The 144,179-nt window shown below is 33.8% G+C and overlaps 1 protein-coding gene and 2 long non-coding RNA genes across 11 annotated transcripts; 2 read left to right on the top strand and 1 right to left on the bottom strand.

Moving 5' to 3' along the window:
• Positions 1-78,659: 78,659 nt before the first annotated feature.
• Positions 78,660-128,669, top strand: LOC120085457 (uncharacterized). 9 transcript variants are annotated; one of them, XM_039041426.2, is made up of 19 exons: positions 78,660-78,807; positions 78,905-79,250; positions 79,381-79,656; positions 79,765-79,857; positions 79,959-80,057; positions 80,139-80,237; positions 80,353-80,493; positions 82,389-82,508; positions 82,588-82,719; positions 82,934-83,035; positions 83,136-83,288; positions 110,010-110,117; positions 110,198-110,347; positions 110,437-110,544; positions 110,642-110,749; positions 110,831-111,169; positions 114,792-114,980; positions 115,085-115,146; positions 128,101-128,669. In XM_039041426.2, the coding sequence occupies exons 3-19, from the start codon at positions 79,386-79,388 to the stop codon at positions 128,488-128,490; spliced, it is 2,664 nt and encodes an 887-aa protein (XP_038897354.1). In that variant the 5' UTR covers positions 78,660-78,807; positions 78,905-79,250; positions 79,381-79,385; the 3' UTR covers positions 128,491-128,669. The 9 variants fall into 9 exon arrangements, 7 of the variants coding, with proteins under 7 accessions (XP_038897354.1, XP_038897352.1, XP_038897355.1 ...); XR_005483945.2 differs by lacking the exons at positions 78,660-78,807; positions 78,905-79,250; positions 115,085-115,146; positions 128,101-128,669 and adding exons at positions 113,070-113,182; positions 113,280-113,494 and having other exon boundaries at positions 79,257-79,656; positions 114,792-114,931; XM_039041424.2 differs by lacking the exons at positions 78,660-78,807; positions 78,905-79,250 and having other exon boundaries at positions 79,257-79,656.
• LOC150033762 (uncharacterized) lies at positions 111,687-113,140 on the bottom strand. The gene is made up of 3 exons (XR_016532502.1): positions 112,991-113,140; positions 112,023-112,354; positions 111,687-111,822 (listed from the first exon to the last, which is right to left on the bottom strand). It is a non-coding gene; the product is annotated as an uncharacterized LOC150033762 (long non-coding RNA).
• Positions 128,670-130,097: 1,428 nt separating the features above from the next.
• On the top strand, positions 130,098-132,105 carry LOC120086636 (uncharacterized). Its single transcript, XR_005484276.2, has 2 exons — positions 130,098-131,451; positions 131,594-132,105. It is a non-coding gene; the product is annotated as an uncharacterized LOC120086636 (long non-coding RNA).
• The last annotated feature ends 12,074 nt before the right edge of the window (positions 132,106-144,179 follow it).

Genomic DNA, 144,179 nt, shown 5'->3' with positions numbered 1-144,179 from the left:
CTATGGGTATTTTGATGTGTTAGTTATATTCATAAAAATCCGGGGAAATTAAAATCTAGGGCAGTAAAGTGTATGTTTGTAAGGTTTTCTGAAGGAGTAAAAGGATTCAAGATGTGGAATCCTATTGAGAAAAGGTTTGTTATAAGTAGAGATGTCACTTTCAGAGAGAAATAAATGTTTATGCAAAAAGAAAAAACAACTTATGAAGTTCCAAATAGCCCTAATACTGCAAGGATTGAGATGGAGACACCTAAAGTTTCTTCTACTAACTAAAACCCTCTTATTGAATTAGAAGAAGAAGAAAAGGATGTCTCAAATGAGAATATATTGAATACTAAAGTTGTACCTGATTTAAGTCAGTATTCCTTGGCTAGGGATAGACAAAGAAGAGTGAAAGTTCTTCCAGCTAGGTATACTGAAACTAACTACATGAACCTAGTTTTAAATGCCACAATAGCTCCTAATGACCAAGAACCAGCCACTTTTGAAGAGGCAGTGAACTGCTCTAATGCTAGGTCTTAGATTCAGGCTATGTGTGAAGAGATGGAGTCACTCACTGTCAATAATACCTGGACCCTAGCTCCTCTTCCTAAAGGGTGTAAACCTATAGCCTCTAAATGGATATATAAACTAAATGAGGGTTATACTATAGAAGAAAAGCCTAGGTACAAGGCAAGGTTAGTGGCTAAATAGTTTACTCAGAGTGAAGGAATAGACTATACTGAAATTTTTTCACCAGTAGTAAAACAAACCTATATTAGATTACTTTTATCTCTAGTTGTTCAATATAATCTAGAACTAGATTAACTAGATGTTAAAACTGCTTTCCTACATGGAAACTTAGATGAGGTTATCTATATGGTTCAACCTAAAGGGTTTGAGGAAAAAGGAAGGGAAGACCTATATTGTTCCCTAAATAAGTCAATAAATGGTCTAAAACAATCTCCTAGATACTGGTATAGAAGATTTAATAAATACATGGAGAGTATTGGATTTCAAAGAAGTTCCTATGATATTTGTTCTTATATTAATTCTTCTACCTATAAGGACAAAGTTTATCTATCACTCTATGTTGATGATATGTTACTAGTAGGAAAATCTAAGGAGGATTTAACTCATGTCAAAAATCTCTTAAAAATATCAGCTACAGGCTCCTGGGATTTAATTTTTATCATATTTGGTTCCAATTTTTACGATTATTGTAAGCTTAAGGTCCAATTTTAACATTTTTAGAAGTTTGGGTCAGTCTAGAAAGATCCTTAGGATTGAAATTCAAAGGGACAAAACTTCCTCAACTCTAACCATTAGCCAAATAAGCTACTGCGAAAAAGTAATCAACAGATTTAATATGACTAAAGCAAAACCAATCACCATACCAATTGCTACTCATTTTAAACTTTCCTCATAAATTTCACTAAAAGAAACAGACAAAGAACATTTGACTCAAATGCAATCAATTCCTTATAATCAAGCAGTAGGGAGTCTAATGTACTTAATAATATCTACTAGACTAGACCTATCATACAACACTAGTCTAATCAGTAGATACATGTTTAACCCTGGGAAAAGACATTGGAAAGCAACAAAATGGATTTTAAGATATCTAATTTGGACTAAACAGTCGAAATTAACATATCAAAGTACTAATAAATCAATTTAGAGCTATATGGATATGTTGATTCATATTGTATAGGTGACCAAGACAAAAGAAGATCTTTAATAGGTTATCTATTCTTATTTGGTCCTAATTTGTTATGTTGGAAAGCAAATTTACAGTCAATCACAACATTGTCAATCACAGAAGCAGAGTACATGGCTTTATCAGAAGCAATAAAAGAAGCACTATGGTTAAAAGGATTGATGAAGGACTTTGGTATTAATCAAACAATAGTAAAAATCTACTGTGATAACCAAAGTGCATTCACCTTTCCAAAAACCCTCGGTATCATTCAAGGACCAAACACATAGACATCAAGTATCATTTTGTAAGAGAGGAATAGAGAAAGGAGAAGTTGAGGTGCTAAAATTTCATACCACCGAAAACTCAGCGGACATGCTTACCAAACCTGTGAGTAAACTCAAGCTTACAAACTGTCTTGCTCAGATCAGGTTTCTGCTTCCTGAAAAAGGGTGAAGATATGTTAAATCTGGAAGGAGAAGAGCTTGCATGTTGGGCTTAAGGTAGAGATTTGAAGAATATAAGCTCAAACATTCAACATTCAAGAACTATTTCACATTTCTTTAACTTTGACAGTCATTTATTGTAACTACTTGTATCAGAAATTAGTATAAATACTCATCATTTACAAATTTTGTAGATACAACATACATAGCTTCAAGAAGAACTTGAAAATCTGTAAAAGAAAGAATCTGTGACTTAGCTCTTAATAATAAAAAAAAAAACTCTCTCCTTCCTGTGGACGTAGGCTTCAATAAGTCGAACCACGTATATCGTTGTGCATCTCCTTCGCTTCTTCCCATCGTCTACACGATTGTATGGTTGCTCGTCATTTTCTTCTTCCACTGTCTACACGATTACATGTTTCTTTCATCGTTTACTCAAAGGAGTCGCACAGATCAAACAAGAAGACATTAGGATTAGAAGAAGTGTAAGGAATTCAAAAGGCAAAGAACGAGAGAATAATAGAGAAAAAGAGAGAGAGAAAGAAAATTAATTCTGAATTAATCACCCATCAGAAAAGTTTTTCTTTCATTTCTATCATACAAAGAGCATTAGTTCAAACCACGTGTAAAGCATCAGTTGGAAGATCGTGGGCGATTGATAGCCAAGTTTTCTACCAAACAAAATTAATTTGGGGCAAAAGAACTGGGCTCACGTTTGGATCAGCAAAGAAAGGCCACACCAGTATTTCATCATCTGGGCTGAATTCAACAAATATAAAGAAGCAGGCCCAAGAAGTCATTATTATACTTTCAATAAATCTTAAACTTGGTCTCTAAGGTTAGTTTAGTGTTGATTTTTTAATTAAAAAATGATTATCCATGAGATTTTTTGCTATAACATTTGGAAACATATTCGTATGGTATATTTTCTTGCATGAAAATTATTGCTATTATTATATAACTAATTTTGATAATAACAAACTTGGATAAAATTAAATTTATTAGAAGTATATGAACTAAAATTGAATATTTGAAAGTTTATGGGCTATAATTGGACAATTTTTTAAAATACGGAGACCAAAATGATATTGGACAAATTGCACAAACTACCCCTAAAGTATGATAGTAGTTGCAATTACACCCTCAAACTTTCAATAATAATAATAGGGCCCCTAAACTTCTAAAATGTTAAAATTGGACCCTTAAGCTTTCAATAATCGTAAAAATTGGACCCACATATGATAAAAATTAAATCCCAGGAGCCTGTAGCTGAGTTGAATTACATTTGTAATCAACACCGTGCATAGACATATAATTACAACCGTTTGAAAAGTTCACAAACCAGGGCCAAACTAGCTTAGCGATGCCTCCTGAGGACGTGGTCAAAAGCTTAGTAGATACCACTTCGTAATTCATGAAAAACCAGGAGACTATTCTTTCTCACATCTAGAGTATGGAAAACAAGTTTTCCTAGTTGGAACAACATGGTCAACGGGCTAGATGCTCATTATGGGAAGCTCCTTTCACAAATAGTGTTTGAGGTTCTTAACTTTAGTGTCATTTCTACTGTGAGCTGCATTCAGAGCTCCCCGATGCCTATTGTTGAGCCCACTGTTGAGCTAGTGGAGGTTGTAGGTAAAAAGATGCAAAGGATACTTAGGAGAAGAATGCAACCCACCAAGAAGATAAGGGGTAAGGTTTGATCCACATTTAAATTTAAAAGATAATATCCCTCGTGCTCCTTTTCCTAGTAGGTTGGCTATTACTCAAGGAGGATCACTGAAGAAGGAGGTAAAATATATCCAGTAATTTGGTGCCAAGAACCCTACTAGAAAGGGCAAGAATGTTTGGATTGAGGTTCTTAATGAGGAAAAGAAACAAGGGGAAAAGATCAAGCAGGAGGTAATTTACCTGTTAACCAGGAAGACCCAGGTACTTTTTCTGTGCCTTGTCTGATAGACACTAGAAAATTTGAGCATGCAATGTTAGACTTAGAGTCAAATATAAATGTCATGCCTGCTTTTTTTTTTCCTATGATTTCCAAACCCATATTTTGCACTCAGCTGACATTTTAGTGCAGTTTGCTGATCTCTCTCTTGTTAGGCTATTAGAACTAGTTAGGATTTTTTGGTTAGAGTAAACTACCTGTCTTTTCCAGCTGTTTTTGCGTTCTTTATGTGAATGCTCATGCCCATCCCTCTGATTTATCTATTTTAATAGAGAGACACTTTCTTAAAACAACTAAGGTTGTGATTGATGTGGACAAATAATCCTTACAAATTAAATAGGGAGGTAAAAAAAAAATTAATGATTGACACCCCTACCACCACTAACCCTATTTGTTCGCGTATTAATGTTTTTAACATAAGTGGTCAACCTCCTAAGTTGGGGGTGGGAGATGACTACCGAATGATCTTTGATGAATACGGATGATAAAGCCGAGTCAGGTCTGTTGGGTTGTATATCCTAACACTCGCAGTTTGTAGAAATTAAACATATTCTATTTGCAATAAAGATGTTATTGAGTTTCATTAAGTAAATTTGTTGTTGAATATGTGAATTACACTTGTAAAATGCCTAAATCTAATAAACTACGAACCTCGGGTTATGACATGTATACTTTAACTTTATGTGGAGACATAAAAGTAGATCAAGTTTGAGTATATAGCCAAAACGATCTATAAGTATAAGGATAGAGTTGGGTACCTTATCTTGGAGATACTATGGATGCGGTCCACTTTTTATTTGATACAAACAATGTGATCCTAAAATTGCTCATGGGGAGACGTGCAAGTGAGGGCGTCCTATGCAAAAGATGTTTGCATAAGACGGAACCACGAAATAGTTACTTTTCTTTATAACATTTTTTTTACTGTTAAAACTGGCTATTTAAATTAAACGAAATTGGAATGTTGAAAAAATATTTAAATATGATTTAAATATTTTAATAATAAGAATTCATATTAGGAATTGGTGGTTTAATAATTTAATATTTGATATTAAATTATTTTAATTAATTAAATTGTTTAATTAATTATTTGAATTAACTTTAAAATCTCACAATATAGGAAAGCATGTTGCATGCATTGAAAGTATGTTATGATTTGTTATAATATATAGTATGCATGAAATTAGTGTTTCATGTCTTAATATAGAGGAATTTTCAAAAATTAAAAAATGAGGAAAACTATTTACACAAAATAACAAAATTTAATAAAGTCTATTGTTGATATTATGTAATAGACGTTAATAGAAGTCTATCAGTGTCTATTAGTGTTATTTTTTGCTATTTTTGTAAACAGTTTGACATTTTTTCTATTTGTGAAAAAATTTCTTGTAAGTAGTTATTAAATTATGAAATGCTAGGTGGATGTTATGGATTGGATGAATGCCGATCTTTTATAAAGAGTTATAAAATGAATTAGATATTTAAAATCTGTAACAAAGATAAATGCATGCTCATCTACAGTTAACAAATAACTTCTTGTTTTAAATAGTTAAAATAGGTCGTTATCTTGTAAAAGTTTGGTTACAAACTCAACCGGACTAAATCCTTTTTGAGGTTAGAGGTATTTAAGTTGACGGTTTACGAAACACCTGCTACCTGGAGATTTTAAGTTGGCTCTTGAGCGTTGTTAACCCGAGTTATAAGCATGCATGGGTGATGTAGGTAATAAAATGGTTTATCACTTAGACATCGTAGGTTAAATCCAAATATAAAATTTATACTTGGATAAACACGTAGACTCAGATTATTTTTATTAGCCGGAATATACCTAAGTAACTATTTAACCAAACAAATAGAACACTTTAGGTTGACTATTGCTCATGGAGGATCACTCAAGGAGAAGGTAAAATATGTCCAGTAATTTGGTACCAAGAACTCTACTAGAAAGGCCAAGAAAGTTTTGATTGAGGTTCCTAATGAGGAAAAGAAACAAGAGGAAAAGATCAAGGAGGAGGTAGTTCTTTCAGATAATTTACTCCTTAAGTAGGAAGACCTAGGTACATTTTATGTGCCTTATCTGATAGATACTAGAAAATTTGAGGATGCAATGTTAGATTTAGGGTCAACTATAAATGTCATGCCTGCTTCTTTTTTCTATGATTTCCAATCCCATATTTTGCACTCAGATGACATTTTAGGGTGGTTAAATGATCTCTCTCTTGTTAGGCCATTAGGACTAGTTAGGATGTTTTGGTTAGAGTAAATGACCTATCTTTTCCAGCTGATTTTTACATTCTCTATGTGAATGTTCATTCCCATCCCTCTTATTTATCTATTTTATTGGAGAGGCCATTTTTTAAATCAACCAAGGTTGTGATTGATGTGGACAAATGATCTTTGCAAATTAAATAGGGAGGTAAAATAAAAAAAAAATAATGATTGACACCCCTACCACCACTAGTCCTATTTGTTCAAGTATTAATGTTTTTCACATTAGTGGTAACCCTCCTAAGTTTGGGGTAGGAGATGGTTACCCAGCAATCTTTGATGAATATGGATGATAGAGCCGAGTTAGGTCTATTGGGTTGTATGTCCTAAAACTCACAGTTTATAAAAATTAAACATATTCTATTTGTAATAAAGATGTTATTGAGGTTCAATAAGTAAATTTGATTGAATATGTGAATTACTCTTGTAAAATACCTAAATCCAATAAACTAACGAACCTCTGGCTATACCATGAATAATTGAACTTTATGTGGAGACATAAAAGTAGATTAAGTTTGAGTATATAGCCCAAACGGTCTATAAGTATAAGGATAGGATTGGGTATCTATCCTGAAGATACTATAGATGCGGCCCGCTTTGTATTTGATACAAACGATGTGCTCCAAAAATTGTTCATTTAGAGACATGCAAGTAAGGGCATCCTATGCAAAAGATGTTTGCATAAGACCGAACCACGAAATAGTAACTTTTCTTTATAACGTTTTTTTACTGTTAAAACTGACTATTTCAATTAAATGAAATTGGGGTATAAAAAAAATATTTAAATATGATTTAAATATTTTATGAATAAGAATTCATATTAGGAATTGGTGGTTTAATAATTTAATAATCGATATTAAATTATTTTAATTAATTAAATTGCTTAATTAATTAATTAAAATTAATTATTTGACTTAATTATTTGACTTAATTATTTGAACTAATTTTAAAATCTCACCATATAGGATAGCATGTTGCATGCATTGAAAGTATGGTATAATTTGTTATAATATAAAGTATGCTCATTAGTGTTTAATGTTTTAATATAGGTGAATTTTAAAAAATTAAAAAATAAGGAAAACTATTTACACAAAATAACAAAATTTAATAAAGTCTACTGTTGATATTATGTAATAGACGTTGATAGAAGTCTATCAATGTCTATTAGTGTTATTTTTTCTATTTTTGTAAACAGTTTGATATTTTTTCTATTTGTGAAAATTTTTCTTGTAAGTAGTTATATTAAATTATGAAATACTAAGTGGATGTTATGGATTGGATGAATGTTAATCTTTTATAAAGAGTTATAAAATGAATTAGACATTTAAAATCTATAACAAAGATAAATGCATGCTCATCTAGGGTTAACAAATAACTTCTTGTTTTAAATAGTTAAAATAGGTCATTATCTTGTAAAACTTCGGTTACAAACTCAACCGGACTAAATCCTTTCTGAGGTTAGAGGTATTTAAGTTGATGGTTTACGACACACCTACTACCTGTAGATTTTAAGTTGGTTCTTGAGCGTTGTTAACCCGAGTTATGAGCATGCATGAGTGATGTGAGCTAATAAAATGGTTTATCACTTAGACATCGTAGGTTAAATCCAAATATAAAAGTTATACTTGGATAAACACCTAGATTCAAATGTTTTTATTAGCCGGAATATACCTAAGTAAATATTTAACCAAAAAAATAGAACACTTTAGTGGGAGATTAATGATATATATGATATATTGTGTTTAGTTCACATGTCCCTGAGAGTTCATATCGTGAGATCCATGTTCAGCTTCATGTCACTTTTACCGTGATTGCTTCATTCTGAAAGTTTTGGCATGGGTCAATAGCAAGGTGAATAGGGAAAGTTGTTCATAGTAAGTGGGAGAGGGAAATGTGTCAACATATCCTACGATCTCCTCCATTAGGTTGCATCGTGAGATTATCATGTTCTTCTTGTGTGTCATTTTTAGGCAACCATACATTCAGATGATTGTTTCATGAGGATTGGAACATCGTAAACTTCATAAATGAATAGGGTTTTTTAGTTCCATCTTTAACATTGTCTTCCAATTTGGGAGCTTGTTGATACTGTTCTATGAAACCTACAAATGGAGGGACACACTTACAACAGTTACTAAGTGTTAGAAAGTTCTTGACCGAAAACGATAGCTAAATGACTATAGAAATAAAGAGTTATTCTAGCATTATTATTTAGTCAAGAATGTCTTACATCAGTGAATGATTATTTGATTGCCCCTCAATAACATCTATTATGACTCACTAAAGTATCATTGCAGATAGTAATGAAATATAGGTATATTATTACTTTTGCTAAAATTTAATTTGATTTAAAAGAAATTCACTAAATAGAATTTTCTTATATTTTCAGCATGTCGAACTTTTCTATACAAATTTTCGCTTTCGATATCCTTAAAGTTAAAATTATCCAACATGAAAATTGAATATAACGTAATACAAACAAATGATGGTTAAAAAAAAAATTAACAGAGGAATGTCCTCTAACTCCTTACTCATCTGAAAACAAAAATGTTTGGAATGTTTATGACAGATGGATTAAGGAAAATGATAAAGCCCGAGTCTATATTTTAGCAAGAAAATCTGATGTTCTAGCTAAGAAATACGAGACATGGTCTCCGCCAAAAAGATCATAGATTCGTTGCAAACATTGTTTGATCAATTTCTCTGGCTCGATATTCTCAATGATGCTTATAACTATGGCATAGAGGATAGAATCGTTGTTATAGAACATGTTCTAGATATTTTGAAGATAATGAACAATACTGTCATGGATGAGAAAGCTAAGGAAGCACAAAAAAGTAAATATGATTTACTCATTGTAGAAATATATTTAGTGGAAAAAGATAAATTAACTTGGATACTAGATTCAGAGGCCGCGAATCATATTTGCGCTTTCACTTAGGAAACTAGTTCCTAGAGGCAGCTTACATAAGGTAAGACAACTTTCAAGGTTAAGATCGGGGAGGTTGTCTCAGTTAAGGAAGTGGGAGATATGAAGTTGTTTGTCGAAGATAGATTCATTTTACTTGAAAATGTATTTTATGTTCCTACTATGAGGAAGAGACTAATATATATCAATTGTTTGCTAGAATAAAAGTATAAGGTTTCTTTTGAAATTAATGAAGTATTCATTATCTCAAAAGAAGTTAAAATATGTTCAGCATAATTAGAAAACAACTTATATGTGTTAAAATCAAATGAGACAAAAACTATATTGAATATAGAGATGCTTAAATCAGCTAAAACTCAAAATAAGAGGCGAAAAGTTTCTCCAAATGCCTATCTTTGGCACTTAAGACTTGACCACATAAATTTGAATAGGATTAGGAGATTGGTTAAAAGTGGACTCTTAAATCAGTTAGAAGACAACTCTCTACCTCCGTGTGAGTCTTGTCTTGAGGGTAAGATGATTAAAAGATCTTTTAGAGGAAAACGCCTTAAAGCCAAAGAACCTTTAGAGCTCGTGCATTCAAACCTCTGTGGTCCGATAAATGTGAATGTATGATGCGGGTATGAATATTTCATCAGTTTTATTGATGATTATTCTAGGTATGGCTATGCTTACCTATTGCATTATAAGTCCGAAACTCTTGAAAAGTTTAAGGAGTATAAGGTAGAGGTTGAGAACTTGTAAGGTCAAAATATTAAAGCACTTCGATCAGATTAAGAAGAAGAGTATATGAACTTGAGATTTCAAGACTATTTGATAGAACACGGTTCAATCTCAACTCATAACATTGGATACACCTTAATAGAATGGTTCGTTCGATTAAGAGGAGAAATAGAACCCTGTTAGACATGGTTCGTTCGATGTTGAGTCATGCTCAGTTACCTAATTCATTATAGAGATACGAAGTACATACTAAAGTATATATTTTGAACATGGATCTCTCAAAAAGTTTTTCTAAAACACCTTAAGAGTTATGGAGAGGGCATAAAGGTAATTTATATCACTTCAAGATTTGGGATGCCCGACATATGTGGTTGTACAGAACCCGAAGAAACTTGAATGCCATTCAAAAGCATGCTTATTTGTAGGATAACCCAAAGAAATGAAAGGTGGTATGTTTTATGATCCTCTAGATGATAAACTATTTGTATCGACAAATACTACATTCTTAAAGGATGACCACATAAGAAATCATCAACCTCGCAGTAAGTTAGTATTAAGTGAAATTTCAAAAAAAGCTACAGATAGATCAACAGGCGTTGTTGATCAGGTCGGTTCTTCAACAAAAGTTGTTGATAAAACTAGTACGTTTGGTTGGTCACATCCTTTTCAAGAGTTGAGAATGCCTCGACGTAGTGAGAAGGTTGTTCAACAGTCTGACCGATACATGAGTTTAACAGAAACTCAGGTCACCATACCTAATGATGGCTTCAAGGATCCATTGACCTTTAAATAGGCAATGAAAGATGTGGATCGACACTAGTGGATAAAAGTCATGGACCTTGAAATGGAGTCTATGTTCTTCAGTCTGAGAAATTATAGTTCAACCAGATGGAGTAAAATCTATTGGTTGTCAATGGTTTTATAAGAAGAAATCAGACCAAGCCGGTAAGGTACAAACCTATAAGGCTTGACTTGTGGCAAAAGGGTTTACCCAAAGAGAAGGGGTGGACTATGAAAAAACCTTCTCTTTGGTTGCCATGATTAAGTCGATTAGAATACTCTTATCTATAGTTGTCATTTATGATTATGAGATATTGAAAATGGCTACCAAGACAGCTTTTCTGAATGGCTATCTTGAAGAGAGTATCTACATGGCTCAACGAGAGAAGTTCATTGAACAGGATCAATAGCAAAATATTTGTAAGCTAAAATGATCCATTTATGGGTTGAAACAAGTATCTAGATCCTAAAATATAAGGTTTGATACAACGATCAAATCGTATAGTTTTAAACAGAACATTGATGAACCTTATGTATACAAGAAGATTGTCAACAAGTCTGTAGCTTTTTGGGTGTTATACGTTGATGATATCTTACTCAATGGAAATGAGGTAGAATTTATGGCTGATGTTAAGAGTGAAGGAACTCTTATCAAAGAGAACTCATGAGCGGAAGTACAATCGGAGTGAGAGACTTAGTAAATAAATAAAAAATGAGTGAGAGACTTACCTTTAGTAAATAATTACAAGCATTCACAAACATACAAACAAGTTACGCACCTTCTAAAAACTTATGGCATGCTTTAGTAAATAAATAAAAAAGGAGTGAGAGACTTACCTTTGAAGAACTCTTCTTCCACAGACCTCTCACTCTCGTGAAGAACTTGGATAGCAAAATCTCACTCTCGCCCAGATCGTCTACTCAATCATCTGGTCAATCACAAATAATCTTCTCCACGAACAAGTAACCTCTCGGACACCACCACTCAGTAACCCTGTATTCTCACCCTTGTGTTCTTAGAGGGAGAATCCAGGAGGTGTGGGTTCTATTGGATTTGGTAGAGGAAAGAGGAAACAACGATCCCACTATACGACCAAGCAAGTTGAAGAGTATACTTCTAACGCATAGACTTTGTGCTTGATCATTTAGTGAAACTTAACAGGTACATGATCGTTTAGGAAACATAAGCTTGATCATTTACATGATCATTTAGTGAATCCGCTAGCCACGCGATCATTTAGTAAAAGGCTACACGATTGTTTAAAGAATGGTGTGTGTACACGATCGTTTAAACAAACACTTGAAGGATGTCGTATAGTCTCTCGTGAGCTAAATGATTAGTAGTGTACTTAATGAAGCGATCCCCTACAAAATGAGAATATTTTTCATTTTATCCTTCAGTTATGATAACTGAGTATAACCTCCCACTTCATGCACGGTTAAAGGAGAAACCACCCAATATTATCTCATAATTATTTTAATTATAAATAAATATAATAACTAATTTATCATATTATATTTATAACCTATAGTTTTAATATCACATCATATATAACATTTAAACCATAGTCCTTTTCTCCTTTACTTGATATAAATCATATTTATATCATATTCCTCCAATTAATGTATCTCATACATCATATCAATTATATCATATATAATTGAACCAGTTTAATCATATTATATATAGTCAAACTCCCTTTTGTCAATTTGAGCACTTCAAATTGACCCAAAAACTTATTCTCAACTTGAATCCATTGAGCTACCAAGGGGACCTTATGGACCCGTAGCTTGAAGCTCCAACGGTACGTGAATAACTGACTAAACTCTTTAATCACGAGATCCACCATTCGTTAACTTTCAGACACTCCACTAAAGACCGACAACTACACTCTTCTTACTACAAATATATTTTTGTGTCCATCAGATATAACCAGTCAACAGTATGATAACCCTTCACAAATGCTCGTATGTATAGCTGGACCAATTTACCATTTTGCCCTTGTAGTTACATCTAATTCCTTAACTACCATTGATCTCTAATGAACAATATATCATAGTTCCACTATGAGTGGACATATCTCAGGCCATGAGAAGCTGTGTGGCGCCACATCATTCAAGCCCTAGAATCAACCCTTAAGGGAGCAATCTATCTACTTACCCCTGCTTCGTGGAAGTAAATTCCATGTTATGTAGTCGAGTTCCCAGCTCCCCAATCAGACGAATCCCCAAAATGGTAGGTTTGAGTCGGCAATCTGGACACTCACACACACGTAAATCAAAGGACCGCTCTCATAGATAGGAGTTCTCAACTCACTCAGGATTAAGGTCATATTACCTATGGTCATCCTAGTGAAATGAAGTCTTTGTCATGAACAATGTTATATAATGAGACTGAACACTTCGTGGTTCGGTCTTATATAAACTCCTTTGTATAGGACACCATCGCTTACATGTCTCCACATGAATGATCAGGATCAGACCATCTGTAACTATCTAGCACGTCACAACACTTGTAACTATCTACAAAGTAGATCGTATCCGTAGTGTCAACAGAATAAAGTTTCTCTTTTATATCCATATACTACAGACCATTTAGGTTACCACTTAAGGCATGATCCACTTGTATGTCTCCATATACATGCTTAAGTTACAACAACAACCAGGGATCTTAGTTTATTGGTTTATGGTAAATGCAGATAAAATATCGCATATTTCATAGACAACAGTGAGGAAAATATCTCATATTATTACGTCACAAACATTTGTTCATACAGGTTTTTACAAACTACAGGACCCTACAAGAGTTTAGGGCATCAACCCCAATAAAGAGATGGCTAGCATCACAATTTCAAATGAAAGATTTGAGAGATGCTCAACATGTTCTTAGAATCCAAATTTTTCGGAATCACAAGAGCATATCACTCGCTTTATCTCAAACATCTTATATAGACAAGATGTTGTCTACATATAAAATGCAAAATTCTAAGAGGGGGTTATTACCTTTCATGCATGGAATCCATTTATCTAAGGAGCAATGTCCTAAGACACCTCAAGGGATTGAGAATTCCCTATGACTTGTTGTGTACACGATCAGACATATACTATGCAGTTGGAATAGTCAGCAAGTTTCAGTATAATCCTGGATATGATCATTGGATTGTCATTAAGAATATCCTCAATTATATTTGGAGAACGAGGGACTATATGCTCATGTATGCTATTAAGGATCTGATCTTTACAAGATACAATGACTCTGATTTTCAGACCGATATAGATTCAACAAAAAAAACGTTGAGATCAGTGTTCACTCTGAACAGAGGAGCTATAATATGAAGGAATATAAAGCAAAGTTGTATTGCTGACTCCAGCATGGAAGCAGAGTATGTGGTTGCATGTGTAGTAACAAAAGAAGCAGTATGGCTTAGGAAGTTCTTGATCGATTTGGAAGTGGTTCCAAATATGCATATGACTATCATTCTATTGTGATAACAGTGGAGTAGTTTTAAATTCCAAAGAACCTAGAAGCCATAACTACGGGAAGCATATCAAGCACAAAGTACCATCTCATCAAGGAGATAATACACCGAGGAGACGTGATAGTCATGCAGATAGCCTCATAAGACAATTTGGCTGATCCATTTACTAAAACCCTCATGGCTAAAGTGTTTGAGGGTTACCTAGTGGAACTAGGACTACGGGTTTTATAAATCTATGGCAAGTGGGAGAATTCATGGATGGTAGATGCCTTAGTGTATTGTATTTATGTTTTCTATCATACTCAATATTGTATATATGATACTCTAATAATCTTTTAGTCCAAGTGGGAGTTTGTTGAGTTGTACGTTCTAAAACTCACAGTTTGTAAAAATTAAACATATTCTATTCGTAATAAAGATGTGCCTAATGTTCATTCAGTAAAGTTGTTATTAAATATGTGAATTGCTTTTATAAAAAGCCCAAATCCAATAAACTAACGAACCCCTGGCTATAACATGAATAATTGAATTTTATGTGGAGACATAAAAGTGGACCAAGTTGAGTATATAGCCAAAACAATCTATAAGTATAAGGAGAGGATTGGGTACCTTATCCTAGGGACACAATGGATGCGGCTCGCTTTGTATTTGACACACACAATGTGATCCCGAAATTGTTCATGCCGAGGCATGCGAGTGGGGCATCCTATGCAAAAGATGTTTGCATAAGACCAGACCACGAAATAATCACTTTTCTTTATAACATTGTTTGTTGTTAAACTGACTATTTCGATTCGATGACCTAAGATTGTTGGGATTGGTGTCCTAATTCTCCCGAAGTCTCGTTGTTTGTAATCATACACATTGTTTGATGAATAAAATAATTGTTATTTCATTCTGGCATTTACTCATATCCAATAAACAAAGCTCCATGGTTATCTTATGTGAACTTAAGTATGTATATGTGATATACAAGTAGATCATGCCTTAAGTAATAACCTAAATAGGTCTGTAGTATAAGGATTAAAGTGGGATAGCTGATCCTGGTGACACTATGGATACGACCCGCTTTGTAGAGATTTGCAAGTGTTATAAACTACTACAGATTGTAGATCCGGACCATTCATGTGGAGACGTGCGACCGGAGGTGTCCTATACAAAGAATTTGTATAGGATCAGATCATGAGATGACTAGACTCTGTATATAACGCCGTTGATACTAGAGACTTATATCTCACCTAAATGACCATAGGTAACACGACCTCAATCCTGAGTGTTTTGGAAACTTCTACCTTTGAGGGTGGTCCTTTGATTAGTATGGGTGATGGCCAACTGAACATGCCTACCTTTTTAGGGACTTGTCTGCTCTAGGAACTGGGAACTCAATACACAAGATGAAATTCACTCCTTTTCCGAAGCAGGGATAAGTAGAGAGATTGCTCCCTTAAAGACTAATTACGGGGCTTGAACATAGTGGTCATAGCTTCTCTTTGGAAGAGAGGACTTAGTCATAGTAGGACTACGACTTATGTTCATTAGAGGGATCAGTGGTACTTAAGGAGTTAGATGTAACTACAGGGGCATAATAGTTATTGGCCAAGTTATACTTACGAGCAATCTGTGAAGGGTTGTCGAACTGCTGATTTGTTAAGATGGACACATAATATATTTGTAGTAAGGTGAGTTCAGCTGTCGGTCTTTAGTGGAGTGCCTGGTAGTTAACGGATGATGGATCCCATGATTAAAGAGTTTAGTTAATTATTCACGTACTGTTGGTGCTTTGAGCTACAGGTCCATGAGGTCCTCTTGGTAGCTCAATGGATTCACTTGAGGATCAGCTCTTGGTGTTGATTTGAAATGCTCAAATTGACAAGAGGTAATTCAATTATATATGATATGATCGGCATAATGTATTAGATACATCTATTGGAGGATTAATGTAAATGAGATTTACATTAAGCACCATGGAATAGAAAAAAAGCTATGGTTTATATGTTACATGAGATGTAATATTAAAACTATAGGTTATAAATATAGTATGAGAAGTTGGTTATCATTTATATTTATAATAATATTAATTATTGGATAATTAATTCTTTTTCTCTAATAACCAATTAAGTGGGAGGTTATTAGTGGTTTCATGGTAACCGTGAGATAAAAAGAAAATTATTTTCCTAATTTTAGTAATGTTAAAGTTTGCAAAATTATTTTTTGAGATTTTTCTCTTTGGAATTATCTCACGAAAGTTGTCAAGTAAATTAGATTTACTAAGCAACAACTTGGATAAGGTAAACGATCGTGTAGTGTTTGTAGGCGAAAGAAACTTAGCTAAGCGATGAGCTAAACGATCGCATAGCTTTTGCTAGACGATTGTTTAGTTTTTGCTAAACGATTGGGTATCGACCTATACGATAGGTTCAACCATCTCTCACTTGCTCAATCATTTACACAATTGTTGTTTCCTCCATCTTCTGCCTCAAACCAAGTCCACACAGAGATCACTCTCTGGATTCTCACACCGAGAATACCAAGGTAGCCTTCTTGGTGGTGTCATACTCAACTCAACATCGTCGAGGTTCTGTAGAGGCCGTTTGTGCTGTTGGGGTGTTCATAACTGAGGTGATCGCTGAGTTCGAATGCGCGGTGTTCATGCTATATAGTAGTCGTGTTGGACAAGCATTCGAGGTTGCTGTGTTCGAGCGTTCATGATCAAAAAGCTTGGCGATGAGTTTACAAATGTGTTTAGTGTCTCTCCTTGATTATTTGTAGTATCATGCTATAATTTCTGTAATGAATGCATATGTTTTTGTTTATGATTGTAATAGTAAAGTTCATATATGATTGAAATTTGGAATGATCTTTTCGCTACTCATAGAAATCTTCGTGTTCGATTTTCTTCAATCTTAATCCTGAGCTAACTATGAACTTTTGTTTATTCGAGATTATCATTTAATCTACATGGGTGAGAGTGGTTCAACAGAACCAACTTAATAAGTATCTCATTTTAGGGGTAAGACCAGGTAAATAGTTAGGGATATAGTCCTGTAAGATGAACTTCACTCCTACTTGATTTCAGGGTTAGTAGATAGGTTGTTCCCTTAAGTACTGATTCCTAGTCTTGAACAATGGGCCCCACCCTCTATGACTAAGAGGAACTCAGTTTAGTGGTAGGACCATAAACCAATTGTTCAATAGTAGATCAGTGGAGACTTAAGAGCAAGATGTATCTATAAAGGTAAAATGGTAATTTTGACCCAGATGTATTTACGAACAACCTGTGAAGAATTGATCTACCGATCATGGTTAAAATCAAGTGGACAAAAATATATCTATAGTAAGGAGAATGAAACTACAGAGCTTTAATGGAGTGTCCCGGTAGTTGGTGAATGTTGGTTAATTTAGTTAAAAGAATTCAGACAATTAATCTCGAATCGTTTGAGCTCATGATCTATAGGTCCATTAGATCCCTCTACTAGCTTATAAACGGACAAAAGCTTAGATTAGTGTGATGAAAAAATTTAAAACGTTCAATTTTGATTTAAGGAAATTATTAATTATATACGATATAGTTAAACGTTCAATTATCGAATTAAACGAAATTGAAGTATTGGAAAAATATTAAATATAATTTGAATATTTTATGAATAGGGATTCATATTAAGAACTTGGGAGGATTACTAATTTAATATTTGCCATGAAATTATTTTAATCAATTAAATTGTTTAATTAATTATCTAAGATTAATTTTATTTAAAATTATTTTAAAAGAATTTTATTTTATTTTAAATTAATTAAGTGAATTAATTTTAGAAATCAAGTTTATTTAAAATGATTTTTGAGAAAATCATTTTAATCGGAAAAAACATGTTACTGGGTTATTCTCGCATGAAAAGATGGTGTCAAGAATTTCAATTTACATGTTGTTTGTAATAAAAAGAAATTGGAAATTCTAAGATAGGGTTCATGCATTTTTTTTTTTTTTTGAGTAATTACAATTGGTATTATTTTTAGGAATGATAACTAAGTGTATAACATTATTTTAAGAAAATTACAAATATAAACAAATTTATCAACAGCACTATGGACGGCTTAAATTTGTCCCAGCCTTCTTTCTCTTTTGTTGCCTTTTATTCGGACATTCTTAATTTTATTTTTTGTATTATCTATTTTAATATTGTTTTTGGAATCTTTTTCTTTTACTCATTTATGGTCCTCCAAATCTCTTGACAAGGTTTCATTGTCAGTATGGATTGTTTATATTTCTCACCCTTTTTCTCTTTTTTTGTTGTTCCTTTTTATATAATTCTTTAGTTTCAATTTTGATATATTATTTTGTTTGGTTCTACTATTATTTGGTTTATGGTGTTAACTTCGTACATTACTTTTTCTTTTATCTATGATTCATACACTATTGCTGATAGATTTGTCTATATTTGAATTTTTTTATAAATGATGTTATACACTTGGTTATTATTCCTAAAAATACTACCAATTGTAATTAACCTTATTAAAAAGTCTAAGACTTTTTATAACATTTTTGTAGAACTATTTTGGATGCTATAATAAAATATGAAGGTATAACTAATACTTTGTTATAAAAAAAACATTTAATAACACATTTTATTAAAGCTATAGTATGTAAATAGCTAAAATAAAAGTGAAATTATTTAACGCTATAGTAACACTTTTTTAACGCTATAGTATTTATAGCTAGCTTTAATCTTATGCAGGTAAGGTAGTCTTTTCTAATAGCTATAATTACTATAATAATCTTTTGATAGCACTTTTTTTTTCAATATATAAATTTTGTTATAACTTTACTCTTGGCTATAAATGGTACAATTTTTTTTTTCCAACAAGAATAATTTGTATATAATTCTCATATTTGTGTTAAAAATAAACTCGTGACTCGAGCTCAACCCACACATATTAAATACATCATAACACATTAAATACTACTTTCATTCATAATTGAAATTTTATAAACCTATTAACATTACAAAAAAAAAAAAAAAAACAAAGTAATCATTTCCTAGAACAAAGTATACAAATGATACAAAATAAAGTAAAGTATCTTTCATGTTTATTTTTGCAAGTAAATAAAATATTTTGCAAGCCTTTTTTGTTCACTAGTAATTCCTAAGATTCTCTTGATCTTCCAATAGACATTTCTACCTTTTGATGGACACCTATTAAACAAAAAAACATAGACACATAAATCAAAAAAATAAAAAAATAAAAAACATAACAAAAGAAACCTATTGAATTAATAACACAAGTCATCTAGAAATCCACTGACACCAAACCAAAACAACAAATTACATAGTTAAACATCTCAGACTTATAAACCCAATAAATCTCATCATCAATAAAAACCAAAGCAAACATTGAATTGTGATGGGTTTGAATTTCAATTTTTGATCACATTCAAACTGCAATTGTTTGAAGCTAATAACAATATTTTTTGATAATTTGATCAAGGATTTAATTTGGACATTAGATTGTGTTTTCAGTGGCCAACCAATGTATTCAGTGTAGAAACCCAGGTCTTCTTTAGGGTATCTTGTCGACTTTCTGCATATGTAAATATCTCTAGTCTATCAGAGATTTAACTATTTCACATATTTAATTCCCAATTGTTTCAAGACATAATTTAGTCTATTGTGTCTTACAAACGAGGAAGATGAGTTATAAAACGATTTGAAATTTATGGAAAATTTTGTAATGGCTGTTGATAAAGAAATATTTATGGAGATTTTGGTTTGATATTGGTGATTTTCTTTCGAATGATTTATAATTGTTGATAAAAAAAAAAATATATTTATGAAGCCTTCAAAATCTTTAAAAATAGTATTATAAACCTTTGAAAATAATGAAACTTTCGAAAAAGACTATTCGACAGTCGATAAATAATTTGATAATTTTCGACCTTTGAAAAATAATAATTTTTTAAGTTTGGTAAACCTTTGAAAATTTTTTTCGACGAGATCTATTTCAACACTTCTTAAAAGTTGAGATAGATTTTTCTGAAAGTCAAAGCTTTGAAAATGGTCAATTTTCTCATAACGGTCTCTTTTAAAAGGCGCAAGAGGCTTCTTTGCTTTCAATTAGGCTTTTTTATTTTTCTCAAATTCGGATGAAAGAGGTTACTTTCGAATTCCAATTCGTATTTAATTCTTCTTCTTTTCAATACTCTTCTAGTTAATTAATTACTTCAATTATATATTTTCTTCTTTGTTAATCTTCTGGTTAATTCATTAACTTTCTTCTTCTTCCTTTCAGTTTATTTTTTTATCGTCTTTACAGTCAAGATCTTGAATCTGCATTTTGTATGAGGCATGCATAGGTTTTAGAGGTACATTTATCTTTTATTATTCCTCAATCTCTCTTCAGTATTACCTTTTTTTTTTTTAATTATATAATGGTTGGACTAATTAATTAAGGGCTATTTGGTTGGTAGGCTTTATGTCAATTCTCATGCTTGTTTCACAGTTTTCACCCCTTTGCCTGGGAATAAGTTATTCCCAAACATTGTCATTTCCCACATATAAGGGTTTTCAAGAAACGTATGTCAGGAGAGCCTCTAATTTTAAAGAGGTAAGTTAATTAGCCAAACTTTGTTTGATTTATTATTATTATGAGTCTAATTACGTTTTGCCTATCTCTCTTACATTATATTAGTAAATATGAGGTGATTTAAGAAAATTTGAATTGTCTGAAGTTGTTGTGAAATTAAGGAGCACGATGGGGACACGGATATAGAGAAAATAAAATATAATAATATAAAATATATAAAATATAATATAAAATAAAATAACTAAAAACATAAAATAACTAAAATTGTAAAATTGGATAATATGAAAATTAGTGGAATTTTGAAGTGGAATTCTCACCAATGTATGTGTGCTTTTAAGATCCACCAAATGTCACAATTTATAGGCAAAGTGACAAGTAGGATGTGGACTTACATGGATTACAAAGCACATGGACAACATGAAGGGTGACACATGGCTTTTGGGACACTATTCATAATACTCCCCCTTAGATGCCCATATATATATGAAATATGCCTCGTTAAAACCTTGGAAAAACCCAATAGGAAAAAAACACTAGTGAAGAAAAAATAGTACATATTTCATATAATATATACTCTTAGAAGAATACAATATATTTACTCCCCTCATGAAAACATCACTTAAGATCTTTAAGTCGCCGCATTCCAATGTATTGTGCACCAATTTTTCAAAAGTTGCTGTTAGTAATGCTTTTGTAAATAAGTCTGCCAGATTATCCTTCGAACAAATTTGTTGCACAGTGATGTCGCCATTTTTTTCAAGATCATGAGTGTAGAAAAGCTTCGGTGAAATATGTTTTGTTCTATCTCTTTTAATATATTCTCCTTTGAGCTTCGGTGAAATATGTTTTGTTCTATCTCTTTTAATATATTCTCCTTTGATTTGAGCTATGGAAGCTGTGTTGTCTTCATATAATATTGTTGGAAGATTTTTATTAGAAGTCAAGCCATATGTTTTACGAATGTGCTGATCATTGACCTTAGTCATATACATTCTCGACTAGTCTCGTGAATTGCAAGAATTTTAGCATGATTTGAGGATGTGGCCGATATAGTCTGTTTCATCGATCGCCATGATATAGTAGTTCCTCCACATGTGAACAGATAACCTGTTTGAGATCTATCTTGGTATGGTGAGATAAATATCCAAAATCTGCATAATCAACTAGATCAAAATTCAATTTATTTGAATAAAACAAACCCATATCATTTGTTCCTCGGAGATAATGGAGTATACGCTTAATTCCGTTCCAATGTTTTTTTGTAGGAGAAGAATTATATCTAGCTAATCAATTTACTGAAAATGCAATATCTGGTCTTTTATTATTAGCAAGATACATAAGTGCACCAATCGCACTAAGATATGGTACTTCAAGACCAAGAAGTTTTTCATTATCTTCTCGAGGTTGAAATATATCTTTCTTTATATCCAATGAATGGACTTCCATTAGAATGTTTAATAGATGTGCTTTGTCCATATAAATTTTTTTCAAAATTTTCCTGTATAAGTTGATTGATGAATAAATAATCCATCTGCTAAATGCTCAATTTGCAAACCAAGGCAAATTTTTTTTTTTTTTTTTTGAGATCTTTCATCTCAAATTCTTTCTTAAGATATTCTATTGCCTTTGAAAGCTCTGAGTTCCAATTATATTTAAGTCATCAACATATACAGTTATAATAGCAAATCCTGATTGTGATTTCTTTATAAAAACACAAGGATATATTGGATTATTTTGATATCCTTCTCTCAATAAATATCCACTCAGGTGATTGTACCACATTCGTTTTGATTGTTTCAATCCATACAGTGATCTCTGTAACTTTATTGAATACCATTCCCAAAAATTTTTACGTATATGTTTCAGGTCCCTTAAATTCTTTTGGGATTCTCATATAAATATCATTATCAAGAGATCCAAATAAATATATTGTGAATACATCCATAAGATACATATCTAGACTTTTACACAGTCAAGCCAATTAAATATCTTAGTGTAATTGCATTCATCACTGGAGAATATGTCTCATCATAATCAATACTAGGTCTTTGTGAAAAACCTTGTGCAACTAGTCTTGCAATCTTGTGACCTCATTATTTGTATCACACAAGTTTAATACCTTTTGGTGTTTGAACTACTGGTCCAAAAACCTAATGTTTTGAAAGTGAATTTAATTTTGCCTCAATTGCTTCTTTCCAATGAAGTCAATCTTTTCTATGTCGACATTCTTTAACAGATTTTAGTTCAAGATCCATACTTTTAGATATAATATCAAGAGTAACATGACATAGTTTATTGAAATCTCATTATTATCTTTAGGTTTTCACCTTCCTCACTAGTTATGTCGAGGATTTCTTTATGTATTTACATCATCAACTAAGTCTTTTTCACTATTAATTATTTTTCAGTTTTGAGGATTTTTATCTTTGGAACCCATTGGTCTACCACGCTTCTGACATGTTCCAGACTCATTAGTGAGAACTTGTTGTGTTGGGATATCAATTTTTTTATGGAACATTTGCAGCTGGTATATGTGACTTAATTACTTTCTTTGCAACTATAAATCCATTGATAATTTATTTGCTATATTTTGCAAATGAATTATTTTTCGAACTTCAAGTTCACATCGATCTGTACGAAGATCTAAAATCAGACAATAACTATGCACTCCGTATAATTTCTTTTTCCAACTTCTTAATTCCTCCTAATATTGGAAAGTGTGTCTCATTAAAATGACAATCAGCAAATCGTGTAGTAAATACATCACCCGATAGGGGTTCAAGATATTTAATAATTGATAGGGAATCATATCCAACATATATTCCCAACCTCCTTTGAAGACCCATCTTAGTGTGTTGTGGTGGAACAATTGGAACATATACTACACATCCAAAAATTCTCAGATGGGAAATATTTGGTTCATGACTATAAGATAATTGTAATGACGAATACTATGATAAGCTGCTGGCCTAATGCATACAAGTGATATTGCATACAAAATAACATGTCCCCATACAGATGAAAGAAGCTGGGCTCTCATAAGTAATGGTCTTGCAATTAATTGAAAACGTTTTATAAATGATTCTGATAAACCATTTTGTGTATGAATATGAGCTACAGGATGTTCAACACTTATCCCAATTAACATACAATAATTATCAAAAGCTTGAGATGGAAATTCATCAACATTATCAAAACGAATGGTCTTAATCGTATGATCAGAAAATTGTGCACTTAACTTAATTATTTGAGCAAGTAATCTTGCAAATGCAAGATTTCAACTTAATAATAAGAACACGTGTGACTATCTACTTGATGCATCTATTAATACCATAAAACATCTAAATGGTCCACACTTAATGGGTTAATGGGTCCACATATATCACCATGATTTCATTCTAAAAATGCAGGTGATTCAGTCTCCACTTTAAATGGTGATGGTCTAATTATCAATTTTTCTTGAGAGCAAGCATCACATGATAATTCATATGTTTCAATTACTCGTATATGAGTATAATATAATCCAGAAGATAAAGCAGACAACTCTTCTAGTATACGTTTTTCATTTGAGACAATGGATATGACATATGGATATTCCACATTATTCTTACTATCAGTCTCAATATGATAACCATTGTAACGTATATCTTTAAAACTTAGACGGTTCTCTTTGATTGACTAGAGAAAAATGCATTGTCAATGTAAATTTTTTTCCTCTAGACAAAATAATATTTACTTTTCCAAAACCTTCGATTAAATTTGCATAACCTGATATTGTATTTACTTTTGCTTTCAGCATCGTCAATTTGAAAAAGTAATTTTCATTTGTAAGTATTGTATGTGTAGTTGCACTGTCCGCTAGATATAGATCTTCTTTGCTCATTTTTGAAACAACCAACATATGAAAATGATCCATGTTTTTTCATTAAAAGAAAATATTACAATAAGAAAAACAATATTTAAAATATACAAAAGTTACTAAAAAAAGCATGAAGATAGATAAAAGGAAACAAGAATATTAAGTCTAGATGTTCTCAAAATAAAAAGAAACACTTTATAATCCACCAACTATGCCAATCTTCTCTTTAGAAGATTCAAAGAGGTCCACCACATCTAAATTTGTCACTTGGGATGAGTCAAATATGTCATTATCCTAGTGTACAAAATTTTCTTCCACATTTTTCTCTTTTTCCTTCAGGGAGGGTGTTGGGAATGGTATCCTAATTCTCCCGGAGTCTCGTTGTTTTGTAAAGATACACATTGTTTAATGAATAAAATAAGTGTTATTTAATTCTGGCATTTACTCATATCCAATAAACAAAGCTCCTTGGTTATCTTATGTGAATTTAAGCATGTATATGTGATATACAAGTGGATCATGCCTTAAGTGATAATCTAAATAGGTCTGTAGTATAAGGATTAAGGTGGGATATCTGATCTTGGTAATACTACGGATACGGCCCGCTTTGTAGAAGTTTGCAGATGTTGTAAACTACTATATATGGTAGATCCTGATCATTCATGTGGAGATGTACGAACGGGGGTGTCCTATACAAAGAGTTTGTATAAGACCTGGACCATGAGATAACTCGACTATATATATAATGACGTTGATACTAGAGACTTACATCTCTACTAAATGACCATATGTGACATGACCTCAATCCTGAATATTTTGGGAACTCCTGCCTTTGAGGGCGGTCCTTTGATTAGTATGGGTGAGAGTGGCTAGATTGTTAACTCAACATGCCTACCTTTTTGGGGACTTGTCTGATCTGGGAGGTGGGAACTCAATCCACAATATGGAATTCGGTCATTTAACTAAGCAGTGATAAGTAGAGAGATTGCTCCCTTAAGAGCTGATTCCGGGGCTTGAACATAGTGGCCACAACTTCTCTTTGGGAGAGAATACTCAGTCATAGTAGGACTATAATTAATACTCATTAAAGGGATCAGTGGTACTTAAGGAGAAATATGTAACTACAGGGGCATAATGGTTATTGGCCCAGCTATACTTACGAACGATCTGTGAAGGGTTATCGCACTGCTCATTGGTTAAGATGGACACATAATATATCTGTGGTAAGAAGAGTTTAGTTGCCGGTCTTTGTGGAGTGCCTGGCAATTAACAGATGGTGGATCCCATGACTAAAGAGTTTAATCAGTTATTCACGTACTGTTGGAGCTTCGAGCTACAGGTCCATGAGGTCCCCTTGGTAGCTCAATGCATTCAGTTGAGGATCAGTTCTTGGTGTTGATTTGAAATGTTCAAATTGACAAGAGGTATTTTGATTATATATGATATAATCCGTATGATGTATGAGATACATGTAGTGGAGGATTGATGTAAATGAGATTTACATTAAATACCATGGAATAGAAAAAGAACTATGGTTTATATGTTTCATGAGATGAAATATTAAAACTATAGGTTATAAATATAGTATGATAAGTTGGTTTTCATTTATATCTATAATAACATTAATTATTAGACAATTAGTTATTTTTCTTTAATAACCAAGTTAGTGGGTGGTTATTGAATTCATGGTAACCATGAGTTTAAAAGGAAAATGGTATTCCTATTTTGAAAATGATGTTTTACAAAAGATTGAAATCTTTTTTTGACATTTCTCTCTCGCACAAAAGAATCTCACGGAGTTGTCAAGTAAATATGGATTTAATAAACGACGGCTAGGCGAGCTAAACGATCATGTAGAGTAGAGCTAAACGATCGTGCAGTATTTACTAAATGAGCGAGCTAAACAATCGTGCAGAGTAGAGCTAAAGGATCGGGCAGTATTTACTAAACGAACGCATAGTTTTGCTAGACGATCGCTTGCCCTAAGTAAACGATCGTGTAGTGTCTGTAGGTGACAGATCGAGCTAAACGATGAACTAAACAATCATATACTTTTTCTATACGATCGCTTAGCTTTCTCTAAACGATTGGGCATCGACCTATATGATAGGTCTCCGCCATTTCCTACTTGCCTAGTCGTGTACGCGATGGGTGTTTCCTTCTTCATCTGCCTCAATCCAAGTCCGAACAGAGCCCACCCTCTGGATTCTCACAACGAGAATATAAAGGTAGTCTTGTTGGTGGTGTCGGACTCAACTCGACACCGTCGAGGTTTTCTGGAGGCCGTTCGTGGTGCTGTGGAGGCCGTTCGTGTCGCTGAAGAGTTCGTGGCTGAGGAAATTGTTGAGGATCAGTGTGAAGAATTCGTGTTGTATTGCGGTCATGTAAATCGAGCATTCTTGGTCGCTGTTGTTCGAGCATTCGTGAGCAAGAAGCGTGGAGACGAGGCGACAAATGTTCGTAGAGTTCTTCCTTGTTCATTTATTGTTCATGTTGTAATTTCTGCATTTTAATTGAATAACTGCTTGTTTGAAGTCGACTGTAAATGTATTATTCATTCATGATTGGGATTTGGAATAATCTTGTTACGCTGCTCATGGAAATCTCAGATCCGATTTCCTTCAATTGGTATCAGAGCCAGGTTCTCTGATATTCCAAATTACAAATCTGAATCGAACGCTTTTTTCAGTCGCGGTGGGTTTCTACATTTGTGGTTAACCATTTTTTGCATTTGTGGTTAACCATTTTCTGCATTTGTGGATGAATATAATGAATGTTTCAGGTTTAAATTGCCTTTTTGTTAAAGCTTTTGGTATTACAAGGTGTTAATTGTAAGGGCCCTATTTTTGGGTGAAATTAAAATTGCAATCGAGTCTGTAATTCAAAAAGTTTTAGTTCGTCAAGTCGTTCGTGATGAAACTTCGGCGCATGACGATGCAGTTCTCAACGAAGAAGAAGACGAAGCGTTGGTCGGATCGTGTAGCCTCAGGTAAGCGATCATTAGGATTTAACTAAGCGCCTTAAGCGATATTTTTCATTAGGATCGTGTAGATCGTGTAGTATTTTCTTAACGATTGTTTAGCTACTGCTAAGCAATGAGGTAAATAGTTTACCATATCATGTAGCAGTTGTTGCGCGATCGCGTAGGCGCTGGAGGTAGACGATCGTAGAGGGAGCATGCGATGCTCATCGTTTAGTAGAAAGCGCGCGCTAGACGATCGTGTAGTTAGCAAGCTTCATTGCTTAGTTACTACCTATGCGATCGCACGTATGCGATACGAAGGCACTAGCTAAGAGATCGCTTAGGCGATGGTGCTTCACGGCATCGAAGTCGCTTAGACGATCGCGGAAGGCAGGCACTGTGTGAAGCACGCTAAGCGATCGTGTACTCCAGGCTTCATTTCTTAGTAAAGGTACACGATCTTATAGTAATAGCTAAACGATCGTTTGGATTTTTCTAGACGATCATATAGTACATGCTAAACGATCGTTTAGCTCTAGGAGAACTGGTAAGCAATGGAACAAAGTGTTTGTTTTATCGTGTAGAAGATCGCGGGGTGCCTTGTACATGATGGATGGTTGGAGAAACGATGCTTTGCCGAGCGGTTCAAGACCTAGTTTGCCTGTTTGAACCGGAGACTTTTTGTCTTTGTAGTAGTTAGCTTTCCTTTTGTGTTTTTAAGGCAATTTCACCCGATTCATCAACTTTTATTGCTTATACATGTGATGTATGGTGCTTATATGCCAAAGTGTTTGTCATATAGTTAAAACCCACCTTAGGTTGAAATTATTCATGTATCATGTATTATAGATGTTATAATATTGCATGAAGAAATTACTTGAAAGCATGAGCATGCATCAATAAATATATGAGTTATATTTTTTATGCAGTGAGCATTATCATGCATCATCCTTTTATTATACGTGTTATAGTCCAAGGGTGAATGAAAGCATGTTTTGCTTGTTTCTTTACGGTTTTGTATAGGTGTTATATAAAAGAAGTAGCAATGAATGGACAATGCATTGAGCGTGACACTTAGGCTGTTTATAATCATTATGAATGCCTTGCATATGTTAGCTTCGCATTGTGGTAGTTGTTTTCGTTTATAAATGTTATAAAGGTAATTAAACCTAAAATCATTCAGAGTTGCATGCGGACTTAGGGTGAACTCAAGTTTTTAAAAGGGTTTTAAAATTGGATTAAGAGAGACCTAGATTAATCTTTTAAAATCGGTTTAATAGGATTAAATTGGTTGAATAAAAGATTAAAGTTTTTGTAAACCTATCTATAAGGGACCTTTTGTCTAAGGTGGGTTCTGGCTAGGCTGGGGTTCTTAAGTTGACGGAAACATAACACCCCTACCTGGGAACCTACCTGAAAAAGTAAATTAGATAGATTTTCAAAAAACATGCGACAATTTGGTCAAAGATTCCGTTAAGAATTTTAATGGATGATGATAAAAAGTTGTTCAACTATCCAAGGTAAAAGTTACTCTTGGGAAAACCTAAAAGTCACTTAGTTAAAATCCTTAGTTGTGTTTTTTCAAATTAAGCTAAACCTTAGGTTATAAAATACTCAGTGGGAGGAAGAGGTGTATCAGATATGTCTATGATTCCACTCACGTTTCTCCTTGTATGTTCACACCGTGAGATTCATGCTTGGCCTCGTGGTGCCCAAGATACATCCCCCTTCAGATGGTATTTTCATGAGTCAATATCAAGGTGGATGGAGAGAGTGTTTATAGTAAGTGGGTGAAGGGTGTGTGTCAACACATCCTATGGCTCTGTCATTGGTTCACACCATGAAATCATTTTGTATGCCCTCATGTCGCTTTCGGAGTGTCCCCCTTCGGATGGATTTTGTGCAGTTGGTCAATATCAAGGTGAACTCCAGAAATGGATAGGGTCGCTTAAGGTTTTGCCCCAATCGGATTTTTTCCCTTCAGATTGGCCTTTTGGGATGGATCTTTAGGGCTTAAAATGGTGGGTCACACTTATGGGAGATTGTTAAGTAAGTTAATGATCTCTTGGCCAAATCAATGATGGTTGTCGTTATAGGAACAAGAGTTGTTCTGGTATTAATGACTGGTTGAGAACTTCTCAATATAGATGAGGGATAACTGACCTTCCTTCGGTGACTTTTGTCCTAAACCTTTGAAGTGTCATTGCGAAACTAGATGTCACACAAGGTTCATGTTAGTTTTTCTAAATCCTTATTGGATGTTGTCTTGTTTTACAATGGGTATTTGCTTAAAACCTAACGTAGGTCAATGTGTTTTTCTTTTCAGCAACTCGTTAGTATTTCCGTTTAAAGCTTTTAAAAATGACCGATTAATTACAGTGAAAAAAATCATGTGAAACGGATTTCGTGGCAAATAACCTCCATCCTACTACTCTCCAAAAAAAGGAGACAATATAGTAAATATGATTTATTTGTCTTGGAGACATGTCTGGTAGAGAATGATGATTCTGTTTGGATCCTAGATTCAGGTGCTACCAATCATGTCAGTTCCTTTTACCAAGGATTCAGATCCTGACAAATGTTGTCACTGGGAGAGATGTCTCTTCGCTTTGGTATTGGTGAGGTTGTTTCAGCTGTTGTTGTAGCCAGGCTGAAGTTATTTGTTGACAAGAAATGTTATCTATTACTGGATAATGTTTTTGTAGTTCCTCATATTAAGAAGAACTTTATCTCGGTTTCTTATCTCATTGAACAAAGCTACACCGTCTCCTTTACTGAGAATAAAGTGTTTATTTTCAAGAATAGAAAGGAGATTGGTTATGATTCAATGGAAAATAACTTATATGTACTAATGTCGTTAGTCATACAAGCCTTGTTTAACACTGACATGTTCAGTACGACAACAACAGCTAAAAGACCAAAGGTTTTCCCAAAGGAAAACGCTCATCTTTGGCATCTTAGATTAGATCACATCAACCTCAATAGGATTGAGATGTTCGTAAAAAGTAGACTTATAAAGAGTTTAGAAGCAAACTCTTTACTCGTATGTGAATCATGCCTCGAAGGTAAGATGACCAAACAACCTTTTACTAGAAAAGGTTATAGAGCCAAGAAAACCTTGGAGCTTGTACATTCAGATCTCTGTAGTCCGTGAATGTTAGAGCTCGAGATGGGTATGAATATTTCATCTCTTTCATAGATGATTATTCAAGGTTTGGGTATCTCTTCCTAATGCAACGTAAGTCTGAAGCCCTTAACAAGTTCAAAAAGTATAAGGTTAAAGTTGAAAACTTGTTAAGTAAGAAGATAAAAACACTACGATCTGATTGTGGTGGAGAGTATATGGACCTCAAATTCCAAAACTATATAATAGAACATGGGATTGGGTCCCAACTCTCGGCCCCTGGTACACCTCAGCATTATGGTGTATCAGAAAGGAGAAACAGGACCTTGTTGGACATGGTTCGGTCTATGATGAGTTATGCTCATCTTCTAGACTCGTTTTGGGGTTATGCAGTGAGACTGCATGTTATATCCTGAACAACGTTCCCTCGAAAAATGTTTCTGAAACACCTTTTGAGTTATAGAGAGGTCTTAAAGGTAGTTTATGCCATTTAAGGATCTGGGACTATCCAGCACATGTGCTAGCGACTAATCCAAAGAAGTTGGAACCGCGTTCGAAGGTTTGCCTCTTTGTAGGCTTCCTCAAGGAAACGAGAGGAGGATACTTCTATGATCCAAGTGAGACCAAAGTATTTGTTTCCACAAATGATATCTTCTTGGAAGAAGATCATATGAGGGATCATAAGCCACAAAGTAAGCTCGTTTTATGTGAGATCTCTAGTGAGATTGAGACTGCTGAGGGTTCAACAAAAGTTGTTGAACAGACTGACAAATCAACGAGAGTTATTGAGGTCAGAACGTCTAGTCAACCAACTCAAGAGTTGAGACTACCTCGACATAGTGAGAGGGTAATGAACCCACCGGATCGCTACATGGGTTTGACTGAAGCCTAAAACGTCATTACAAATGATACGGTCGAGTAGGTGACACGATCTCAATCCTGAGTGTTTTGGGAACTCCTGCCTTTAAGGGCGGTCCTTTGATTAGTATGGGTGAGAGTAGCCAAATTGCCAACTCAACATGCCTACCTTTTTGGGGACTTGCTGATATGAGAGCTGGGAACTCAATCAACAAGATGGAATTCACTCCTTTCCCTAAGCAGGGATAAGTAAGAGATTGCTCCCTTAAGAACTGATTCCGGGGCTTGAACACAGTGGCCACAACTTCTCTTTGGAAGAGAGGACTCAGTCATAGTAGGATTATGACTCATGTTCATTAGAGGGATCAGTGGTACTTAAGAAGATAGATGTAACTACAGGAGCATAATGGTTATTGGCCCAGCTATACTTATGAACGATCTGTGAAGGGTTATCGCACTGATCATTGGTTAAGATTGACACATAATATATTTGTGGTAAGAAGAGTTCAGCTGTCGGTCCTTAGTGGAGTGCCTGGCAATTAACAAATGGTGGATCCGTGACTAAAGAGTTTAATCAGTTATTCACGTACCGTTGAAGCTTCAAGCTACAAGTCTATGAGGTCCCCTTGGTGGCTCAATGCATTCAGTTGAGGATCAATTCTTGGTGTTGATTTGAAATGTTCAAATTGACAAGAGGTATTTTGATTATATATGATATAATCCGTATGATGTATGAGATACATCTAGTGGAGAATAAATGTAAATGAGATTTACATTAAGTACCATGGAATAGAAAAAGGACTATGGTTTATATGTTTCATAAGATGAAATATTAAAACTATAGGTTATAAATATAGTATGATAAGTTGGTTTTCATTTATATTTATAATAATATTAATTATTAGAAAATTAATTATTTTTCTTTAATAACCAAGTTAGTGGGTGGTTATTGAATTCATGGTAACTGTGAGTTTAAAAGGAAAATAGTTTTCCTATTTTGAAAATGATGTTTTACAAAAGATTGAAAAAGTCTGAGATTTCTCTCTCGCACAAAAGAATCTCATGGAGTCATCAAGTAAATATGGATTTACTAAACGACATTTGGGCGAGCTAAACGATCATGCAGAGTAGAGCTAAACGATCGTGCAGTATTTACTAAACGGGGATCGTGCAATATTTACTAAACGGGCAAGCTAAACGATCGTGCAGTATTTAATAAACGATCACATAGTTTTGTTAGACGATCGCTTGCCTTAAGTAAACGATCGTGTACTATCTGTAGGAAACAGACCGAGCTAAACGATCGCATAGCTTTTGCTATACGATTGCTTAGCTTTATCTAAACGATTGGGCATCGACTTATACGATAGGTCTCCGCCATCTCCCACTTGCCAAGTCGTGTATGCGATGGGTGTTTCCTCCTTCCTCTACCTCAATACAAGTCCGAACAGAGCCCACCCTCTGGATTCTCACACTAAAAATACCAAGGTAGCCTTGTTGGTAGTGTCAGACTCAACTCGACACCGTCGAGGCTTTTTGGAGGTCGTTCGTGGTGCTGTGGAGGCCGTTCGTGTCGTTGAGGAGTTCATGTGACTGAGGCGATCGTTGAGGACGAGCGCGTTGAGTTCGTGCTATCTTGCGGTCGTGTAGATCGAGCGTTCTTGGTCGCTGTTGTTCGAGTGTTTGTGAGCAAGGAGCGTGGAGACGAGGCGACAAATGTTCGTAGAGTTCTTCCTTATTCATTTGTTGTTCATGCTATAATTTCTGCATTTTAATTGTATAACTGTTTGTTTGAAGTCAACTGTAAATGTATTGTTCATTCATGATTGTGATTTGGAATAATCTTGTTCTCCTGCTCATGGAAATCTCATATCCAATTTCCTTTAGAGGGTTGATAAAGGTCAACTAAGTGTTTTGGCGTATGACAGATACGTGACCAATGCCCAGTCATTCCGCATCGAAAGCATTTATTTTCAACACTTTTTAAAGTTTTATCTTGTGGAGCTTTTCCTTTGTTATCATCATTTTGTATGGTTCTTTTGAAATTTAAATGATTAAAACGATCACCACGAAAATAATAATTATTTCTTCATTTACCACCTCATGACCTCAACCATGATCACAACCACGACCTCGACCACGATTATTAATATTCACAACATTCACTTCAGGGAACGGTGTTGTTCTAGTTTTTCGAGATTCATGATTTTTCATCAATAATTCGTTATTTTGTTCGACAATGAGAAGATATGAAATTAGTTTAGAATATTGTTTAAAACCTTTCTTTCGATATTGCTGCTGCAGGAATATATTTGATACATGAAATGTAGAAAATGTCTTCTCTAACATATCAGAATCAGTAATTTTCTCTCTGCATAATAACAATTTCGAACTGATTTTAAATAATATTGAGTTGTAATCACTTACTGATTTGAAATCTTATAGCCTCAAGTGCATTTACTCATAATGAGCTTTAGGAAGAATAACTGTTTTTTTTATGATTATACCTTTTTTCAAATTTTTTTCAAAAGACACGGGGATCTTTTATAAGATATTCCATTTTCAATCCTCGTGGATATGATGACAAAGGAAAATCATAGCTTTTGTTTTGTCCTGACTGGATGTCGTATTTTCTTATTTAATAGTCTTCCCAAGATTCATAACATCCAAGTGGATTTCGGCATCAAGTACCTATAACAAATAATTATTGGCATTAATATCAATGGCAGAAAATTCTAATTTTGTGAGATTTTTCATGGCAACACTATCATAAAATATTGTACTTATGTTAGAAATTTAATAGATATTAAATATGCGAAATAACATTAAATTTATTAATTATAACGAAGAGGAAAAAACCGACATACCTTTTGGATCTACCTTTAGAGGAGAAAACGATAGGAGCTAGAGCTCATAACGTGTTGTGAAATTGAGGAGCACGACGATAACACAGATATAGAGAAAATATAATATAATAATATATTTATATAGTAATATTAAATATATAAAATAAAATAACTAGTAAAATTGTATAATATGAAAATTAGTGGAATTTTGAAGGGAAATTCTCACCAATGTATGTGTGATTTTAAGATCCACCAAATGCCACTATTTATAGGCAAAGTGGCAAGTAGGATGTGGACTTCCACGAACACCAAGCATGAATAATTACAAGGCACATGGACAATATGAAAAGTGACACATGACTTTTGGGATACTAAGCAATGAACATCTATTATAATATTCATAATAGAATAAATTTTTCTATATTACCTTATCTAGCATAAAGTTTTTATTTATTCTATAATTTTTACCTTCTCTTTTAACCTAACTTTATTTTCATATGAAGATGTTGCTTGTTCATATGTGGTTGCATTTTGGTATGGTTAATAGATATTAGATTTTACCATCTTTGTATCTATGCTTGGTAGTTTTTTTTTTTTTTGGCAGCATGAAGTCTTAGTGATGCCCATGTCTTTTATCTTGTTTTTATTTATCATTTTGTTTGAATTTCTTAATGTGACATTTTTATACCTCTATGGATTGTTCCAATCCGGCTTTTTTGTCCCTCTTTCTTATTCTTTCTCTTTTATGCAACATTTCTAGATTTTAATTTTTGTATAACATATAGAATCTTCGGTATGCTTTCTTTTGTGTGTCTTTAGTTTCACTTTAGTTAATTAGTGAAGATTTTCGAGCAATTTTGTGAATTCTCTCGATAAATTTGTATTTTGTGTTATGTTGTATGTTTGTACTTTTTTTTCATCTTACTCCTTTGGTATTGTGCTCGAAATAGACTATTATATTTTGTTTTTGTTGAACCAAATGTAGAATTATCTTTTGGCTTAATTTGTTAATTTTGTGCATAATGTGTATTTTGTGATATTCTTTTAAGTTTTATCTAGTTTGATTCTATTATTATTTGGTACATTGTTTGAAGCATGAATCACTCGAATAATTTTTGTGTGTTTTATTATTTTTGGTGCTTTTTCTTTACTCATTTAGTTTCCTTTTAGAATGTATATTTTATTTTTAACTTCTACTAATTATTTTTGGTACATTGTGGGTTGTTCAAACTTTATGATATATCCTTTGTCTTCCATTATTTTTTATGTGACTTGTTTTAAATTTTACTTTGCTACTTTTAATTTTCTTTTTTTTTTTTTTTTTACTAATTTCGTCATATTTTTTCTTTTTGGATTAAAATGTTTGAAGTTATTTTCTTTTGACATGGTTTCATAAACACCAGGGATGGTTAAAATTTGTTTCACTGTTCAGTAACATTCCTTTAGTTTTATTTTATTTGGTTCATATACTACTATTTAGTTACTTTACTTGTTTAACTGACTGTCTTATTCATACGCTCTTTCACTTTTTGTATTCTCGGTATTCTCTTTCACTTTCGAGAAATATTTCTCTTGACAAATTATGGATGGTCAAACTATATATATTTTTGTGAGTCTTCTAGTTTATTTTGTATTTTATTTTCTCTATGTTTTTATATTTGGTACATTTTTATTCTACTCATGGGAGTTTCTAGAACTAGATTGGTATCCTTTATGTTTTTTGTACCAAATGTAGATTTTTTTTTTCTTTTAGGCGTGGCTGTTTTTGCACTATATTGAATTTTTTATGAAAAAGATAGGGTGGATCTAACACAAAATACAATGTCAAGCACGATGTCTCAGATAATATGTATGACAAGTGCAGCAACAAGAAGGAAAACAGAAATATAAAGATACAGAGATTGATAACCCAATTCGGTGCAAATTCACCTACGTCTGGGAGACAGTGTGCCCAGTGGAACAAAACTTCACTATATAATGAAAGTACTTATATGATAGACTCTATCTTCAATGACTCACGTACAATTACCTCTTCAGTTTCAACTTAGACTGCCCCCTAATATTGAGCCATATTTCTACAAAAATGCTTCTCCAAGCTTTGTATGAGATCCTCTCAATACAACATACTTATGCTCCTCTTAAGAATGAAATCCTCTCACATCATCAAATTTAGGCTCCCCCTAAATATGAGTTTTCTTTATCTTCAACGTACTTAGGCTCCCCCTAAATACAAAATCAAATCAAACTCCTCCCAAGTTCTATAATGGTTGTCGAACAAAAATCTCAACAACAAAATACAAGGATTTTTAATAATGCATGGAAGTTAAGGCTTAGACAAAGACCCTAAGCTCAAAATTCTCAATACCCACTTTTCTAATAAGGCGGCTAACCCTAAAAATGAATAAGAGAACCGTATAAAGAAGGCTGGTTTTGAGAATATATTTTAGGAGTGAATAAATATTTTCTGCAGGAAAATAAGGAAGACAACCACAGAAATTTGCAAATCACGCAGACAAATATGGAAAAGATATTATGCAAAAATTGCTACCAAATGTGTAAGAATATTAAATAACAATGTCTTTGACATGTTGTCCAACATGTTGTCAAGTTTTGCCTATAATAAAATCAGCCAACCATATTGCAGTAATATTTTAGTTGTACCGTATATTGTTCATACACTCTTTCACTTTCTGTATTCTCAGTATTCTCTTTTAACTTTTGAGAAATATTTCTCTTGACAAACTATGGATTGTCAAACTATGTTTTTTTTTTTTTTTTGGTGAGTCTTCTAGTTTATTTTTATATTTTATTTTCTCTACGTTTTTATATTTGGTACATTTTTATTCTACTCATGGGTGTTTTTAGAACTAGATTGTTATCCTTTATATCTTTTGTACCAAATGTAGATTTTATTTTATTTTTTTTCCTTTTTGGCGTTGTTGATTTTGCACTATATTTGGTATATGTTTCTCTTTTATCTTCTTCAGTGTGTGTACTTTTAAAGATTTATGTTTTACTTGTACTTTTCCTTTTATCTCTACTCAATTTGATCATTGTTAATATATTATTATATATATATATTTGGGACCAAATGTTGGTAGTTTTGTCTCTTTAAATGTGAGATTCTTTTAGCTGTCTTTATCTTATTTGGTATTCCATTGAACTATGGATTGTTCAAATGGTTTTAACTTTTTACTACTTCTTAGTTCTACTATTAGTTGGTAGATCGATTTGTTTGTATCGCACATAATGTTACACATTAGTTTTTGTTTTTTACGGCCATTTTTTATATGTTTTTTTTATTTATAATGGTAGATAAATGTCCTTTGTATATGCTTCATTCTATTAGATATGTTTTTATTTTTCTTGAATTTTTTAAGAATTTATTTTTCTTTCTTAGCAAGTAGAATTTGAACTATGCTTTTTCAAGCACTTTTAAATAACTTTCTTAACAAATTAATAACGATGAGTAATCTGAGTTTTAAGTTGAATATTGAATTTAGGGTTCAAAAGGGGAGTCCGAGGATATCAAGGAACTTCTAAAGAGGAAGATTCCTACCTTACCAAGGTGAATGGCACTTTCCTTTAGATCTTAAAGCATATCTATAAGAGTAAATTGTATATACTTATGTTATGAATGAGTATTTAGCATGAGAATAAGATTATGTGATCGGGATGGTTAGGGGGTCCATAGACCTAGTTCATGAGCCCCGCGTGGAACCTCACAAGATGGTCAGGGAACCGAGAGGTCTAATTCTTGAGCCTGTGAGAAGGACCTCGTATAGGATGGTCAGAGGACTGACGGGTCTAGCTTCTGAGCCCATAAGCGGGGAGCTATGTGCACATAGGAGACATAGGGAACAAAGGGAATGCAAGAGAGTGAGCGTTTATGATTAGTAACAGTTAACTATCTACCGTGTGTGTAGGTAGAGATCAGACTCATTCAAGACTGGGGTTTTAATACTAACCTCGAAGTTACTTACCACTCACTGAGCTTTGTGAAGCTCATTCTTTTCTTTTATTTTTTTCTTCCCAGGTAGCGAAATGTGAGGAGTTCCAGGGTATTGCTAAGGTCAAGGTCTACCACAACCACAGTCACACTTTCGGAGTTTTAGAGTTGTTGTAAACTTTATAGTTAAATCTTGGAGTTGTATAAACATTACATTATTATAATAAAATGGGCCTAATCAATCAGTTGTTGTTTATCTCCTTGACTTAAAGTTTACTGAGGGTAAAAGAGGTTAAAATGGGCATTAGGTTTCACAAAAGGGTGGTATTTACGGTCCCTCACGCCTCCCTTCGGGCTCAGGAGGTGGGCTCGGGGCAGGGTGTGATAACTGCAGTTTTCATGGTCTCCCAGTTATCCGATTAAAGACATCAATAACTGAATAATATACACCTCATCAATAAATTCTATCTTAATAGATTTTAATGGATTAATTAAAGTGGCACCTCATTAATATAGGAATTTACATAAGCATTCTCAACCATTTTCATAAACAAACCCTGTTTGAAAAACTTCTTAAGAAAATAAGCCTTACAATTGGTAGATGGTTTCTCATACCTTTTAGTAAGCGCTTCCATCAACTTCATTGATAAACAAACCCGGATGATTGCAACGACTTCCTCATTCAAGTTCTCCCAATCTTCATATGAAATCTCTTTTAATTTCTCCTTTAATACCTTATGCAATTTCTTGTATGTCAAGAAATCTTTAACTTGCATCTTCTAATACCCAAATTTTTTTCCATCAAATTTCATGATTTTGTTGAAATCTCTTGGCTATGATAATCTCATGACTCCTAAACCAAAAACTCTAATAGCACTTTTTTGGGAATTTATACTAAGATATAAATAAATGCAGAAACAAAATGATATTAAAAATTCTCAATTCCATAGGTTAGAGCAAAAAAGTAACAATCATAAAATTACCAAATAAAAAGGAGTAGGAAAAACAGAACGACACAGAAAATTATATTGATTTGCCTCAAATTCAGGACTGGCACACCATTTGAAAGGATTCTTCAAAACTTAAAAAAAATTGCTTTCGTCGCAAGACTCATACACTGGCGATTTTCCTTCTTGATTTGCCGTCAACCTTTCTTTTTTCCTTCAAACCAATACCACCAAAAATTATAAACATATATATTATATATGTGTGCTTCGAGCAAACCTAAGGTTGAACTAAGCTCTTGTTGATAGCCAAGCCTAAATTTCAGCTTCACAGGTAAAGCGACAATAATTCCCTTCAATTTTGACCAAAATTAATAAATTAATTGGTTAGTTAATTGATTAATTAATTAGTTAATTAATTATATTTTCTCCTAGACAACTGATGTCACAATAGGAGTTGACGGTGTAATATGTGGAGGGTTAACTATATTTCTAGGGTGGAATTAGATTTTAATTAGGTAAAATGGGGTGTTTTCAACTTATTTAGGTAAAAGAGGGTGTTTGTTTGTCTTTATCTGAATGCATCCCTTCAAGAGACACATTCTGGATTATTTTTTTATTTTTTTCTACACATGAATGCATCACTTGAAGAGACGCATTCATTAAAAAAACAAAAAATAAAATAAATAAGAATGCATCTCTTGAATAGACGCATTCATAAATAATAATTAAAAAAAAAAAGAAAAATGTTTCTGCTTTTATTTTTTTCATTCTTTTAACAACCCTAAAACAAACTTTTTCATTACTTATGTTTTTTTACCGTTAATAATATTCCGTTTGTTTAATTCTAAATCATTGTTACCTAAAATCAACTATCTCACTAATCTCGTTTTTTATTTTAATAGTAATACTAGTTTTTTAACAGTATAAATAATAATGTTACTTTGAGATTAATAAATTTCTATGATTGATTTGATATACTCAATATTAATTTTAAATTTTAAATTATTGTTTTTGTTTAAAGTTGTTAGAAACTTATGCAAAAATATAGTATTAACTTTCGACTATTGAAAATAATATTCAAGGTTCTTTAGAATGTGTTGTAGACTGCATGTGCATTTTTGTGTTTGAATTTCATTAATAAATTTAATTATATGTACAATATTCTTTATTCACGACTAGAAGAAGATCCTCTAGATTGATCACGTTGAGTCACATAGTGTCCACGATCGCCACGACCTCTTACACTTGATGGTTGGTTTTCCTCTGTAAAGTGTATACCCTCACCACGATGTCAGTATGTCACATACTGGTCATGGACATCTGGATAGACATGTGAAGTTTTTCATTCTTCCATACTTTGTGTACTGAGGGTTGTTGGAAAAAATTCAAATGTTGAGGGAGAGGACATCATGAAAGTATGTGTAAAATGATCGAGTGGGGTTATTGGATATTCATTCCAAACATTAGGTCGAATAGGAATATCCTGATATTTTGTTGGATCACCTTGTTCTTCCATTGGAATGTCACAATCGAAATATCGCACTTGATATATAGAGGTGAGTCTACGCAAGGCTCTTTTAGCAGATAATGTCAACTTTGGAAGCGCAACTTGAAAAAGTATTGAATAACAAGTTAATGATTTTAAAATTTATTTTGGTGTGCAATGAATAAATAAAATCAAATAATCCTAGTAAACAATAAACTCATACCAACAAGTGATAGGATGCTCCTACTTTCGTTATGTATCGCATGCTCACAGTGGAATACCATTCAATATATCCAGGTTCAGTATCTACACCATTGTTAATAGGAGGTCCATTAACAACCAAACTTTGACGATTTTCCCATATTGAAATTTGAGGATCCAAATATGCAATCTAGTCTCGCTCATACCTGCCCCTTAGATTGTGTGAATGGAGTCGGGCGTCTGTATTGCAAGGTTGAGGAATTTGTTGCAACATCCCAAATTAACGCATCATACGATCTGGGTGATGCAACTCCACAACGAAAAAGCATATGAATGGACATCTGGATGTCCATATCTCATTACCATCGAGACAATATGGCGGCAATAGTTGGATGAGATGATTGTATGGCTCCCAAATAATCTGCATGCATATGTGTCAAAATATGAATGAACCAAAAGATTGAAATAATATAAATATATGATATATGAATGAATAAAATATTACCAGGTTAGGCATATGTGTATCTAGTATGTACCTATACTGTACTAAAACATGCATCGGTGCTCTAATTATAGAATAGTTGTCATTCCATCTACAACAATCACAAGTTGAATTTGAATTATTAGTATTTCATAATGAACACAACAATAATGAAGTAAATATGCTTACCATACTGCAAGTGGTCTGTCACTTAAGTTGTTCTCATATCAATGGAGTCCTCGAGGTGCTAAAAAAGAAAATCGATCCCATGCCCAAATCTACAGCAATAGAAGTGGGCTTGCAATGTTTTTGCCATCTATAACTGCACCCTTGCATAGTTGCCTATATAACCATGCAAGACATCCAGCCCCCCAATTATAAGTCCCAACAACATCAAAATCTACTAAGAGAGGAAAATACATTAGGTGCACTCTGTTATTGGATTTTTCGAAAAATACCAATCCTCCAATCAACATGAGAATATATGCTCGAGCATATTATTGCAGGTCCTCTTCATATGCATTATCTGGTAGATGGGCAAAGTTGTTAAATTGATCAACTAACCATGGCAGGCTAAAACGACCTTCCTTAAGAACGGCATCATTCGTGGTTACGCCTAAAAGGGCACAAAGTTATTCCTAGTCATAATTTAGTGACTGGATCAATGGTCTTCCATTAATCGAGAGTCCAAATTGGATAGCTACATCTTGAAGTGTAATTGTACACTCTACATTCAATATGTGAAAAGTGTGTGTCTCCTGCCGCCATCGTTCCATTAATGCCATTATCAGATGCCAATCTAGTTGTATAAATTTGATACAAGAGACTTCGTAGAATCCTGTAGCTCGTAGATAATTCAATATACGAGGTTCTGGGTTCTCTTACCTTCGAATAACAGCCTCTCGTCGCCGACAATGCATAGCATCAATATGCTCATCTTCCCAAACAGCTTCAGATCTATGGATGCGTTGTAAGTACAAAACTGAGTCGTTGTATGGTTCTGTGGTAACATCCCCATCCATCTGATGCCATAAAAAAAATATTAAATTTATTTAAATATTTATAAAAATCAATGTGATTCAAATCAATAAATACAATGACAATTAATAAAGAATACACCCTTCATTGTTACCAGTTACAAAAAATGTTACAAGAAGAAGTCAATAAATAAATAAGTAAAAGAAGTTACAATCAACAAGGACAATTTCAAATAAATAACTAAGTCTCATCATGAGCTCGATTGGGATAATTCTGTCTATTATGCCTTTCTTGTCTACAAATTGGCACCGTGTCTTGTAACGTTCCCTCCAATCCATCTCGTTTTGCATGCGAGAAGTACACGGTGTACCAACTTTTCTAACTCGTGATTCGTCCGGATAAATAGTGGGGAAGTTAGGATAGGCCAACATTTTTTATCGGGGATGGGCTCGAATTGGGGTGAATAACATGCCAGATAAGTGGGAATTTTTTAATAGTCTTCAATGTAGTAAAAGTAGTCTACCTCAATGGTCTTACACATAGCCATAGCATGAGCACAGGGGATTCCATAACTCTGCCACTTATTGCATGTGCATATTCTTTCACTTAATTTTATTCGTTGTGTGGTTCCACCCTTTAGTATTATTGGGTTGATTGAGGTGGTGACGTCACACAACCCTGTTCGATAGTCAAATATGTTGACGGAATGTTTAGTTGCTCGTTGTTCCCAACGAGTTATTTTCTTTACCGCATACCTATGACAAATACGACAATTACTTAGAATACCTCTACACTTAGTACAAAAACGTGGGTAACTAACATGTGAATAATTTACCTTGTGAAAAACTCTCCCGATTCAAGAGCAGTCTCTATTTCTACACGACGAGCAGCAAAATAAGCAATAGTTCGATAGAATGTTGCTTGGACTAGTGCAATGATGGATAGCTTTCTGGCTCCTTTCAAAACAACATTTGTACTTTCGGCCACATTCGTGGTTAGCCATCTATAACGATGACCACCATCATGTGACTGTGTTCACTACTTAGGATCTATGGAAGCAAAATATCGTAAGAAATTAGGGTTTGCTGTTTGAAGTTCGGCCATACAGTCATTAAACTTCCAAACTTGAAATTTTGATCCTGTATTATACACCAAATTCTTCAATAGACTATTTTTATACTTGTCGTTAAAATTATTCACCACATGTCGCAAGCAGAATCTGTGGTGTACTCCAATCCAGCCGTTGTTAGGGTTTCTGACGGCAGATTATAATGCATTTGTATTTATTTGAAATTAGACACATTCCCTCCCTTTTATGCACCACATGATCCCATAAATTTCTCAAAAACTAGCCTCATGAATCAACACTTTCCTCTGGTACAATAACGTATGCAACTAGATAAATGTGACCATTTGCATCGACTGAGGTAGCTATTAATAATGTTCCTTCATACTTTCCATACAAATGGATTCCATCAATTTGAAGTAGCGTCCTGCAATGCTTGAAACCCTCAATAACAGGTCCAAACGACCAAAACACGTTATTAAACATTACAATCCTTTCATCACAATCCACCTCATTTACCTTCCAATGGATAACTGCATCGGGGTTTGTGATTTGTAAGATATTCATCCATCTAGGCAGCAAATTGTACGATTCGATCCAATCTCCGAATATCTTCGCAATTGCTTTTCTTCTTCCATCTCACACTTTTCAGTAACTAACAGAATAACCATACTTTTTCAAGATAATATCTTGTAATGTTTTGATATCAACTGACGGATTTTTTTTCACTATGCTGCTTACCTTAGATGCAATTAAATTGGAGTCCAATTGATTGTGATTCTGACTCAGTCTTGCATACACATAGGAATGAGGGCATTATATTGGGTATGTTTTTTACAGCAAATAGCGCGATTTCTCCACGTGAACCCATTTCCATATCTGTTACACCTAACATCCCATGTTGTTTTCTTCGACTCAATGACTTCAAAATTTTGATGTCGAATGATTGAATAGTTTTTCACTGCATTTTTTAAACCCAATTTGGAATTGAATATCTTCCTCTTAAGCAGTGAATCAGACCCCATATTACTGTTTTCCCCCATTGTCGAATCAGGTTCAATGTTGATGTTGTTTAGGTCTATCTCAGTAAATTTTTCGGGGACTTCATGAACGCCATAAAATTGACCAGGTAGTTGATATAGATCGATATCATTATCGTCTATTTCAACTTCTTCGTCATTTGTGGCAATAGTTGGATCACAATACTCATCCTCCACATTATGACTTTCCAACTCAATAGCAGTTTCAATTTCTTCTCTCATTGAGGCTGGACTTGGGACATTGGATTGGGATATATACAGTTCAACTCTATTTGGACGGTATGGAGCATTGCTCATCATGAACCGTACATCAGCCTCACTTCGTAATGAGATGGGGATATGGAAAGTAGATCCTGCTACATAACTACCATATCTAAATATTATCTCTACCCCATCATCTCTATTTATCGATAATGCATCACATAATTAATTGATTAATGTGTTGAAGTCAACTTGACGTTGCATGTTTATATGAAGAGATGGTTGCCTATCATATTCTATCCCGTTTGGCCCATTAACAATGTTTCCATGCATATAACATAAAAATTCCACAACGTCCATCGTAGTTTGGTCAATGCAATATGATATTTATCATAATATATGTAAGTATATATTAGCCCAATTATATTAATGTGTATTACTGTGATATTTATAAAGGAATGTTTTTTTTTAAAATAATATCCACCTTCAAATAAAATAAAAATAAAAAGTAGGTACAAAATCATGATAAATATTGTTACTAAAGACATGTGTCATCATTTGACCATAAATGAATGATAAATATTCTTTTATATTGACATGAATCTTTGTTTTTTTTAATCATTATAAAATTTACAATATTAAGGTGAATAATCCAAAATAAATTAACTAGATAAACAGTAAACATAACAACAACAACAACAATAATACTAACATTAACATTAACATTAACATTCAAACATTCAATATTCAATAATCAATACATCATTCCAAATAATAGTAAATAACTATATACATAACCTTTGAATGACTTAATTTAGAGTTTTTCTTAGAAATAATAGTCACTGTAAACAAAATGAAAAAAAAAAATCAATACAAAATTATGGGCATTTTACATTTTTGTTTCATTTGAGAAATAAAACGTCCAATTAACCAACTATAAAATAAATTCTCCAATCAATCCACTATAAAATAAATTCTCCAATTAATCCACTATAAAATAAATTCTCCAATTAATCCATTATAAAATAAAACGTTTATATGTATGTATACTTTTTTTTTTTTTTTTTTTTTTAATTTTCCTAAGTTAGTCACATGGGACTTCACTAATTTTTAATTTTTAGGTTTGTTCAATATCATCTAATCTCTTTTCAATAATATAGACTCTAGAAAACCGAAGATACAAATTTGACCTTAAAATCCTATTCCATATTTATTTTTGTTTTAATCCATTTATCATTAAACATTTAATAGCATAGGTTTGTGTAGAATTTAATGCTTGATTTATTACATTACTTTGGATAATAGTTATAAGATATAAACATTCACTCATCAGATAAACAAATAAGGGATGTAATTTACACCAATACCACTATTAACTTTAAATTCTTATTTAAATACCTATTTTTAGATTTCATTTTCTTTCTTTAATTCGTTTTATTTTTTTTCTTTTATCCACATAATAAAGTACTATCACTATTTTTCCATTAGGAACATATTCTTAATTTTACATTTGAGACTACTAATAAATTTTAAAATTTTGGCAAAATAAAAAAAGATGTTTGATTATGCTTCTAATTACAAACCTTTTTCTTTTACATGTGATAGATATAGATGGGTATTTGATGTGAATGATAGATTTTTAGATAAAATTAGATTTTTTCTTTGTACGTGAATTAAAGATAAATTTTTATTTTTAAAAATTTGAGTTATATTATTTTTACTAAAAGTATGGAGAAAATGTGATTTTTTTTTTCTTGTAAAAAATCTCTCATTTTACATGTGATGCTAAAAGATATGAAAAATGTGATTTTTATTATTTTTCTCTTGCGTATGATGCTAAAATATATGGAAAATGTTATTTTTATTACTTTTCTCTTACGTATGATGCTAAAAAAAAGAGAAAAATAAATTAATAATGATTTCAAATGTAAAATTTTTCTCTTTTAAAGCCAATCATTTCAATATGAACAAAAATAATACTCTATTTATCTAAATAGTTTTAAAAGTGTCTTTTTGTCTAATTATCTTTGTAAATTACCTTATGTTTTCAATTAACCCGTTAGTACATTTGATTTTGAATTTATTAGATCATTGACTTAGTGAATTTTTTAAAAACTCTAGAATCATTTAGAAGTCTAATAACTTATTTTTAATAGTTAACCCGAACAAATATAACACAACGTTAATCCCATGTAATTCTCACTTGTGAAAATCTATGAAATTAAACCAATATAAAAAAAATTATGAGAATCAATACAAAAGAAATTAACTCACTATAAAAAATATGTCAACTTATTAAAAGAAAAATATTGTACCTTACCAAAGAAACTTTGAATAATGATTTGTATAACTTTTCTTTAATATAATATCCACTGTAAATAAAATAAACATTACAAAAATCTGTAAAGATTAAAAAAAACTTAATGTTTTGTTAAATAACAAAAATATATCAACTTACCAAATAAATTACTATACTAAAACAAATTAATAATATGAAGGTGGAAATGAAGACAGAAGATGATCAGTATTTGAAAATAAAGAAAGAATGTGAATAAATGAAGGGACAAAAATAGGATTCGGATGTTTGTTGTTTGTAAAGGAAGAAAATGAAGAAATGAAGGGAATTTTTGGGTGTTTATTGTTTGTAAAGGACGAACATGAAGAAATGAAGGAAATTTTCGAGGTGAAGATGAAGAAATGAAGGGAATTTTTGGGGTTTTAAGTTTGAAATGAAGGGGAAGAAGACAACCGAAAGAAGACAAAATTGAGGTCTGAATGCGTCTATTGTGCAACAGACGCATTTATAGTGAGTACTGAGGCACTTTGAATGCATTCAGACTTTTTGTTTTAATTCTCGAAAAAAAATATTCTAGAATGCGAGATGCATTGGGATAAAGACAAAAAAAAAAAAAAAAAAAAAAAAAAAAAAAAAAAAAATCCCTTTTACCGAAATAAGTTGAAAACACCCTCTTTTATTTTATTAAAATCTAATTTCACCCAAAAAAAGGAGGACGAACATTTGCTGAAGATGAAGAGGCGCCTTCATCATCTCCTGACGCCATAGTAGAAAAAAGTGTTTGGAAAAGACCTGTACACGTGGAGCGTTCTGACAGGGAAAATCATAACAAACCAAAGAAGAATAACATAACGGTAGAATAACGAGGGAAAGATATAATGGAAGAATGAATGAGAATGTTAAAATAATTTTAGTTCATATACTTTTAATAAATCTTTAATTGAATGAATATTTTTGCTATAAATTTACGAACATTTTTACATATTGTTTATCTATTATTCATGAAAATTATTATTGTTATTCAACTAATATCGATAAAAATTAATTAAAAGAAGCAAAAGGAGATTTTAAGGTAATGAGTATGAAAGAGTGTTGGATGTGCTACTAATTTTGTTGGGTTGAAAAATAATTTGGAATAAAATTATTGCGTGGTGTGAATGAAATGGAGTATAGTACGTGCCAATGTGTTATATTCTTTTTAGTCCAATAGATATACACCAAACTTGTGATGTGACTAATCTCTATTTGTTGTGTAATGTAATGTGAGTAAGTAGAGTACATGAGTATCTTATTTTTGAATTAGCATTAATTAATATTAATCATCACATTTGAATTGAAAGTCCAATAATTTTAATTAATTAAATTCTTTTTTTTTCCTTTAAACAAATGATTATGTAAATTCCTCATTAAATTTTAAAAAAGAAATTATAATAAATTAATAAAATTAAGAGCACCAGTCAGCCTCATGTTGTTGACTAGCAACGGCTATGTAACCGGCAATTGGCAACAGCTAATTAGAAACATAAATGGGGAGGATGAAATGAATTTTAAATAAAGGAGGGTAATGCGGTTATGTCACCGACAACCGACAACGGATAAATTTTAGACGGTAGTTAGTGAAGGGTTTATAAAAGGCAGAAGAGGCCGCTCCTCTCTGCTTCAATTCGAATGAAAAGAAATTAGGCTCCTCTTCACCACACCAAGTAATTACTTAATTACTTTTCAAATTCTTCTTTCTTCTTCAATAATACTCTTCTACTTAATTAATTATCTTCTTCTTCTTCTTCCTTAATCATCATTATTCTAGTTAATTAATTAATTATCTTCTTCTTCTTCTTTCTTTCAGTTGGTTTTTTCATTTGGAATCTGCATTCTGAATGAAGCATCCATATGTTAGTAACTAATCTCTTGATATTTAATTATTATTCTTCAATTTCTCTCCAATATCACTTTTTTTTTTTAATTCTGTAATGGCTGCACTGATTAATCACGTTAGTGGAACCCTAAATGCAGTACAAATTAAGAAACATATATCAGGGGACCTCTAATTTTGAAGTGGTAAGTGGATCTAACAAACCTTGTTTGATTAATTATTGTTATTGTTATGATTCTAATTACATTTTGGGTATCTAATTTCATATTAACGTTGCTCATCCTCCAATTGATACACACACCTCAATTATCTTCCATCTTACTAAGCTTCCCTTCTCAGGTTTTTTCTATTTCATTCTTTTTTATCATCTCTAACTATTTTCTATTCCCAAAATTTTCTGAAATATATTTTCTCAATTTTTTTTGTGCATAAAATCTTTCTCATTAACTTGTCTTAATATTTAGAGAAAATAGAAAATAGGTTAATCTTTTTTTTCGTTTCAAAAAATTTTATACTATATTCATTTTGTCCTCTACACTTTTGTACTCTTGCAATATTTATTTTTAAATATTTCTCAAAGAAATAGTCCTATATCTTTTTTCTCATGAATTATTATTTGTATCTCTCTTATATCATATTAATAAATTTGAGATGATTTAAGAAAAATTGATGGACCGAAAATCAATTTTTCTTTATTACCTTATACCTTAAATTTTTTAATTTTTCTAACTTTATTTTCAAATGAAGATAATGCATGTACTACCATTTTATATGTAATTGCATTTTGGTGTGGTTAATGGACGTTAGATTTTACCATTTTTCTATCTATACTTAGGTATTTTTTTGGCAACCTTTAGTCTTAGTGATGTTACATGTGCTTTGAACTTATATTATCTTGTCTTTATTTATTTATTGTATATATGTTGATGTTGTTTGACTTTCTATTTAGTGTGAGATTTAATGCTCCTATGGATTGTCCAATTTTTTTTTTTTTTTTTTAAACTATCTCCACAATGGTATGATATTGTCCACTTTGGGCATAAACCCTCATAGCTTTGTTTTTTGTTTCACCCGAATGACTTCATACCAATAGAGATATCCTTACTTATATACTCATGATCCTCCTCTAATCTAACTAATGTGGGACTTTGGTCGCATTCCCAACAATCGATTATATTTTGTGTGTGTTCTAATTTCAATTTTGTATTTACTTTTTCTTATCTTTCTTTCTCATTTGGTACATTTGAAATAGATAATTATATTTTGTTTATGTTGGACCAAATGTATAATTTATTTTTCTTTTGGCTTAATTTCTATTTACACTACAGGTTCACAAAGTTAATCCTTTTATTTTTTGTGACATTTTCTTAGTTTTATCTTTATTTGTTTCTATTATTTGGTAAGTTGTTTTTTATTTTTATTTATTTATGGTTTGCTTTGTCTTCCTTTTGACATTTATATTATTTTCTTAATTCTATTTTTAGTTGATGTATTGAATTTGTTAGTTTAGATGACTATATATATTTCTTTTTTATGTGACATTCTTATAGTTTATTTTTATATTTTATTTTTTTCTATTTAATTACATTTGGTGCCTTTTTATTCTATTTGGGAGTGTTTTTAGAACTAGATTGTTATGTTTTATATCTTTTGTACCAATTGTAATTTTTTCCTTTTTGGTGTTGTTGCTTTTGCATATTTGATTGTTCAACATTTTTTCATCCATTTCTCACTGTGTCTCTTGATGTGTATTCTTTTAGTTTAACTTCATTTGGTACTACAATTGTAGGTATTTTTTTTTTTTTTTTAATTATTATTATTATTATTATTTTATAATTGCAAGTTAACTTAGTAGTAGTATATGTTCCACATTTAAAGATTTATGCTTTACTTATACTTTCTTTATCTTTATTCATATGATCATTGTTTAAAATAGATTATTATATTTTATTTCTTTGGGACCAAATGTTAGTTTTGTCTCTTTCTTTAAACCGTGACAGCCTTTTAGTTGTTTTTAATTTTATTTGGCTCATTTTTTCTATTGAATTATGGGTTGTTCATATTGCATCTTTTCTATCGTGGGACAATCTTATTCGGTATACTATTTTCTTAGCTCTACTATTAGTTGATAGATTGATTTGTTAGTATTGCACATAACGTTAAACATCTGTTTTTATTATTGATGACTTTTTTTTGTACATGTTAGTAGTCTTATTTTCGTGTGTTATATATTTTTGGTACTTTTTCTTTTTTTCATTTGGTTGTTATTTAGAATTTCATTTTTCTCTTGCCGTGATGGAAGGTTGAATTTGTTTTCACCCTCTCTATTGTCTCTTGTATGACATTCTTTAAATTTCAGTTTATTTACTTCTCTATTATTTATTACATTGTTTATCTATGGCATAATGTTTTTCAATTTTTATTTTATTTTGAATAGAATACTAGATATATAGAGAATCAATGGACGGAATCAGGTACCTCAACTAGGTTGTTCAAAGTTTATCACACGTTCTCTTCAGTAATTTCTTTTAGTTTAACTTTTGTACTTTAACTTCTTTTACTAATTTAGTCATATTTTATTTCTTCGAAATCAAAATGTAGAATTTTTGTTTTGCCATGGTTTCGTAAGCACCATGGTTGGTTTAAATTTGTCTCACCCATTTTTGTTTTTCTCAAATTCGGATGAAAGAGCAGCACACCGGGTTACTTACTTTCAAATTCCAATTCGAAATTCAATTCTTCTTCTTCTTTTCAATACTCTTGTAGTTAATTAATTCAATTATATACCTTCTTCTTTGTTAATCTTTTGGTACATATATTTAACTTCCATCTCTTGATCTTTTTAATAATTATTCTTTAATTTCTCTCCAATATTAATTTTTTTAATTATGTAATGGCTGGACTAATTAGTTAGGTAGGGTTAATTACGTTGGTGGAACCCTAAATGCAGTATAAATTACGTTAGTGGACCTCTAATTTTGAAGTGTGAACTAATCAAACTTTGTTTGATATTATATTATTGTTTTTATGATTATAATTACATTTTGGATATCTAATTTCAGATTTAATACACACATCTCAATTCCATCTCACTAAGCTTCTCTTCTCAGGTTTTTTCTATTTCATTCTTTTTTAATTATTTTGGAATTTTGCTACAATGCCATAATTACTATGTGATTTCTGGATATTTTGCTTTTTCTACTTCTTTTATCATCTCTAACTATTTTATATTCCCGAAATTTTCCAAAATATATTTTCTTCTTCTTTTTTTTTCCTATAAAATCTTTCTCATTTATATTTCTTAATATTTAAAGAAATAGGTTAATCTTTTTTCTTTCCAAAAATTTTATACTACTTCATTCATTTTGTCCTCTACATTTTTGTGTTCTTGCAATATTTATTTATAAATATTTATCAAGAGTGATTATTATCTGTTTAAGTAACTGTGCTATCTTTTTTTTTCCTGAATTATTGTTTGTATCTCTCTTATACCATATTAGTAAATTTGAGGTGATTTAAGAAAAATTGATTGATCGGGAATCAATTTTTCTATATTACCTTATTTTTTAAAATTTTTCTTCAAGTTTTGCCCTCTCTTTTTCTAACTTTATTTTCATTTGAAGATAATGCTTGTACTACTATTTTGTATGTGGTTGCATTTTGGTGTAGTTAACGGTTGTTAGATTTTACCATCTTTGTATCTATACTACTCGATTTTTTTTGGCAACGGGAAGGCTTAGTGATACCCCATGTGCTTTGAACTTTTATTTTATTTTATCTTGTTTTTGTTATTTATTGTATATATATTAATGTTATTTGACTTTCTATTTAATGTGACATTTTATTTCCCCTATGGATTGTTCCAGTCCTTTTTTTTTTTTTTGTCCCTTTCTCTTCTTCTTTCTCTTTTATTCAACATTTTTTAGTTTCAATTTTTGTATATCATCTATAATCTTCACTATATAATCTTCACTATATTTTCTGTGTCTTCTAGTTTAACTTTAGTTAGTAATGATTTGATAACAATTCTTATGAGTTCTCTTATGATTTCAATTTTGTATTTTAGTACCTTTTTTTCTTTCTCATTTGGATACATTTGAAATATATTAATATATTTTATTTATATCAAGATCGAATGTAGAATTTATTTTTCTTTTGATTTAGTTTGTACTTGCACTATAGAGGGGTTCAAAAAGTTAACCCTTTTCTTTTTTGTGACATTTTCTTAGTTTTATCTTTGTTTGTTTCAATATTTTTGTAATTTTTTTTTTTGTTGACTTGTGGTTTTGTTTCTCTTCTTTTGACATTTAATATATTATTTTCTTAGTTCTACTTTTAGTTGGTATGTTGAATTTGTTAGTTTAAATGACTATATATATTATCTGGTAAGTTGTTTTTCTTATTGGAAGGTTTGCTTTCTCTTCTATTCACATTTTTTATTTTCATTTTGTATATTATTTTGTTAGTTCCACTTTTAGTTGATATAGTGAATTTGTTAGTTTAGATGACTAAATATATTTCTGACATTCTTTTAGTTTTATCTTAGTTGTTTTTTTTATATTATTTTCTTCGGTTCTATGTTGTGTTATCTTTTTGAGGCAACATTCTTAAATGTGATTTATTTTACTTTCATCATGTTTGCATTTTGCATTTTGCATTTTTTTTTTTCTTTCAAATTTTCACTCTCTACTTCTCTTTTGTCGACTCTTTTACGTGGACATTCTTTAGTCTCATTGTATTCTCTATTTTACTACTTTTTTGGTACCTTTTTCTTTTGCTCGTTTGGTCTGTTTTATTTCTTTAGACTAAACGTGGAAGTTATTTTTCTATTGATTTATTAGTATTGTAGATAAGGTTATACATTAGTTGGTAGATTACCTTATCCATACTTCTTTTTTGGAAAATTTTTACCCTCACTTGTTCTAACTTTATTTTCATATTACGAAAAATACTGCTATTTTGTATGTGGTTGCATTTTGGTGTGGTTAATGGATGTTAGATTTTACCATTTGTATCTATACTTGGTAGTTTTTTTTTCTTTTGGGATCCTGAAATCTTAGTGATGCCCCATGTGTTTTGAACTTTTATCTTATTTTTTTTATTTATCATATATATGTTCATATTGTTTGAATTTCTATTTTCATATTGTTTGAATTTCTATTTAATGTGATATTTTAATGCCCCTATGGATTGTTCCAATCCATTTTTTTTTGTCCCATTATCTTCTGTGGTCTCTTTTATGCAACATTTTTCAATTTCACTTTTTCTATATATGATGTTTTATTTTGTGTACGTCGATTTCATAGCAATTCTTATGAATGGATTATATTTTGTATGTGTTCTGTTTTCAATTTTGTATTTTTAGAACTTTTTTCAATCTTTCATATTTGGTACATTTGAAATAGATTATTATAATTTGTTTATGTCGAACCAAATGTAGAATTTATTTTTCTTTTGGTTTGGTTTGTATTTGCATTATAGAGGGGTTCAAAAGGTAATCTTTTTTGCGACATTTTCTTAGTTTTTACCTTTGTTTGTTTCTATTATTTGGTAAGTTATTATTATTATTATTTTGTTGATTTATGGTTTGCTTTATCTTCTATTGACATTCATTATTTTCATTTTGTATATTATTTTCTTAGTTCTACTGTAGTTGCTATAGTGAATTTTTTATTTTAGATGATTATATATATTTCTCTTTTACGTGACATTCTTTTAGTTTTAATCTTAGTTGTTTTTTTTGTATATTATTTTCTTTGGTTATTATATTGTGTTGTCTTTTTTAGGGAACATTCTTAAATGTAGATTTATTTTTCTTTTATAATGTTTGCATTTTGGACTATAGATTTCTTTTTTAAAATTTTCACTTTCTTATTTTTCTATTTTTTTGTTTCTTTTACGTGGACATTCTTTAGTTTTTTTTTTTTTTTTTTTTTACTTTTTTCTTTTACTCATTTGGTCCTATTTTATTTCTTTGGACAAAATGTTGAATTTATTTTTCTTTTCATATGGTTGCATTATTTCTCACCCTTTTCTCTTTTTTGTTGTTTCTTCTTACATAATTCTTTAGTTTCATTTTTGGTATATTATTTTATTTGGTTCTACTATTATTTTGTATATTGATGTGTTAGGTTTGTACTACCTTTTCGTTTTTCTACCATTCTTTTTAGAATTGTTATATGTTTCTTTTTTTAAAAAATTTTAGTCTATTTTTTAAATCTCTTTTTAATTTTTTTCTTTGTTAGCATGCACAAACTATGGATTCTTTTCATTTCGTTATTCCTCTAGTTTATTTTTGTTCTGTATTTCTCTCTATTTAAATATATTTGTTACTTTTGTTTTATTCCGGTGTGTTTTGTAGAACTAAAATATATGTTTCTCGTTTAAACATTTATGATTTACTTGTACTTTTTTTTTTTTTTTTTTTTTTTTATCTTTATTCATTTATCATTGTTTAAAATAGATATATTTTATTTCTTTTAGAATATTAATTTGGTCTCTTCAAATATTAATCTTATTTGATTTTCTTTCTTTGAACTTGCACTCTTTTCTATTGTGGCAATGTCTAATATTGTATACTATTTTTTAGTCCTATTGTTGTTAATTGGCAGATTGATTTGTTAGTATTGTACATAAAGTTACACATCAGTTTTTGTTTTCTATGACTTTTTTTTGTATATGTTAATATTTTAATAACTTTCTTGACAAATTATGAATTGCTTTGTGTCAAGTAGTCTTATTTTTATGAGTTTTATATTTTTGGTACTTTTTCTTTTTTTTTTATCATTTGGCTGTTCTGTAGAATTTGATTTTTCTTTTGCCATGATGGATGATTGATTTTTCTTTTTAATTTAATTTAATTTGCTTCCCTTTTATTTGTTACAATGTTTTTTTTTTTTTGCACAATGATTGTTCAAAGTTTATCCTTTTTTTTCTAAAAGAGTACTAGATGTCGATGGATTAGTGGACGCACCCGAACATCTCCACTAGGTTGTTCAAGGTTTAATCACCCGTTCTCTTCCATTATTTCTTTTATGTGACTTGTTGTAGTTTCATTTTTGTACTTTTAACTTCTTTTACTAATTTGATCATATTTTATTTCTTTGGGATCAAAATGTAGAGTTTTCTCTGTCATATTTTATCTCTTTTAAGTAACGGTCCTCTATTCTTTTTGGTTGATTTGTATTTGCCCTATAGAGGGTTCAAAAAGTTAACCCTTTTATTTTTTGTTACATTTTCTTAGTTTTATCTTCGTTTGTTTTTATTTTTTGGCAAGTTGTTTCTTTTACTGAGTTATGGTTTTCTTTCTCTTCTTTTGACATTCATTTTATATATTATTTTCCTGGTTATACTTTTAGTTGGTCTGTTGAATTTGTTAGTTTAGATGACTATATATATCTCTTTTTTGTGACATTTTTTTAGTTTTGTCTTAGTTGCTTTTTGTATATTATTTTCTTCGATTCTATGTTGTGTTATCTTTTTTAGAGAACATTCTTAAATGTAGATTTATTTTTCTTTCACCATGTTTGCATTTTGTATTATGGATTTTTTTTGTTTTTTTTAAATTTTCACTCTCTTCTTTTTCTCTTTTGTTATCTTTTATGTGGACATTCTTTAGAAATTCTCTGTATTCCCTATTCTATATTTTGGTACTTTTTCCTTTTGTTCATTTGGTCCAATTTTATTTCTTTGGACCAAATGTGGAATTTTTTTTCTTCTTCTGTGGTTGCATTGTCACTATTGTTGATTGTTAAGATTTCTCACCCTTTTCTCTTATTTGTTGTTTCTTTTTATATAATGCTTTAGTTTCACTTTTGGTATATTATTTATTTAATTCTACTATTATTTGGTTTATTGATATGTTAGCTTTATACACTACTTTTTCTTTTATCTACAACTCGTTTAGAATTGGTACATGTTTCTTATTTTAGTCTCTTTATTTTCTAAATCTCTTTTTAATTTTTTTTGTTAGCATCCACAAACTATGGTTTTTTTTGTTAGTCTTTTTAATGTATTTATATTTTATTTCTCTCTATTTAATTATATTCGGTACATTTTTCTCTACCGGATGTTTTTAGAATAGATTGTTATGTTTTATATCTTTTGTACTAATTGTATTTTTTTTTTTTTTTTTTTTCATTTTGGTATGGTTGCACTTGCAATTATATTTGATTGTTCAACTTTTTTTCATCCCCTTTTCATTGTGTCTCTTTGATGTGGATTTTTTTAGTTTACCTTCGTTGCTACAATTGTAAATATGTTTTTTTATAACCGCAAGTTAACTTAGTTGGTATATGCTTTTCGTTTAAAGATTTATGCTTTACTTGCACTTTTTTTTTTTTTTTTTTACATCTTTACTCCTATGGTTTTTATTTAAAATAGATTATTGTATTTTATTTCTCTTGGACCAAATGTTAATTTTCTAATATTTTAGTTGCTTTTAATCTTATTTGGCACATTTTTTTTCTATGGAACTATGGTTTGTTCAAATTGCACTCTTTTATATTGTGGGACAATCTTATTTTGTACTATTTTCTTAGATCTACTATTAGTTGGTAGATGATTTGTTAGTATTGTACATAAGGTTATACATCAATGTTTATTTTTTATGACTTTTTTTGTATATGTTATTATTTATAATGGTCGTAGATAAACGTATTTTTTGTATATTCTGTTGGAAACAATAGGACCCTCAGAACGACGAACAGTAAATGGTCAAGGCACGGTGGTCAAGCAAAGAGCAAAACCTGCAAAACAAAAACTCGTTATAGGCTGAGTCGCGTAGCTCACCTCTTTTGTATATTCTGCGTATATTCTGCCCAAGTATGCAAGCAGGTCTGAAAATTTTCACGTCGTCCTCAAGATAAAACAGCCAAAAGAAACCCGATCGGAAATGCACCATTACCGATCGGAACACACACCCTTTCTAAACCCACTACTCGGAAAACAAAAATTGAAGAGGAGAGGAAATGAGATGAAGTGAAAAATGAATTGTGTTTCTCGAACTGCTGAAGACCGCGCCTTTTATAGGCTTTCAGCGTGGAATGGTAGGAAGCGAAAAAAGGCGGTAAGCCTCAGAATGTGCACAGACGAAACGCTTGCATGCGGACGAAAGCGAACGATGCGCGACGAAGCGCGAACGGGAGGACCTTTTCCTTTTTTTTTCTTGGTTAAAAGAAAAAATAATAAAAATAATAATATTTTTATTAAAAATTAATAATCACATACACACACAGCTCACCAAGCCCGACTGACCGGACAGGCGGCAGCGGTGGCGACGTGCGTGTGGGACGTCCACCGAACCCATATTGGTCTATCTCCTCACTCCCTCCAAAACATGGGTACCCCTTGGGGCCCAAACCCAAATTTTCCAATGTGGGATTCTCCAACCCAAAAGGTTGGTTCCCTCTTATTTTGAAAGTTAAATTTTCGCCCAACAATCCCCCACTTGGAAATTTAATCAAACAGAGAAAGAGAGAAAATATTTTCATCGAGCAAATTCAGTCTATACAACAGTGCATACGTAAAGGTGTCTTACGACTTGAACCTTTACATAGTGTAGATGATTCAGAATATACTAGAGTAACCCTTGGTTTTGAACTCTATCTCTAACAACATCTCAAACAGAGTGTCATTAGGGTGTAGTACGAAAGCACGACCTAGCATGTGTATCCCGGTTTAGTGAATGCTCTAGAGAGTTTGCCTAAAAACTCCATAGGAAGCGGCCCTCACTTCCACATTCACATAGGTGAGTCTATCAAGAGTACTCCTGTAGCCAGGTACCCCACTTGTCATCAAGTATAGATCTCATTAAGAACTGAGTTCAACAACCTTTCTTATGCTTCAGGATATCATGCTCAGACTTTAAGTCATAGGAATGGAACTCTGTGTTTGGTTTAGCATGATTCACTATCACTTGTGATCAGTTATTACCCGTTGAACCTAAATATTAAAAATTAAAAATTATATTCGCTAGTGCATAAAACTGGTCCTCAGTTATTAAAAATTAAAGTTGAAAAACATGAAAAGAAATCTAAATATCAAGCGGAAGCATAAAACTGGTCCTCAGTGGCTCGTTCATCGATTCCTCTGGTCATTCGCTAGTGCGTCCCTACCCTTACCTGAGACATAAACATGAGAAAGGGTGAGTACAAAATACTCTGTAAGTAACCCCACTATTGGGGTCAGACTAGAAATTTGTGTCCTCTAGATGCCTATCTCTGGTAGGACGTAAGCACCAGCTCTAGTGAATCTCGAAGGAAACACAACCTCATGGGACACACACATACATGAATAACTAAATTTCATCATACTGTAGTTAAATATACCCACTACCTCTAGTAAGTTCTGTAGGACCCACAACCTCTTGTGAACCCCAAAGAAGACACCACCTCTAGTGAATCCCAAAGGAAACATAATCTCTGATGAATCCCGAAGGAAAGCACCACCTCTAGTGAATCCCGAAGGAAACACAACCTCTGGTGAATCCCAAACAAAAGCACCATCTCTAATGAATCTCAAAGAATAGATGCATTTGTCATCTTCATTAATCTTGAAACCATTAGATAGGATTAGGTTATCAAACTTTTCATATCATTGCTTAGAAGCTTGTTTCATACCATAAAGAGATTTGTCTAGTTTGCAAACCTCATTTTCTTGATCATTGGCTACAAAACCCTTAGGTTGTTCCATGTAAATCACTTCTTCAAATTCACCATTTAGAAAGATGGTTTTTACATCCATCTGATGTACTACGAGGTCAATAAAGGGCAATATGAGAGAACAAGACATAGATTGAGATAATTCTAGTGACAGGGGAGAAAGGTCAAAGAAGTCTATGTTTTCTCTTTGTCTATAGCTCTTTGCCATTAACATGGCTTTAAACTTGTCAACTGTTCCATCAAGTCTAAGTTTCTTCCTTATGATCCATTTACACTCTATTGCCTTGCAACCTGAGGGTAAATCTACTAAGTGCCAAGTTCTATTTGACTCAAGAGAGTCCATCTCATCATTTATGGCTTCTTAGGATAAGTTGGCATCTACTGAGGACAAGACAGCTTTTAGATCTTTAGGATCTTCTTTAGGATTTTCTAACTATGGTTAGACTACTGGATCACGAGCTCTCACTACTTCTCAATTTAAAAGAAAATCTATCCTCAAAGAAGTCGGCATCATTTGACTCAATGATTACTTGGTTGACTAGATCATAGATCTATAGGCTTTGCTATTTATTGCATAACCTATAAAAACACACTCATAAGCTCTACTAGCTAGCTCTCTTCTTTTAAGGTATGGAATCCTTACATAGGCTAGACAACTCCATGTTTTAAAATATGACAAGTTTGGATTTTTATTCTTGAGGATTTTGTAAGGTGAAGTTGTGTTTTTAGACTTTGGGATTTTATTGAGGACATAACACATGATAAGGATGATTTCATCCCACCAATAAGACGCGACTCCTGAACTAAGTAAAATAGCAACTACTAGCTTAACTAAAGTTCTATTTTTACTTTCGGCTTTTTTGTTCATTTCAGCAGAGTAAGGTATAATCTTTTCGTGTATTATTCCATGTGAGTTAAAGAACTCATAAGGTTTTCTGAGTCGTACTTAGTTCCCCTATTACTACGAAATCTTTATCCTTTCTATTAAACTGATTCTCTACTTCAGATACAAACAATTTGAAGGCATCAAACGCATCACTTTTGTATCTCAGCAAATATACAAAAGTAAAATCAGAGTAGTCATCAATAAAAGTAATAAAATATCTTTTATTGTTCCTAGTCAAGATGCCATCAAATTTACATAAACCAGAATGAATTAAATCTAGAGGCTCAGAAATCCTAAGTGCAGATTTATGTGGGGCTTTAGTAATTTTAGTCTAACTACAATACTCGCATTTATGAAATTCATTCATGGATAACTTAGGTATTATTTCCAGCCTAATCATGTTATTAATTATTTTCTTATTAACATGACACAATCTTGTATGCCAAACATTCATAAAACACATCATATACACAAAAGATTGCATTTTATTAAGGTCTAAATTTAGTCTAAACATTCCCTCAGTTGCATAACATTTCCCTACGTATATTATTTTTGGTAAGGGTATATAAACTTGCCCCTATGATTTAAGTAAATTCGACCTTGTTAAGGAGATAGCTCGAGACCAAGTTCTTTCTTATCTCTAGAGTATGCATGATGTTCTTCAACATGAGGGTCTTCCCGGATATAAACTTTAGCTCCACATCGCCGGTTCCAGCAACTTTCGTAGAGTAGTGATCCCCCAACAGAATATTCTTATCCTTAGTTTCAGTATAAGTGTTATAGAGACTAAGGCCGTGACATACATGACATGTAACACCAGTGTCTATCCACCACCCCTTAGAACAACCGATCACATTTACTTCTGTGATCATGGCAACTAACGATTCTTCTGTCAAGTTCACCTAACAAGCAGGACGACGCCTATTTTTACAGTTCCTAGTCATGTGTCTAGGTTTATTATAATTAAAGCAAAAGAACTAATCCGTTTCTCCTGAAGTGGGTTTCTACTTTTTCTGTTAGTTTTGGTTGCTGGAACCACGATTCTGACCTTTTCTCTTTGTCCTCTTTGATTTTTTTTGTCAGATGTTATCACGGTAGAGACAAATCTCCCAGGTTGACATTCATCTCCTCCTTTTGGTCCTTCTTCTGGGCTTCCTCCTCAATCCTTAGTTGGGTGATAATACTCTCAAAGCAAAACTTCTTGGTCTTATGCCTCAAAGTGTTCTTAAAATACTTCCACAAAGGGGGCAACTTGTCAATAATAACAACAACTTGGAATTATTCGTCTAGAGGCATACCTTCAGATCTGTCAAACCATTTAATATAAAATTCTTACATAAAAAATATTTTTTCTCCCAGTCAGTAGCTTCTTTTGTCTGTTGTTCTGTTGGATCTTCTATTGAGATGATTGGCTTATCCGTGATACAAGTGTCGACAACTTTCTTGACAATAAGAAAAAAAAACATCTTTTTCTTCTACCATTTAAAGTTTTCTCCTTCACACCGGAATGGATGGTTGAGGTTGAATGTCATAGTATCGTTATTGCTTGTGAGGTCATTACAAAATTGGCAGATGGAACGTCTTAAAATTTTTTTGAAATAGCAACCTTTGGATGGTAAAACGGGATAGTAGAGAATGGTCAAGCAACAGGTCGGGCAAAGAACAAAACTTGCAAAACAGAAGCTCGTTATAGGATGAGTCGTGGATCTCGCTCTCTTTAAGAAGTTTTGTGACTCTATCCAAGTGTGCAAGCAGGTCAATGATACTGCCACGTCGTTTCCAGGATAAAACAATCCAAAAAAGGTCTCAATTGGAGATGCACTATTACCAATCAGAAACTCACACCTTCGAACTGATTTGCTCAGAAAAAAAAGAAAAAACAAAATTAAAGGGATTGGGAGAGTTTAATTGTGATGAGAATGGAAAAGTGGTCTGATTGAAAAATGCTGAGAGTTGCACCTTTTATAAGCCCGGAACCCAACTATTGCGTGAAAGTGCTAGGGGAGGGAACCGCATCCAGCCATAGAACGTGCACGTGGAAGTCGACGTGGGCGGAAGAACAACGGTTGAGACCAACTCCACTTAATTAAGATTTTTTATGTAATTAAAAAATAATAATTATAAAAAATTGAGAATTTTTATTAAAAACACAATTGCACACACACGTTCACCTCGCCTCGCCTCGCCACGTCTGTCTGACGTGGAACGGATGGTGACTGCGTGCATGTGGGATTTCCACCATACCCATGTTGGTCTATCTCCTCACTCCCTCTAAAACATGGGTACCTCTTGGGGCCTAAACCCAAGGTCCAACATGGGAGTATAAGAAGGAGAGTGCATTCCCTAACTTAACCAATGTGTGATTCTCAAAAGCCAATTTTTTTTAAAACTCAATTTTCACCAACATGGACTGGAGAAGGAATAAGATGGGCTGCTGTAGGGGGGTGAGGTCATGGATCAAAGAAGGAAGGAGGTTGAGTGAAACACATGCACTTGAAAAATGCATTATTTGTATTTAACTTAGAATTATTTTGACTTAGTATTATAAAAATCGATACTGTTTGTTAATAATTTTTAGGAGTTGAGAAAAAAAAAGATTTAGGGTTAAATAGAGTGAAAACATACCAATTTTATCCAATAAAGACAAGAATGGTTAAATCTCCAAAGTAGGGAAAAAAGAAGATCAAAATGCCGAAAAAGGGGCGTCGTGTTGCTTCACAGCACTACACGCAATGCCTAAACCCAGGGTAGCATAAGAGTATGATGATGTGGTGCTACAGTAGATTCAAGTAGTGAATGGTCTTTTCTTCAACAGTGTCGTGACACTGTCTTATATCACCGATACATGGATATCACTAATAAAATAATAGGACTAATACATGGATCACAATCAACCAATGATAGAAGCCTATCACTAATAGACTCTAGTTATGTGAAAGACTTTTAATTTTCCTTGTTCTTTTTACTAAATTTTACTTGTTTTTTTGGAGCAAAATTCTTTAAAGTAGGAAAGAAAGTATAGATAGATGATGAGAAATGCAAGAAGAGGGTAATATTATAGACTCATTAGAGAGATTATCGGACTCTATCAATGACATACTTTTATAAAAAAGAATTAATCATATACTTATAATTTTATTAGTGATAATTCTATAATCTTTTATCATGATCTATCAGCATATTGAGAAATTTCTTACATCCTTCTATCAGTTTCTATCAGTAATAGTAATCAAATTACACATATACTTTTATCAGAGTTATCATGGATATACTTCTAAAAAAATCAATCATATGCATATAATTCTATCAGTGATACTTCTATATACTTCTACTAGAATCTATTGGTAATGATAGACTTTTTATATACTTCTATCAAAGTCTGTCAGTGTCGATCAACAATAATAATCAAATTGCACATATTATTCTATCAGAGTCTATTAATAAGAGAAATGAAACTTCACATGTAATTCTTTCAGGGTCTATTGGTGAGATACTTAATAATAAATCAGTCATATACTTATAATTTCACTAGTGATACTTTTATACATTTCTAAATCCTTCTATAAATATTTTTTAACTGATATTTTTCTTAGTGGTTCAAATGAAATATAGCTAATTTTATATTATAAATACTTAATACATAGAAAGGTATAGATTCAATCCTCTAAATTCTTGAAATGAAATAAATATATGTCAAGGATGAAAGCTTGAACTATGGTGTGAATGTGAACTAATAGAAAGTAAGTATGCCTTTATATTCCACCTCATTTGACTTCAATTAAGATCTAAGAAGTTGTGATTTATTTACGGGCCCTAAAGTAGGTCTCTTAAAGGGTCAAAGAACAACCATATATTAATTTCATGGAAATAGACAATAATAGTATGGTCGAAAATGAGGACATGGAAAATGGGTCCAATGCAATAATTTGAAATTAGCCTGCTTCGTCTTTTTCCCGGCCGATATAGTTGACTGAAGATGCATCCTTAGTTGGTTCAGTGTTCATATGACATAAATTAGAATGAACCAAAATAATAATAATAATAAGGTTTTATTTTGTTATTTGTTTCCGTTGCTAAAAAAAAAGTACTTTTATAATTCTTTTTGGTGAATGGTTGTCAAATAAGTTTATTTTTTAGAAAATAGAAACTGAAATAAAAAAGTAGGAAACGAAAATGTATCTAACTATGATTTATTATTCATTTATTTTGTAAAATCGTGGAGTCCATATAATGTTTAAATGTTACTTTGGTGGCATGAAATTTTCCATACTAGTGTAGTAATAAAAATTTTCTCATGATTTGGTTTATGCTTTCTCTCGATGTGTTGCTGATATTATTAATCAACATTTTTTTTGAATAGGTGATATTATTATACAACAACAAGGGGATCCCACAGCTTGGAATCAAGGCATCAAAGCAACAAACCACAACCAAAGACAGGGCAACAATTCCCCACACAAATGCAATAAGATAAGACCAGAACATAACCAAAACATAAATGCATAAACCTCCAAACCACCACGGAGAAAGTCAGAGAAAAGAAACCAAAACCCCACAGCTAGGGAAAACAACAAAACAAAAAGCAATGACAAGTTCAAGACAAACATCCGTAAACACACTAGATAAGAGCAAGAAGATCAACCCACCAGGAAGCAGCTTGAGCACGAACCGTAGAGACCATAAAGTGAAATAGAGTAGACACCGACTTCGGTAGACCTTCATGCAGCCGCCGATTACGCTCTTTCCAGATATAGTAGATGGAAGCACACCAGAATACACGGAACAACTTACTACGCACCCCCTTATCCGACCCCACTTGGTACAACCAACTTAACTCGACATCTCAACCCGCCACCTGATGCGACGAACCCAACTGAGGCAACATATCTGACCACACCTCTCTCCCAAATCCGCACTCAAAAAATAAATGATCTTGCGACTCCACATCTCTCCTACACACAAGACATCTTTGACAAAATAAATGAACATTGTTTTTCTTCCATGGGTTGTTGGCTCTAATTAATGAGGATTTAATTTGGTAGGTCGTTTCATAAATGTTTCTGCTCATAAAAAAACAAAAAAGGGAAAAAATTGCAGATGGCCTATACGGCTGCCTAACGAAAGAAAGAAAGTTGACCCATATAGAAAGAAAGAGGTATACATCTATAAACTGAATTTGCAGTTGGTGGCAAATTCAAAATATATAATTGAATGTGTCATCAAAATATGAAAATATATCGTTGTGGAAAAATTCTTATATTTAATTTTTAAGTTATTTTGTATTTAAATTTTATCCTTTTAACAAATTCATATTTTTTAGGCAATAGCTTATTATTTTTTTTATTGGTTTTTATAATTTTCCGTTCCTATTTGCAGAAATATGATTTATTATTCATTTCACTTTTTGTACTCGCTATGCTATTTTATCCATTTGGCAGTTTTTTTCCCAGTTTTAAATTATTTTCTTTTTCCAGCTGTACAACTTATAGACTATATTTTCGCATTATAATTGCTTTGCTGAGGTTCAATTGGTTTTATAATCATTGAACTAATTTTGGTTTTCTTAAAATAATAATAATAATAACCGTATGTTATCCTGAGATAACGTATTTGTATGATATGCCTGATATATTGTTGAAATATTTTATTTTAGATATATTTGTTAAATGATATATCAAGTCATATTCCTAAAATGAAGTATATCTTTAAAAAAAAAAGCATATATCAGTTGTACATCACTAATATACATCACTTTAGGTTTGTTAGTTAATTGATCTACTTAATTATCAATTGTATATACTATTGTTATAATACAATAATCTCTGATCATTGATGTTGTTGATTATCTTAACTTCATATTAATAGTAAATCAAATATCAATCCGTAACTTATTTTGAAGTAAATCATGTATTTCATTTGGTTAATATTCAATTGAGATTTATTTTATTGATATTCAATCAAAATTCATTTTATTGGTATTAACAAATATACAAGTTACATAAGATACCAATCAATCATTAAGTAATTTTTCGGTTTTTGTGTAGTGTATCAATACTATATCAATTGTGTATCAATAGTAGATTAGCCACATATTTAAAATGCAATTTCAAATACTATATTAGTATTTTAGTAGTAAATCAACACTCATTCAAAATTTATTTCAGATATAACATTGATTTATCAATAATATTTGGTATTTATTAAAAATGTAATTTTGGTATATCATAGTGTATGATTAGTATATATCATTAAAACAATATGCCAAGTATTATAGTGTACCAATGATACACTTTAATGTAATATCACATTTTGTCAACAACGTATCAATTTTAGGGTTTTATGTTGTGTCCTCAAGGATAACTTTGACTTTTTGCACTTCTTGTTTTATTTGAGTTGTATCAATATAAATGATATAGGTATATAAAGTATTAGGTAAGTCTTTGATGCACACTATTGGTAGATAAGTGATATACATACTATAAAGTATATTAATGATGTACCAATGATGAAGTGTTTTAGTAGTATATTAATAATCACTCAAAATGCTCTTCTAAAAAAAATGCAATGTTCATTCAAAGTGCAATTTCAAGATAACATTAATGTATCGAGAGTATATCTACCCTCATAATTCATTTCACATATAATATAGGTATATAAATAGTACATCAGTACTAATTTAAAATACAATTTCAAGTATATTATTAATGTGTCGGTGGTATATTATTATGACGATTACCTAACTAGCTACTATTATAGTGTATTAATGTAAGAAGCATAGATATTTCTAATTTGATAACAAGATTGTGTTTACGCGATTTGCAGAAAGATCAATGTCGATCGAAAGAAGAAGATAAAAAGAAAAAGAAGAAACACACAAGATTACGTGGTTTGGTCAAGATGCCTACGTCCACGGGAAGATTCACGTTCTTTTTCACTTTGAGGATTGCGTACAACTTGTTTGCTTACAGAAAAATATAAATTATGAACTACTCTATTTTGTTTTCTGATAAATGGTATTTATAACATATACTAACAGACCGTTACAAGATAAAGTTAGTTATAAACTAAACTAGCTGAGGTATTTTAGTCACGGTTTCTTCAAATTCTCCACGTTTACTCTAATGCCTTGCAATCTTTTGATCTTCTTGATTCTAACCATTTTGTCTACCTTGTGTCTGGAAGTTCGAAACCAACCTGTTCTAGACATTTAACAAATTGAAGCTTTGACACTAGTTTTGTCAACATGTTAGCTGCATTTTCTGATGTATGAACCTTTAAGATTTCTATTTCCCTTGTTTCTACTTTGTCTCTGATGAAATGATGCTTTATATCAATGTGTTTAGTTCTAGTGTGGTGTTGTGGATTTTAGGATAAATGAATAGCACATTGGTTGTCACAATAGAGTTTTACCACGGTTTCTTCAAATTCTCCACCTTTACTCTAATGCCTTGCAATCTTTTGATCTTCCTGATTCTAACCATTTTGTCCACCCTGTATCTGGAAGTTCGAAACCAACCTGTTCTAGAAATTTGACAAATTGAAGCTTTGACACTGGTTTGTCAACATGTCAGCTGCATTTTCTGATGTATGAACCTTTAAGATTTCTGTTTCCCTTGTTTCTACTTTGTCTCTGATGAAATGATGTTTTATATCAATGTGTTTAGCTCTAGTGTGGTATTGTGGATTTTAGGATAAATGGATAGCACTTTGGTTGTCACAGTAGAGTTTTATCACTATTTGATCTATTCCAAAATCTTTCAGCAATCCCTTAAGCCATAAAGACCCTTTAATTGCTTCTATTAAAGTCATATATTCAGCTTCTATTGTAGATAAAGCTACTATAGGTTATAGTATTGCTTTCCAGCTGATTAGATTGGGACCATAAAGGAATAGGTAATCTATTAGGAACCTCATTTTGTCAAAATCACCAGTATAGTCAGCATCCACATATCCATATAAATCTAAGTTTGGTTCAGATGATTTTTTGTAGACTAGTCTTGAGTTTTTATACCAAATTGAGTATCTTAGGATCCATTTAATAGCCTCCTAGTGTCTCTTACCTTGGTTGGGCATATATTACTAATAAGGCTAGCTGAATATGAGAGATCAGGTCTAGTAGAAATCATTAAATACATTAGGCTTCCGATTTCCTGACTATAGGGTATGACTGACATTTGTTTTTAATGTTCTTTGTCAAAATCTTTAGGAGAGGCTGAGGATAGCTTGAAGTGTTGAGTAATAAGTAAGCTTGCAGGTTTAGCATCACTCATATTGAACCTTTTTAGGATCTTCTCACAATAGTTAAATTGGTCAATGCTTAAAATAGACTCCTCCATGTTCCTCAGGATTTCAATTCCTAGGACCTTTCTTGCTCCTCCCAAGTCCTTCATATCAAACTCACTTTTTAAGAGATTTTTAACAGGGGTTAGATCTTCCTTCGACCTACCTGCCAATAACATATCATCCACATATATGAGTAGGTAAACCTTATCTTTATAGGAACCGGTATTTACATAAACACATATGTCAAATGAACTTCTTTTGAATCCAATGCTAGAAATATAGTCATTGAACCTGCTATAACAACACCTACGTGATTGTTTTAACTCATAGATTGAGTTGTTGAGTAAGCAATAAAGATTTTCTTTTCCTTTAACTTTAAATCCCTTAGGTTGCATTATGTAGATTGTCTCTTTTAGATGTCCATGAAGGAAGGTAGTTTTCACATCTAGTTGATACAGTTCTGAATTATTTTAAGCAACCAAGGATAAAAGACGTCTTATGGAAGTTTGTTTGACAATTGGAGAGAAAATCTTTGAGTAGTCTATTCCTACCTTTTGAGTAAACCCCTTTGTAACCAACCTTGCCTTATACCTAGGTTTCTGATCACAGGATGCACCTTTCTTAAGTTTGAAAACCCATTTAGAGGCAAGTGGTTTATAACCCTTAGGTAGAGGAACCAAAGGCCAAGTATCATTCACTTTTAGTGCATTTCCTCATTCCTAGCTTCTATCCAATCCCTTGCATCAGCACAACTTGTTGCTTCTTCAAAGGTTGTTGGTTCTTGATAGGAGCCACAACAACATCTGGAACCAAATTCATATAGTTGATTTCAGTATATCTAGCTGGAGGGATAATGGTTCTCCTTTGTCTATCCCTAGCTAAGACATACTAACTCAAGAATGGTTGCTCATTAACAGTCTCCTCTTGTTCCCTGCATCTTCCTCAACTTCTCCTATGTCACTAGGTAGGTTAGATTCTGTTAGTTGCTCAGTAGGTATCTCTACCTCAATTCCTATGGTAGATGACTCACCTTAATCCTCAAGTCTTTTCTCTTTTTGGATAAACATGTACTCTTCTCTAAAAGTGATGTCTCTGCTAATTATGAGCTTCCTCTCTACTAGATGCCACATTTTATATCCTTTAACACCCTCTGTGAAGCCTACAAACATACACTTAACTGCTCCGACTTTCAACTTTCCTTTATTTTGGTGAGCAAACCCTACACACCCAAAAACCTTAAGGTTGTCTAGATTAGGAGGATGATTAGCACATATTCAAGGTATATACTGTGTAGGCTGCAGCTTCCGCCCAATAGTTTTCACTTAGGATAGCATCAGAAAGCAAACATCTTACCTTTCCATTATAGTTCTGTTTAACCTCTCAGCAACCCCATTCTGTTCATTCTCACTACAATATTTGTCAATGTCTTCATTGCAAAACTCAATCCCATTGTCGGTTCTAAAGTATTTTAACCTTTTAGATGTTTAAGTTTCTATCATAGCTTTCAATTCATTAAACTTCCTAAAAATCTGGTCCTTAGTTTTAAGAAAGTATATCCAGCTCTTCCTAGAAAATTCATCTATAAAGGTTAAAAAATATCTTGAGCCACTAAGGCTCGGTGTAGGAGATGATCCCCATAGGTCAGAATGAACATAGTCCAATGTTTCTTGTGTGGTATGCTGAGATTTTGTGAAATTTTGTCTGGTGGCTTTCCCTAGAATATAGTGTCCACAGAAGAAAAGATACTCACTGATCCCTTTAGGTAGTTGATGCGTTGTGAATATGATGAAATAATGGTGTATATTGCGATGGTGGTGTATGCGTTGTACATGCAAGTTTTCCTAGCAAAATTCAAGTATAAATCCTACTAGGTTTCCTGGTAAGCCCAAGGTCGAACACAGGGACTACTGAGACAATATGCGACGGTAATTTCTGATTCCTTTGTGGTGATAAATAAAACAATGAGTTGGTTGGTATGTTTGTTTAAGGTATAGATTCTATACGGCGAATTGAGAAAAGAGTTAATAACAACGAAAGTTACAATGAGTATGCGGGGAACGAGTTGAGAAGGGATTTAGCTAACACTTCCTAAGATTACATTCAAGTTATGTGATCATGCTACACACATACAACAACAGGTCATCTCTCAATGCAAATGTTACAGCTCCTAATTTTAGGACGCATGCGGTGTATGCGATGATGTCTATAGGACTTATATCTAAGCCTCTATTCTTGTCTATGCGATGATGAATGGTGCACACATACATAAGGCAACCACATATTACCATATCCTATTTCTAGGGTGCATGTGATGCATGTTAGCAAACAGAACTTATCTCTAAGTTTCTATCTCTTGTTTATGCAGTTCTAATCTAACTTTCTCAAGCCTAGATTTTAACCTAGCTCTCTCAAGCCTAGGTTCTTTCTTTAGACTCTCTCTCAAGTAGCTCTAAAGGGTGATGGACACATACATAAGACAAGATGATCACATAAAATGAAGATCTTAGGTCATGCTAGCTGAGTGCTTCTCAACCCATTCGGAAGTTTAGTTATTCATGCGTAATGTAAAGAGAGTCAACAGATGTAAAGATGCAAGTTCCATTTTATAAATGAAATCAGAATACAGAATGACAATGGAAAGTAGGGATAGTGAGCCTGGTAGCAATGTCTTGCTTCCCAAAGCTTTTACACTATTTTTTTTCTCTACTCTGCCTAAAAGAATGTCTTGCTTTCGGAAGAGTCGGCCCTCTCTCCATTCTCAACGCTTCCTGGCACTCTCTTGAGCTACCAGGAACGATCTTTCGACGTCTTCTCTCTCCACTCGCCTCTGCCTTCTAAGTATATAAAAATTAAAGACTACGGCTATCTATGGAAATGGCGGAAAGGAACTCTAGAATTCTAAAATTATTGAACTCCTTTAATGAAATGGCCTTCGATACTTATAGAGCTTCAGGGTGAAGAGCTTTTCTCTCAAATGATTGCACTGGTGAGATGTCATTAAATCTCTCTTTGATGCGCCGATTAATTGTCACCGAAAAGTTGAGTGTACTGGCTACAATGCGTCGTTAACGACTTGTCAACTAAATTCGGATTCGATCGTCATCAGCTTTCTGTCCTATCATGATTTATTAAGCTTTCACCTTGATGCGCCGTCTTTATGCGGCCACCTTCTTGAGCAGATCTTCCCGAACGTATATGATCGCATAGCTTTGCGGTCGCAATCTTTTAATGCACTCAGATGCTGAATTCCTTGGATCGCAATTCTGCCTTGCGCCAACGCAATTTCCTGCACAAAATACGTAAATTAGCTGCTTTAATGTGATGGACGAATGCGATCACAAAGTTATCAACTTAATGCTTTTGGACACGATTTTACATATTTTTACCTTCGTAATCCTACATTTTTTTATATATTCGTGTTGTAATAACGTGCATTTCTGCTCGTTGTCGGCAGTATACCTTGTTTAGACAATGCTTGCAACCCTTTTTCACTGATATGGGATAGTATGTTTTACACAAGTCCACCTCTGTCAAGCTTGCTGTTGAAACCGTGTTGGTACTAGTCATCATCTATACTCCTCTTACAATATAGAGGTCATTGACCTTTTCATCAACCAACTACCTTAGAATCTTTAATCACCTCTAGGATTCCATCTTTTCCTCTACACTCACACCCAATGGAGTCAAGCATATCCAGAGATATAAAATTTCTCTTGACTAAAGGTACATGTCTCGCATTTATGAGAAGCTTGATTGATCCATCCTTTAGCTTTAAAGATACTGAATCAACCTTATTGATTTTGCAGGCTTCATTGTTCCCCATGTACATAGATTCTCCATCCATATCCTTGTAGGTATTAAACCAAGGTCTAAAGGGTGTCATATGATAGGTACAACTAGAGTCAAGTACCCAATCATGCTTCCCAAGAGGACCTATTTGGTTTTTTTTGTGTCTAGTAGAGGCTATGTCATCAGAATAGAAGTAGGACCCTTCAATCACTGAAGCTTCTGGCTGTTTTCCTTTCTGATCCTTCTCTTTTTCCTAATTTTTCCGTTTTAATCTGTAGCAATCCCTCATCAAGTGTCCTTTCTTCTTGCAGTAATTATATCTCAGCTTGGTTTTGGGTTTATGCTCTTCACCAGACTGATTTTTAGTCCCTTTAGATTGATTCTGCTTGCTCTTGCCCTTGACAAACAACCCTTCTACACCAGGCTACTCTTTTTTGACTAACTGAAGCTCTAACTCTCTAGTTCTCAATGTTGAAATAATGGCATTAGTAGTAACTGACTCTCTACCATATTTTAAGGCATTTTTTACCTTCTTATAGGCTTTGGATAGAGAGTTCAACAAGACAAAGACTTCATTCTCATCGTCAATATTTTCACCAAGGCTCTTAAACTCAGAAACTATCCTTTTAAACTCATCCAGATTGTCTGATAGTGGTTTAGCAGAATCCATCTTAAAAGTGAATAACTTTTCCCTTAAGTACATCTTGTTGGGTAGATCCTTGGTTGCATAGAGACCTTCCAGCTTGACCCACATCTTGTATGCTATGTCTTGATCGATCACCTATCTCAAAATGTTGTGATTGAGATTAAGAACTAAAGTTCCATAGGCTCTAAGTTTCATATCTTCACTTTCTTGAGCTGTTAATGTAGGTGGCAGAGTTGAGGGGTCTAAAAGGGCTCTATGAGCTCTCTATTGTCCAAGAATAGCTTTGTTTTGTCCTTCCACAGACCAAAATTACCATTTCCATCGAACTTCTCTACTTCTAATCTTGCAACAGCCATCACTTACCTGATCGAGTATCGATAATAGTTTTCTTGAGTATCTTGATGCTCCAAGAATGCTGACCTTGATGATCTTCAAATGCTATGATACCATAAATCGTTGGGTTATTCCATCTTTTCTAGGGCCAATTACTCAAGATCAACATTGAGATGATGAAGAAATAGCTGAAAAAGGCTTTGTCAAATCCTCGATGCTAGATACTCGTTGCTCGATAAGTTTCTACTTGATACTCGATGCAAATTTCCTTCTATCCTCAACGAGTTTCTGTTCTTTGCTCGATGAAACTCGATTAGTGCTGATCGATACTTGACTCTACTCGATGAGTCTTGATCTTTACTCGAGGTAACTCGAAGATGAAAAAGACTGACTTGATGTTACTCAATAGAAGAAATCGATGCGCGTTTCAAATCGATACTTTAAAATCGATACGTTTTGATAACAAGATTATGTTTACGCGATTTGCAGAAAGATTGATGTCAATCAAAAGAAGAAGATAAAGAGAAGAAGAAGAAACACATAGGATAACATGGTTCGACAAAGATGCCTACGTCCACAGGAAGATTCACGTTGTTTTTCACTTTGAAGATTTCATACAGCTTATTTGTTTACAGAAAAATAGAAATTGTGAACTACTTTGTTTTGTTTTCTAAACACTGGTATTTATAACATATACCAACAGATCGTTAGAAGATAAAGTTAGTTATAAACTAAACTAGCTGAGGTATTTGAGTCACAGTTTCTTCAAATATATAATTAGTTGAGTTTATGGTTGTGGTAAATTCATTAGCTTTCTCATGTTTAATATGGCTCATAATCAACCTAGATTAGAAAAAATCACCAATTTAATTTGTTGTCTTAATTATCCTAGCTAGGCTTATAAAACTAATCGATAAGTATAGAAGGCTATTGAGTCCAGCTTGTTCGTTAGTTTAGAATTAATTTCACATCCCATCCCTAGACTATCCTATCTAATCATGGATGTGGCATGTCGGCAATAGATTCCAACTAATCTATAGAACCTATTGTTAAGTTCTAAGAATATTTTTTGAAATAGGTGGCTAACAAAAACTTTCTTCATAAAAATTATTAAAATTAAACTTTATTAAATTAAAATCCACGAACTTTCTAGCAGTTTTTTCCTATAAAATTGGATAAAATACACTCACAAAAAAACTATATCACACTTCCAAGATATTGGTTATTTAATCAATCATCATGTGTACCCTGACATATTCTTTGATAAAAACCTAGACACAACAGTTCAACCACATCATGAGAACTTAGTAAGAGAAAGTATGCAATTTTCCTTTACAAATCATTTGAAACTAAGATGCACTCTAATTACAAGCCAAAATGATGATAGCAACATACGTAGGCAATAATGAGAAATCTAAATGACATTATTGGTGGTAGATCTCAACTTTTATCAACCCGTTTTATCCTCAAATGCTATTTGGTAGAAAATTTTAGAAAACAAATTAGCTAAGAAACAATGGATCTTGTTCGCGGTTGATTGCTAATATAATGAACATTTGAGGCAACTACTACCATATTAGGCCTAGTACCATATCATAAGGGTACAATTTTTGTTCTTTATTTGGAAAAGTTGATGATATTGTAAGGCTTTGAATATGTTATTGTCAATTCTGTAAAGTGGTTTCAAGTCTCATAAGTATCCATCCACTTGATAGAGAACTTGCTTGATTAGTTCAAGGACATGATAACACACTTTAAGATAATTAATTGACCAATACATCTTAAAGGTTTGAAGAATAGATGTAATGAAAAGTTTCTTCTAGGAGTCGGCCCTGTCCACCTCTCTTTAGGAATCTTCAGCTCTGTAGATTGATGAGGGCATCTATTAAGTGTATATACGGTTTAGGAGACAGCTTCAACCCAATATTTTTCAGGCAACAAGGCATTGGACAACTGACACCTTACTCTTCTAGCACTGTTCTATTTAATATTTCAGCTTCTCCATTTTGTTGAGATGTGTACCTCATTGTTCTATGCTTCACTGTGCCATGCTCCCTGCAAAACAAGTTAAACTCCTCTCCACAAAACTCTAAACTATTATCGGCTATCAAATGTTTAATATGTTAAGAGTGTGCTTTTCAATCAAGGTCTTCCATTCTTTGAATCTACTAAACACTTCATCTTTGGATTTTAAAAAGTAAACCCAACTCTTCCTTGAGTAGTCATCTACAAATGAAAGAAAGTATCTTGCTCCACTAAGAGATGGAGAGTGAGTTGGCCCTCACAAGTCTAAATGCACATATTCAAGGATTTCCTTTGAAGTGTGTTGTCCTTTGGGGAATTGTTGTCTTGTTGTTTTGTCCAATATGCAATGTTCATAAAATTTAAGGCTATCTCAGTATTCCCTTTTTAGATAGCATTTGTAGCCTCTCACATTGATATGAGAGAGTCTTTTGTGCTATAACTCATCTTCAATAGGTTCCTCATCAGTTGCTAACAAAGCCGAGTGTGCCATCTGCACATCCTTGATGACATATAAACCATTTACCTTGGTTGCCACCAAAACCACTTTATAATCCTTAATAATTTCAAAGGTGCCTCCTATACCCCTATATTCATAGCCTATGGCATCAAACATCCCAAAGAAAGAAGATTCCTCTTCGAAGTTGGAACAGGCCTCACATTCCTTATCAATTTGACTGAACCATCCTGTATCTTCAAGGACATAGACCCTATTCCCACAACTCTGCATGTACAATTGTTTCCCATATAGATTAGCCCACCATCCCACTTCTTATAAGTACAAAACCATCCCTTGGATGGTGTCACGTAGACTGAGCAACCAGAATCTAACACCCAATCTTGAGTCTCTATAGTATTTTGGTCTCCACCTTCTTCAATAGCAGCTAAGCATTTGAATAAACTAGGGAATTCTCTCCTACAGTAGCCTCAGTCTTTTTACCACCCTTGTTATGTTAGTTCAATTTTCTCTTCAAGGCATAACAGTTCTTTTTCATGTGCCCCATTGTTATGTTTGCCCTTTCCATCGTTCTTGTTCTTCTCCTTTGAGAACAAGCCTTCACCTCCTGGTTGATCCTTCTTAGTCATTTGCAATTCAAGCTCTCTGACTCTTACAGCTGATATGATAGCTTTTGTGGTAATTCTTTCTCTACCATATTTCAATGCAGTCTTCACATCTTTGAAAGATTCTGGTAGAGAATTCAATAGTATGAATGCCTCATTCTCTTCTCTAATATTATCTCCAATTGATCTGAACTTACAAGACAACCTCTTGAACTCATTAAGATTATCTGTGAGGGAATTTGCTGGATCCATCTTATAAGTGAAGAATCTTTCTCTCAAGAAAGTTTTGTTGGGCAGATATTTGTTGAGATATATCTCATTCAACTTATTCCACAGGGCATGGGCAGTAGGTTGGTCAACAATTTGCCTCAAAACACTGTCTGTGACATTGAGAATAATGGTTCCATATGTGTTCGATTCAATAGTCTCTTTGTCAGCCTCAGAGAGTGTTTCAAGGTACTTCGCAGAGTCCGTAATGGCCGAGAGAGCCTTTAGCTGCCTCGGGACTGCTTTAATCTTTGCTTTCTACAGTTTAAAGTCTGTCTTGCTATCAAATTTCTCAATCTCATATCTGGTAGTTGTCATTCTTGGTCTTCAAGATTGACTATTCTGAATCAAGAATTCATATCTTGGAGCTGTCTTGAACTATTCACTGAGCTCTAATACCACTTGTTGTCTCAGATGACAAGATCTTCACGTTAATAATCCCAATACACTCAGATATAACGGTTGATAACAATTCAAGAGTAAGGGGAGATAGAATTTAGAAGCTTGAAAATCCTTCTGACGATGCATAAAGAACTAAATGATAGTTCAATTAAGTAAACGATTGGAGGAAGCGTTAGATGATTGTCTATACGACAGTTGTCTGAAGCTAGACGATCGTATAGATGACAGCTGAGAAGCTAAACGATCGTATAGATGATTGAGCGTGGAGCTAAACGATCATGTACACGATGCATTAGGAACTACACGATCATGTAAATGATACTTTAACAAAATCTAAATGATCGTAGAGGTAAGAAAAAAAGACACAGGAATTTAAGTGGTTCGGCCAAAGGCCTATGTCCACTGTGCAAATTGAGAGGTTCTCTTTTATTACTCTTCAAAGTTTTACAGAACGAATGTCGTCTCTCTCGAGTTCTTATCCACTCTTACACTGATCTCACATTTGATTTCATTCATATATGTGCAGGCGATTTGGCCAATGATCAAGCTCTAGTGGTTACAACACTTAACATAAAGAGGTTGACAATCGTTTAACTTCCAGCTGCACTGTTCTACTTCTTGATTTCGAGTCTTTCTATAACAGGAGTTGCCAATGGTTGGTCGATTCGTCAGTTAGACGTGAACGATGCCTTTCTTAATGGATTTATTATAGAAGATGTGTACATGAAATAACCAGAGGGATTTGTTAGATCTTTCCATCCTCCCTCTTCTATGAGAAATCAGGAATGTTTCTTGCCATTATACTCATATATGTTGATGATATATTGTTCATTGGAACATCAAGCACGTGGATTGACTTCTTTGTTCAGCAACTCCATAGTTCTTTTGCTTTGAAAGACATGAGACTGCTTCATTTCTACTTGGGTGTTGAAGTACAACGAAGTAGTGATAGTATCAATCTCACTCAATCGCAATATTTCTTTGATCTTCTTGACAGGGCTGATTTGCCTCATCTAAAACAGCTCCTACCCCTGCTGTAACTGGTAAGTACCTGTCTATCTGTGATGGTGTTCCCATGGCCAATCCAACCTTATATCGAAGTGTTATCGGAGCCCTTCAATACCTCACTCGCACTCGTCCAGACATCTCCTTTATTATCAATCGTCTCAGCTAATTCAATCAGTCTCCTATATCCATTCATTTGTAGACAGTTAAACAAGTTCTTCGGGACCTCAAAGGGACTCTGCATCATGGGCTATTTCTTTCCAAATCTGATGATCTTTCGGTGGTTGTCTATAGTGATGCTGACTGGATGTGTAATGTTGATGATTACAAGTTAGTTGCTGCTCATTGTGTGTTCTTAGGTCACTCTCTTGTCTCATGGAGCTCAAAGAAACAACATGTTGTTGCCCGCTCCAGCACTGAATCAGAATATAGGGCCTTGGCTAATGTTGCTGCTGATGTGAGCTACATATAATTTTTCCTCCAATAACTATCTCTTCATTTGTTGTCCCCTCCCATTATTTGGTGCAATAATGTGAGTGCTTTATCTCTTGCAGCCAATCCGATCTTTCACTCCAGGAGTAAACATGTCTAATTAGATGTTCATTTTGTTCGTGACAAAGTTCTTGCCCAAGAATTGGAGGTTCGATATGTTCCCTCCACAATCCAGCTTGCTGATGGCTTAACGAAGCCCTTATTTGAGCATCGGTATTGTGAACTGCGATCCAAACTCAGCGTAATTTCATCACCCTCTCGTTTGAGGAGGATGTTGAAACACACGCTTAATTCCCTTTTCATTACTTGTAAAGACCTTGCTGCCCCTCTTGTGAAACAATGTCAGGGTTTGTTAGGGGTGTATATATTTTTATTCCTTGTATATGCCATGTGGCCCTTGCTCATAAGGTGGGAATCTTTCCACTTATCCTCACTTTACTATTTATTTTCTTACTTTTGGAATGAATAATCACTCAGCAATTCTTCCTAAATCTCCTAAAAAGTTTCTCTCTGCTCTTTGTCCTAAATTTCATTATAGCTTCAATGGAAAACATAGTGGAAAAAGAAGGGGAAAATGCAAAATGTTTATTTGGGGAAAGGAAAAGCATTAGTTTTGAAAAGCCGATTAAGGCAAAGCCGCCATGGCAGATTCTAAAGGACGAAGAAAAGAAAGCAGAATCCAAGAGAAAGGATATAGACCAGTATGTTAAAAAGGTCGTAGATGGGCTTTACACAAAGCTCGTAGACGCAAAGCCAATCTTGCGAAGGTTTTCGTCAATTGAAAAGAAGCTTAATTGTTTGGACGGAATTACAGGTAACGTATATATATCCAATCAAATTCTTAAACTAAAATTTTCAATTTTTTGGATTTTTTTTTCATTTTTTTTTTTGGTTTAATTTCTTATCATTATGCGTTATATAGAAATTCTAAAGTTGAAGATGGAACAGAATCTGCTATTTCACCTGAAGAGATTTCGGTCATCGCTTGATAATACCAATAAAATTACATTTGGTGGTAAGTTATTGAAGTTACAGTACACAAATACTCTGTTTAATTAACCTGCCTTCTCAATCACAATTTCTCTTCTTTCATCCATTCTCTTTTATGTTTTACAGTTAATGACAGACATCAATTTAAGAAAGCCACAAGCGATTATTTTTCTCTCTTAATCGGTGGACAAGGATCTTCCCACATAGATTTGTTGACAAAACTATGTAAGCAACATATATAGTAATTTCATCACAAATAAAAGTAAGTAAATATATATATATATTTAATGTTTTAAAAATTTGCAGTGCGTTTGAGGGATACATTGGTGGAATATCAGAATGAATACATTAACATATTACAAGGAAAGTGGTCAAAGAATAAAGAGGATGTATTACAGAACATAGGTAATTAATTTCGGTCCTAAGTTGTATTATTTATTTACCAATACTACGAGTATGATGTGATGTAACATTTTTGGTTAATATTTAATTGATCATTGTAAATCCAAATTTCTTGCAGTTCAAACCAGAAGAGAATTGGAGTATGCAGAAAAAGTATATTTAATCTCACGAAGGAGATACATACCTAAATTATCCACTGGCGTGGATCTTATATCTTCCAAATATTCCTCTGATTATGATGGATTATTATCTCAGATGAGTAAGTGGAACATAAATTTGATTTATTTATTTATTTATACTATTATTATTATTATTATTAGGAGGAGTAAATTTCAGTTTTATTTTAGAAGTTTATCTATAAATGAATATTTTGTTCGGCAAATAAGCTTACATGGTTAACGCTTTTTTTTTTTTTTTTTTTTTTTCTTTTTTTCCCTTCTTCTTCTTCTTATGAACTAGAGATTAGAAATTAGAATATGTTTGTTAACTGTTTTTCTTAGGTTCTTATTTCTTTGAAAAAGATATTGATAAATTTTAAAACTTTTTAAATATGGAAAATGGAGGCTTTATTTCAAGAGCTCTAATTGAGCACTTCTTCTGACTTTTGCATCAAATTACACAATTTTGGGTTATTTGGGGCGCTAAGATGATATAAAATATCTAGAGTTCTGATGTTTGGAGAGTTCTGATATTTGTATTTTGGCGTGCAGAGTTGTTATGTCAGAGTTCATATGTTTGTGTTTTGGTGTGTAAAGTTTATATGTTAGTGCTATCTTATTCTAAAATAATTTGCTTGTATGAACCCTATTTTTTTTTTAAATCTTATAATTCAATTATTGTATCAATTCAGTTTTTTGTATTCAATTATTGTCTTTTAAATAATTATTTATTATTATTGTTTTGAAAAAAAAGTTGAATCAAAATTTAAGATTAATCGTAAATAGTCAACGAAATACCAACATTTAAAAATACTAAATTTAATTCTAAGCCAAGGATGGACATACCAACTTTTTTTCTAAAACCTTTTTCCACTTTTTAATACTAAATATATATATAATTTCCAATCATGACTTGAATTTTGAAAAGAGTCTTAAAAAATAGTGTTTGTAAATTTAATTTTTAAAAACTATAGAGAACTACATAGTTGTGAATGATCAATTAAATATTTTAGTGAGGCTTTTAAGAAAAAAAAGGTTTTGCTTCTGTTTGATTTTAGAGATTTCGTTGAGGTTTTTCTCATATATATTCACGGATGAGTTTTCCATTGAGGTTTTAAAATGGACTTTCGAATAGTAGATTTTGAATATTGATGTTGTATATGATTTTTTTTTTTTTTTTTTTTTGAGAAATTGTGTACAAAGATTTAATCTAAAATATTGTTATTTTTTTAATGGGCATTATGCAGATAAATAATTGATATACTAAGTAAATAAAAATGAAAGCTTGAATGACATAAATTATAGATAATAAATTATTAATATACTCTATCACAGAACACTGAAGGAAAAACGATGTATGTAAATTGAAGGTAAAAAATGGGTGCATGAAACTAGAATGAAATACCATGGTTTCTTAATAAAATAGATATAGTAGAAAAAAATTACACCCAAAGTATAATGAAATAAACTCAAGAAAAGAATAAAGAAATAAAAAACGTAAGTGGGCCATAGGAAGGGAGGAGAGAGTGACGAGAATGATGACCAGGTATAAAAAGGGAGGAGACACAGGAAGTGGAGGGTGGAGAAGCTGAGAGAGTTGTTAAATAAGAGTAAATGTGCACATGTTGAAGAAAGTGAAGGGGAGATATATATCAGTGGGCCAAACGACGATATAGAGGCTATATCATCTCCCACATACAATATTGGGTCCCCAAACAAGCCCTTCGTTTTACAACATGTGTTTCAGGTCTTTAAAGTTGATAGTAAAATATTATGCTAGTTGAACTATGCTCATTTTAGATGATTTATCGTCAAAATTAAATCCGCTTTATTTATTTATGTAATTTTTTAAATAACAAACTTAGACACCTCTCCAAGGATCGACCACAACATTTGTACCACACGTGTCCGTTAAAATCTTTTCACTACTAGTACACTTTTTTTCCCTTCTAACACAAAACCATTGCAAACCTTACTAATAACTATTAATTTACAGTATGTAGGAAAGAAGAAATGATGAAGTTGGAAGGTGAATATGTTGCGTTATTGCGAGCTGGGGCGACGTTCTCGAATGATGTACTTTCACGATATTCTGAAGATATATTACAAAGGGCTGGTAACTTTAATTAGAGCAAATCATTTATGGCATTGGTTTACAAGCTGAATTCTTTATTAATACATTTAAATTTTCATAGTAAGTTCGAAAAGGGACTCATTGATCATCGACGAATTGTCCTCCAATGAGATCATAGGAGAGAGAACATGGTCATTATTCGACGTTCAACCAATATATTTCCGACGTTTATGCGATGTAATAAGCATGATGTGTAAGTTTAACTTAAAAATTTAACATACATTTTGTTCAGCATGTTTGAATTGACTTTTTAAATATTTAAAAATATGTATTTTGTCTTTTTACTTTCTTTCGTTAAAAAATTAATCCAACGAAACAAATTTTTCGTAGTTTAACTATTTATTTGTTTAGATGCAAGTTTAAAGAGATAGATGTATGATTGATTTATATTATTACACTTGGGACAGTGTCTATGAGATTCTACTCTTTGTGGGAACGACCTGATATGTACCCAAATTTGGTGGAAGACTTCAAGATAGACTACAAAACAAATCGACTAGAAAATCTTGGTAATTATTAATTAACCATTTGATTAATTTAATTTTTGTGGGGTATGATTTAAATTCGTTTTATTTTAAGGTTGGATCCATTTGATTAATGATTTGGCAGTAAATTTGAGGAAAGAATATCTAATGGTGGAAGACGAATACTTATGGGTCTTACAAGAGAGACATACCAAGAACCATGCCAACACATCCACTTCATTTAGTGTCCACCAAATTCATTCAGAATACGTCTGGGAATATCTATTTGACACCATATGTAAGTTGATTCAAATTTAAATTTGCCACACTACTTTTTTCTAAGATTGGGTTAAGAAATCAACCAACAAAGATAAAGACAAAAAAGGTAAGGCAATATAAAATTGATTTAGAAATTTACGTAGTTCAATAACAGTGTGTTAACTACGATGCCACGAACAAAAGGAGAAAATAGTTTTATTACAGAGAAAATTTCAAATTATAGAGTCATAGCTCACTCTTCTAAACCTTAACGACAAGATCATAAATCAATAGTAATAATACTATATCAATCAGCCACCTTCTCTTCCCGAATATGAACTAGCTACCCGATACCCTTGTTGTCCTTCCTTCATTATCTCTCCGTCCTTTCTTCGGCCGCCATCCTCTTCTCTTGCCATCCTCTTCCCACCTTCGCCCCAGACCTTTTCTCTCCCCGAAATCAACCCAAAACCCACCCTCTCCCCGAAATTGGCCTAGTTGCTCGAAGCCCTTGTTGTCTTTCCTATGCTGTCCATCTGTCCTTTCTTTGGCTGCAGTCCTCCTCCCTAATCCTTTTCGGCCATCCTCCATCCACTTTTGGCCTTGACCTTTCTCTCTCTTCCATTTTAACCTACCTGCCTCTCCTTTGTCGATCCTCCATTCTTTCCAGCCGTCGTCAGTCTTTGTCCTCTCTGTTCCTTTTCGCCCAACTAGTAGCTTTTCCCTATTTCCATCCACCCTTCTCCCTCTCTCCGTCCCCTAGATCTGCCATCAACTTCTACCCTTCCGTCTTTTCTTTGGCTACTACTTGATTATGTCTTCCCTTCTCTTCGTTGGATAGACTCTACCTCAGTTATTTCAGTTTGAGTCTCATGGATTCTTTAAGCTACTATATAAGCAATATTTACTTCAAGGATTGGTTTGAAGATGAGTTGGGCCTTTGTTAAGAAAATGCGTTAGGACTGAAACAAGTCCACTATTTTGATTGTGTCAAAGGTTGTTCCTATTTTTAGGGATTAGTTACTTTATTATTCATGCTCTATAATTGTGGAGTAACTATAGGACTTTTTGTTAGAGGGTTGTTATGTTAAGCTTTAAATATTGTTATGTTCCTCTTGTAATGCAGATTTCTATTATCTTTGGCTCACTAAGCTCTACTACATAATTCATTGCTTCAACTTTGCAATAACAGAATCCTTTGTTTTTCTCATATTAAAACAACAACTGGTATCAGAGCCTCATTTTTTAGGGATCTCTGAGTGAGTGTTTTTTGTTTCATGACATTCAAGCAAGATCCAAATTTTCTTCAATTTCTCCACCAGTATTTGATGGAAACAACTACCAGGTTTGGGCAGTTCATATGAAGGCATATATGGAAGCTTTGGATATTTGGGAAGCTGTGGAAGAGGATTATGAAATTCCTGACCTCCCAAACAATCATACCATGACATAGATTAAATTGTAGAAGGAGAAAAAAAACAAGGAAATCCAAGGTAAAGGCTTGTTTGTTTACTACAGTCTCATCTACTATATTCATTTGGATTATCTCTAAAATCACCATATGAGATATGGAATTATCTCAAGTCAGAGTATGAGGGAGATGCAAGAACCAAATGAATGCGTGTTCTAAATTTGATTCGAGAATTCAAGTTGGAGAGGATGAAGGAAACAAAATCAATTAAAGGGTATTCTGATAGGTTATTGGGCATAACAAACCGAATCAGATTACTTGGTTCTACATTTAAGGACTCAAGAATTGTTAAAAAGATTCTTGTAACGGTGCCTGAAAAATTTGAGGCATCTATTTCAGCCTTGGAAAATACCAAGGATCGAACTCAAATTACTCTTGCAGAAATTCTCAATGCTTTACAAGCACGGGAGCAAAGAAGAGCTATGAGGCTAGAAGGTGTTGTTGAAGGAGCTTTGCAAGCCAAACATGAGAATGCAAGCAACAACAAGAAGAATCAAAATCTTAATGGAGAATCCTCAGCCAACAACAAAGTAGGAGTTAAAAAGGGGTCCTATCCTCCATGTCAACATTGCAATAGAAAGGGTCATCCTTCTTTCAAATGCTAGAGAAGACCAAACGCCAAGTGCACCAAATGTAACCAAATGGGGCATGAAGCTGTAATTTGCAGTGCAAGAATCAACGGCAAGGTGAACAGGCTAAGATTGTTGATGAGGAAGAGGAGGAGGAGGATCAATTATTTGTGGCTACATGTTTCGTGGGTAGTGAATCAAACGAAAGTTGGCTAATTGACAATGGTTGTACCAATCATATGACTTATGACAAGGAATTGTTTAGAGATTTGAAGCCAACTAACATCACCAAAGTAAGAATCAGCAATAGGGATTACATCTCTGTCAAAGGAAAAGGCATTGTTGCGATTACAAGCTATACAGGTACAAAGTATATACAAGATGTTCTCTTTGTTCCTGACATTAACCATAATTCGTCGAGAGTGGGTCAACTTATTGAAAAAGGCTTTAAAGTTACTTTTGAAGATAAATATTGTTTGATTAAGGATGCAGCTAATTAGGAAATTTTCAAAGTTGCAATGAAAGGAAAGAGTTTCTCACTCAATCCTTTAGAGAAGGAGCAATCTGTTTTTCTTCTCAAGGAAGATGTCACATAGATTTGGCACAAAAGAGTTAGACACTATCATCATCAAGGTTTGCTGCAACTAAAAGAAAAAGAGCTAGCACTTGATGTTCCCAAGCTTGATGATGCAATCTCAAGCTGCAAAGCATGTCAGTTTGGAAAACTGAACAGGAAGCCATTCCCGAAGTCAACCTGGAGAGCCGCTTGGAAGTTGCAGCTTATCCACATAGATGTTGTAGGACCGCAAAGAACACCTTCTTTAAAAGTAGTGTCTATTATATTGCATTTATTGATGATTTCACCCGGATGTGCTAGATTTTTTTCTTGAACTTTAAATCAGAAGTAGCTCAAGTTTTTTGGAAGTTCAAAGCAAGAGTTGAGAATGAAAGTGGTTGTAAAATTCTAATTGTAAGATCAGACAATGGGAAGGAGTACACTTCGGCAGAATTTGACAAGTTTTGTGAAAATTCAGGCATAAAGCATCAACTTATAGCCCCTTACACACCCCAACAAAATGGAGTTAGTGAGAGAAGAAATAGATACATCATGGAGATGTCAAGATGCATGTTGTATGAGAAAAATCTGCTAAAGAAATTTTGGGCAGAGGCAGCAAATACGGCTGTGTTTCTTCAAAACAGGCTTCCGACAAAGGCAGTGAAGGAACAGACGCCATTTTAGGCTTGATATGGTTATAAACCCTCGTTGAAATTTCTTAGAGTATTTGGTTGCTTGTGTTTTACTCATGTTCCATAGAGCAAGCGTGACAAGCTTGATAAGAGAGCTTTATCAGGTATTTTTATAGCCTATAGTACTGTCAGCAAGGCCTACAAAATCTTCCAGCCACAAACTGGAAATATTGTTGTGAGCAGGGATGTCCACTTCCTGGAGGATGAAGAGTGGAGCTGGGATGAAGAAAAGATGAAGGATCAGACCATAACAAAGCAACCCAAGTTCTCTTGTTCAAGCATCGAAGAAGAAGATGATTGGCAAAATGAAACAGTAAATGATGTGCCTATGAGAGGAACAAGGTTACTCTCAGATGTTTATGAAAGATGCAATGTTGCTGTGTATGAACCTGCTGACTATGCAGAAGCAAAAAAGGATCAAATGTGGATGGTTTCAATGGATGAGGAGATGTCAATGATAGAGAAGAACAAGACTTGGATCCTTGTAGATAGACCTCAAGGCAAAAAGGTAAGTGGGGTGAAGTGGGTGTTTAAAACCAAGCTTAATGTCGATGGCTTGATCAACAAACATAAAGCTAGACTTGTGGTTAAAGGATATGCTCAAATCTTTGGTGTTGATTACTCTGACACTTTTGCTTTTGTTGCTAGATTAGACACAATCAGGTTACTGCTCGCAATAGCTGCACAAAAGGCCTGGAAAGTCTTCCAGTTGGATGTCAAATCAGCTTTTTTAAATGGTGTCCTACAGGAATAAATTTATGTTGAACAACCCCAAGGATTTGTGAAGGAAGATGAAGAAGATAAGGTTTATCTTCTCAAGAAGGCTCTCTATGGACTAAAACAAGCTCCAAAAGCTTGGTACAGCAAAATTGATTAATATTTGCTATACTTGGGTTTGATGAAAAGTATATCAGAAACAACCTTGTATGTTAAGTGCAATGGTACTACATTCTTATGGTTTCATTGTGTGTTGATGACTTGCTGGTTACAGGAAACAACATAGATCATATTCGAAATTTCAATCAAGAGATGATGAAGACATTTGAAATGACAGATCTGGGGTTCATGTCATACTTCCTTGGCATGGAGATTAAGCGAGGGCAAGATGAAGTTTTCATATGCCAGAAAAAATATGTAAAGGAAATACTGAAGAAGTTTCAAATGGATGAATGCAAGGCAACAAGAACTCCAATGAATCAAACGGAGAAGCTATGCAAAGAAGATGGTGCTGTCAAAGTTGATGGAGGATATTTTAGAAGTTTGATTGATTGTTTGATGTATCTCACAGCAACAAGGCTAGACATTTGAATGCTGTAAGTATTTTGTCTCGGTTTATGCATTTTGCAAGCGAATTACATCTCAAGGCTGCCAAAAGAGTGATACGATATATAAAAGGCACAAGTGATTTTGGTATCAAGTTCACAAGAAGCAAGGAGTTCAAGCTGGTTGGTTTTTCTAACAGTGACTGGGGAGGTTCCATTGATGATATGAAGAGCACTTAAGGCTCTTGTTTTACTTTTGGCTCTAATGTTTTCTCATGGAGCTCAAAGAAGCAAGAAACTGTAGTCCAATTCACTGCCGAAGCAGAGTTTATTGCTGCAATAGCTACTATTAATCAAGCTTTATGGCTAAGCAAAAATTTATTTGACCTTGATTTTGAGCAGAAAGAAAACACAGAGATTCTTGTTGACAACAAAGCTGCTATTGCTATCTCTCATAATCTAGTGTTTCATGGAAAGACTAAATATTTTAATATCAAGTTATTTTTCATAAGTGAAGTATAGAAACATGGAGATATAACTCTTTTCTACTGCAAAATCGAAAATCAATTTGTAAATATTTTAACAAAACCATTGTTTGCTTGCAAGTTTAACCATTGTCTGTTAAGAAAATGCTTTAAGTCTGAAACAAGTCCACTCTGTTTAAGTTGATTGTGTCAAAGGTTGTTCCTACTTTTAGGGATTAGTTACTTTTTTATTCATGCTCTATAATTGTGGAGCAAGTATAGGACTTATTGTTAAAGGGTTGTTATGTTAAGCTTTAAATATTGTTATGTTCCACTTTGTAATGCAGATTTCCATTGTCTTTGGCTCAATAAGCTTTACTAAATAATTCATTGCTTCAACTTTGCAATAACAGAATCATTTGTTTTTCTGATATTATAACAACAACCTTGTTGAACACTTAAAAAACAAAATGTCGGTTCATCTCACTTTCTCTCATGTGAGGTTGATTGAAAACTCTTTGGTAGAATTATTGAAAACTCCAGTCTATACTTTTATTTAGAGAAAATTCAAGGATGATTCCAACATTATTCGTTTGGTTAAATTTAATTCTCCCCTCGATTGGAAAACTAGAGTGTGTTGTATGGCCACTAACTAGTGGTAGAAAGAGATTACTAAGATTACATGTTCCAGTTGAGGGTGCAAGAAAAAAGGTTTTTTGGGATATGATTCAAGATTTTCTTTCAAAACTAGAGTTTGTGTGGCCCTCTCCTATCACTCCTTCAAAGCTTGATGAGGAAGTAGAAGCATTGTCCCAATGGTAAAAAATAATCTTCTCTATGCCATGTTTGTGGATGGGTTGCCTATGCAAAATTTAGAAGTTTCCACTTATTGGGAAAATAGGTAGTGGACTTGAGTTTCTGTTCTCTTTAAGTGATTTCAAGATTGTTAGCTCGTACGTCTTTGTCAATAATTCACGAGGCTTTAGAGGTTTATTTTCAACCAAAGGTATCTCTTAGAGTTTGTGTGGTTGGCAATATTTGTTTAAGCATCTCAAATGTTGTGAGATGTGTCCTGCATTGGTGGTTTCAGGAAAAGGAATGTCTACAACAATGTCGATCTTGCAAAATACATTCCTTATTGGTAGGTTCTTTTGTTGTCTTATTCTATCGACATCTTTTTCTTTTTAACTAGCACAATTTCTATGGAAGTTAGGGAGGGTTGCCCATAGTGTTTCAATTATACATATTTAAAGAGCTTGTATTCGAAAAGATTGGCGGTTTTATTTTGTGTGAAGCTCGTGTTTAAAAATAACTTAGTATGTATTCGGTTAACATTGCAGTGTTTTAACAGAGTTGAGTTTCTTGAGTTTCTTGAAGACGTACTTTGTGTCCTTCACATCGAGGCTAAAAAGATCCTTTTGAGAAGAGGTTTTGAAGTTTATGAGGAACCTAAGCCATTTGAACAAAGGGGATTTTGTTCTCAGAAGGAAAGATACAATATGAGTGGGAAGAAGTCTCACGACTTGAGGGGAGCTCAAGTCTTATAGAGAAGGAGTCTCGATCTTAGGGAGAACCTAAGATTTGCTTCACAGATAAAACAACTTAGAGGGTGCCTAAGACACTGTAAGAAGGAGTCTAACACCAAAGAGAAGTCTAGGTTATCAGTTAAGTGATAAAGTTGTAAGTGAGTCACTGTAATCGTGCATCTATTATAGATAAGTATTGTGTTGTAATTGCATATCGTTGATATTAATGAAGTTATTTTTCCTAGGCACACTGCCTCCTAGACGTTGGTGATTTATGTCGAACTGGGTTACCAACCTCTGGTGTTACTTTATCTATTCTATGTTATTGATAATTGTCTTGTGGAATGCTATAACATTGCCCGTAACATAGTTAACATGTAGTAAATACCTCCTTATCTTTTTTCAATTGGTATCAGAACGAATCACCATTATCTATGGTGTTGTGATCCTATCTTGCTCTCGTGGAAGGAGTAAAAAGAAGGAAGTTTTACCTCTCGCCTGATGGAATGAACTCATATGCAGTTGAAGCAAAATGGATCTAAAGTACTCTAATTAGAGTAATTATAAAGATAAGCATGCATGTAATCAAACAAGTAAAAGGGGAAAAGAATACAAGCTTTGTACTCTTTGAATCTTCCCCAAATCAGCTTCAATCTCTTCATGAACAGTTTTAGACTATCATGAGAGTCTTCTCGACTATTCTCTACCTTAGAACGGAATGGTGGGATCCGGTGAGTGACTAATTTGGAAAGGAAAAAGCTAAAGCTTTAAGAGAAAAAGGGATGAGATTATCACATAATCTCATCTAAACCCACTATGGCCCAGAATTCTTCAAAAGCATTAAACACTCCTTTTAAAGACCATTACATGCAAACATGCAAGTTTGAGTTTGATGAGAATTTGACAATTAAATTTCCACGAACTCAAAATGTGGGACTTAAGGGGACACGCGTCTTTAAACGAAGACAACACTTAGCTATGCAAAAGTTGACATTTCCCACTCACAAATGTTGGATCTTTCCACTAACTTGGTCAAAGTTTGACTCTCAAAGTCCAAAGTCAACAAATTTGATTTTTTGACTTTCAAAAATCAAAAGTCAACAATTTGACTTCCATTGCATTTTTTACCTAGCCAGCAAATTGACTTATAATGTAGTTTTGACCAAATCCATTTAATTTAAAAATTAATTCTAATAATCAATTTTCAAAATTAAATTAATATTAAATAATTAATTAAATAATTTAGTTAATTTAATTTAACATTAAATCCAACACTTATCCCAATTTATATGAATCCCATTCATAATCTTGATATTTAAATCTTATTTAAATATCTATTATTTTATCTCTCTTTATGTTTAATTCACAATTAAACATTAGGTTAAATATATTGTATATATTTAACGCTTTGCTCCAAAAATCAAGTTTGAACGCTTCAAATTCGTTCGTCACACTGTTCTAAGGTTCAGTCCGATATGAGCTAGTAGGGGGACCTCATGGACCTACAGATCATGGACTCCAACGGTCCGTGATTAATCGGCTAAACTGTTTAATCTAATTAACCACCATTCGTTAACTACTGGGTCACTCCATTAAAGCCTAGTAGTTGCAGTCCCCTCACTGTAAATATATTATGTTCACTCGATATAACCATGATTAGTAAGTTAACTCTTCACAAGTTTTTCATAATAACGGCTTGGTCAAAAGATTTTTTACCCATGAGATTATATCTTGCTTCTTATGTCCAACTGATCTTCTAATAAACAATTGGTTTGTGATCTAATCACTAAACCGAGTTCCTGTTGGGCCAATGGGAGGGTAGGACCCCTTGTTCAAGACCCGAAGTCAGCATTTAAGGGAATAACCTCTCTACTATCCCTAAAAGCAGGTAGGGGTGAATTCCGTTTTGCACCTTATGTCCTCAGCTATCTATCCGTTCTTACCCCTGAAATAGAAGGCTTATTGAGCCGAAACTGTTAAGCCAACCCTCACCCGTTCAAATCCAAGGATAATCCCAAATAAACAGGAATACATAGTTAGCTCAGGATTAAGGTCAAGTTACCTAGGTCATTGCTTTGAAATAGTCAGTCTTAAATAGTAAACAATGTTATAAAGTAAGAGTGACTTAATTCTTGGTTCGATCTTATGCAAACTCATTGCATAGAACGCTCACACTTCTCATGTCAATACATGAACGAATCAGGATCACTTCATTTGTAGCACTTTACAACAAATTGTAACAACAACAGAGTGGGCCCATCTGATTGTGTTACCATAATAAAGTATCCAGTCTTATTCGTATATTATAGACCATTTTAGCTATTTACTTAACTTAATCCACTCTTATTTCTCGACATAAAGTTCATGTATTCATATAATAGCCATGGATAATTAGTTTATTTGATTTAGATTTTACAAGTGCAATTCACATATTCAATAAATAGTTTTATTGGACAAATATCAATAACATCTTTATTTATAATAAAATATGTTTAACATTACAAACTGTGAGTTTTAAGACGTACAACCCAACATCGTCCACCTATACTAGATAGAACCAACTCTTCATATTGGAAAGCGAGGATGATTGTCGTCCTGAAGTGTGATAGTAAATCCTGGAAGTCTATTATCATTGGATGATCACATCTACAGGTTTCTATTGAGAAAGGGGAACTGAAGTTCAAAACTGAAGTTGAGTGGATTAAGGAGGAAGATGAATCTTCCTTTAGAAACTCTAAGGCCTTACATGCCATATCTAATGGTGTTGACAAAAACATCTTCTCTTGATCAACACTTGTATGTCTGCTAAAGAACCATGGAATATTCTTGTTGTTGCTCGTGAAGGGACATCCAAAATTAAATATCTAAACTACAATTGTTGGCTACAAAATCTGGATCTCTGAAAATGCAAGATAATGAGAGTATTGCAGAGTTCAATGTTAGACTACTTGACATTGAAAATGAATCATTTGCTTTAGGAAAGAAGATTCCTGAAGAAAAGCTTGTGAAAAAAAATTCTCATATATCTGCCAAAGAGATTTGACATAAAGGTCATCATAATAGAAGAAGCCTAGGATATCTCCACTATGAAAATTGATGATCTTTTTGAATCATTACTCACCTTTGAAATGTATCTTAGTGAGTGGCCTGGGAAGAGAAACAACGAAACTGCTTTGCAATCTCCAACAAAAAAACATTCATTTGAATAAGGAGAGGAACCTAAAGAAAGTCTTGCTGACGTAATCTCCTTATTATCAAAACAATTCTCCGGTGTGATGAAAAAATTTGAGAAGAAGTCTGGCTTCTATTCTCCAAGAATGGCTAAGAATGACAACAATTTTGGGTCAACTATTAAAAAATCTCAACGTTGTAAGAAGGACTCTGACACACCAGAGGAGAATGATATAAATAAAGATAAGATGTTTCAATGCAGAGAATGTGAAGTACTTGGTCACTCACTATCTATTAGAATGCCCAATATTTCTGAAGAGACAAAACAAAAGTTATTTTATGACCTTGTCAGATGAAGAGTCCGATGACAGCAGTGATTCAGAAGAAGATGTCAAGGCATTTGTAAGTTGCATCTCTTCTGACAGTTCTGAAGATAAACAACTCATAGATAATTGTAATAAGTAGTGATGATGAAACTTATGACTTATCAATTGCATCTGCCTACCGTGATCTTTAGAAGTAGAAATGTGAGGATGCTAAAGCTCTTGATGTTCAGAATAAATGATAGAATCACTTATTTTTAATAACACTCGCCTCGTGTTTGTTATCTTTGACTTAAAGCATGAACCCAATAAAGTTAAAGTTGAGATAGAGTCGATGTGTAAATCTATAACGATGTTAAATTCAAGAATTGATCACCTTGAACAAATCCTCTCTGAAAGTAAGTCGTCCAAGGATATTTGTGGCATTGGGTTCACTGGTTCCAACTCTTCAAAAGGAAGACAATATTCATAAAAAGTGAAATAGAAAATTGTTTTTGTCAGAGAGTAAGAGTCTTGGAAATATACGCAACCTGAATTTCCTATCACAAGTCAATTTCAAAACAATAATTATTTGAATAAAATGTAGTGGATCTATAATTTTTATGGAAAAAAGGGTCATATAAGACCCTATCGCTAAATCACTCAAGACTTCATGAGTTTGTCTACAACAGAGGATAAAATTCTCCCACAATGAATAATGTTTGGAAAGTCAAATCTAATCCAAATTGTTGTAATGTTGTTCTAACATCTCTTTGATCTTCAACAAAAGGTGATTGGTGTTTTTATCGTGAGTGTTCAAGGCACCGGTGAACAGAGCTATGTTTGGATCAGGCCAGATCATGTTTAGTGATGGAGCCAAAGGAAAGATTATTGGAAAAAGAAAACTGAAATATCTTGAATTACCTATTCTTTATTATGTGATGCTGGTAGAGGGCCTGACAGCAAACCTTATTAGCATAAGTCAATTGTATGATCAGTGGTTGAATGTGAACTTTACCAAAGATGGTTATGTTGCCACAGATAATGCTAAATCTCTTGTCATATTAGGAAAGCGCTTATCAGGTAACTGTTATTTGTGGACTCCTATTGATTTAAAGTAAAGTTGTCTTGTCTCTAAGCAGAATGAATCTATCTTATCGCACAAGCATCTTGGATATCCCAGTATTAAAACTATATAGAAGATGGTGATGAGAAATGATGTGATTGGCTTTCCAAATGTCAGTAGCTACAAAGGAGTTATATATGGAGAATGCCAAGCTTTACAAATGAGAGCACCTCATAAACAGATACTCGTAACTATTATAAATCACATTGTTGAACTATTTCATGTTGATATCATGGGGCCCATGCAAGTAGAAATCCTTGGTGGGAAAAGATATGTCATGGTCCGTGTTGATGACTTTTCTAGATACACGTGGCTTAAATTCATAAGAGAGAAGTCTGAGTCGTTCCAGGTGCTTAAGTCATCGGGCCTTCAATTGAAAAGTTAGAAGGGCTAAACATTATCCATTCGTAGTTATCATGGCAGGAAGTTTGAAAATAATAATTTTGCTTAATTTTGTCACTTTGAAGGTATACACCATTAATTCTCTACTCCCAACACACCTCAATAGTATGGAGTTGTTGAACGGAAAAACCGCACTCCACAGGAGATGGTTCGTGCTATGCTTCATCCTTATGACCTTCCTTTTTATTTTTGGGCTGAAGCTTTGAGTACTACTTGCCATATACATAATCAAATTGTGATTCATCCTAGCATTGACTGCACACAATATGAAATTTGGAGGTGGAGGAAACCCAATGTCAAATACTTTCATATTTTTTGCAGTACGTGTTATACATTAGTTGATCGAAATCCAAAGAAAAAATGGACTTCCAAAAGTGATGAAGGAATATTTTTGGGGTATTCAAGAAACAACATAGCTTATATTGTTTATAAAAAAGTACAAAGAGTGTTATAGAATCTATCAATATTTTTCATAAATGATGGAAATAGCGGAAAGTTTTTTTTTGAGTGATGGAGCGCAAGCGCATGCGTCAAGTTATAATATAATAAAATAGTCAAGAGATCGAGCATCATCTTTTGGGTGGAGGAAACCCAATGTCAAATATTTTCATATTTTTTGCAGTACGTGTTATACATTAGTTGATCAGAATCCAAAGAAAAAATGGACTTCCAAAAGTGATGAAGGAATCTCTTTTGGGTATTCAATAAACAACAGAGCTTATATGATTTATAACAAGTGTACAAAGAGTGTTATAGAATCTATCAATATTTTCATAGATGATGCAAATGGAGGAAAATTTGCTGATGAGTGATGGACTGCAAGCGCATAGGCCAAGTTATAATATAATAAAATAGTAAAGAGACCGAGAATTATCCTCTGGAAAATAGGTTTGATTCTTCTAGCTATTCATAAATCTTATTCATTTTGTTTAGAGGACCAAATTGTGATGGAAACTTAACTATTCAACTCCTAAAAAGAAAATAAAAGACAACACTAGGGTGAAATTAGGCAAGACACATCTTAGGATATGATTTCGTTAAATGGATTAACCAAATTAATTATTTAGACCTCTGTTTTCTGTTAGCTATAGTGCTAAGAGTCCTATATTCAAATATCCTCTTTTGAGCCCAACGCTTTCTAATAGTTAACCATTGATCCATTTCCTTACAATTACTTGATTAGCACAACATTAAGTTTCTCCATTATTAATCTCTATTAATTCCTATCACCATCATGCATATTCGACTAACAGTTTAACACATTAGATCTAACCTAACGCCATATCTTTCAAGTAAGATATCATGTAAAGGACATTCAGTGGTCAAATTGTTTAAAGCATCCAGACTAAACATGTTAAAGTAATCATGTGTAAATCAAATCTAAGAACAATTAACTCAGTTCAAGCAATCCATGAAACTAAATCAGAACCCTATCAATACAAATCAATCACTCATGGCTATAATACAAATATAGACTATTTATGAAGTTCCAAATACAAAGGAATAGAAAATTAAAGAGGGAAGAATAAATAAGTTGGGTTCTTGACTATCGTTCTCAAATCCGGAATAGCAACACAACGAACTTTTCTAATCTTAACTCCTTTGGAGCTCCAAAATGTTGCCTCTCTCTAGAAATTCACTCCTCGTGGAGGCCTTGCCGCAATCTCAATTAAACCCTCAACTCAACCCTAAACCATCATCCTTTCAATCTTTAGCAGAAAACTACTTTTATAAACATTGTTTCTGGAGTGTCGCGACGTTCTCGGCAGCGTTGTGATGTTGCTCTGCTTTTTATTTCTCTCAGGTCGTTAGCATTGCAGGGCAACATTTGTTTTTTCTTCCTTAACTATTTCTTCCACTTTTCTCCTCGCTCTAGGTCAAATTTCTGACCTTTCTTGGGGTATTTTAGTCATTTTATTCTCGAAATTGCTTGTTCTTGTCCAATTTCTTGATTTCCTACAATTAATCATAAAAAGCATCAAAGATCTCATATTATGCATAAAACTAACTAAATTCTAAGGTCACAAAAATACTTTTTGAGTGTGTTTCACCATCCCAAACTTATAACTTTTCTAATCTCGAGGAAAGAAAGAATAAGACTATAGGAAAATTCAAACAAGCACACAAATGACTTAAAACCTCATTATTCAAAGTAAACACACTAGATCCATTAGTAGAGACTTTCAAACACATCCCAACATTAAAATATTTCAAGACCAAATCTTATCATCCCCCATATGTGTGTGAAAGCCTTTTCGATTAAGTCCTATTAGTTCGTTATAATTTAAAATGAACCTCTCTAGTTTTCCTCCTACTCTAGCGTCATGCACCAATCTTCAAGCACCAAAGCATTCAAGAAAGTAATTTATCGACTAAGATGCCTAAGATAACTCATTAAGGGTACCCTCATTCACACATTCATCGTAGGGACTTACACCTAGTTGATTCTCAGACATCCCAACTAATCATAGTGAAGGTAGCTCTTTTTACCCACATCCATGCATACACATTATAAGTTTATTTTCTTTTTCACACTCATTTTTTTTAATGATATTCTAATATTCCACTCAATCTTTTGTGGACAATTTTTTTTAAGCAGGCATAAATACTACATTTTTTTGTTGCTTAGTATAACATTACTAACCATCATGGAAGACACTCTCTAACCAGTGGGGCCTTTTGAGTTGACAACCAAATTAATTCAAGTAAATGCATGTTTTACTAATAAGAACCTAGAAGAAAATGACTACGTGCTCAATTATGCATGGGACTCAAAGAGGGACTTAAAAGATAACTTAACTCAAGAATATGTTACCCATTTCCACAGTAGATCATCTAATATGGAAATTTAGAGTAACTCATAGAAAATTATAGTCATTACATCCTTATCAAATTTCACATTCTAAGCACAACATCATATTTAGGATTCAAAAAAAAAAAAAAAAAATCCAAAATTCAACACTCAAAATATTAAGTCAACTAACATGCATAAATCACTTTCCCTAATTAACATGCATAGTAGGATAAATACAAATAGACAAGCAAAGAATGCAATACTTTGCCCACCCTAAACTTAAAAACATGCATTTTTTTCAATACAATAAAAGAAAAATAAAGCACAAAGAATGAGCGAAATTGGCCGGATTAGTTAAGCAATCCACATGCTCAGGCTTGCGAAACATTACCTTATTTTAGGGCTCTTGTAAAGCAAAGACTTGAAAAGATAAGACTACATACCGTGAGAGCAGAATAAAAATAAAAATAAAAATAAATAACATAACGTAATTGAAAGCAAATAAAACATGGGTTACCTCCCAAGAAGTGTTGAGTATAACGTCTTGAAGTAGATGACAGGGGAGATTATACGTCAAGGCATATAAATTTTTTCCATTTTTCAGGTCTCTTCTTGCTTTAATCAATCCCTACAACGTCTTGTAGGCTCACCATCTTTTTCTGGGCACCGAAAGCAAAAAGTTATTTTTAGGATTTTTATTTTTTTGAAAATAAAAAGACTAAGAATTAAAAGTAGACTCAAACTGACTAGGCTCATGAGAAAGAGAAAAATCAGGAATGAGAGGGCTCTTAAGAGATGGAAAACAAGGCTCTTCAACTTCAACCTTAATCACTTAAGCTTCCTCATCTAAATTAAGAAAAATTTCTCTCTCAATCTCACAAACTTGCTCTTGGGCTGACTCTAATGCTTTAAACTCTTCCTCACCATCATGTAAAACAATTAACCTCCTTGCCTTAGTGGCATTGGACAAAATCTCCTCATTCAAGGCTCTAATTGCATAAACCATCAAACTAAGTTAATCTCCTATACATTTAAGGGTTGCCTCATTCTTTCCCACTTGGGCTTCTATCCTGTCCAACCTCTCCATCTCTTATATGCAAAACCTCTTAAGTTCAGACTCTAGGATATACTCTTCTACTAGTCGTCGAATAAAGGTTTTCGCTCTATTGGAGTTGGATGAACATTGTAACACATATGATCATGGGAAAGATAACTAATGGGATAAGGGTATGGGTTGAAAGGCATTACTGGTGGTGGTAGACCTAATTTAGGTTAATAAAACCCATAAGACCACCCTAATTTATTGTTAGACATAATTGATCAAGCAACCACCACAACAAATCAACTAAGAAAAGGCTAAAAATGTAAAATCAAAAATCAAAATAAATAAAATAAAAAAATAATCTACACCCTAAATTAATATTAGTCAAATCTCTTAAATATTAAAAGAAATCAAAACACAATTCCTCGATAAGAGTGCCAAAAACTTATTGGAGCACAAGCGCACACGTCAAGTTATGATATAGTCAAACGGTTAAGTGACTTAGTATCGTCCTTTAGAAAATTGGTTTGATTCTTCTAGCTATTCAAAGATCCTTTTATTTTTATTAGGGAATCGGATTGTGATGAAAATTTAACTATTGTACTCTTAAAAATCAAATAAAAGACAACACCAGGATGAAACTAGGCAAGACACATCTTAGGATATGATTGTGTTAAATGAATTAACCAAATTACTTATTTAGACCCCAGAATTATTTAATGCTAGTTATAAATCTGGAAATCTTATGTCCAGGTATCTTCTTCCAAGCTCAACCCTTTCTAATAACTAACTATTAATCCAATTCCTTACAATTACTTGATTAGCATAACATTAAGTTTCTCCATCATTAATCTTTATTAATCTCCTATCACCATTGTGCATATTCGACTAATAGTTTAACACGTTAGATATGGCCTAACACCCTCTCTTCCAAGCAAGACATTACGTAAAGGACATTCAAACAATGGCCAAACTGTTCAAAGCATCAAAACTAAACATGATAAAATAATCATGTGTAAATCACATTCAAGAAAAATTAACTCAATTCAATGAATCCATAAAACTAAAGCAAAACCCTAAGAACAAAAATTAGTCAATCATGGAAACAGCACAAACATAGACCATTCATAAAGTTCCAAATACAAATGAATAGAAAATTAACGAGGAAAGAATAAACAAGTCACTCCTTTGAAGCTCCAAAATGGTTCCTCTGCCCAGAAATTCACTCCTCGTGGAGGCCTTGCCACAATCTCAATTAAACCCTCAACTCAGCTCTAAACGAGCCTCATTTCGATCCTCAGCAGAAAATTGCTTTTATATATAGCAGTCATTGGGTTTCAATCTTCTTTTTATTCCTCTCGGATCTTCAGTGTAGTAGGGCAGCGTTGCAACGCTGAGCGCGACACTACCAAAAACAACGAAGTAACACATCGTGACGCTTTTAGCAGTGTCGTGACATTGCTCTGATTTTTATTCCTCTCAGGTCTTCAACGTAGTGGGCCAGCATTGTAACGCTACGCGTGACACTATCGTATTTTTTCCTTAACAATTTCTTCAACTTTTCTCCTTGTCTTATGTCAAAATTCTGACCATTCGTGGGGTATTTTGGTCATTCTATCCTCAAAATTTCTTGTTTCGGTCCAATTGCTCGATTTTCTATAGTTAGACATAAAGAGAATCAAATGTCTGAAATTAAGCATAAAACTAAATTCTAAGCTCATGAAATGCACTTTTGAAGTGTGTTTCACTGAGGAAAATGAAGTTGATGATGAGTCTTTGTGACAAATGTGTGTAAATCAAAATCGATTGTTTCACCAATTGTTGATGATAATCCTATGACATTACTTAAAATTCTGAACACAACACAGTCTCGGATAATGAAGATGATCAGAAGTATACCAAGCATCCTTCTAGTAAAATTTTAAAGAATCATCCTTCCAGTAATATTAGAGGAGATATTGGATCTAGAAATTCCACCAAGAAGGAATAAAAAGTGGATTATTCACAAATGACCGGTAATATTTGTTATACATCTCTTGTGGAACCTAAGAATGCAATAGATGCTTTAAAGGATGAGTGTTGGGTAAATGTCATGCAAGAAGAATTGATACAATTTGAAAGACATCAGGTCTGGATATTGATTCCTCATTTTGTTTTAGCAAATATCATTGGCAACAAATGGATCTTCAAGAACGAATCTGATGTAGATGGAATTGTTATAAGAGTAAAGTCCATTTGCTTTCTCAAGGATATTCTCAAATTGAGGGTATTGACTTTGATGAGACATTTGCCCATATGGCTTGCTTGGAAGCCATTAGAGTTCTGCTAAGTATTGTTTGTCTGCTAAAATTCAAACTTTATCAGATGGATGTTAAAAGTGCCTTCCTTAGTGGATACTTAAATGAAGAAGTTTATTTTGAACAACCTAAATGTTTTGTTGATCCAGTTTATCTTGATCATGTGTACAAGCTATGAAAAGCTTTCTATGGTCTAAAACAAGTGATATGATCACTTATCTGAATTTCTTTTCAAGTAGGGATATGTGAGAGAAGTAGTTGACAAAATGATATTTGTGAAGAAAGAAAAAACAGAGTTCTGTGATTGCTCAAGTGTATGTTGCAGATGTAGTGTTAGGATGAATGTCTCAACATCTTCTAGATCTTTTTGTCAATCAAATGCAAACTGAATTTAAAATGAGTTTGGTAGGTAAATTGACATATTTCTTGAAATTCCAGATCAAACAGCTTAAGGATAAAATATTCATCTCTCAAAGCAAATATGCAAAGACTTGGTAAAAACTAAATAATCCCATCCAAATTAAATAATTAATTATTTGAATACAATTCAAATTAATTAATAAATTATTTCTCCAATTATTTAATTCAATCTTATTTAAATTAAATAACTTAATTATATGGATCTTATCCAAATAATTAATTATTTGAATCATATTCAAATAAATCAATTCTCTATCTTATAATAAACTTTCAAATAAACTTTATAATAAATTATGTAATTCAATGTATGAAATACAATTAATTTTTTTCCTCATAAATTTGAACATTTCAAATTTTCTTTCAATGTAGTCAATCCTCGTTGGTCCGTGCTGAGCTAGCAAAGGAACCTTATGGACCTACAGTCTATAAGCTCCAATGATCAAATATTAATTAATTAAGATCTTTAATTACATTAACCTTCATTCATTAACTATAGTGCAAACCACTATAGACTCATAGTTGAACTCTTATGCACCGTAGGACAAGTTGTGTCCATGCATATAATCAATAAAAGCAAGTTGATCCTTCACAAATTGTTCATATTTAAAGTTGGGCTAAATATCCGTTTTATCCATGTAATTACCATTTTCTCTTAAGTTCTACTGATTCCTCTAATGAACAATTTGTTTATGATCCATCCATAAACTAAGTTCCTCTGGCTAGTGAAAGGGTGGGGCCCCTTATTCAAGACACAAAACCAGCATTAAGGAAACTACTCATCTAGTTACCCTATGTGCGAAGGAGTGACTTTCATCTTGTGAAATTATGTTCCCAGCTCTTCATTTAGTCAAGTCCCCAAAATGGTAGGCTTATTGAGTCGACAACTTGAGCCATTCTCACCCATACAAATCAAAGGAATCATCCTTTGAAATATTAATCTTATCAATTAGCAGATTTATAAATAGATATTAAATATTTTGCAATCCAATTTTATACAAACTCTTTGTAGAGGATACCTCCACTCACATATCTCCACATGAACGGTTTAGATCAAATCATTTGTAACTATTACAAGTAGGTCGTATTCACAGTGTTACCAAGATAAAGCACCCAACTTTGTCCATATACCATAGATCTTTTAGGTTATCTCTTGAACATGATCCACCTTGTATGTCAACTACATATTGTTCAAGACTACATATGATAAACTTGGATTTTTCTTGTTAATGGATAAATTAATATTGCATAATTAATAATTAAATTAATAAACTAATTAATTACGAGGCTTTAGAGCACAAACCCCAACAACATAGCATGGGCGAACAAATATACAAGTATTAGCTATTAATTTGTCAATTTAATCTACCAATATATTCATCCTAGATATTCAAGAAAGGAAAGGAAAACAATAAGATGCAAAAAATCCAAAGAACATACACTAAAATCTCATAAAAACTATAGAAAATGCCAAATAAATCTCAAAATTGACATTTCGGCCTTCACTATTCATCGAATCTGAATCCCAATTGCTCATTTTAGCTTTTAATTGCTATAAATTAACCTTGAATGGTTTGTATTACTCTATTCTATCTCCCAGATGCTCAATACTTGTAAAATCATCGATTAAACACATAAAACCAAGTAACAATCTAGAATTAAGTGGAATGAGACAACATATTTTCGGTGCCAGTTATTTTATTACTAGAAAAACCTGCATCGAAGTAATAGAGGTCATCAAGCATTTTAACTCTTCCAATTTTCTTCCTGAGTCGTGACGTTGAAACAAAGAAAGTGACACGACAATTAGAACCTTTACCAAGTTTGCTGACAATCAAGAGGTTACATTCCAATTTAGGGACACAAAGAACAAACTTTAAAGAAATTGTATCAATCAATTCAATAGTTCCATTTCTTACGATAATAATAATAATAATAAAAAAAAACTACCATCAACGATTCTTTTTTTTTTTTTAAATTTTCATAAGAAACAAAATATGAATGAAATAGATTTGATGAACTAGTCATGTGATTAGAGGCCCCAAAATCAATAATTCCTGGATGAATTATTATCAGGAAAGACGTGGGAGTAGTTACCTATTTGTGGGGTAGTTATATATTTGTGCTAAAGAACCATAAAGAATACCAGATGAGACATTGGGTCGTAGCAGTTGTGGAATTTGATGAATTTGCTCCATACTAAAGTAAACTTTGATTCACAACTACCAAAAAGAAATTATAGCTAGGCTAGTATAATAAAGATCACAAGACAACAGGCATGAGAAGTTAACCAGAAAATTAAGCTTCAACCAACAGTAAAATAAGCTTGCAATAAAAATCAAACTGAGGTACACCGAACCAGAGAAAATCAAATCGAGGAACAAAATTGAAAATTCGAACCACACCAAACATGAATCAATCTAAACCTGGTTTACATTAACTAAACTAACCAAATGAATTCTCAAATTGACCTGCAAACTAGAGATCCAAATGAAGATAATGACTAGAGTTGAATCAGTGTTTCACCGTAATACTGACCGCAATGATTTGCACAAGGGATTAAACAAGAACGAGCAACGATTTCCGCAAGGGATTAAACATGAACGAGCAAACTCTGACTACAAGTACATGAGTATTGTGTGAACTTTGACTGCAAACAAAACCGTGAACTCACACTCAATCATCATTCTGCTTGAACTTGAAGAACAGAACCACAAACTTCGACTTCAACTAGAAAATAGAAGGCAAACTCGAAGAGTAGTGGCGATGGAGAAATGAAAATATGTGTAATGCCAGTGGATTGTCGATAGGGATGCAAACATTACCTAGGTCATCGCTTAAGGGAACAACCTCTCTACTATCTCTAAAAATGGGTAAGAGTGAATTCCGTCTTGCATCCTATGTCTTCAGCTATCTACCCGGTCTTACCCCAGAAATGGAGGTTTATTGAGGCAGCACGGTTGAGCCAACCCTCATCTATGAAAATCTAAGGATAATCTCGAATAAACAGGAGTTCATTGTTAGCTTAGGATTAAGGTCAAGTTACCTAGGTCATCGCTTTGAAATAGTCAATCTCAAATAGTGCGTTATAAAGTAAGAGTGACTGATTTCATGGTCCAATCTTGTACAAACCCATTGCATAGAACGTCCCTACTCCTCATATCATAACATGTACGAATTAGAATCACATCGTTTATAGTACTTTACGACTCTTCGTAACAAATACGAACAAATACAGAGTAGGTCGCATCTAATAGTGTTATCAAAATAAGGCACCCAACCTCATTCATATACTATAGATCATTTTGACTATTTACTCGAATCTGATCCACTTTTATGTCTCCACATAAAGTTCAAGTACTCATTTAATAGTCATGGGTCTTTTTGGTTTATTAAATTTCTAATAAGCAATACGTATATTCAATAAGAACTTATTGAAATTTTAGAATAAGTTTTATTGTTTACAAACCACGAGTTTTAGGACATAAAATCCAACAAACTCCCACTTGGACTAAAACTCCAGTGGTAACTTATATATCAAAATATATAATACCGAGTTTCTGAATTTTATAGAGAAATACAATAAGCTAGGGCATCTCATACCAGATATTTCTCCCACTTGCCCGAGGTTATTAACTTGGTATTCTTTGTCTTACTAGGTGATTCTCAAAGACTTTAGCTGAGAGAATCATTATATGTTAGTGTACAATAGCCTTCTTATTAAACTATATGGAGAATGCATCTTATTGTCAATAATGACCAGGAAGTCATACTTTCCTCCCACTACATTGAGGTACTCTCAACTCTTTGAGTAAGACGCATCTTTCCTATCTTAACAACTCTTGTTAACAGTGTTAATTCAATAACGCTCTAACAACTCTTGTTAACTGTCTTAACAACTCTTGTTAACAGTGTTAATTCAATAACATTTTTATGGAAACAAATAATACAAGGTAATCTAGAACAATATTCGAACAATGTTAAGAAATCAATTTAAGGCAATTAGAAAGTTTTTCATTGGATTTCATGTTCTATCAAATAGATATAGAAATCTTTAACTTTCTATACTTTGATCCGAACAAAGTATTTCAGTTTTATTTTACCTAACAAGTTTTGTATACAATGAACGTTTCACGTGTTCTAAACTTATCCAAGAGGTTAAATAACTATTTGCCTTAATCGATTTCTAGCCGTCTTTAAAATATCTGAAAATTTACAAATGGCTTTTATTAGATTGGTTCATAACAAAAGTTGCTATGAGATAGAACAAACATAATTTTAGAAAATGAACATTTTTTTTACAACAAAAATATATACATTTTTTTACTTTACAAGATAACAAAAGCAGGTAAAATTATCATCAGACAACAACATCTCCCACTGGTTTAAGATGAGCAAGCGGTCTTCAGGAACTAGTTTGTCTATTTTGCTTTCTCTGCTCTCTTCTTTGCAATGTATTGAGGGTAGTTCCTCTTCCAATGCCCTTCCTCGTTGCAGTGGAAAGACTTTTCTTTGTCTACAGCGTTATTCTTGCCTTTCTTCCCAGCATGTTTCTTTTTCCCTTTCCCTTTGCTCTTCTTAAAAGGAACACTCTTACTCTATGAATAAGAAGCAACATCAGACTTTTTGGAGAACGTTCCTCTCTTCTCAACAGTAGTAACATTTACTTCTGATTCCAGACCTTTAGTTCTCAACATAGTTTGATAAGCCTGTAGCTCATTCAGCAAAGTAGTCAAACTGTATTCAATTTTATTCATGTGTGCATTCGTGCATAAGTGCCGAAAACTCTTCGAAAGAGATTCTAGAATAAAATCAACTTGACTTCTCTCACCAACAACAATGTCGTTTACTTCCGGTACATTAAAGTGAACCATCATGTCCAGGACACGTTCACGAACAGAGGCCCCCTTTTTCATACGACAGTTGTAAACGTACCTTATAGCATCATGCCTTAGGGAGGACGGTTGCCTGAACATCCCTCGTAGAGATTCTATAATCTCTTTGGCAGTACCTATATCCTCATGTTTATTTTCCAAAACATTAGAAATGCTGGCGAGAATATAAGTATGAGCTTTATCATTCACTCTGATCCATTTATCTTATGCATCCCGAACAGTTCGGTTTGCGTTAGAGTTGGGAGCAGGAGGACAATCTTCTGTTAAGACGAACCGTAAATTATCTATCACTAATATAGTATTCAAATATGATTTCCAGATTACATAATTATCCCCAATCAGTTTATAAGACGCCAACAATTGTACTAGTGAACTTGTCATTATGAAATTATAAACAAATTTTTTAAGTGAATTGCTTTCTAAACCCAATCAAGTTTTAGCAAAGTAATAATATACCCAAGATTATTTTTGCAATGATACTACAACAAGACATTTTTGGCTAAACACTATCTCTAGAATAACTCATACTCCGATTAGTCATTTAGCTACCGTTTTTTGTCAGAAATTACCAACTCTTTAGTAATCTTACAAGTGTAACCCTCTATTTTCAGACTTTAGAAGTTTGATATCAATGATGCTCCCAAAGTTGGAAAGTCAAAGTTGAAACTGAATTTAGAAATCCTATCCATTTATATAGTTTGAGTTTTTCTGAATCCTATGTTAAAACCCTCCGAGGGGATAGCCATCGTTAAACGACTAGCAAGGCTGATTGAAAGATGACAAGCAGGCGCAACATAGGAATCTCATTGTTCAAACCAACAGAAGAGACCGTACAACATATCCTTCACCCACTTACTATGAACTACTTCCCCCATTCGCTTTGGTCTTGATCTATGACGAACACTTTCTCAATGAAGTAGTCGAGGTATAATCGACATGAAGTGCTGCACGAATCTCACAGTGGAATTATGTAGGGATGTGAGAATTGAAATCAATATACCATATATCTGATTTTTTAATGAACAACTTCCCCTCATTCACCATGATCAATTCACGTAAACACTTTCCGAATGGAGCAGTCGAGGTAAAATCGACACGAAGTGCCACATGAACCTTTCAGTGTAAACATCTTGAGAACGTGAAAATTTTGAAATAAAAACATCGCAATTGATTTTAAAGTGAACAACTTCCCCCATCCACCAAAATCTCAATTCATGTAAACACTTTCCGAATGGAGCAGTCGAGGTATAATCGACACGAAGTGCCACATGAATTTTGATCATGAACTCTTAGGGACATGAGAGCTAAAAATAATCATATCATATATGTTTATTAATCTCTCACTAAAGCGTTCTAACATTAATTAATTTTTTAATTCTAATTAATTTAATATCAAATATTAAACGCTTAATGTTAGAAAAAAAACAATTCATTTAATGAAGGTGGAATTTATGTAGAACGCATAATTCATTTAATAATTCATTTAACGAATAGGGGCTAAAAAAATTCATGAAGGTGTAATTTATGTAAAATTAATTTAATATTTGGCTACGTTGATTCTATTTTTTTAATTAAAAAATTAATTAATTCTAATTAATATAATATCAAATATTAAATTAATTTTACATAAATTCCACCTTCATGAAATTAATATTTAATTCATATTTAAATATTAATTAATTTTTCAATTCAGTTTAATTCTAAAATAAAACGCGTAACTAATTCTCTTTATTCTAATTTGAACGTTTCAAATTAACATATCACACTACTCTAAAGTTAATCCATTTACGAGCTAATAGGGGGACCTCGCGAACCTACAAATCATGGGCTCCAACGATCCGAGATTAATTGGGTAAACTCATTACATCGAATTAACCCGCATTTGTTGACTAATGGGTCACTCCACTAAAGCGCATAGTTGAACTCATCTCACTATAGATATATTATGTTCACTCGATATAACCATGATTAGTAAGTTAACTCTTCACAGGTTGTTCGTAATAGCGGCTAGGTCAAATGTCTGTTTTACCCCTGAGATTACTACTTGTTCCTTACATCCCATTGATCCTCTAATAAATAATTGATTTGTGATCTGATCAATAAACCGAGTCCCTCTCGGGCCAATGAGAGGGTGGGGCCCCTTTTCAAGATCCGAAATCAGCACTTAAGGGAACAACCTCTCTACTATCCCTAATAGAGGGTATGAGTGAATTCCATTTTGCACCTTCTGTCCCTAGCTATCTATCTTGTCTTACCCCTGAATGGAGATTTATTGAGCCAGCACTGTTGAGCCAACCCTCACCTATGAAAATCTAACGATAATCTTGAATAAATAGGAGTTCATAGTTAGCTTAGGATTAAGATTAAATTACCTAGGTCATCGCTTTGAAATAGTTAGTCTTAAACACCAAAGAGTGTATAAAGTAAGAGTGACTGATTTCGTGGTCCGATCTAGTACAAACCCATTTCACAGGACGCCCCCACTTCCCATGTCATAAAATGTACGAATTAGGATCACATCATTTGTAACACTTTTACAACTTTTTGTAATAACTACAGAGTAGGCTGCATCCGATAGTGTTACCAGAATAAAGCACCTAACCCCATTCATATACTATAGATCATTTTGACTATTTACTCGAACCTGATCCACTTTTATATGGGTCTTTTTAGTTTATTGAATTTCTAATAAGCAATACATATATTCAATAACAACTTATTGAGTTTTCAGAATAAGTTTTATTGTTTACAAACCACGAGTTTTATGACATAAAACCCGACGGAGAGAAAATATATTACCACCTTATATTAATTTTTTTTTCTTCACACTTACTTTGTTCAGTAAAACCACCCACGAAAAAACAACCAGTGTAGCAGTATTTTTTTTCTTTCAGTTATTAAAATAAAGGGAAATTGCATTCTATGACAAATACATTTTAAAAAACCAAAGTCATGACTGCAACCTTTTTATAATTGCATATGTGTCAATCATATAGCAACCACAAAGCAATCACACATAGAAATCAGATAGCATCACATAACAATTACATTGAAATCAGATAACATCACATAAAAATCAGATAGCAATCAAACTTCCAGGCAGATGTTTTTTGACATGTTTGCAAAAAAGAAAAACCTATGACATGCATCCAATTTTCAATTTTTTTTTAATTAAAGTTACAATTGCCCCTAAAATAAATGATCCTTTTGTTTGGGCTCCAAAAAACTTAATAATAAATAGCACAAATAACATAAATATGAATATATAGGTTTCAAAGGACGTATTTGGTCGTTCGAAACAGTAAATATCAAATTCAAGACATTCTAACTTATTAAAATATCTATCAATATTGTAATTTCAATTTTAAGGATTTATCAATGGACATTTCGATGTTAAGTTATTAGTGTATATCTTCATATTGGAATTAATATTATATGTATATGTTTTCTTGGTCTCGATAAAGCTACTTCGCTCCTCCTACCATATGGTATCTCTTTCTAGATTGAGTGTATATTAACAATCATATACAAAAAGCCTTTTCTTGTTCTAGATTGACCATCTTCCTTTCTCTTTCTCATGTCCCTTGTCTTGGAATTTGTTGGGAAAACCCCAAAAAGTACATCTACCATATGGTACCTCTTATGCCAACTCATGTCACATTGCCAACAACCCTTGCTTTGTCCCCTAAAATATGGGAGATATGGGTTCATTCTTTGTATTGATATTGAACACTCCAATTGACGAATATATCAATTTCAATATTTTAATCTGCAGTATGTTGGAAGAATGATCTGAGATTGCTGGAAGATACTTGTGCTCGAAAGCTAGGGGAGAAATACTCAAACAAATGGTCTTATGAATGTGATGATTTAGAAGAGATTGGTAATTTTGTATTAAATATACAATATATAATACTATTTTGTTTTTAATAAAATACTGATTAAGATATCATTAATTTTCAGAGAAATTAAAGAAAGAGTTAAAGGAGGCAGAAGAAGAATGTTGTGAGCTTATACAAAAGAAACATTTAACAATCCTCAATGACATTCCATCAATGGACGTGACTCAAATATATGCCAAGTACATTCACCAAGAACTACTTGATGAAATAGGTAAATTAACAATAAATTTAAATAATGATTAAATTAAGTGCTCTATCTAGTATATAAATAATTGGTTGATTTAATTGATATTATTACAGTATCGTTGAGAGTAAAAATCAAAATGTTGGAAAGGGATTATCATCGCATCCTAAGCAAACCTTCATACGTGTACAACCAACAAGACAGACAAGAATTTGAAAGTGTAGGTAATAATTAATGATTTCACTGTTTTTTTTTTTAAAAAAAATTAAAATAAGATTTAGTTTGAATTAGAATTTTGATTGATTGATTATGGATCGAAAGGAACGGGCAGAGAAAGGTTATGGGATATAGAACAACAATATTTTGATCGATTGAAATACAACATTGCAGCAAAGAATTTCCTTCAACCACCTGATCTAAAGATGGAAGGTAAATTAATTCAGAGAGCGATTAATTATTTGGTAGTGGATTAATTGATTTTTAACTTGTTGCTTTTCATTTTGCCACCAGCTTTTGAATCACTGGATAACAATGTTGAAGAAGAAGAGTTCCTCACAACATTATATTATTCAGTAAAATCATTTAACATATACTGTGTGGAGTGCATGAGCTATATCAACAATCTCATAAAGCGAGCTTTGGGATTAGAAGATGATGAAGAATTAAGTGCCATAATTTCATTCGAAGGTGAAAACGTGGGTGAAATGTGTAATGACGTTGTGGATAAGTTTCTGTATTCGCGTAGCATATGTTGTCCCATTTGCATCAAGGCTGTCAGGATGGCGACAATTCAACAAAAGAATACATCAACGGCTTCTGGACAAACTTCTACATCCATTCCTAACCAAGGTCAGTGTTTGATATCAAAATATATATGTAATAAACTGCAAAAAAGATTATATTTAAAATAAATACAATATATATAAATGGTACACTTTCAAGAATAATTGGTATGTTGGAGGCAATGAAAGAAAATTAGGCTATAGAGAGAGTTCTTCTATTTAGTTCTTTGGCACTTAGGCCCTATTGGAGCTTTCTTAGTTACTTGTTTACAAGATGAAAACAATAGATATCTATAGAGAATACTAATAACAAATGAAGTAGGAAATAGTCTTCTCTAGAGAATTACAGTCTTTGTGGTAATCATCTCAGTGTTTGCTATTGCATGATTTTGATTGCTTCGTTTACTGATTTTTTCAATAAAGACATACATGTTGGTGTTTTCACAAGCGTTTTTTATGGTTGATTGAATCCATTGGAAAACGGCTCCATTAAGATACATGCTGGGAGACTACGAATGTGGACATTTTCTGACCAATTTCTAAAATTGTATCCAGACACCATCAACATGTTTTGTTGGGGCTTGCTTGAATGCGATGGTATCACTTCTGAATATAGCATTCTTGTCAAGTGGAAAGTGCCTCTCTAGGAGCTTCCCCCAAGATCCTTCATCATGTGATCGAATTTGGTGGAAACGAGTCTAACCATGCTAAAACCTCTCCCTACACATAGTAAGGAAACAATTTTAGTCTTAAAAAGAGTGTTTGGGCCCCAATGTAAGAGTTGTTAAGGTATAAAATTCATGTTTTTTTAGTGGTGGGATCCACAAACTCCTTGAGACAAAAAAGGAATGAAATTCACAACTACTACTTCTAAACTCTTTGGATCAAACACACTAAAGAGTCTTTTGGGTACCAATTACCTTGAATAAGCTACAAATATGCACGAACTATCGAAGATGTTTATGCAAGGTCTCATCTGGTATTCTTGCTAATCATGCGAATACATTCAACATCTGGAACATGAGAGGCTTCTTCTCAAAGAGAGGTGGCTCTATAGGTGGATCTAGAATCCCATGCCAAGAATTTGGAACATTGAGGCTGCATACTCTCTTAATTGCTTTATCTCTATCTTCTGCTAAGAAGATAGGACTTTGCGAAGCTGCAACTTGTGGAGGTGGTTGGCGTTGATCGCCATTCTTCTTGATCGACGAGAGTTTGTAGCCAACTCTTGATAAAATAATTTTGTTCCTACCTAAAATGTAGTAGTACGAGTCAAATTCAAAGAGAACCAATGTGTTCCTCTTAGAAAATGCTCATAGCCCAAGAGTTGATTGCAAGAAAAATAAATTTGCATAAAAGTAAATGAAGGGATGAAATTCGTACGATTAAAACATCTAGCTTAGGCTTTCAAGTCATTCCCCCGAGTTTAACTTGATCATAGATTCATCAAATTAATTCCTATATTATGTAGATTAGCCAATTCACCTGGAGAAGCTAGGTGAGAGTTCAAATTATCTAATTAGCCAATTTAAATAGATGAGATGCATCCTAATTAATTGAAGTAACCACATTAAGATTAAGGGAATTGCTAAGGTGAATATGTAACAGGAAAAGCCTAATGAAACACTCAACATGCTTATTCTGGCCTAGGTTGATATAGCAATGTTCTTCATCATATACAACAAATCACAAATCTATCTAACCTTTTGCTACTTATGGATCAAGATACAATTATATGTCAAGTATTGTAAATTAATCTCTATTACCAATTATAAAATATCAGCAAGTTTGTTAGACATTCATGAGAAAACATAATCGAAATCATTTAAAGTAGAGAAAGAATCCAAAGACAATATATAAAATTATAATAAAGTGATCAAAATCTCACAAGCTTTCAATCATGGGGCTGCTATGTACTTTGTAAACTTTGCTGCTACGTAAATCTCCATAGCGTTGTGATGTTACAGAACAAGACAGTGCTGCAACGCTCAATGAACACTAGGAAAGATTTGCTCTTGAGAAATAGCAACGAGTGTGGCGCCTAACGGTGTAGCTCCATCATGCCCTTAGTAATAAAACTGTAATTTCAGCTCTCATTTTCCCAGTTGATGCATTCGAACTCCATTTTAATCTATTTAAACTCCATTTTGATTCTAATGCTCGATTCTACATCTCAGGTGCATGATACCAATAAATCATTAAATAAACATATAAAACCTAAGGACGACCTCGATTTAAGTAGTGAGATGACACATTTTTCGGTGCTATCACTATTGTACTCCATTTCTGAGAGGAAGAGGAGGATCGCCTCTAGGAGGATCATACAGAAAGCTAAGAAGCAAAGCATATCGTTTGTCAATTGCCACTTGTTTCTTAGGCATCATGCTAAAATGTAAAGTATCGTTTCTGGATAGTGATATTACTATCCATATTGAAGAAGTGACACTAACTATTTTAGAAGTTTCTTGAATTATCTATATATTTGACTTAGTGTAAATAATGAGGATGATTATAGGATAATTAGTATACTTTATTTATATTTAGTTTAGTTGTTAATTTCGATTAACTAGTACTTAATTACTATTTTTGAATTAATTAGGTAATTGTTTGATTTCCTTATAAGATTATAACTAGCCACTTTAGGATTTGTAATAGGGAGCTTTTAATTATCCATTTGAATATAGAACATGCGTTCTTAAGAGAGATTTCTCTCAATTAGAGATGGATTTCCTTTGTTTGGTCATAGATTTGATCTAATACCTTTTTTGCTACATAAGTATATATTAGACATCTCTAGATTTATCTAGAAAAATGTAAATAAGCATCACATAAGAAATGTTCTAGAAATATCCTAACATTTCTTTAGGCACCAAAGAATTCTAGTGAATTTCTTTAGATAATGATAATCTCATAAAAATATCTAGAAGAATGTGGATCCTAGAAAGGCCTAGAAAATCCTCTTACTTAAGCGCTATGAATCTCACACCTATAAATAAGAGATATGTTCCCATTTGTAAGTCAAACAAGCAAAGAAAGGAAGGAAGAATAAAAGCTAGAGAGTTAAACAACCTTAGATTGAGGAAAAAAAGTAATTGTGTATTGAGAAAGTGAACAGGTACTCTCGGAAAGTATCCATCTTTGTTACATTCTTAATAATAGTTTGTTTGTTTCAAGTGATCGTTTCCTTTGCTTTTATGCCAATTTCTTCGATATATATTGCCTCATATCTAATTTTCCTTTAAATAACAAAGTTGTTGGAGTGTGACCAATCAATAATATATATATAAAAGTAAGAATAATTATCTTCCATAATATGAGGCATTTTAGTGATGAGAAAAATAAAGGTACGAGGGCTTATACTTAAAATATACAATATCATACCATTTAAAGGGTCGTCCCTGTGAAGCTTTTTCCTATATGGACCAAGTTTCATCTTGTTGATATTTTTACAAAGGGTTTAGCAAACTTTTCTTTCTCTAGCTCTATGAATTCCTGAGGAGAGTAATATCAACATTAATCTATGTTCTTGTGGAGTTGTATCAGAGTTTAATTATTCTGTTAATTTACTTCCCTTGGTTTGGTTAGTAACAGTTTGTTGTAAATATATAGTTATTTCTCAATTAGTAAGCATTGCCATTTAATAAACTAAGATAAACTATATTTACTCACTTTCTCAATACTTGATTAAGGTGATGAGGCAATATGCAATCAAGAAGATTCAACTATCACAATGCCTCTCGATGAAATAATTTGTGTCCAACAGAGCAGTAACGTTGGAAGGTGGAAGATTCGAAGATGCATAGTACTTGGTGGTTTAATCCAATCAATTACAAGTTTAGTTATTGTCACTGCAGCAACAACTGCTAATATGTCTGATGGTATTATGTTTTTCAATTTCCATTATTCCTCTTTTTCTTCTATCTTAATTACATATTTAGGTGATGTTTAGTTGATATCTCTTGGATTGGGATTATTCTTGCAGGAAATATAGTAACTTTGGCATTCACAAATTTGATTACCGGACTCTTTATTGTTAGACACGATGTAAGTAATTACTTTCCCTCTTATATGGAACCAACTATATGTCCTATTGATGTCAAATTTTAATTAAGGAAAAACATAACTAACTTTCATGGGGATAACAACGGTTCAAAGTGGGAGATCATAATTTTATAGAAAAGAAAAAAAAGGTTCAGATGCTATAGTCATGTATCAGAATTGTAGAGTAAAGTAGTCAAAAGTTTTTAATTACTCCATATGGAGCCATAATGGTATATTTATAAGGGATTTGACTTGGGATTTAATTTAACCCTCATAAGATTATGATATGATTTTTCTAATCCCAAATAAGCGACATCAAATCTTATCTTATCTTATCTCATTTTATATTTTTATTTTAACTTGATTTTTAGCTTTATTCTGTCATGCCAAAATTCATCTCTCAACATTAGCCCTCACTCCTATGTTTGGTTTTAAGGCTACCTACTTGTCCCGTGGATTCATACAAACTTGAAGTACTGCTTTAACCTTTATCACAATTTTAGCTATCAACTTTATTCCTCCAAGATTATTTTCGAAGTTTAGTTAGGTTCTTGATGCGCATCCATCATAACTAAGCAGCGTTGGGCACAAGTATTGATCTTATGCCCGTCTTAACTTGAGGATCACAGATACTCGAACTTGACTTTTCTTGTCAATTTTTGGCAACCCCTATTTGACAAGAATAATCGAGAGTGTTGATTAAATAGTCATTGTATTTAATTAGTTCCTTAGTTTTCATCCTCCACACTTAAGCAGAGTTAACCTACCTATCTTTTGTGATCGACTTCGGCTCGTGTCTTTAGTCTGTCCCGAGGTTATCCCCAGATCTTGGATTTTTAATTTTCTTAGTTATCTATATGATGGGCAACCCCTAGTTTTCATCAATGTTTGAGTCCCAATTGAATTTTTCAATGTAAATTTTGAGTTTGTGATTAATTAAGTGTCCTTTTGAGGTTCTTCAGTTAGTTTTATAAAATCCTAAATCCACATTTGTATAACATTTGTATTGCTTCTAGGATTCTTCTCAGTCAATGTTCTTTTTATAATTTCTTCATAATACTTTAACAACTTGAGATATAGGTGAGGGTAAAAATTATCTTGTGTTTTCCAACTTGAGATTTTTGAAGTTGGTGCTTTATCTACTCGACAATTTGTGGCTTTCTAGTTTGAAGCTTCATAACCCATGTTTAAAAAATTTTAGGCCTTCAATCTTTCTCATACTTGGATCAACAACCATAACCCATACTTGAATTATTTATTTATTTATTTTTTTTGAAAGATAGGAAGAAAAGAGACAAGACAAGATTTATGTGAAAAACCCTAGTCTAGGGAGGAAAAACCACAATAGAAAAGTTTTATGGTTTAATGTCATACTTACAAGAGACCCCAACCTCAGATATAAATAGAATGAGGGGAAATCCTAATTTAGTAAATATAGAGTAAACTACAAATATGCCCTTAGGGCTAATGCAACATATTTCAACACTCTCCCTCAAGTTGGGACGTAGATATCGACAAGACCCAACTTGCTAACACAAGCTTCAAACGTCTGTCTTGATTATCCTTTGGTAAGAACATTTGCAACCTGTTGGACTAAAGGGACATAGGGAATACAGATAACCCCATGGTCTAACTTTAATTTAATAAAGTGTCTGTCAATTTTCACGTGCTTAGTTCTATCACAATACAGTTTCATGGAACCCAGATAGTTCTGGTGAAAATCAGACAAAACTTTCTATAACCAGAATTCTTAACACACTCTCAAGCTCATAGCTCTATACTTTGCCTTAGCACTGTTTCTTGCCATTACACCCGGTTTTTTACTCTGCTAGGTTACCAAATTTTCCCACACAAAGGTATAGTATCCTGAGGTTGACTTTCTATCAGTCATTTATCCTGCCCAATTTGAGTCAGTATATGTTTCGATGCTCCGTGTGTCATATTTTCTGAACATTAAGCCATTCCCCAGGGTGGACTTCAGATATCTCAGAATTCGAGTCACTACTTCCATGTGCTTCTCATACAAATTCTACATGAACTGACTTACCACACTCACAGCATAGGAGATGTCGGGCCTAGGATGAGACAAGTAAATCAGTTTTCCTAAAAGGCGTTGATACCTCTCCTTATTTACAAAAACTCCTTCCGTAATGCTTTTCCGTTTTTCATTCACCTCAATAGGAGTGTCAATGGGTTTGCATCCAGTCGTTCCTGTTTTCTTTAACAAGTCTAGAGTGTATTTCCATTGAGACACGGATATTCTTGCTTTTGATCTCGCCACTACCATCCCAAGAAAATACCTCAGATTACTAAGAACTTTGATCTCAAATTCACCTGCCATCATAATTTCTATCGTGTCATCTCCTGATAAAATGATGTCATCAACATACACCACCAAAACAGCAATCTTCCCTGAGGGTGATATTTTTGGTAAACAATGTATGATCAGAATGCCCATGAATAAACCCTTTGGATTTAACAAACACTGTGAACCTATCAAACTATGCCCTAGGAGACTGTTTCAACCCATATAAGAACTTCCTAAGTTTGCAAACATGGTTCCCAAATTTAGCTTCGAAACCTAGAGGTGGACTCGTATAAACCTCCTCTTCTAACTCACCATTCATGAAGGTATTTTTTACATCCAGTTGATGTAAGGCCAATCTTTATTCACGGCAACAGACAGAAGAACTCGGATCGTATTTAGCTTAGCTACTGTGGAAAAAGTTTCTGAATAATCAATCCTATACGTCTGAGTGAACCTTTAGCAACTAATCTAGCCTTATATCTCTCAAGCGTTCCGTCAGAATACTTCACTGTGAACACCCATTTGCAACCAACTGTCTTGTGAACTCTAAGGAGAGCTACTAACTCCTAAGTCTTATTCGCTTCAGAGCTCTCATTTCTTCCATTATCGCCACTTTCAACTCGGGAACTTCTATGGCCGCATGTATACTAGTAGGTATATATTGCTAGAGCATCCAGTTGGGTAGTGAAAGCCTTAAAACCAGGAGACAAGTTACACTTGTAGATATTGTTAGAGCATCCAATTGAGTAGTTAAAACCAGTTGGGTAGTGAAAGCCTTAAATCTAGTTGCTCGAGAGCTCTCATTTCTTCCATTTTTATGTGTAATTGTAACAATATTTCACATAGTGAATTTCTTTCTGGTGGGCTGTAGTTTTTCTTCAAGTTGAGAGTATTCCACGTAAATTCTTGTGTTCTCAGTATTTTATCGCTTTCTTTTAATTTCTCTTTTATTTTATACTTATTCCTACAGTAGAAGTTGGAGGTTTTTTTTCCAACATTATCAACATCGAGACTCTCTTTATATTCAACCATGAACATACTGCATCACAACTCATCTTACCTCTTGCTCTTATCTGCTTTCCTTTAATACAAATTTTGTAAGACACCTTCCTTGTTCGTGCTACATTGAAAAATTGGAGTTTAACTTGTCTATAGACAAAAGATCCCATGGAAAGAATGTATGGATGGCTGAAGTGGGACCTGAAAAATCCTTCTCGACCTTCAACTGAAGTCTTTAGATTGGCTCAAAGCTATCTTTAAAGTGCTTATAGACACTTCATGCAAAAATCGTTTCTTCTAGAAGAAAGATACAAAAAATATTGTATCTGGGACGAAAAGGCTAACAAGAGAAGAGGAAACATAGCTGAAATTTATATGATTGATGACAGATGTTTAAAATGCTATATTTTGATGCCTGGAGAATATGAAAAGGATGATTGGATATCCTTTATCGCAATGCTCACTTTTAAAGAGGAGAAAGGAAAACCAAGTGATAGTCATCACAATCGAACTAATAAAAACTCGGACGTTCAATCATCTGATGAAGAAAACCCCAAAAGAAATCATGCTGATGTTCTCTCTCAATGTAGCTCATCTGAAAAGAACTATATTCCCTCTACAATGGAAGATGAGCTTTTTACAAATTGTTGAAATACGTTAAATTAGCCCTAAGGGCATTTTTATAATTTTTGTTATATTTGCTAAATTAGGGTTTCACCTCATTCTATTTATATCTGAGGTTGGGTCTATTGTAAATATGACATTAAATAATAAGTCATTTTCTACCGTGGTTTTTCTTCCCTGAATTAGGGTTTTCCACGTAAACTCCTTGTGTCGTCTTATTTTCTTCTATTTTAATATGATATCAGAGCAAGGTGATGAAACCCTAGCCCCGATAGAAGAAACTCAATCATCAAACTTGATAGGTGAAGGTACGCTGACTAATGAGGCTGTGATTCAAGCAGCGGTTGACCGCTATCTCCAAACCATCATCCCAGGTGGCTCAGCCGAACAGATCCAGCTGGCGAGCCGAACAGCAGGTGGTGGGCTTGCTCCAGTTGGCGCGCCGATTAGCTTCCAATCTCAGCCGTTCCAACCGAACACCATCGAGGAAGGTCACGCTTTCCAGCCGGTGCACGCGAACGGATCACAACCGATCGAACCCTTGACTTCGCTCCAGCCGATGCATGCGAACGGGTCACAACCGATCGGACCCTCGACTTCGCATGCAACCGTCTCAGCCTCGCACGTTCCCCAGCCGGCGCACGCGATCGATCTACAGCCGATCGGTACCTCGACGTCGCACAAAACCGGATCTACACCAGACGATCATGGGTTTGCTCCAGCTGCCGGGTCGGGTCAGATCGGCGCGATTGTCTAGCCTTCTGTCCGTTACCCACCATCACAGCCGTCTGGGAGCATCGTCGGTCACGGGTTGTCGAACTTTGCCGCTGGTGAACTTCCGGCAGTAGCTTCTTCACAGTACCATGGTGGACAACTTCTTCCTTATGTATATCCAGTTCAACCCCAGTTTCGAATGGGTGATTCCATTGAAGAAAATCCCATGGTTTTTAGACAAAAAAATTCCAGATCTGAATCTCATGGGGAACTCCAACAACAATTAGTTAGTCTCCAACAACAGATGGTCACCTTGGGAGCCAGATTAAATGGCCATGATTCTTCCCCGATATATTCAGAAAATCCGGTATCAATGTTTCCTACTTTTCCAACTTCTAATTTTTTATCTAGAATAATTGAAAATTCTGCAAGAATGATCACGGAAGAGAAGTTGAATGGGCAAAATTACTTCTCTTGGTCCCAAACAATTAAAATGGTTCTTGAGGGACGCCATAAGTTTGAATATTTAACTGGAGAGATACCACAACCGAATCCTGGGGATCCTCAAGAGCGTGTCTGGAAGGCAAAGGATTCTTTGCTCCGCTTAATGCTAATCAGTAGCATGGAACCACAAATCGGGAAACCTTTACTTTATTCAGCCACTACCCGAGATATTTGGGATGCAGTTCGACAGTTATATTCGAGGCGTCAGAACGCATCCCGCCTGTATACTCTACGTAAACATGTTCACGAATGTAAACAAGGGAGCATGGATGTAATGTCATACTTCAGCAAGATGTCAATGTTATGGCAAGAAATGGATCTATGTCGGGAGATCATCTGGAACTGCCCATAAGATGGAATTCAATACTCCAAGATAGAAGAGGTTGAGCGTGTGTATAATTTTCTTGTCGGGCTGCACCCCAAATTTGATACAGTTCATAGTAGAATACTAGGGTAGAAACCAATTCCGTCTCTCATGGAGGTCTGTTCAGAGGTTAGATTGGAAGAAGATAGATCGAGTGTAATGAACGGGCCAGGTGTTACCACTGTAGAGTCAGCTGCCTTCGGGGTAAAGTACGCTGGAGATGATGGTGACAAGCAGAATAGTAAAACACCTCCAGTTTGTGAGCATTGCAAAAAACAGTGGCACACGAAGGATCAGTGCTAGAAATTGCATGGTCGCCCTCCAAATGGTAAACGTCGCCCTCCGAATGACAAGTCGAAATTTGGGCGGGCTCTAGTGGGTGAATTAGTTGAGGGGGCTGCACAACCTCAGACACAACCTCCAGTGACCAATCCTGGTGATTCAGGTACCATAGGGATCGGAACAGTTGCTCAATCATGTAACCCTTAATCTTTTAGTTTCCTTGTTCAAGAGAATGAGTTATGGATTCTATATTCAGGAGTGATCGATCACTTGAGTGGCTCATCCGACAGGTTTCTCTCATACTATCCAAGTGCTGGAAATGAGAAGATTTGAATTGCGGATTGGTCCTTCGCTCCTGTTGCTGGAAAAGGCAGACTGTCACCATTTTAGGGATTAACTCTGTAAAATGTCTTACATGTGCCCAAAATTTCTTTCAACTTATTATCAATAAGCAAAATAACAAAAGATTTGAACTGTAGAGTTGTCTTCTCACTAGATACTGCTTTGTTTCAGGACTTGAGCTCGGGGAAGCCGATTAGCACTGCCGATATGACCTCTCTGTAGATGCTTCCTCCAGAAGCTTGTTTAGGACTAGTTTTTTTTTATCTTCGTTTACTATATTTGAAACAAATTATCTATTGTGGCATTTTCGTCTTGGACATCCTAGTTTTCAATATATGCGATATTTATTTCTTCATTTATTCCATAATGTGAATGTTTCATCATTGTCTTGTGATGTCTGTATACGTGCTAAACAACCTCACGTGTCGTTTGTTTCTCAGCCCTATAAACCTACCCAGCCTTTTCACCTGGTCCACAGTGATGTTTTGGGTCCCTCAAGCAACTCTACCTTGTCTGGTAAATGGTGGTTTGTAACTCTCATCGATGACCATACCCGACTTACATGGGTATATCTTCTTACTGATAAGTTCGAGGTTTTATCTACCTTCAAATAGTTTTATACCACTGTATTAACACAGTTCAACACAAAGATTGCCATCCTTCGAAGTGACAATGGTCGTGAGTTTGTCAACCACACCTTCCAAGAATTCCTAGTGTCAAAAGGGACCATCCATCAAAACTCGTGTGCATATACTCCACAACAAAATGAGATGGCTGAACGGAAAAATCGCCATCTCATTGAAGTTGCTCATTCCTTGATAATTCCGACGTCTCTCCCTTCGTACCTGTAGGAAGATGCGGTTCTTACCGTAGTTCATCTAATTAATAGAATGCCTTCACGAGTTCTAAAGTTTTAAACCCATCTTGAGTGCTTCAAAGAGTCCTATCAGTCTACCCGTCTTATTCTTGAGGTTCCTTTTCGTGTGTTTGGGTGTACAGCCTTTGTTCATACTCATGGTCCACACCGGACTAAGTTTGCTCAACGAGCTAAAACATGTGTGTTTGTCAGGTATCCCCTTCATTAGTGAGGCTATAAATGCTTTCATCCATCTTTCAGAAAATATTTTGTCACTGTGGATGTCACGTTCCTTGAAGATAAACCGTTCTTTCCCGTTAGTCATCTTCAGGGAGAGACCACGAATGAAGAGACTAACAGTTCCACATACTCCATACCCATTAGCCTCAATCTTGAGCCTAGTCCGAATATTCTTGAACCTGAGCCTAGCCTCAATGTTCCTGGACCTAGTCTACCTAGTCTTGAACCTAACTCTGCTCCTGTTGTTCCTAGTCTACCTAGTCTTGAACCTAATTCTACTCCTGTTGTTCCCGTGTCGGTTCTTCCTACTAGACAAGTGCCTTGGATAACGTACTATAGGAGGAATCTCAGAAAGGAAATTCAGGAAACCTCTGGTGTTCCATCGGAAAGTGTCCAAGCATCGGAACCAGCTCAGGTTCAAGTTCCTGTTGTTTCAAAGGAGAGTCTTGAAGAAGAGTCTGGGAACATAGAAAATGATGAAATGAGCTCAGAGAAGGTTAAAACTTCAGGAAGTAATGAGATGTTGAAAGATCCTCAAGAAGATGCAGAATTGTCTCAAAAGTCTGATACTAAAGATGGACAGACGAAAACTGACAACTATGATACCACTCTGGATATGCCAATTTCTTTGAGAAAGGGAACCAGGTTATGTACAAAATACCCTTTGCATAGTTTTCTGACCTATAGTAACTTATCTCCTATTTTTAAGGCTTTTACTACTCAGCTAGATGCTCTAACAATACCTACCAGTGTACATGCGGCCATGGAAGTTCCCGAGTTGAAAGCAGCAGTAATGGAGGAAATAAGAGCTCTTGAGGCAAATAAGACTTGGAAGTTAGTAGCTCTCCCTAGAGGTCACAAAACAGTTGGTTGCAAATGGGTGTTCACAGTGAAGTATAAGTCTGACGAAACACTTGAGAGGTATAAAGCCAGGTTAGTTGCTAAAGGGTTCACTCAGACGTATGGGATTGATTATTCAGAAACTTTTTCTCCAGTGGCTAAGTTAAACACGATTCGTGTTCTTCTGTCTGTTGCCGTGAATAAATATTGGCCCCTACATCAACTAGATGTAAAGAACGCATTCCTAAATGGTGAGTTGGAAGAGGAAGTTTATATGAGTCCACCTCCAGGTTTCGAAGCTAAGTTTGGGAATCATGTTTGCAAACTCAGGAAGTCTTTATATGAGTTGAAGCAGTCTCCTAGGGCATGGTTTGACAGGTTCACCGTGTTTGTTAAGTCCCAAGGATTTGTTCAGGGGCATTCTGATCATACCTTGTTTACCAAAAAATCACCCTTAGGAAAGATTGCTGTGTTGGTAGTGTATGTTGATGACATCATCCTATCAGGGGATGACACGACAGAAATTGCTAAACTAAAACAAAGGATGGCAAGTGAATTTGAAATCAAGGATCTTGGTAGTTTAAGGTATTTTCTAGGGATGGAAGTGGCAAGATCAAAAGCAGGAATATCTGTATCTCAGCGGAAGTACACTCTGGACTTGTTAAAGGAAACAGGAATGACCGGATGCAAACCTATTGAACTCTTATTGAGGTCAATAGCAAACTGAAAAGTATTTCGGAAGGAGTTCCTGTGAATAAGGAGAGGTATCAACGTTTAGTAGGAAAATTGATTTACTTGTCTCATACTAGGCCTGACATCTCCTATGTTGTGAGTGTAGTAAGTCAGTTCATGCAGAGTCCATATGAGGAGCACATGGAAGCTGTGACTCAAATTTTGAGATATCTAAAGTCCACCCCTGGGAAGGGCTTGGTGTTCAGGAAACATGACACACGAAGCATCGAGGCATATACTGACTCAGATTGGGCCGGATCTATGACTGATAGAAGGTCAACTTCAGGGTACTGTACCTTTGTATAGGGAAATTTGGTAACTTGGCGGAGTAAAAAACAGGGTGTAGTGGTCAGAAGTAGTGCTGAGGCAGAGTATAGAGCTATGAATCTGGGAGTGTGTGAAGAAATTTGGTTGGAGAAAGTTTTATCTGATCTTCACGAGAGTAGTCCAGGGCCCATGAAGCTGTATTGTGATAATAAGGCTGCCATCAGTATTGCTAATAATCCCGTGCAATATGATAGAACCAAACATGTGGAAATTGACAGCCACTTTATTAAAGAAAAGTTAGACCGCAGAGCTATTTGTATTCCCTATCTACCTTTAGTCCAACAGATTGCAGATGTTTTTACGAAAGGGTTATTGAGACAGACGTTTGAAACTTGTATTAGTAAGTTGGGTCTTGCCGATATCTATGCCCCAACTTGAGGGGGAGTGTTGAAATACGTTGAATTAGCCCTAAGGGCATTTTTGTAATTTTTGCTATATTTGCTAAATTAGGATTTCACCTCATTCTATTTATATCTGAGGTTGGGTCTATTGTAAATATGACATTAAATAATAAGTCCTTTTCTACTGTGGTTTTTCTTCCCTGAATTAGGGTTTTCCACATAAACTCCTTGTGTCGTCTTCTTTTCTTCTATTTCAATACAAACCTAAACTTTATTGAGAAAGATAACGAAGAAGATTTTGATTGGAAAAACCTTGTCATTATCTACCGTAGATGTTTTCATGATGACTGGAACAAAATCACAACTCAACTTCATGAACATAATGATATGATACCATTCTTTAAACCCATTCATGCTGAAAAGACTGTCCTTTTGTTTTAGTCTCAAGAATAAGCTAGAATTATCTACAGTAACAGGGTTGGGTCACCATTGGTAATTATTATGTCAAGTTTGAAAGATGGTCACCTATGATGCATGCCTCCCCTAGGCTCGTTCCTTTCAATAGAAGATGCGTTAATTTCAAGGAAATCCCTCTCCATGCATGGAATATGAACTCATTCTTATAGATCGGTAAAGCATGTGGAGGTTTTTGGAAGTATTCAAAATCAATTGGAGAAAGCTAGACCTAACGGAAGTTGGTATAAAAATAAAGGATAAATACACAGACTTCATTCCAACCACAATAAACATAAGCAACGAAAGAGGATATCGTTTCTTGATCCAAACAGTTGGCCCCAACAGAAAGTAAATGGTTGGTCGGAAGAAATCCCAAGGTACATGGAACATTTTCTAGAAAGGAAATAATGAACTGCAACAAACTCAACCCTCTATTGGAACAATATTTCTTCATACCTCTACTCATGTATAAATAGTACAAGTTTATTTTTTATAAGATATATTCTTTTCAGTGCAAATATATTTTTTTTATCGGTTAATTTTTTTTAAAACAGAGATATAAATCATTTTTATTCCTCATTATTACATTACAATCTATCATACAAAACATCCACTAATTAGTAGGACCTTTTAGAGTGACAACATACATACAAGCCAAATAACTTACGTTTAAGCATGCACGAACTAATGTAGGTAGACAAAGAAATTAAGCGTGCATGAAAAATAAGAAAAGCATTTGAAATGGGTTAAAAATAATTATTACTGATTTCAAACATCATATCATACAAATAAAATCACAAGGGAGTGCATTATCGATTAATCATAATAACAAACCATACAAGAATAAGCAAGCATGCATATAATCACACAAATAGTATGAGCTCAGATGCTCAATGACTCCAGCCAGAACACAGCAAGAACACGAACTCTTTATTGATAGATACGATGTAAGTAATTACTTTCTCTCTTATATGGAACCAATTATATATCCTATTGATGTCAAATTTTAATTAAGGGAAAACCCAACTAACATTCATGGGATAACAATAGTTCAAAATGGGAGATCAGAATTGTAGAGAAAAGAAAAAAGGGTTCTAATGCCAAAGTCGTAGATTAGAATTATAGAATAAAGAAGTAGTCGAGTTTTTAATTACACCATATGGAGCCATAATTGTATATTTATAGGGGAATTGACTTGAGGTTTAATTTAACCATCATAGGATTATGATATGGTTTTTCTAATCCCAAATAAGTTAGATCATATCTTACCTTATCTCATTTAATTTCATTTTATATCTTTATTTTAACTTGATTTTTGGCTTTATCCTATCATGCCAAAATTCATCCATCAACATTAGCCCTCACTCCTATATTTGGTTTTAAGGACCGGCTACCTGCTTGTTGTATGCGTTCATACAAACTTAGAAGTATTGCTTTAATCTTTGTCGCATTTTTAGCAATCACACAATATTGCACTTTACTCCTCCAAGATTATTTTTGGAGCTCTAGCCATGTCTGAAATATCTATCTAAGCCCCCTTTTTCTTTTCAAAGTTTAGTTAGGTTCCTGGTGCGTATCCATCCCAACGAAGCAGCGTTGGACACAAGTATTGGTCTTATGCCCATCCCATAGTGAGGATCACAGATACTCGAGCTTGACTTTTTGTCAATTTTTGGCAACCCCTATTTCACAAGACTAATCGAGAGTGTTGACTAAATAGTCATTGTATTTAATTAGTTCCTTGGTTTTCATCCTATCTTTTGCGATCGACTTCGGTTCATTTCTTTAGTCTGTCCCGAGATTTTTCCCAAATTTTGGATTTTTAATTTGGTTAGTTAACTATAGGGTGAGCAACCCCTAGTTTTTACAAAATATCTTTATTCATAAAATTGTTTGAGTCCCAGTTGGATTTTTCAATGTAATTTTTGAGTTTGTGATTAATTAAGTGTCTATTTGAGGTTCTTCATTTAGTTTTATAAAATCTTAAATCCACGTATAACAGTTGTATTTCTTCTAGGATTCTTCTCAGTTAATGTTGTTTTTGTAATTTCTTTGTAATACTTTAACAACTTGAGATATAGGTAAAGCGATGTGAGAGTAAAACTTATCTGATTTTTGAAGTTGGTGCTTTATCTACTCGACAACTTAGCTCTAGTTTCGAGCTTCAAAACCCATATTTAAAAAATTTTAGGCCTTCAATCTTTGTCATACTTGAATCAAATTTTAGGTCTTCAATCTTTGTTATACTTGAGTCATCAATCCTGTTTGAAAATTTAGTAAACATTTCATAAGCTTCTAGCATATCCCTTAATTCATAATAAGCCTGCTAATTTTGAGATGCTTTTCTCACATATTTGTATGATTTTCTATGTTATTCAAGCATCTGATGTTCCAATGAAGTTGAATTGGGTGAATATGATTTTGGGTCTTCAACTCTATCATTTTTTTTTTGACAAACAAATCAATCAAGCTAAATGACCACGTTATGCAAGTGTAGGTCCATTTAGCAAAGTGGTACAATGTGGGATTTGTTCGAGGGGAGAATCAAAGTGGTACTTTGATCGAGTGGAGGATTGTTAGAAGTGTAAACAAAATCCCACATAGGTTAGAGAAGGAAATGATCATGGATATATAAGTTAGGACAATTATCTCTATTGGTATGAAACCTTTTGGGGTGAAACCAAAAGCAAAACTATAAGGGATTACTGAAATTTAAAGTTATTACTTTGACGAAGCTTGGAACCAAAATATTATGAAGTGTTTTGAAAGATGTAGCTTGGTTTAGTCTAGGAGTACCTATATTAAAGAAATAATAATAATAATAATAAAGTCTTATAATTAAAAATTAATTCTAAGCCAAGTTAGGCAGATCATTGGAAAGACATTTGTTGTTTCGGTACGTAGGTCATGCAAGATTGCAACACTAAATTAAATACAAGCATGTGTAGCCATCATAAAATGTCTTTCTTAAAAACAAAAGTTAGATTTTGTCCACGATAATTACCAAGTATATTAAGTAATTTTACAGGTTTCAAGATTACAGAAGAAGCGTCGAAACAATAAAGGATGTTCTAGAAATGAAGTGGAGGGCAATCAGTACAAAGAAGCATTGAAGGAAAAATTGTATTACCTTTTCAATTTTATGATAGCCTTCTTATCTTTCTTGTTTTTTGGGTTAGTACCTCCATTGGTTTATGCACTCTCATCCCTTAAGACAACAAACAAAAATGTCAAAATCGTAGCTGCTGCAGGAGCTTCCCTTCCATGCACTGCATTTCTTGCTATCCAGAAAGCTCACATTAGTCAAAAGCCGAGAAATTGGAATGTGTATATCAAAACTGCGGGCATATATGTTTCAGTTGGAGTTGGGGCTTTTGGAATAGCATATGTAGCTGGCTACATGTTTGGACACTTTTAAGAGAAACTTCTTTGGGGCTTCTGAAATTCAACACCAACTTCATATTATCATTACGTTGCTTTGGTTTTCGCTTATGATCGTATTGAATGTGTTATTTCATATGCATATTGTTGACCAACTTATATATTTGGTTTACTACGTAAATAAAGGAAAAGAAATTTATTGTGATGTTAAAACAATTGGGATCGGTTATTTCAAACTTCCGATCTTCAAGGTAAAGCATGTTTTAGTTTCAAGATATATGTTATACATGAATTAAGATATTTAAGAGTTAATTAAGTATATTAATGGATGAAAATTGGTAGACTAATGTATTGGAGATTAGTTAGTTAGCTTCATAAATTTAAGGATAGGACTTTAAATGTTTGATGTGTTTAATTAAGGTGAGAGTTGTGATCTAGATTTATCCATGACAATCCTATAAATAGGATTGGTATTTATATTGCTTAAGCAAGCAATTATGTGGAAAAGAATACACAAAGAGAGTTCAAATTAAAAGGTGTAAACTAAGTTTAAAATCCTTTCAAATAAAAATGATTTTATTTCCTGTTAAATATTCTTTTGTTGATTAATTATTTGTGAGTATCTAGCACATGCTTCCAACAAGATGGTATAATAAAGCTTATAAACTGAAATAACCAAGAACTTATTAAAAAAAGTGAAAAAAGCCTTCTGAGTTCAAGAGGTAATCGAGGCACGCTTCTAATTAAGCGTTGTCCTGAAAGCAATTATTTTCTCTCCACAGGTTGCAAGCGGACTACAGAGATTGTCTCAACAAGATACAACAACTAATTTTAGTATAATTGTAAACTCGAATTACTTAGATTATCAAAACTCTTGGATACTTGCTTTCAACTCAACTCAAGATCAAAAGAAAGAAAAATAAATGTGAGAACTCTTCAATTTTGGATGAGATACTACAAATGAAGAAATAATTTACTATTCATAGGCTAACAACTTAGCAATACTCCAAAATACAAAAGAAAATCAAATGAATATATAATTGAAACATTTGTCAAATTTAACTCAATCGAGCGATTATTTGACTAAAATAAAATATAACTCATTCAAATTAAAGAAATTACATATTTAACTTTTATATATGTTTAATTTGTAAATGAAACATTATTTAATTAGATGATTTCAGTCCAATTTGAGGTTTCTAATCATAAATTTAATCTTTACTTTTATGTGTTTCAAATATTCACAAAAGATTCATTTTCTTTAAGAATAAATATCCAACAATGTCCAAATACTAGAAGACCAATATGGGTCTTACAAATATTACTCTCCCTTTTAAAGAATTTTTCGTTTTAACTTCACTTTTCTTTGTTGCCTTTTAATAACATGTTCACATTTTCCAAAACACATGAGAGAGTGTTTAAAATACATACCTTTTTGACCGGATCGTCACCCTTGTAAAATGTTTGAAGCTTCTCCCATGCTTTCTTTTATTGTTTTTCTTCCGAAATTTACCAAAAGTATTATCATCTAATCTTTGATAAATTATATAGGCAACTTGTAAGGGCATAAACTTTAACAAAGAAGAAAAAAAGAAAAATAAAGCAAAACTTGTTAGACACGTGTGTGGGTAGTGAAGGTGTGCTAGTGATATAATTTGTTTGACATGTGGTTGACTCTAACGTAACATCTCATATTCTTAGATAAATTTAAGATAATTATCTATAATATTTGGACGATGTATTTTGCAATTTTGAATACTAAAATTTAATTATTTCAATAAGATAATTTAAAGCATGATAAAGATTTAGATTTTGGATTTAAAGGGAAAAGTTTTGAGGTATTTTGAGGTTTGGGATTTGATTTGGATTTAAATTAATAGGGCTATGATTAGAAAGGAAAAGATTATAATTCTTTTAGAAGTTTTATATATATGAGTGGATTTTTTTAAAAATTGAGGAAAAGTAAATTATTAGTGGAAAGAAGCATTGGGATGCCTGCGTCATAATTTCCTTCTTCTTCGTGTAGTGCCACCGACACTCACTCACTGTCTTTTTCATAGCCGGATGCCACTGTTGCCTCCATCGTCGGACTTGCAGCGAAGGCGCCGACCGTACGTCAGTTCTGTTGAGCCATCGAGTCGAGGGCAGCTCTTCAGCCAAGCACCCGCGCCAATCTCGGTCGCAAGCCCTGTCGTGCAACCGTTGCCGCTTACTGGTCACTCACCTCTGTCTGACTAGGTAGCTGTGCCATTGCCGATCTCGCCTCCATCCAACTGCCGTCGTTTCACATGCCCCACTAGATCTGTCGTCGTGCTTTTGGATTTCATCAGAATCCTGGATTTTGGTAAGGATTGGTTGTTTTGGATGAGTTTTTATGGATTTTCTTGAAGGCCGTGGTTACCTACTGAAGTTTTGTCCTAAGGGGTTGTTTAATTTCGATTTAGGAGGTTAGAGTTGAGGTCTGGAGGTGTTTTTCATCGCTGTCCGTGATATCAAGGAGCAATTTTGGAGGTTTTGGAAAATATTCAAGATTATAAAGTTTTCAAGGATAATTGGATTGGTTATTGATGCTATGAATTGTGTTCTAACACCTAATATTTGTGTTTAGCTTTTGGGTTGTGGATTTGGATCAAGCCATAAGTTGGATACGCTAATTGGAAACATTAGAGGTAGTTGTGACTTGGAATTTGGCCCTAAAGGTTTCTTTTAAATGTTTTGGTTCATGTCTTAGGTTTTGGTTCAAGGTGGTGAAGTTGGATTGCTTGCATAATATTCTTTTTGGGACTTAATTTCAAGGGAAGTAATCTTACTACTGGTGATAACACTAAATATGTGTTATCTTCCTCTTCTTAATTTGAGGCCATTACTATGTTTAATGTGTCTATTTAGTGTTTTTACAGGTTTTTGGCACCTAGGAGTTAAAATCAGCCATTATTAGTCGTTTCAGGTTAATTTGGAGAAATTAGGAGCTAAATTGAGCATTTGTGCTTCAAAAGAAGTAAAATGACCAAAATATGTAGGAGTATGTCAGCATGCAATAGAAGCAACAAGGATCAATAAACATTCTAATTTATTAATTTTGACGGTAAATAAAGCATGCTCGTACAATAATAAGAGGGTTTCATGTCCTACCTTTGTAGAACCTCTTGAATCTCAATTCTCAGCTGCAAAACTTCTCCAAATATCGTTGTGAACCACCTCAAGATCTTCCCTATTATTCTCTTGGAGCTAATTTAGATTGACTTGTGGGACTCAAGATAAGCTTGAATGAATGGAACTTAGAGAAGAGCTCACTGCACCATCCACTTTGAAGAACACCTTTCTTCAACTCGAATTTTTCAGCAAAAACTTAAATGATGCATGCCTCAATTCCACTTCCATCTTCCATATTTATTGCAAGACATTCATGCAAAGAAGAATGCTACATGAGGTGCAGCTCATGCTTACAAGATTGAAGCTAGAGTCAAGTGGACATTCATGCAAAGAAGAAGGCTACATGAGGTGCAACTCATGCTTAGAAGATTGAAACTAGAGTAAGTGGACTTTGAGTGAGCTACATGAATGTGAGTGGAGAAATCCAACTTTTATGTTCTTTGTGTTTTTCAATTTTTTAATTTCAAATTGATTTCTAAAATCAATTTAATTTCAAAAATTGAAATTGTTATTAATTTCACAAAATTAATTTTTTAATTAATAATAATTAAATAATTAAATAATTTAATTCATTTAATAACAAATATAAAATTAATTTTACACAAATTCTACTTTTATGAATTTAATATTTAAATCATATTTAAATATTAATTCTCCAATTTCGTTTAATTCTAATTTGAATGTTTCAAATTAACTTATCACGCTACTTTAAAACTAATCCATTTACGAGCTAGTAAGGGGACCTTGTGGATCTACGAATCATGGGCTTCAACGATCCGAGATTAATTGGCTAAACTCTTTACACCGAATTAACCCCCATTTGTTAACTAATGGGTCACTCCATTAAAGCCCATAATTGCACTTACCTCACTTTAGATATATTATGTTCACTCGATATAACCATGATTAGTAAGTTTAACCATTCACAGGTTGTTCGTAATAACAGTTGGGTCAAATATCTGTTTTACCCTCGAGATTACCACTTGTCCCTTAAGTCCCACTGATCCTCTAATGAACAATTGGTTTGTGATTTGATCAACAAATCGAGTCCTTCTTGGACCAATGAGAGGGTGGGGCCTCTTGTTCAAGACCCAGAGTCAACACTTAAGGGAACAACCTCTCTACTATCCCTTAAAACAGTAGGAGTGAATTCCATCTTGCACCCTATGTCCCCAGCTATGTACTCGGTCTTACCCCTGAAATGGAGATTTATTAAGCCGACGTTGTTGAGCCAACCCTCAACTATACAAATCTAAGGATAATACAAAATAAACAGGATTTCATAGTTAACTCAGAATTAAGGTCAAGTTACCTAGGTCATCACTTTGAAATAGTCAATATTAAACAGTAAACTAAAGGAAATCGAACATGAGGATTTTCATGAGCAGCGGAAGGTTCGTTCCAAATTTTAATCGAATACGAACAACATAATTATAGTTTCAGAAACAGAAACATAGGATCATGCATAAAACAAAATTACAACATGATATACTAAATGATTAAGGGAAAGAATTGACATAACTTTGAAGACTCATCTTCAACACCCTTGATCACGAACGCTCGAACAACCAACAATACTGCAACATCGAACGCTCGAACACCATGAACTTTACACTGCACAATCACAGTGAACTTGAACACCGCAAACAACATGAACGACCTCCACGGAACCTCTACTGTATCGAGTTGAGTATGACACCACCAAAAAGGTTAACTTGGTATTCTCGATGTGAGAATCCAGAAGTGTGTGTGATAACGGGCATAAATGCACGTTATCATAGTGCTAAGTTCTTAAACAATGTTGGATTGCGTTGATAAAATATGTTAACTTGTGTCCAAGTGTCAATTTTGTAATATTGTGGTCGCATGCTTCATCGCATTAGAACTGTAGATTTTTGTATTTTGTGCAGAATATGCATTAACGCAATGCAAGGATTGCGATCATAAGGAATCATTGGTCGAGCACAACTCCATCGCAAGGCTTTGCATTGATCGTGCTTGCAAACATTTTCCCGAGAAGGATCACCGCAACTTGGTCAGCGCAACATGATGGGCGCATCTGGGTGAAAGGCCAATTAAGCGCCATGAGACAGAAAGCTGATGACAGTCGAATCCAAATTAAGTTGACAGCCGACAACGGTCACAAAGTACATTCAACTTTATCGGTTACAATTATTCAGTGCATCAGTCAGGAATTAAAGCTGTCCCATCTGTACAACCAAGAGAGAGTAGCTGCCTTTCACCATGGATGCTCTATAAATACCAAGGGCATTCTTCAGAGAAAGGGTTGATCAGTTCTCGAGTTTATTAGAGATTTCATACTTCAGTTCGCACGCTTTTGTTCATAGTTTTCTTTCATTTTGAGGCGGACGAGAGGGAAGAAGTTTTGCCGGTAGATCGTTCCGGTAAGCTTGGGAGAGCACCAGAAGTTTCAAGGACAGAGAGAGGGCCGACGCCTGCAAAAGTGGGAACATCTTTAGAACAGAATAGAGATTTCAGTGTAAAAAATCTCGGTCAACAATGGATTGCTACCAGGCTCTCTACCTTTAACTTCCATTGCCATTTTATACTTAACTCATTTATAAAAATGGAATTTCCTTCTCTATACGTGCTCACTCTCTGTTATTCACGCATGAGTAGCTAAATCAGTTGAATGGGTTGAGAAGCATTTAGCTAGCATAACTAGGGAATTTTCATTCTTTGCGATTATCTTGTTCATGTATGCTTCATACGTCTATTAGAGATACTCAGGAGGGTAGTCTAAGGATAGGATCTAGACTTGGGAAGTTCAGGTTAGAATCTAGACTCGAAAGAGCCAGATTAGAACGCATAAACAAGAGATAGGCGCTTAGGAATGAGCACTATTTGTTATCAACGCATCACATACATCCTAGAGATAGGATATGATTGTATGTGGTCATCTTGCTTTCATGCATTTTGCATCATCGCATAGGACAAGAGTAGAGACTTAGGGATAAGCTCTATGGACACTTTTGCATTCAACACATGCGTCCTAGACTTAGGAGCATCGCATTTACATTGAAAAATGACTTACTGTGCATGGTTGTAATATGATCGCATAGTCTGACGTATTCTCGAGTAACGCTAATTAAAGATCTTCTCAACCTGTTCATCGCATAATCATTGCATCTATCAACGCAACTGTCTTTTCTCAAATTCGCCACCTTTATTTATTTCTTTTTCATCAACGCAAACAACAAACCCATCACTTTATTTATTTACTCGGTTACCGTAAAGCTCTTCATAAAAATTACCAACGCAAACTCTTTTCACAAGTTCCTATGTTCAACTCTGAACTTACTAGAAAACTCAGAGGAATTTACACTTGGATTCCGTTGGGGAAACTTGAGTGCACAACGCAATTCCATCAACGCATATCATCCACATTTCCACTTCATAAAATACAAGCATCAGTGGGCTTTGAGTGGACTTGGCTAGAGGCAGACACCGGAGAAGAACAATTGTGTAAACGATTGAGTAAGCGAGAGATGTCAAAGCCTATCGTATACGACGATGCCCAATCATTTAACAAAAGTTATGTGATCGTCTAGCAAAAGCTATGCGATCATTTAGCTCATCGGCCAGCAGAGATTCTATCGTATAGAAACTCTCCACGATCGTCTAGTCACTCCAAGCTACTATGTAGTAAATCTTATTTACTTGACAAACTATCCGTTCCGAGATTGAAAATCTCAAATCAACATTTTGCCAATTCTTACTAAATTTAGGAAAACATTTTTTCTTTTATCTCACGATTACCATGAAACTACCAATAACATCCCACTCAATTGGTTATTAGAGAAAAATAAATAATTATCCAATAATTAATATTATTACAAATATAAATGATAACCAACTTACCATACTATATTTATAACCTATAGTTTTAATATTTCATCTCATGAAACATATAAACCATATCTTCTTTTCTATTCTATGGTACTTAATATAAATCTCATTTACATTAATCCTCCACTTGATGTATCTCATACACCATATCGATCATATCAAATATAATCAAATTACCTCTTGTCAATTTGAATATTTCAAATCAACACCAAGAATTGATCCTCATAGACCTATAGCTCGAAGCTTCAATGGTACGTGAATAACTGAATAAATTCTTTAGTTACGGGATCTAACATCCGTTAACTGCCAAACACTTCACTAAAGACGGACAACTGAACTCTCCTTACTACAGATATATTATGTGTCCATCTTAACCAATCAACTGAACTCTCCTTACTACAGATATATTATGTGTCCATCTTAACCAATCAACAATGTGATAACCCCTCACAGATCGCTAGTAAGTACAGCTCGGCCAATAATCTTATGTTTCTGTAGTTACTTCTAACTCCTTAAGTACCACAGATCCCGCTAATGAACATAAGTCATAGTCCTACTATAACCGAGTCCTCTCTTCCAAAGAGAAGCTGTAACCACTATGCTCAAGCCTCAGAATCAACCCTTAAGGGAGCAATCTTTCTACTTACCCCTGCTTCGGGGAGGGAGTGAATTCTATCTTCTGTACTGAGGTCCCAGCTCCTAAATCAGACAAGTCCCTAAAAAGGTAGGTATGTTGAGTTGGCAATTTGGCCACTCTTATCCATACTAATCAAATGACTGATAACGGGCAGAAATGCACGTTATCATAGTGCTAAGTTCTTAAACAATGTTGGATTGCGTCGATGAAACATGTTTCTTTGCGTCAATTAAGCATCAATTTCATAATATTGCAGTTGCATGTGTTTATTGCATTAGAATAATTGATTTTTGTATTTTTGTGTAGAATATGCATTGACGCAATACAAGAATTGCGATCATAGGAAATCATTGGTCAAATGAAACTTCACCGCAAGGCTTTACAATGATTGTGCTCGCAAACATTCGCCCGAGAAGGATCGCCGCAACTTGGTCAGCGCAATATGATGGGCACATCTGGGTGAAAGGCTAATTAAGCGTGATGGGACAGAAAGCTGATGACAGTCGAATCCGAATTAAGTTGACAGCCGATAACGGTCAGAAAGTACATTCAGCTTTTCGGTGATAATTATTCGATACATCAGTCAAGAATTAAAGTCGTTCCATCTGTACAACAATGAGAGAGAAGTCTTCTTTCACCATGAATGCTCTATAAATACCAAGGCCATTCTTCAGAAAAGGGGTTCACCAATTTAACGATCTTTTGTTCCACAAGTTCACGCCTCTGTCCATACCTTTCCTTTTCATTTTAAGGTGGAGCAAGAGAAGAATGGTGGCACCGGAGATCACTCAGGGCAACTCGAGAGATAACCTTGAGGCGAAGAAGCAGAGAGCTGGCCGACTCTCGCAAGAGCAAGATTATCTTTTGAGCACGAGTAGAAAACAGTGTAAATGCCTGGCAGCAAGAGATTGCTACCAGGCCCCTTTATTCTATACTTACATTGTTATTTTGTACTTCATCTTTATATTTATACATTGGAAGTTCTATTTCTACATCTGTTCACTCTCTTAGCACGCATGAGTAACTAAACTAGTCGAATAGGTTGAGAAGAACTAAGCTAACATGACCTAGGAAGTTCATTACTTGCGATTATCTTGTTTTATACTGTGCAAAATACCCTTTAGAGTTACTCGAGAGAGAGTCTAAAGAAAGAACTTAATGACTCGAGAGAGCTAGGTTAGAATCTGGACTCGAAAGAGCAAGATTAGACTTTCATAAACAAGAGATAGGGATTTAGAGATAAGCTCTGTTTGTCAACTTGCATCGCATGCATCCTAGAGATGGGAATGATATTATGTGGTCGCCTTATTTGTATGTGTTATATCCTGTCATCGCATAAATAAGAATAGAGGCTTATGTGTAGGTCCTATAGACTTATCGCATATATCACATGCATTCTAGCATTAGAAGCCGTAGTATTCGCATTGAGAGATGGTTTACTATTGTATGGATGTTGCATGGTCGCAAAGCATGAACACATTATAAGAAGTGTTAGCTGAAACCCTTCTCAACCCGTTCATCGCATCTCCCATTTATCAACTATTTTCAAACTCCGCCGCATTTGTTATTTATTTTTTTCATCAACACAAACAACAAACCCAACGATTTATTTATTGATACGGTTGCCGCAAAGGCTTTCATAAAAATTACCAACGCAATCCGTTTTCATAAGTCCCTGTGTTCGACCTTGGACTTACTAGGAAACTCAGAGGAATTTACACTTGGATTCCGTTGGGGAAATTTGAGTGCACAACGCAATTTCATCAACACAAATCAAGCATCAATGACCGCCCTCAAAGGCAAGAGTTCCCAAAACACTCGAATGTCTCCACATGAATGGTCAGGATCTACCATCTGTAGTAGTTTACAACACTTGCAAACCTCTACAAAGTAGGTCGTATCCGTTAGTGTCACCAGGATCGGGTATCCCAACTTAATCTTTATACTACATACCTATTTAGGTTATCACTTAAGGCATGATCCACTTGTATATCTCATTACATGCTTAAGTTGACATACGATAACCATGGAGCTTTATTTATTGGATATGAGTAAATTCCAAAATGAACTAACTCTTATTTTATTCTTAACAATGTGTATATTACAAACAATTAGACTCCGGGAGAATTAGGATACCAATCCCAACAATCTTCCACTTGTTCTAATGTCTTGAGAGACTAATGTACAATACAAGATAAATACACGTACAATATATAATAAACTAAGGCATACCCAATATCATCTCCCACTTTCCCTAGACAAGATGGCACATGTCCCGCAGACCTAGACTCTCTAGGTGACCCTCAAATACTTTAGTCGTGAGAGTCTTTGTAAAGGGATCAACAACATTGTGCTTTGACACGATCTTTGTGACTATCACATCATTGCGATGCACAATCTCCTTGATCAAGTGGTATTTTCGTTCTATATGCTTGGCTCGATGATGACTCTGAGGCTCTTTCAAATTTTCCACAGTCTCGCTGTTATCACAATAAAGAGTGATAGGCAAATCCATATTTGGAACAACTTCCAAATCTGTAAGGAATTTCCTCAACCAAACAGCCTCCTTAGCTACTTCACATATGGCTACATATTCGGCTTCTATAGTGGAGTCCACGATGCATCCTTGCTTGATGCTTCGCCACACTACAACCCCTCTATTCAGAATGAACACTAACCCCGATGTCGATTTGCGAGAATCTCTATCGATCTGAAAGTCGAAATTTGTGTATCTTGTAAGGATCAAATCCTTATCTCCATACACGAGCATGTAATCCATCGTTCTCCAAAGATACTTGATGATCGTCTTGACCGCCGTCCAGTGATCAAATCCTAGATTGGACTGATATCGACTGACAATCCGTACTGCATAGCAAATGTCGGATCTGGCACACTATATTGCATACATTAAGCTTCCTACAACTGAAGCATAGGGAATCTGTCTCATCTCCTCAACTTCTTGAGGTATCTTACGACATTGATCCTTAGACAAAACGATTCGATGCCTGAAGGGTAACAAACCCCTCTTTGAATCCTGCATCTTGTACCTGGTCAACATTTGATTGATGTACGATGCCTGAGACAAGACTAACCTTTTATTCTTATGATCTCAAATGATCTAGATCCCTAGAACATACTGTGCCTCACCCAAATCTTTCATTTGGAACTGGGTAGCTAGCCACATTTTAATGTCAGCCAGATACTCTATATCATTCCTAATGAGTAGGATATCATCCACATACAGTACCAGGAAAGCTACTGAGCTATTAATGATTTTCTTGTAGACACAAGGCTCATCAATGTTCTGACCAAATCCAAATGACTTAATCGCAGTGTAAAATCTAATGTTCCATTATTGAGACACTTGTTTCAGCCCATAAATTGACCTATTATGCTTGCAAACTTTTTGCTCTTAATCTGAAATGACGAATCCCTCTGATTGAGTCATATAGATGGTCTTCTCAAGATTACCATTAAGAAAGGCAGTCTTCATGTCCATTTTCCATATCTCATAATCATAAAATGTGACTAAGGACAGGAGTACTGAAAGTCTCGAGTATGACAACAGGTGAGAAAGTTTCCTCATAGTCAACTCCCTCGACCTGGGTTTAACCCTTTGCCACGAGTCGAGCCCTAAAGGTTTGCACCATTGGCTATACCTCTCTTTCGCTTATAAATCCATTTACACTCAATAGGTATTACTTCATCAGGCGGATCAACAAGCTCCCAGACGTTATTGAAGTACATAGACTCCATTTGTTGGTTCATGGACTTAACCCATTTAACCTTGTTAATATCCTCCATTTCTTTCTTAAAAGACAATGGATCCTCGACCCCATTAATAGAAATGATGTTCTGGGCTTCAGTTAAACCTATGTAGCAATCCAGTGGGTTCATAACCCTCCCACTTTATCGAGGTAGTCTCAACTCTTGAGCTAGTTAACTAGATACACCGATGTCAACTACTCTTGTTGATCTATCGGCCTGTTCAACAACTCATGTTGAACCCTCAGTATTCTCAGTCTCGCTAGAATCTCATGTAAAACAAGCTTACTTTGTGGCTTATGATCCCTTATGTGGTCTTCTTCCAAGAAGAAAGCGTTTGTAGAAACAAACACTTTGTTCTCACTCGGATCATAGAAGTATCCACCTCTCATTTCCTTGAGGTAACCTATAAAAAGCCAAAATTTCGAACGTGGTTCCAACTTCTTCGGGTTAGTCACAAGCACATGTATCGGACAACCCCAAATCTTAAAGTGGCATAAACTACCTTTACTGCCTCTCCACAACTCAAAAGGTGTTTCAGAAACATTTTTCGAGGGAACGTGTTCAAGATATAACATGTACTCTCCATTGCTAAATCCCGAAACGAGTCTGGAAAATGAGCATTTATACACCGAACAATGTCCAACAAGGTTCTCTTTCTCCTTTTTTGATACACCATTCTGCTGAGGTGTACCTGGGGCCAAGAGTTGGGACGCAATCTCATGTTCTATCATATAGTTCTGGAATTAGAGGTCCATATACTCTCCACCACAATCAGATCGTAGTGTTTTTATCTTCTTACCTAACAAGTTTTCAACTTCATCCTTATACTTCTTGAACTTGTCAAGGGCTTCAGACTTACGTTGCATTAGATAGAGATACCAGTACCTTGAATATCATCTATGAAAGAGATGAAATATTCATACTCAAGCCCTAACACTCATTGGACCACAAAGGTCAGAATGGATAAGCTCTAAGGCTTCCTTGGCTCTGTAACCTTTTTTAGTAAAAGGTCGTTTGGTCAGCTTGCCTTCGAGGCATGATTCACAAACTGACAAGGAGTTTTCTTCTAAACTCTTTAGAAGCCCACTTTTCACCAACTGCTCAATCCTATTGAGGTTTATGTGACCTAAACTTAGATGCGAAAGATGAGCATTTTCTTTAGGAGAAATCTTTGGTCTTTTAGCTGTTATAGCCATACTGAACATTTCAATATTAAACAAGAATTTTATCACTAACGTCCTTAGTACATATAAGTTGCTTTCCATCGAACCAAAACAAATCTCCATTCCATTCTTGAAAATAAACACTTTATTATCATAAAAGGAAACGGTATACCCTTGTTCAATGAGACAAGAAACCGACATTAAGTTTCTCTTAATATGAGGAACTATGAAAACATTATCCAGTAACAGATAACATTTCTTGTCCAAAAATAACTTTAGTCTACCTACAGCAACAACTGAAACAACCCCACCAGTACGGACTTGAAAAGTCATTTCTCCCTATGGCAACGTTTGCCAGGAACTGAATCCTTGGTAAGAGGAATTGAGATGGTTGGTAGCACCCGAATCTAGGATCCAGGCAGAATCATCATTCTCTACCAAACACGTCTCCAAGACCAATAAATCAGATTTACTGTCTTTCCTCCTCTTTTAGAGAGTAGTGGGATTAGTATCAGAACAACTGACACTATTGGTTTTTTCATCCATCCCTTTGTGCTTGAAAAGTAAGAACTAACGTTCAAACAAATCTTGCAACGAGTCCATGATCTCGCGTGCAATGACCATGTTCTCAACCCTTTTGGCCAAAACATCAGGTATTCTAGGGAAAATGTAAAGTCGGGCCAATGAATTTACCACGAAAAACGTTTTACAAGACTCTTTCCACTGCATGTAATCGGTCAAATTAAAGGCTTTAAACGGAAATACTAATAAGTTGTTGAAAACAAAAACACACTGAATTACATTAGGTTTTAAGCAAATAGCCGTTGAAAAAACAAACAACATCCAATAAGGTTTAGCAAAACTAACATGAACTCCATGTGACATCTAGTATCACAATGACGCTTCAAAGGTTTAGGACAAAAGCCGCCAAATGGAGGTCCATTATTCCTTCTTTTAATTGAGAAATTCTCAACCAATCATTAATACCAGAATAACTCTTGCTTCTATAACGACTAGCCATCATTGACTTGGTCAAGAGATCATTAACTTACTTAACAATCTCCCGTAAGTGTGACCCGCCATTTTAGGTCTAGAGATCTGCCCTAAGCAGCCAATTCGAAGGGAAAATATCTGATTGGAGATAAACTTAGAGCAACACTATCCATTTCTGGAGTTCACCTTGATCTTGACCAACTGCACAAAATCCATCCGAAAGGGGACACTCCTAAAGCTCCACGAGGGAGTACAGAATGATCTCACGATGTGAACCAATGACAGAGACCGTAGGACGTGTTGACACACATCCTTCACCCACTTACTATAAACACTCTCTCCACCCACCTTGATATTGACTCATGCAAACACCATCCATAGTGGGATGCTCCCAGGGTACCACGAGGCCAAGCATGAATCTCACAGTGTGAGTATATAGGGAAAAACGTGATTGGAATCATTGACATATCAGATACATCTCTTCCTCCTACTGTGTATTTTATAACCTAGGGTTTAGTTTACTTAGAAAAAACCCAGCTAAGGATTTTAACTAAGTCAATTTTTTGGTTTTCCCAAGAGTAACTTTTACCTTGGATAGTTAAATTTTTTTTTTTATCATTATCTATTAAACTCTTTAACAGAGTCTTTGACCAATTGTCGCATGCTTGTAGAAAATCTATCTAATTCACCTTTCCAGGTAGATTGCCAGGTAGGGATGTTTCGTTTCCATTAGCTTAAGAATAACAGCCTAGACAAAACCCATCTTAGACAAAAAGTCCCTTATAGATAGATTTAAAACAAATTTAATCTTTTATGCCAATCAATTTAATCCTATTAAACCGATTTTAAAAGATTAATCTAGGTTACTAATCTCATTAGAACCAGTTGAACTTAGGTCTATCTCAATCCAATTTTAAAACCCTTTTAAAATCATGAATTCACCCTAAGTTTGCATGTAACTCTTTCTTATCGATTTTAGTTCTAATTTCCTTTATAACAATTATAGCGGAAATAACCAAAACTACAATGCAAAGCTAACACAAACAAGACAATCATAACGATTATAAATAGCCTAAGTGTCATGCTCAATGCATTGTTCATTAATTGCTATCTTTTTATATAACTCTTATACAAAAAAGCAATGAATCACGCAGAACATGCTTCCATTCACCTTTATACTATAACGCTTACAATAAAAGGATGATGCATGAATATGCTCATTGCATGTAAAAATATAACTCTTATATTTTCACGATGCATGCACATGCTTTCACGTAATTTCTTCATGCTAGATTATAACATTTATAATACATGATGCATGAAGAATTGCCAACCTAAGGTGGGTTTCAAATCTATATGTCAAACACTTTGCCATATAAACCATACATCATGTGTATAATAAATAAATGTTGATGAATAGGGTAAAATTGCCTCAAAATCCTCAAAAAGCAAGGAGTCTACGATTCAAAGGCGAATCGGGTCTTGAACCGATTGGGTGAAGCAACATATCTCCACTCATTGTGCACCAAACACCCCGTGATCGTCTACATAAAAGAACAAATGCTTTGCTCTATCATTTATCTACGCCTCCCAAGCTAAACGATCATTTAGCAACGATCGTGTACCTCTTACAATGTGATGAAGCATGAGGTACGCAATCGTTTGGCGCGCTCCCATAATGCAAGTCTTATATGATCATCTAAACGACAACGATGCGGTGAAGCACCATCGTCTAAATGATCGTTGAGCGAGTGCCTTTGTATCATATACCGCGTGATCGTGCAGTCAGTACTATGCGATGAGCATGCTAACTACAAGATCGTTTAGTGCACATCTTTTTCTAAACGATAAGCATCATATGCTCCCACTACGATCGTCTACCTCTAGCGTCTACGCGATCGGGTAACCAACGTTATGTGATTCAGTAAATTATTTACCTTCATTTAGTAAATACTACATGGTCGTATAGAAAAATCTATACGATCATTTAGATAAATCCAAACGATCGTTTACCTGAGGCTACACGACACGACCAACTCTTGGTATTCTTCTACGTAGAGAACCACATCTCCATGCTTCAAAACTTCATCATGAACGACTCGACTAACTCAAACTCTTTGAATTACATACTCGATTGCATGT

The sequence above is a fragment of the Benincasa hispida genome, chromosome 9 (genome assembly GCF_027475165.1).
Source record: "Benincasa hispida cultivar pf3 chromosome 9, pf3_genome.v1.1, whole genome shotgun sequence".
Classification (NCBI taxonomy): domain Eukaryota; kingdom Viridiplantae; phylum Streptophyta; class Magnoliopsida; order Cucurbitales; family Cucurbitaceae; genus Benincasa; species Benincasa hispida.
Note: the sequence above shows the minus strand (reverse complement) of the source record. Positions and strands in the feature narration are given on the sequence as shown.

What these genes read in the sequence shown, in the direction of transcription:
- LOC120085457 (XM_039041426.2), top strand. Translation starts at nt 79,386, where the DNA reads ATGGAAAACATAGTGGAAAAAGAAGGGGAAAATGCAAAATGTTTATTT. An exon ending in ATATCTATTTGACACCATAT is followed by an intron (nt 83,289 to 110,009) that starts GTAAGTTGATTC and finishes TTTAATCTGCAG; the next exon opens with TATGTTGGAAGAATGATCTG. An exon ending in TACATCCATTCCTAACCAAG is followed by an intron (nt 111,170 to 114,791) that starts GTCAGTGTTTGA and finishes TACTTGATTAAG; the next exon opens with GTGATGAGGCAATATGCAAT.